The 121896-nt window shown below is 44.7% G+C and overlaps 2 protein-coding genes across 5 annotated transcripts; one reads left to right on the top strand and one right to left on the bottom strand.

Moving 5' to 3' along the window:
- Window positions 1-955: 955 nt before the first annotated feature.
- Window positions 956-37889, bottom strand: LOC112232174 (protein WWC2). 3 transcript variants are annotated; one of them, XM_042329711.1, is made up of 24 exons: window positions 37499-37889; window positions 28966-29075; window positions 21241-21356; window positions 20961-21048; window positions 20780-20856; window positions 19941-20020; window positions 16956-17085; window positions 16574-16702; window positions 15901-15974; window positions 13626-13868; window positions 12364-12453; window positions 11319-11998; window positions 10389-10500; window positions 8481-8567; window positions 8299-8385; window positions 6260-6458; window positions 5878-6039; window positions 5231-5346; window positions 4254-4488; window positions 3888-4055; window positions 3202-3294; window positions 2372-2623; window positions 1698-1825; window positions 956-1243 (listed from the first exon to the last, which is right to left on the bottom strand). In XM_042329711.1, exons 1-24 carry the CDS (start codon window positions 37630-37632, stop codon window positions 1177-1179), a joined length of 3657 nt encoding a protein of 1218 aa, XP_042185645.1. In that variant the 5' UTR covers window positions 37633-37889; the 3' UTR covers window positions 956-1176. The 3 variants fall into 3 exon arrangements, with proteins under 3 accessions (XP_042185645.1, XP_042185646.1, XP_042185647.1); XM_042329712.1 differs by having other exon boundaries at window positions 8481-8564; window positions 37499-37888; XM_042329713.1 differs by lacking the exons at window positions 20780-20856; window positions 20961-21048; window positions 21241-21356; window positions 28966-29075; window positions 37499-37889 and adding an exon at window positions 20344-20443.
- Window positions 37890-49132: 11243 nt separating this feature from the next.
- LOC112232183 (deoxycytidylate deaminase) lies at window positions 49133-119433 on the top strand. 2 transcript variants are annotated; one of them, XM_042329710.1, is made up of 6 exons: window positions 49133-49293; window positions 53459-53576; window positions 59112-59247; window positions 72668-72784; window positions 86513-86609; window positions 119167-119433. In XM_042329710.1, the coding sequence occupies exons 1-6, from the start codon at window positions 49253-49255 to the stop codon at window positions 119225-119227; spliced, it is 570 nt and encodes a 189-aa protein (XP_042185644.1). In that variant the 5' UTR covers window positions 49133-49252; the 3' UTR covers window positions 119228-119433. The 2 variants fall into 2 exon arrangements, with proteins under 2 accessions (XP_042185644.1, XP_042185643.1); XM_042329709.1 differs by lacking the exon at window positions 119167-119433 and adding an exon at window positions 96109-96573 and having other exon boundaries at window positions 49137-49293.
- Window positions 119434-121896: the final 2463 nt, after the last annotated feature.

Raw genomic sequence — 121896 nt, 5'->3', positions numbered from 1 at the left:
TTTGACCAGGGCTCTGTGCTTTTGACCAAGGCCCATAGGGCTCTGGTCAAAAGTAGTGGACCACATAGAGAATAGGGTGCTTTTTCGAACACTTAAACACTGGAAGGCTGGAAATGACATGATTTGGGTCCAGTATGTTTCCTGCATGGTCTTTTCTCTAGTCCAGAGAACCTATCTGTAACAAAAGGCATTAACACAGAGGTTTTTATGTTCATCCTTTGAATAAATACTTCAACTGTTGGGAAACAGGTGGGAAAGGAAAACCAATCTTACAAATTAAGTTGCAGAGTGATTTACAAAATAGCCTGGTCCCAGATCAGTTTGTGCAAAAACATATCCTGGACCAGGCTAGTAACTGACAAAACATTGAACTATAAAATTGAGACTAGAGCCCAGCGAACGCAGTAATAATTTAGCGTTGCGGCGGGTCGGTGTGAAAAAGCATGAAGCCACAGAACACTATCAGTGCAGTATCTCAGAGATAGATAGAAGTGGAAAAGCGGGTACATTACATTCACAAGGCGTATGTTTGTTTTGTTCTGGTATGAGAGAGAAAAAAAATAGCAGAGCACCAGCTTTGGACAGAAGACATTATATATGATATACTGTAGTAGGTCGCCTTCTCTCTCTCACATACGCACACTTAGCTAACACTGATGCCCAATAACAAATCAACCCCTAGCCCCTACCCACTATATACCTCTGGAGATCAGAGAGGATTGGATACATGGAAGAAATACAGTGAACATGCCATCTAGACTAGCAGAAGGCAGTGTCGTTATTACCATATAACTTACACCTATCCAATCCTGTTAGATCTCCATAAGTGTGTAGGGGATCGGGGTTGATTTGGGACTGAGACTCGCTCAATCAACCCCGCACCCAGCCCTGTGGTGCAGTTCCACCACAGGACACCAGAGGGCGACAAAACTGTACAGAAAAATCACAAGCAGAATACAAGTACCAAAACAACTCTATTTTGGGTTTTCTCCTGATACAAGAAAGCCATTACTTAGTTTCTTTTTTCTTACAAGACATTATTCAATTACAACTTATTATACAAATGCATAAACTATAGTGTACAAACTATTCGATTGTTTTCATTCAAAGTAACTACACTATTAAAATACTCTGCTATAAAAAGTTTGAAAAATACTTCATTGTGTTACAATGTAATCATACATCGTCAGCCGGTAGGGATGGTATATTGATCTTAGCGCGTGTGAAGTAGGCCATCTTCTCCCTGCAAAGAGAGAAGAAATGGCTATCAATCAAGCTAATGTATTTGTAAAACCCTTTTTTACACCAGCAGTTGTTCACAAAGTGCTTTTACAGTAACCTGACCATCAAGGCCTATCAGGAGGAGCATAACAAGATCAGAGACTATAGCCTGTTTATACCTGGTTCTAACATGATCTTGTTCACATTCTGATTGTGCCCGCATTTTTTTTTTGACAGGTGTAGACGATTAAAAGACGTACTGGGATCAGATCTTAGAAGTGTAAACGAGATCGGGTCACGATCGGGATAAGAACAGGACAAAGGATGCATGTTAACGGAAGGTATAAATGGGGCTTATATGACCAGTAGGATCAGTTACCCAAGATGGCGAGACAAGATACAAAAAACAGTTCAAACCATATGGTCAAATAGTTGTCCATAAAGGCATAAGGGTTGGACGGAGGGATCTGTGTCACCTGAAAGACTGGACCTGCAGGGGGACCTTCTGGCTCTGCTCTCTCAGCCGACACACGTCTTTGGAGGCCCTCCTCATCAGCTTCTCAGCCCGCTGCTCCTGACGCTGCTGCTCCTTAGACTGCTCCGCCTGGGACGGAGGGAGACAAGAGAAAGTGTTCATTGAAGGAGAGAGACAGAGACTGGAGAGAGAATTCCATAAAAGTGAGCGCAACAAAGTATTTCACTTCAGTTGCTCTGAAATGCAGGATACTGTGTCTTCCGACTGATGTGGACTCTGGAAATGAATGGTTTCATTCTTTATGCAAAATCTTACTCATCAAGTTGCGACCTGGGCAACGCTTTATTTAAAGGGTCACTTCAGGTGGAAGCGAACGACACCAGATTATACAGCCATTAAGTCTCTTCAGTGCCTAATCAAGCTTGAGAGAGAACCTGGGGCCAGAGGCCTGGCATTAACTGCCGTTAGCTGCTATTAGTGAGAGTGGCTGATGATGGCATGGTAGAGTGGCTGGAGGGGCATAAGGGGGTATAAGGTATCCTTACACAAGCCATCAGATCCCGAGTGCCATTCAGACCATTGCAAAACATTGTGATGTCGAGTGGCCTAATCATCTCACAGCTGGAAATGAGCATGTGCATACTATATCTATCACACGTCTATCCAGCCACGTGCCTGTCTCTCGGCCTGCTCCAGCAGCCTGTGAAACCGGTGGTCGTGCAGAACGGACCCAGGCAGCGCAGTCTCTCCCCGGGCCTTCAGGGCCTCCAGGTGGGCCCTCAGGTCCCTCAGGGCCTGGAGCTCGTCGTTCAGACGGCTCTGACGCGTTCGCGAAGCCTGGAGGGCCAGCTCCAGGTCCAGGGAGGTCCGGGTGTTTGTCTCCCCGGCTCCGCCACGCCTCCGCACCACCACCGGCTGGCACAGGGTCTTGAAGGAGGGAGAGAGAATGAAAGAGCAATGCAGAAATATTTGGTTCCTTATACTGCACATTGTTTATTTTTATTTTTTATAATACTTTTATTCTTTTCCAATAAAAAAAAATAAGACAAAGATACATTGACATTCATTGTAGTGTTGAATGGAATATCTAGAGGACATAACAAACAAAACTCACAAATACAAAAAGATGAAAAATCCTACTAGGTGGTATTATAAGAAGACAGTATATAGTCATTACAAGCAGTGTAGTTAAACCCCAAATAAGTATTGAGTGGAGTACAACACAGAGCAGCAGCAGACCATCCACCCAGTTATGAAGCGGGACGAGACCATTTATCCAGTATCGGCTGACATATTCTGTAAGACATTGGACTGGAATATACTGCACATTGTTGAAGAACATTCTCAACATTGCTCTTCAGATTATGATGAGTTTCATGCTACTTATTGCAACGATCTGGTGCTCCTTTGCCTGATGAAAATGTCCCCCTTTATTGACCAAATCACCACCATGAAGTTAACTGAAACCGAATGCAAGATAAAGAGAGGACAAATGTTAAACTCACCCTCTTAACCCTTAGGCTGCGTCTCTCCGAGGTGTTCCGGACAAACGGGCACTTTTTGGATAATGTGGAGCTGTCGCTATCGCTCCGGTTCAACTGTAAGAAGAAGAAAGAGGGGGGAGAGAGAAGAAAGAGGGGGAGAGAGAGAAAGAGGGGGAAGAGAGAAGAAAGAGGGGGAGAGAGAAGAAAGAGGGGGAAGAGAGAAGAAAGAGGGGGGAGAGAGAAGAAAGAGGGGGGAGAGAGAAGAAAGAAAAGAAAGGGGGGGAGAAGAAAGAGAGAGAGAAAGAAAGGGGGGAGAAGAGAGAGAAGAAAGAGGGGGGAGAGAAGAAAGAGAGAGAAAGAGGGGGAGAGAGAAGAAAGAGGGGGGAGAGAGAAGAAAGAGGGGGGGAGAGAAAGAAAGAGGGGGGGGAGAGAAGAAAGAGGGGGGAAGAGAAAGAAAGAGGGGGAAGAGAGAAGAAAGAAAGAAAAGAGGGGGGGAGAGAAGAAAGAGGGGGAAGAGAGAAGAAAGAGGGGGAGAGAGAAGAAAGAGGGGGAGAGAGAAGAAAGAGGGGGGGGGAGAGAAGAAAGAGGGGGAAGAATGGAGAATAGGAACATCCATTGGTGTTAAGTCTGGGAAAGCTCTGTGGTAGTTTGGTCTGGGATTGGGGTGTGTGTGTGTGTGATTGTGTGTGTGTATACAACCCACTCACCCTGCAGATGTACTGGTTGCGCTCCCCAGGGGAGAAGGTTTGAGACCTCATGATCATACTGTTCCGTACGAAGCCTCTCTGAGCGCTGCGTGGTCCTGGTCCCAGGCTGGGTCTGTCTTTAGGCCTCACCGCCATACCACACATCTCTGTGTTAGTCTCCGCATCCACCTGGTTAGAAGGTTAGAGAATATTACAGCTACAGAGATGTGGGTTCACCAAATAAAAGTGGACTTTTTGAAGTATGTGTGTGTGTCTAGATCTAACGGCTCTGGGTTCCACATTAAACACACCTCTCGAGGCCAGATTTCTCCATTTAGCCGGGTGTGTGTGTGTGTGTGTGTGTGTGTCAGAGTTCACGCAGCTTACCAGCATTGGTCCTTCATTTGCCTGAGGGATTCTCTCTTTATATCTCCTCTCCTCCTCTTCCTCTCTGGTTGGCTCTTCTCGACACTCCTCCTCCGGCTCTTCCCCTCTGTACGCCTGCCCAGAGCCAGCAAACTTCGTCTCCGCCTTGACAGAATCTTTCCTCTCCTCCTCCCCCTCTTCTTCCTCCTCCAGACCGAGGACCAGTTGAGCGCTGTCCTCTCCCAGCATGCTCAGCCTGTCATGAGAGGAGAGGTCAGGGTCAGCCATATTGTCACATGCAATGCAACCTGTCCATTCAAAATGTTACGGTGTGTGCTCACAGCGAGAACATTTTTATGTTTGAGTAAAATGTTGATGTAGCCATGTTGTACGTCTTGAAAGCAAGAGTGACACGTCGTTTTGCGAGAGGAAAATGTCCCCCGAAGGTGTTAAAAAAATTAAATAAAAATAATTTTAAATGTTTAATTGAATATTAAAACATACAATCTACCACCTGCAGTAAAGCCACTCAACATTTACATTCAATTCAGTCATCTTACCGTCTCCCATCCAGAGTGACCCGCAGGATCAACCAGGGCCAAGCGCCCTGCCCAAGGTCACCTCGACAGACCTCCCACCAAGTCAAAAGGTGTTTGTAATGGTTATAAAGTGTCATCTGTGAGGGACGGGTCAGTACCATTGGTCTCTGTCCATCCCCAGGTGGCTCTACCTCTCCACCTGTGGTGTGTGTGTGTGTGTGTGTGTGTGTGTGTGTGTGTGTGTGGTGTGTGTGTGTGTGTGTGTGTGTGTGTGTATATATATATATATATATATATATATATATATATATATATATTGAAAGTACTGTGTTTGTAATGGTATATATATATATATATAAAGTACTGGTGTTTGTAATGGTATATATATATATATTATTGAAAGTACTGGTGTTTGTAATGGTAGTAAAGAGTAGGTTGTGAGGGACAGTGGGTCAGTACCATTGGTGTCCATCCATGTCCAGCTGGCTCGCTCTCTCCTTCTCCTCCAAGGCCAGCTCCTGTTCCACAGCCTCCAACTCGCTGGAGGTCCTCTGCAGCAGGGCCGACACCGCATCCTGACAACACACACAACACAATATTGGAACGAGGCGCCACTACAGCCTGGGGTTTGATCCCATGCTGTGTCACAGCCAGCCGTGACCAGGAGCCCATTAGGTCGGCGCACAAATGCCCAGCGGCATGTGGGTTAGGGCAGGGTTTGGCCACGGGGGGGGGGGAGTCGTCAGTTGAACGGTGTTTCCTGTTAAGCAGTGTGTTGAGAAGCAGCGTGGTTTGGCGGGTCCTGTTTCTGGGGACACATGACTCGACCGTCGCCTCTCCCGAGCCCGTTGGGGAGTTGCAGCGATGAGACCAGATCGTAACTACCAATTGGATATCACGAAAAGGGGGGTAAAATTACAAAAACAACTTTCCATTTGACTTTCGTGTGCTGCCATCTGAGGTCGATACAGCTATAGGTGCCTGCAGAGATTGAGGCCTCCCACTAGTCATTTCCCCCTCAGTAGAATAGGATGCACATTCTGTATAATATAACCTGCATGCAGCAGTGTATTTGAAGTGGTCTGAAGTGGTGGAGGAGGACTCACCATGTCCACGGGCCCTGCAGGGTGCTGCTCTGGCCCAGGGCCGGGTCTCTCCTGGCTGGCCTCTTCTATCTCTCTGGTCCTCTCACTGGTCAACAGGTTGTACCACACACGGGTCATATCCCCACTCACTGGAAGCTCTCCCAGAATCACATGGGCTCCAGCCTAGCGAGAGAGAGAGGGTCAGGAGAAAGATAATGACAAAAAGTGACAGAGTGTGTGTGAGAAAGTGTCTTGTCAGTTCGTCCGGCCCAATCACATTCTATACCCTGTCCCAGTCGTAATGGTTGACGCTGTTATAAGCAAGCAATATGTTATTAGTTAACTGAGTGTTGGTAGGTGCTCAAAGCCTGTTGGTAAGTGTGTTTGTGCGGTGTGTACGTACCAGGCAGTCCTCGGTTCCTCCGGGACCCACGGTGCAGGCATCCACGCGGAGCGTCTTGTCCCGGAGGACGGCGTGCGGCGCGGCCGCCCTGAACACCTCATTGAACGTCACGCTGTCGGGCAGCGCCACGGGCACCACGCGGGTCCTGAACAGACTGCTGACGTCACTGGAAGACGGGAGGAGCGCCACTCGGATGTATCTGTTGGGGCGGGGGGGGGGGGGGAGTTATACAAAAATATATATTCAAGGACATTTCAATGTTGATAAGGTCATGTCGTCCAATAACAACCTAATACTCCTAAACTCAGAGAGTTAATGTGGAGACCGAGGCAGTAGGTTGGAAAAGTGAACGTGGCCTGGGGACTGTTGGGATAAAGGCTGGTTACCTCTGGTGTGTTGTGTTATTGAGATGTGTGCTCTTCCCTTTCTGCCTGCTGTTCTGTAGCTTCCGGCCAGAGGCCCCAAGCATCTTTGAGGATTTCTCTCTCTGCTCCAGTTAACATTGACTCAAACACTTCCTGGAAAAAAAAACCTCTCTGCAAGACTCCTCTCCTCTCACCCGCAAACGAACCCCCACACAGCAGACTCATCTGCATATGCATATTTCACTAACTACAAAGGAACCCAAATTTTCACTCAAATGAGTTGAATGATAATAAGATGAAGGAAGTTTGGTTGAAGAAAGAATAAAACAGTTTTTTTAAAACACGTAGCTACCCCCTGCTAAGTTGCATCATATTTTGGGGGGAGATATTCCAGCTGAATATTGAGCGAGCGATTCAAAGGCGTTTCCCCGCTGTTCGATTGGACACAAATGTCTTTTCAAGCCTGGGAACATGAGAGAATGGATTAACTTTTTAATTTTTGTCGGCCATAAAAGAAACAGGAAAAGGGGCTGCTGGTGGGAGAGAAAGCCACGAGGGGTCTCAATAAATAATAACATGACAGAGCCCACCCACCCCTGCAGAGAGTAGACAAGACACACCTGTGTGATGTAAGGCCAAGTGTGTGTATGTCTGTATGTGTGTATGTCTGTGTGGGTATGGATGTGGATGTGTATATGGATGTGTGGGTATGGATGTGGGTGTGGATGTGTGGGTGTGGATATGGATGTGGGGGTGTGTGGATGTGGGGGTGTGTATGGATGCATGGATGGATGTGGATGTGTGTGTGGATGGATGTATGTATGGATGTGTGGGTGTGGATGTGTGTATGGAAGTGTGGGTGTGTATGGATGTGTGGGTGTGTGTGGATGTGTGTATGGATGTGTGGATGTGTGTATGGATGTGGGGGTATGGATGTGGATGTGGATGGATGCGTGGATGGATGCGTGTGTGTGTGGATGTCTGTATGGATGCGTGCGTGGATGATGCATGTCTGTGCGTGTATGTGTTTGCGTGCGTGTGTCTGCGGATGTCTGTATGGATGCGTGCGTGCGTGCGTGTATGCATGCGTGTATGCATGTCTGCGTGCGTATGCATGTGCATGTCGTGCGTGTATGCATGTCTGTATGCATGTCTGCGTGCGTGCGTGTATGTCGCGTGCGTGCGTGTATGCATGTCTGCGTGCGTGCGTGTATGCATGTCGTGCGTGCGTGTATGCATGTCTGCGTGCGTGCGTGCGTGTGCATGCATGTCTGCGTGCGTGCGTGTATGCATGTCTGCGTGCGTGCGTGTATGCATGTCTGTGTGGGTGCGTGTATGCATGTCTGTGTGGATGCGTGTATGGATGTCTGTGTGGATGCGTGTATGGATGTCTGTGTGGATGCATGTCTGTGTAGATGCGTGTATGGATGTCTGTGTGGATGCATGTCTGTCTGTGTGGATGTCTGTGTGGATGCGTGTATGGATGTGTCAACGCAACACTGACAGGCTGAGCACAGCGGCACTCTCAATGTCAACATGGTCTGTAACACGCTGCGATGCTGTCTGTGTCAACGCAACACTGACAGAGTCTAGTTAGTACACATATACGGATATACGAATGAATGAAAGATGGAATGAATGAATAAATGAACGAGTGAGTGGGTGAAAACTCACACTCTGGTAGTGGAGGGGACTGACAGGGCAGCAGGGTTTTGCAGCTGCATGATCACCATGACAAAACTGGAGTTGGCAGCATCATATCTGTAAACAACAACACTATCTTTCAGTTGTCCGACAACAGGGCAGGATGGAGTAATAGACACTGCGTAGCTTAATGTGTGTGTATGTAGTCTTACTTCAGGCCTATCTGGACCTGGGCAGACTCAGGAAGGACAGGCTCGTCCTCCAGGTAGACCACCGCTTCATCAGACTCCATTGACCTACTAACACAGCAGGTTTTTATTATTACCAATCAAAAATAGAAGAAGAGAAGAGAGACAGGAGGGAGGCAGAGAAGAGAGACAGGAGGGAGGCAGAGAAGAGAGACAGGAGGGAGGCAGAGGAGAGAGACAGGAGGGAGGCAGAGGAGAGAGACAGAGAGGAGAGAGACAGGGAGGGAGGCAGAGGAGAGAGACAGGAGGGAGGCAGAGGAGAGCGAGGAGGGAGGCAGAGGAGAGAGACAGAGGGAGGCAGACAGGAGGGAGGCAGAGGAGACAGGAGGGAGGCAGAGGAGAGACAGGAGGGAGGCAGGGAGGGAGGGAGGCAGAGGAGGGAGGCAGAGAAGAGACAGGAGGGAGGCAGAGAAGAGCGAGGAGGGAGGCAGAGAAGAGAGACAGGAGGGAGGCAGAGAAGAGAGACAGGAGGGAGGCAGAGAAGAGAGACAGGAGGGAGGCAGAGAAGAGAGACAGGAGGGAGGCAGAGAAGAGACAGGAGGGAGGCAGAGAAGAGAGACAGGAGGGAGGCAGAGAGAGACAGGAGGGAGGCAGAGAAGAGAGACAGGAGGGAGGCAGAGAAGAGAGACAGGAGGGAGGCAGAGAAGAGAGACAGGAGGGAGGCAGAGAAGAGAGACAGGAGGCAGAGGCAGGAGGAGGCAGAGAAGAGAGACAGGAGGGAGGCAGGAGGGAGGCAGAGAGAGAGACAGGAGGGAGGCAGAGGAGAGAGACAGGAGGGAGGCAGAGGAGAGAGACAGGAGGGAGGCAGAGGAGAGAGACAGGAGGGAGGCAGAGGAGAGAGACAGGAGGGAGGCAGAGGAGAGAGACAGGAGGGAGGCAGAGGAGAGAGACAGGAGGGAGGCAGAGGAGGAGGGAGGGAGGCAGAGGAGAGAGACAGGAGGGAGGCAGGAGAGAGGCAGAAGAGAGAGACACATTTCAGAGTGAGAGCAAGAAAGGGTGTCCTTGGCTCATCGTCTAATTTAAATCAAATCAAGGGGAGAGCAAGGGAGGACAGGAGGAGAAGAGGGTATGAAAGAGAGAAAGAAAAAAAAGAGAGCAAGCAGAGAGAAAGCAAGTGAGAGGAAGAAAGAAAGAGAAAAAGGGAGCAAGAGAAGGAGGGAGAACGCTAGCTGAGAGAGATAGAGTCCACACCACACTGGTTGAAGGGATCAGCATCAAACCCCCCCCCCTTTAGGGGGCAAGAGATGATGAAAGAGTTTAACCATTTGAGCCGTTTTAGTGGGAAAAACAGACATCAATGAGGCCAGTCTAATCACGAAAAGCCAAACTGGGCAACCGAGCCCATGCACTAATTAGGAAGACACAACTGGGCAACAGAACTCTGCGTGTCAGCATCTCAAACATCTCTCACGTTTGACAAACAGACAGGGCTTCTTCCATTCAGTCATTAAAGAGCAGATGCAGCTCTGTCTCCGACTGTGTGATACACGTGAGACGAAGCTAATTGTGTGTGTGTGTGTGTTGAGGAGCCTTCAGTTTGGTGGTCTGTTTTAATTGAGGTCTTGTGGTTCTCTCATCACAGCTTGCGCCAAACATCGCAGGCGTTGGGTTAAATGGAAGAAGGGGAGAGGAAGAGGAGGTTAAAAAGACCCATCGTGACCCTTTGAGTGGACCAACACTATTGGGAACAGCAGTACCGCAAGATAAATGAGAGAGGGATGGAGAGAGGGGAAGAGGTTGAGAACGAAGGGGGCAGAGGTTGAAAATGAAAGGCACGGGGGAAGGGAGGGATGGAGAGTACTGAAGAGCGAGAGAGAGTGTGCGACCGATCGATCGAAATAATGAAAAGAGCGGGAAGTGAGTGTGACCCACCGTTTGACATTAGAGGCCTCGTACACCCCACTGTCCCCGGCCACGGACTCGTCTGACACGGCTGCTGACACACAGGTGGGCCTGTCCTCCCCCGGCCTCTGGAGGTCCACGTCTGACAACAACACAGACGAAGACATGAAGTACAACTGAAATAAGACACCACAGTTGATATGCCGGGGCGGGGGGCGGGGGGGGGCTGCTGCTCTGCTTGCATAGTACTCGAGAAAAATTCATTAATCCAGAAAAGTGTTTTGGTATATTTACGAGACACATCCAAAGGTGCGATGGGAGCCTCCAGTCCCTCCACCAGTGCACCTTTTAGCTGGAACTCTGGACAAGCACACCTGACGCAACTTGTCGACTAATCATCAAGCCCTTGAGTTGAATGCAGAGTATTGGTTCGGGGCTACAATACAAATGTGTGCTGTTCGGGGGAACTGGAGGACTGTTTCAGTGCAGCTCCATTTTGAGCTGCTAGGTGGCAGCGTTGCGCCATGCAGCGCAAGGCATTTCTAATCCGTGGTAAATTCCAATGAAGGGAGGAAGGAAGGAATCATTTCCCGTATGAATAAAGCCCGTTCTCGCTCTCTGGAAACACGGAAAGTAGCCGCCTCAGAAATCTCTAAACTGTTGGATAAGATGTCGGTGTGTGATGTCAAATGTTTACTTGACGGTGTTGTATCAGTAAATGACTGTGTGAATATTCTAATGTAGTACAGGTTGTTTATTCTAATTTGATTCAAATAAATATATATTATGGGTTGTCCAAGGTTCGGGATAGGGTGGGGCCGCCAGGGGTATGCTTGGAATTGTGTAAGTACAAAAAAAAGAGGGGGGGTGGTGTAATATGATTATATTGCCCTTGTGACCCAATAAATTAACAATTGTTCACAAAAAAGAAGAAGAATTTGAACAGAGCAAACGTCTCACCTGTGACTCTCTCTCTGAGGGTGGCCAGTGCCCCTCTACCTTCCCTCCCCCCCTCCCCTCCTCTGTCCCTCTCCCCCGTCTCCGGCTCAAACATCCCCATCCCCTGGCCGTCGTAGAATCCCAGGCTGAGACCGCCAAAGTCCGACACCACCAGACCGACGTCGCCGTCCCCAAAGTCCTGTGGGCCCGCCGACGGGAACGCACCGACCCCCTCCAGCACTAGCGGCGAGCCCGGCGGCGAGAGAGAAGACAACGACGACCTCGAGGAAAGCGACGTCACCGACTTGGACGGCTCGGCCGGCTTCGAGGACACCGCAACCAGCGGCGCTAATGGGACCAGGTCGTTGGTACCGGTTCCAACAGCGTGTGTGTGAAGCGACGTGTTGTGTGGGTGTGAGTTCTCCACCTCGTGTTCGTGGATGGTGGTGATAATTCCTGGGGGGTCTCCCCGCCTGTAGGTTATACCAGAGGGGGTCAAGGGCTCCTGGAGGAGCAGGTCCAGTTTACACTGGTAGTCCAGGTCCAGGGGAGAGGGGGGTTCTGCGGGGGTGTAGTAGAGGTCTCCGGAGGAGAGGGAGTTGAGGGAGCCGCGGGAGGAGGATGCGTTGAGGGAGCCACGGCTGGAGGCCAGAGAACCCAGGCTGCTGCCTGATGAGACGGACAGGGTACTGGCCGACAAACTGTAAGGGAGAGAACACACATGACACACACAGCCAACACGCACCATGAACAAGCACCTCAACCAGCAACGTTTCACTTACTGCAACTGTATGTATGTGTATTGGAGGAACACTTTGGCTGAGTTTAGACAGGCAGCCCAATGCTGATCTTTTTTTGCCACTAAATGGTCTTTGGACCAATCACATCAGATCTTTTCAAATCAGATATTTTTCAGAGCTGATATGATTGGTCAAAAGGTCAATTAGTGAAAAAATATCAGAATTGGGCTGCCTGTGTAACCGCAGCCTTAGTGCAAGAGTGTGTTTGTGTATAGGTATACAAGCTTGAAGTGCACGGATACACAGGCACACACACACACACACACCTCTTGAGCTGAGAGTGGAGCAGTGTGGTCAGTCTGGTTGATTCCTCCAGTCTCTGCACCAGGACTCGTCTCCTCTCCTGCACCTTCAACCTAGAGAGACAAATCATTACTGGTACAACATGTCTGGGACAGAACACATGTCCAAGTCTGGGACAGAACACATGTCCAAGTCTGGGACAGAACACATGTCCAAGTCTGGGACAGAACACATGTCCAGGTCCGGGACAGAACACATGTCCAGGTCCGGGACAGAACACATGTCCAAGTCTGGGACAGAACACATGTCCAAGTCCGGGACAGAACACATGTCCAAGTCCAGGGACAGAACACATGTCCAAGTCCGGGACAGAACACATGTCCAAGTCCGGGACAGAACACATGTCCAAGTCCGGGACAGAACACATGTCCAAGTCCGGGACAGTCAGAACACATGTCCAAGGGGACAGAACACATGTCCAAGTCCGGGACAGAACACATGTCCAAGTCCGGGACAGAACACATGTCCAAGTCCGGGACAGAACACATGTCCAAGTCTGGGACAGAATACAGAACACTTTCCTTTGGGAAAGTGTTCTTCTGACCTCAATGAGACTTCTTGGTCTAATAAATACTAAATAGACAACATGCCCCCTTCCCTCTGGTAGGAATCCCCTCTATTCTACTAACTAAGCTTCAAGAACACTAACCTTAATTACTGTCTTCATTGATCGAGCAATTACACAGAGCCTAATTAGCTCAAGACACAATTATAGGGCTTCTTCAAATGTAGTGTGTGTGTGTGTCTGTGACAATATGTAATTACAATTACAACCCATACAAGCGCCATGTTTCCAATTACGGCTGTCGCTCTGCCGTCTAATGTGACGCGATGTTGCAGCGACACATTCTGTATCCAAAACAAGACAATTACCACACAGTGTGTGTGTGTGTTCAGTGTGTGGGTGAGTAACAATCGGTATGCTAATGAACGGTAATTAAAGGCACCTTACAGTGTTTACCCTTTGGAACGTTGGCGTCGTTCATTAGGTAAACAAAAGGCCGTAAACCGTGTGGGCGGGCAAATCAATTAGTTTGTTATCTGTTGGACGTCAACGAGGAACTCACACAAACACGACATACACACAACCTCACGTATCGCCTACGTCCGGGGGACTTTTTAGACTTCCCTCTGTCTAAACGTCTGGAACTGCACGGCTACGAGTATAGCTGCGAGGCAACTACCGGGTTTTTAAAGGGAAGGTGCCGGGGATTGTGGGTCTCACCTCTGGGCCAGGGCGTGGCTGGGGGTGTTCCTGACGGCCTGCAGGTCCTGCTCCAGCTGGAGCCTCTGGGCCTCCAGACGTTGGAGGTCCTGCGGGGTGCGTCGCCGTGGCGACACGAACTGCAGCTCCTTGAGGAGCTCCTCCTTCTCCGAGACAAGGAGGAGACGTTCCCGCTCCACGTCCACCGCCCCCGGCCACGCCTCGCTCTCCAGCTTGGCCAGCTCCACCTGCACGTTGGCCATACTGTGGGAGGAAGGAGAGAAACAGAGGGTAGTGATGCTATATACACTAAAAGTATGTGGACACCCCTTCAAATTAGTGGATTTGTCTATTTCAGCCAAAGTGTATAAAATCGAGTACACAGCCATGCAATCTCCATAGACAACTTGAGTGGCCTGCACAAAGCCCTGACCTCAACCCCATCGAACACCTTTGGGATGAATTGGAACGCCGACTGTGAGCCAGGCCTAATCGCCCAACATCAGTGCCCGACCTCACTAATGCTCTTGTGGCTGAATGGAAGCAAGTCCCCGCAGCAATGTTCCAACATCTAGTGGAAAGCCTTCCCAGAAGAGTGGAGGCTGTTATAGCAGCAAAGGGGGACCAACTCCATAGTAATGCCCACGATTTTTCAAGAATCTGTCCACATACTTTTGGCCATGTGGTCTATTTGAACCCCTGTATAAAAACACATTCACGCTCATAAGGGAACGCAGTGAAAATGCTCGTCTTGAACTCCTTTCTCCTGGCACACACTCCTAGGGGTCTAAAGCCAGCAGCAAGCCCACATCTACGAAAGGAGGAGGGGTAACAGGGGAGTTGTCACGCTGCCACACTCCACCGCCGGCTCTCTGTACAAACACCTGTTCTATACCGGTGGATTAGAAAAACGTTTCAAAGCCCAAATGTCAGGGATTTACCGTCCATAAGGGGAGGGGTTTACCTGCCTTTTATTCACTGAGCCTAAAACTGCCCACGGTGGTCACAGATCACATCGCTAATGTGTGAAACTGACAGCCATCCAGGTCACAGCCTGTGACTGATAATGCATAACCATTTAATGGCTGGACATGGACCCTTAATTGCTCTGATCTGAAGTCAGATCAGTTGGGCTCTAAGGCCCATGCTAACACGTGACCGAAGGCCCATGCTAACACGTGACCGAAGGCCCATGCTAACACGTGACCGAAGGCCCATGCTAACACGTGACCGAAGGCCCATGCTAACACGTGACCGAAGGCCCATGCTAACACGTGACCGAAGGCCCATGCTAACACGTGACCGAAGGCCCATGCTAACACGTGACCGAAGGCCCATGCTAACACGTGACCGAAGGCCCATGCTAACACGTGACCGAAGGCCCATGCTAACACGTGACCGAAGGCCCATGCTAACACGTGACCGAAGGCCCATGCTAACACGTGACCGAAGGCCCATGCTAACACGTGACCGAAGGCCCATGCTAACACGTGACCGAAGGCCCATGCTAACACGTGACCGAAGGCCCATGCTAACACGTGACCGAAGGCCCATGCTAACACGTGACCGAAGGCCCATGCTAACACGTGACCGAAGGCCCATGCTAACACGTGACCGATGGCCCATGCTAACACGTGACCGAAGGCCCATGCTAACACGTGACCGAAGGCCCATGCTAACACGTGACCGAAGGCCCATGCTAACACGTGACCGAAGGCCCATGCTAACACGTGACCGAAGGCCCATGCTAACACGTGACCGAAGGCCCATGCTAACACGTGACCGAAGGCCCATGCTAACACGTGACCGAAGGCCCATGCTAACACGTGACCGAAGGCCCATGCTAACACGTGACCGAAGGCCCATGCTAACACGTGACCGAAGGCCCATGCTAACACGTGACCGAAGGCCCATGCTAACACGTGACCGAAGGCCCATGCTAACGTGACCGAAGGCCCATGCTAACGTGACCTAAGGCCCATGCTAACGTGATCTAAGGCCCATGCTAACGTGATCTAAGGCCCATGCTAACGTGATCTAAGGCCCATGCTAACGTGATCTAAGGCCCATGCTAACGTGATCTAAGGCCCATGCTAACGTGATCTAAGGCCCATGCTAACGTGATCTAAGGCCCATGCTAACGTGATCTAAGGCCCATGCTAAAACAGGCTTTCTGGTTAGTACGCCCTCTATCCATCTCTATTGAGTTGAGTTTACTGTTGCAGTTCTGTGGTCAGGTGATATGCATATTAACATAAGGAATCTCTGCAGTAAAAAAAGAAAGAAGAGAGATTACCTTCTTTTGGCCTCTTCATATTGGAGACTAAGTCTAACCTTCTCAGCCAAGGATGACCTGCTCCTCAAACCAGCCTGAGAAACGGAGGGAGAACGAGCGAGATAGAGAGAGAACAAAAAACATCACATGTACCTGCTTCAAGTTCAAGTGACTGGGTTTAATATCATTAGAGAGACCTCCACATCTCCATCCCTCGTTCTGCCCTCCCTCCATTTAGCATTCCATTGGTGAAGGTCTCACTGTGTGTGTGTGTAGGGAGGGAGAAAATCCCCAGTGTAGTAAGCAGCTTTGCCTCTCTACCTCTAACCCTGAGCCCAGTCTGCCTGGCTGGGCCCCTGGCAGCTATCATCTGCTCTGAGGAACCAGAGGAATCTTGTGTGTGTGTGTGTGTGTGTGTGTGTGTGTGTGTGTGTGCAGAGGAATCCAGTCCCACTAGGGAAGGCCCACAGACAGGGGGCGGGGACATTCCTCTCAGCAACACACAGGCATTTTATTAAGACAAAGGAGGGGCATGGGAGAGAGAGAGTAGAGAAAGCGAGAAAAGGAGAGGAGAGAAAGATGGAGAGGGGGGGGTGACAAATTGTTGAGTGAGAGTAAGATAGAGTTGGAGAGAATAAGGGGAGAGAAAGTGAGAGAGAGTGAAAGAGAGGAGAGAATGAGAGGTGGTGCTCACCTCTCCAGAGACGTCTGTCTGGGAGCCGGCTTCAAGCGTCTGTCTGGAGCCCACTGGGTTCCGGAGGTCTGGTTCCGAACGGCCCATGTTGTGTTCCGTGTGGAACCTTCCCTTTAGCTTAGCCAGAGACTATGGGAGAGAGGAGAACATGGAGTGGGTCTAGACTCTAGAGGGAAGTTCAGGGTTGAAAAGGCACACCATACCAAAAACAGAAAACGAAAAATTAGCATTTCAAAATCGGATAAGTTCAGCCAGTCCCTTCCTGTTTCAGTCGGTTTCCTTCTTTTGGGTGCCTAATGAACTTGACCTTGCCAGGAGCTCTCAAAAAGCAGATATAGGAACCCACACACAGACCAAAACTATTTCCCACACACACACATACCTGCATGAGGTCCTGTTTCTCCTTCTCTCCAGAGCTGATGGCCCTGCGGAGAGACTTGAGCTCCGTCACGATGGCTTTGGCCTCCTTCAGACGGTATCCACTCTGCTCGCCACACAGTTTTTGGTCGATCCTGCAAAAAGGGAGAGCACACACACATACAAATTAAATACAAAAATAAAACACCAAAGAGAGAAAAGGTTTGTTCACAAATATCAGAATATTCAATGATCTGGATTCTGCATAGATCAATTTGAATGTGAACACATCGATATCTATATGGGTGTTAAAGGGCAGATACACTCTACCGTTCAAAAGTTTGGGGTCACTTGTTTGATTTTGAAAGAAAAGCAACATTTTTTGTCCATTTAAAATAACATAAAATTGATCAGAAATACAGTGTAGACATTGTTAATGTTGCTGGCCATCTTGTCAGAGTTCCTCTGTACAGTGACTGTGTTCTTTTGCCCATCTTAATCTTTTCTTTTTATTGGCCAGTCTGAGATATGGCTTTTTCTGCCTAGAAGGCCAGCATCCCGGAGTCGCCTCTTCACTGTTGACGTAGAGACTAGTGTTTTGCGGCTACTATTTAATGAAGCTGCCAGTCGAGGACTTATGAGGCGTCTGTTTCTCAAACTAGACACTCTGTCCTCTTGCTCAGTTGTGCACCGGGGCCTCCCACTCCTCTTTCTAGTCTGGTTAGAGCCCATTTGCACTGTTCTGTGAAGGGAGTAGTACACAGCGTTGTATGAGATCTTCAGTTTCTTGGCAATTTCTCGCATGAAATAGCCTTCATGTCTCAGAACAAGAATAGACTGACGAGTTTCAGAAGAAAGTACTTTGTTTCTGGCCATTTTGAGCCTGTAATCAAACCCATAAATGCTGATGCTCCAGATACTCAACTAGTCTAAAGAAGGCCAGTTTTATTGCTTCTTTAAAATCAGGTAAACTGTTTTCAGCTGTCCTAACATGCTAAAAGGTTTTCTAATGATCAATTAGCCTTTTAAAATAAACTTGAATTAGCTAACACAACATGCCATTGGAACACAGTAGTGATAGTTGCTGATAATGGGCCTCTGTACGACTATGTAGATATTCCATTTTTTTTTAAATCAGCTGTTTCCAGCTGCAATAGTCATTTACAATATTAACAATGTCTACACTGTATTTCTGATCAATTTGATGTTCTTTTAAAATGGACAAAAAAAATGGCTTTTCTTTCAAAAACAAGGACATTTCTAAGTGACCCCAAACTTTTGAACGGTAGTGCTAGCTCTGTTGAGTGTTTGTCTAACAGCATAGTACGACAAAATGACATAACAAGCAACCTTTGTTAAGCTGCCATGCGTGATTTCTGACCTTCCTAATGTGCAGTTTGTGTGTGTGTGTGTTCCTGCCCCCTTTTCACTCTTTTCCTTTATTGTGTGTGCCTCCTGAGCGGATGGAGTGTGTGTGGAGGGTGAACGACAATGCTTCATTGTTTCAATTATTGTAATAAAAAGTGGCTGCTTTGGACAGGGCTTAATCCAGAGCCTGCCATGTGAGCAACAAAACCCCCCCCTCTCTCTCTCTCACCTCTTACTTTCTGTCTCTCCTATCATACCCTCTTCCCCCTTCATTCGCTCTCTCCCCTCTCCTGGTCATTCTCTCTTTACCTCCCATCTCCTGGTCATTCTCTCTTTACCTCCCATCTCCTGGTCATTATCTCCTGGTCTCTCTCTCTCCTGGTCATTCTCTCTTTACCTCCTATCTCCTGGTCATTCTCTCTTTACCTCCTATCTCCTGGTCATTCTCTCTTTACCTCCCATCTCCTGGTCATTCTCTCTTTACCTCCCATCTCATGGTCATTCTCTCTCTCTCTCTTTACCTCCTATCTCATGGTCTCTCTCTCTCCTATAGTCATTCTCTTTTTACCTCCTATCTCATGGTCATTCTCTCTCTTTACCACCTATCTCATGGTCATTCTCTCTCTTTACCACCTATCTCATGGTCATTCTCTCTCTCTCTCCTATCTCATGGTCTCTCTTTACCTCCTATCTCCTGGTCATTCTCTCTTTACCTCCTATCTCCTGGTCATTATCTCCTGGTCATTCTCTCTTTACCTCCCATCTCCTGGTCATTCTCTCTTTACCTCCCATCTCATGGTCATTCTCTCTCTCTCTCTTTACCTCCTATCTCATGGTCTCTCTCTCTCCTATAGTCATTCTCTTTTTACCTCCTATCTCATGGTCTCTCTCTCTCCTATAGTCATTCTCTTTTTACCTCCTATCTCATGGTCATTCTCTCTCTTTACCACCTATCTCATGGTCATTCTCTCTCTTTACCACCTATCTCATGGTCATTCTCTCTCTCTCTCCTATCTCATGGTCTCTCTTTACCTCCCATCTCATGGTCATTCTCTCTTTCGCTCTCTCTTTACCTCCCATCTCATGGTCATTCTCTCTCTCTCTTTACCTCCCATCTCATGGTCATCCTCTCTCCCCCCTCCTATCTCATAGTCATCCTCTCTCTCCCCCATCTCATGGTCATTCTCTCCCCCTCTCTTTTCCTCCAATCTCATTCTCTCGCTCTCTATGAATGTGAATTCCTATTTATAGATTGTAGCGGCTCTCTCAAATAATCCTATACAGTGGTTCCTACACATGTTGGATCTTAATTTGAGCCAGTTTGCTACAGCAGGAAAATAATCCTGCAGTAACGGAATAGTGAAATATTATGTGGAATATAATTAATGGCAATTTTTGCAGTTTTAAATGTCCTGCATTGCAGGAAAGTGCTCCTGCACCAAAGTGATGAAATGAAGCTCCTACATCTGTAATCAAACTGTTTTATGACCGCCCTCAGGCACTATCAAGTCCAATAGACATGTAACACTAAAGCTGTAAAATCACAACTTTCACAGAGCAGCATACAATACACAGGTGTGTGTGTGTGTGCGCGTGCATTTAATACAGACAGGTGTGTGATCAATATGAAAAGGGGACTTACTGCTGCAAGGTTTCAAAGCCTTGTTCTTTGTAGATGAGCTCCTGTTTCATCTGGGAGAGCTCTCTCTTCAGCTTATTCACCTACAGTAGCGGACAGAGACAGAGGCATTAGCAGAGACATAGAGGAATGCACTTTCATTGAGAAGAGAGGTGTTTTGTTTCTTGTTTTTTTCACTTGCTTTGGCAATGTAAACATACGTTTCCATGCCAATAAAGCCCCTTTGAATTGAATTGAGAGAAAGAGACTGAGAGACAGAGAGAGAGAGAAAGAGAGTGCGAGAGAGAACGAGAAAAAGAAAGAAAAGTGAGAACGAGATAGACGGTCAAGAAGACACTAGTTGCCCTCCCGAGTGGCGCAGCGGTCTAAGGCACTGCATCGCAGTGCTTGAGGCATCACTACAGACCCAGATTCGATCCCAGTCTGCGTCACAACCGGCCATGTTCGGGAGTCCCATAGTGTGGCGCACAATTGTTCCAGCGTCATCTGGGTTAAGGAGAGGGTTTGGCCGGGGGGCTTTACTTGGGTCATTGTGCTCTAGTGACTCCTTGTGGCGGGCCGGGAGCCTGCAGGCTGACTTCGTTCATCAGTTGAACGTGTTCCTCCGACACATTGGTGCTGCTGGCTTCCGGGTTAAGCGGGCAGGTGTTAAGAAGCGCGGTTTGGCGGGTCACGTTTCGGAGGACGCATGACTCGACCTCGGCCTCCTGAGCCCGTTGGGGAGTTGCAGCGATGAGACCATATCAAAATTGTGGAGAGAAAGTGGATAAAATACAACAAAATAAGTTGAGAAGAGGTGAGTGAGTGAGAGAGAGCGAGAGAAAGAAAGAGATGCACCTTACCCTGACTTTGGTGGTGGAGATCTCAGCCTTGAGGATATCAGGGTCATACTTAGTGCTGGACGAAGACCCCGAGAACACTGGAGGAGAGAGAGCCATCTGGACCGTTAGTGTGTGAAGGACAAAACACACTTGTGTGTGACAATTGGTTGAGAACTAGGTTCGGGTTAGGTTCACTACTCACGGCTGGTGCGTGAGCTGGACTTGTCCTTGTATGCGTCGTTGAGGCGTGTGTACTGATCCAGGGCCAAGGCCAGCCGCTGCTCTTTGACCTGGTATCGAAGATCACAACGGAAATAAGTCTTGTTCATTCATACGGTCCTTTGTTCATCCATTCCCTCATTCTATTTGTTAATTCATTCATTCATCCTTTCACCCACCCATCCATCCATCCATTGTCATTTTATTTACCCATCAATCCATCCATATATCCTTCCATGCATTCACTCATCCATCCATTTCACCTGGTACAGCTCTTTCTGGGTGACCAGGGCATCCTGGGCTACTGTCAGGTACTCCTTCAACATCCTCTCCTGATCCTTCCTCCACTCTGCCCGGGGGTCCTCTAGCTGGGTACTCTCTAGAGAGGGGAGAATGTCAATGAGATCTACTCCCATAAACAAACAATGATGATGGTGATGACAATACTTTATTTGTAGCCTCCTTTTGTGTCATACAGCTACAGCACGCCAGAACACTGATTCAGATATACAGGTAACTGCCAAAGTAATGGAAACACTTGAGTAAATGAGGGATACAAAGTATATTGTAAGCATGGAGTTCCACACACGTGGGGTTCCTGAGTTAATTAAGCAATGAATATCCCATCACGCTTAGGATCATGTATAAAAATGCTCCGCAGGCTATTATTTTGGCCCCATAGGATGACAATGCCCTCATCCACAGGGCACGAGTGGTCACTGAATGGTTGGATGAGCATAAAAAAAAAATGTAAACCCTATGCCATGGCCGTCTCAGTCACCAGATCTCAACACAATGGAACACTTATGGGATATTCTGGAGCGGCACCTGAGTCAGCGTTTTCCAGCACTATCAACAAAACACCAAATTATGGAATTTCTCGTGGAAGAATGGTGTCGCATCCCTCTTATAGAGTTACAGACACTTGTAGAATCTAAGCCAAGGCCCATTAAAACTGTTCTGGAGACCCGTGGTGGCCCAACGTCCTATTAAGACACTATGTTGGTGTTCCTTTATTTTGTCAGTTACGTGAACATTTTCTCTTGGTTGACGTTTTTATCAGGTCAATCCTATCCCAAAAAAATCAACACTAACAACATTGGCATTTTACTGTGTGTTTTACACAATGTTCCTATTCCTTTAATCTTCTTCTAAGCACATCAGACACCGGTCAGATACAACCCACTCAATTTGTCTCCCATTTTGATAAAAACATCCAACATCGTGCCTTCAGAAACTAAGTGAAAACATGTTCCTACAAATTTTTGCAACATCTTCTGAGAATGAAAATATCCCAAAAGTATTCATACCACATACCACATGTTAGAATCCCCATTGGCAGCGATTACAGCTATGAGTCTTTCTGGGTACGTCTCTAAGAGCTTTGCACACCTGGATTGTACAATATTATCATTTGAAAAATTCTTCAAGCCCTGTCAAGTTGGTTCATTGCCATTTCAAGTCATGACATAGATTTTCAAGCCGATTTGTCAAAACTGTAACTAGGCCACTCCGGAACATTCAATGTCATCTTAGTAAGCAACCCTGTGTTTTAGGTTATTGCTGAAAGGTGAATTTGTCTCCCAGTGCCTGTTGGAAAGCAGACTGAGCCAGGTTTTCCTCTAAGATTTTGCCTGTGCTTAGCTCTATTCCATTTCTTTTTATCCTAAAAAAACTCCCTAATCCTTTCCGAAGGCAAGCATACCCATAACATGATGCAGCCACCACCATGCTTGAAATTATGTAGTAGTACTCAGTGATGTGTTGGAGTTGTCTGAAACATAACGCTCTGTATTCAGGACACAAGGTTCATTTCTTTGGCACATTTTTTTTGTTGCCATTTTACTTTAGTGCCTTGTTGCGAATAGGATTCATGTTTTGGAATATTTTTTCTTCTGTACAGGCTTCTTTCTTTTCACTCTGTCATTTAGGTTTGTATTGTGGAGTAACTACAATGTTGTTGATCCATCCTCAGAGTTCTATCACAGCCATTAAACTCTGTAACTGTTTTAAAGTCATTATTGGCCTCATCCCTAAGCGGTTTCCTTCCTCTCCAGCAACTGAGTTAGGAAGGACGCCTGTATCTTTGTAGTGACTGGGTGCATTGATTCACCATCCGAAGTGTAATTAATAACAAGCTCAAATGGATATTCAATGTTTGCTTTTTTATTTTCTTTACCCATCTACCAATAGGTGCCCTTCTTTGCGAGGCATTGGAAAACCTCCCTGGTTTTAGTGGTTGAATCTGTGTTTGAAATTCACTGCTCGACCTTACATATAATAGGAGATGGGGTAGTCGTTAAAAAAAATCACGTTAAACACTATTATTGCACACAGTCTGTTATTATGTGACTTGTTAAGCAAATTTTTACTCCTGAACTTATTTAGGTTTGCCATAACAAAGGGGTTGAATTCTTATTGACCCAAGTCATTTCAGCTTTTCATTCTTAAATTAATTTGTAAAAAAAGAAATAATAATAATTACACTGACATTATGTGGTATTGTGTCGGCCAGTGACACATTTAAATTGAATCCATTTTAAATTCACGCTGTTAACGCAACAGAATGTTGAAAAAGTCAAGGGGTGTGAACACTTTCTGAAGTCACTGTATACTGCAAATGAAGCAGGCCTACACCCACATCTAACAGTGGGTTGTTTTGAGGAAAGACAAAGGCACAGTGGGAGAGCAGAGGAAGCAATCCATCTGAATCAATCACAACACTACTCTCTTCTTTCACTCTCTCTACCCTCTTTTTTGTTTGTCTCTGACCCGCTCTTCTGGGGTAGCCCTGTCCGGTGGCAGGGCAGGAAAGGGTTAATCCTTCATTCCTTACTGTACTTTGTCTGTGTCCCAAATGCCACCCAATTCCCTATGTAGTTTAGGGCCCATAGGGCTTTGGTCAAAAGTAGTGCACTATATAGGGAATAGCATGCCATTTGGGAGACACACAGCCTTTGTGTGGAAAACAACAAGTCTCTACACTGAGAGTACGGCCCCCTCCATGCCACACTAAGTATGTCAGCAATGCAGAGACTGGCTGCTATGAGGAATAACCGGATTTCACTACATCAGGATTTGTGTGTGTGTGTACTGTGTGTGCGCGCGTTTACGTGCTTGTGACTGTGTCAGTGCCCGTCTCCACTCTCCCGCTCTCTCGGTCTCTCTTTATGGAACTCTCAGCCCTGTGTATTCTTCTGCTGAGGGTGTAGGCTACCCAGCAAACCAAAATTGGTTATGTGAAAGTTCCCAGAACATTTGTTAGCTCGCGGCGTATGTTCTAATAACACAAAAACAAATATTTTATACAAACATTGTATAACCATCAGCACGACTGGATCTGTGTTATGAAAATGTTTGACGCAACCTAGTGAATGTTCTGGGAACTTCCACAGACTAAATTTCGGTTTGCTGGAAAAACATCACTGGTACATTGTGTTATTACATTGCCTGGAAACCCAATGAGAACGTTTGGGGAATGTGGTTGTTACAGATGTTGTCCACAACATTGTAGTAAATGTTAGAACATTCCACAGATATGTTTTAAATTAAATAAGAAAATATTACAATAATTTGCTATCATCCTAATGTTATATAAAACCTTAACTAGAACTTAATGGGAATCTTCGCTAATGTTCTGGGAATGTTCCCAGGTTTGCTGGGTAGGATAATCCTCGGCTAGGCCCCAAGTAATGTTTTGTTTCTGATCTGCTATATAACTTGTGGTCAGTGTTGGGAGTTGCTCTTGCACTCCGAGGATGGTAACGGTTCCCTATAAATCGAACGATTAGCTTGTGAATCAATGTGTTGTTTCATGTTGGCTAGACACTGTATCGATGTCCTACATAAGTCATTGTATGATATGATAAATGATTTGAGCCTCACACACACACACACACTTGCGAACACAAAGCCACATGCTGATGATCAACCCTAAAAGGGTAAGAGGTAGTGGCTAGAGCACAATAGACAGTGTTGACACAGTCGGTCTGTTGTTTCGTCATTGGTATCTGACAGCACACTCCTGCCTGCACGGGTAGAACACACCCACCTCAACTTTCAGGATGTGACTGAATATCTGACCGAATGACCGACACACACGTGTCCACCTATAGCCTACAATGTCATTTTATGAGAGCTTATAAGAGTGTGAGGGAGAGCATGTGTCTGTCTACCTCTATGCATAATAAACCCAAAACTTCAACAGGACCTCCACTAAGACCAGGGGGGAACACAAAGCAACTCGCTGAGTGGTTATGTGAAGTCAGGGAAGTTCCCACTAGGTTAGGCAACCCTTCTTCTCTGGGCCCATCTACGCCACATAAGAGAAGGCAAATCACCACACATAACAGACCCTTATCAACCCCCGTCTCGTCCCTCCCTCCACTCCAACAATGCAGGGAGGCCACAGGGCAGCAGCAGGGTTTACATAATAAGGAAGTGAGGCCTGTCGGGGCGGGGGACAGCCTGGGCAGGGAGGGAGAAGCTAGGACGGGACAGACAGGGCAGGGAGAAGTAGGTACCCACCCAGACTAAACCCCTAGCTACCCCTGCCCACCGTCTTGCCCCAACTAGGGCCAGGAGTTTTTGTTTTCCAGACCACCTGACGAGGATAGACTGTGGGCCCTTATCAATCAGTCCACATTCTCCACTCACCTCACAGGTATCTGGGATACAGCCTAGACAGGTGAAGGGAGGTTCAGTGTGAAGAGAGTTTGATGGCCTTGAGTTAGATATGAAATATGCATTGGCAAACGGTCATTGGGGTGTTTGCTGAGAAAGGAAAGTGTATCACTTCTATAAAAAGGAGGCTTTCAACCTAAATTGGTTTTTCCAGCTCTGGTGCATTTACCTCCTTAGTTCAGTGCTTTTTCTATACTAGAACATGAAAAATGGTTCAGTACTAGATGTAAAAAAATTTAAATAAACTTTCATCTGGCCGTCGAATGCGTCTCCCGGATCAACTCTGTCAGCGCAGCCTTACAGAGCAAAAGTAGTGTGTGTGCTCAACTTAGCCTGCTCTAAGCGTCTGGGCTGCATCATGTTAGCTCCCCACTCATGCTGCACAGAAGTGAACACACCTGAATAATGCGACACGGCATGTAGAAATGTTGAAACTGTTCATTACTGTTCGCAAAAGAATGTCCATACAGGCTAGAACAATGCATGACGACACCAGTAGCTTCCAGCTTTGTTTGTTTTAATATGCAAACCATAACGCAAAATATGAAGATTTTAACGCTCATTGCCACCAAACTTTATTCATTCACTTAATTGGTCTCTCACGTCTCAACCCAAAGATGGTCTATTGCCTCAGTGAACTAACTCCGGGCTGCCCCCTTCTTGCCTCTGAATGACTTCATTACTGGTTAAAGAGACAGCGCACACTTTTAGCAAATAAGCTACTCCTATGTGAATGTTGTTTATCAGTACACTAAAATAATAATGGAAGGGAAACAAGACTGTTCATCTGTATTCCCATGAAAATCAGCCAAAACGAGCTCAATAACTCACTGCACGCACACACTCCTATTGATTATATGCATCCGTGTGAATAGGCCAAGGCTACATCTCGATTCACCCATTTAAAATCAAGAGAGATGTACCATTCAAATAAGGAATTACCATTAGGTTGTTATGTAGTTTGTTTTTACAACCTAAGTCACATCGATTGATTCGTTAATGCATGCACGGCTGTCTCTGAAAAATGTTGACTAATTCTTTTTTTTAAAAGGCAAATGTCATGATATTGAACTCAAAGGATGCCCAACGATTGAACAGAGCAGTAGCGGTGTTCATCTGTCTGGATCAAGTGCCATTCTGTGACTCAGGTTCATATGCCTTCTCTTTTTTGCAGTGGTGTCGTTTGGGTATTGTGATGGTATCGAGAATCGTGATACTTAACCTGGTATGGAAGCCCAGATTCTGGTATCGTGACAACACTCATAGGCTACTGAATATAGCCTATTCACCTTGCGGTTAGAGGGGATATTGCGCTGTTTCCTCCCGCATGTTGTTGGAAGACCAAAGCGAAGGTAAAATGAAGTTTGGGACACACAAGTTATGCTTCTTCATAATCATAGATGGATTTAACATACGCATGTATCTCCAATAAACAAATTATTTGTGGTTTTGTTTAGGCATTTTAGCTCGTTTGACATTCGCCAATGTGAAACCAACTAGACAAAATGAAAAAAATAAAAAATACAATGCAACAAGCCAAACTCTGATTCAAACTATAGCTCAGAAGTGCAGGAATACACGGTGTCCAAACACCCACAGGAGGGCCAGCCTTAACACACCGAAGCTAAGCCCCGAGTCTCCACACAATCATCCACTCCTGACTGACAGCCGACTGCATTTGTTTACCCACCGGTGTTAGACAAAACAACAACAAACAATCGCAGTAGAAATGTGTTGTGAGTGCAACAGATAAATAGAATCCCTGGCCCCACACAACAACAGCAGCAGCTAGCTCACACCTCAACCCTGCGGGCTACAGCCAGGCAGCACAATGAAAAACATTTGGGAAATGGATTCCATCTGCATTGGGAGAAAACAAATGTCTGATTGAATTGAATAGAGTTAATAGAAGTATGTTTATTTAATCCCAGGTAATGCAGGTGTTTTCCTAAGGGAGGAGTAGAAGACAGGCGGGGCTCCTGTGGAATTTAATCTGCTCATTTAGAAATGAACGTGACTAATCACAAACGCATTTCATTTAGTGGAGATTCTCACTCACTATATCAATATGTACAATTCATTTGAAAAATTTGGTGACAATATTAATATCAACCTCAATCTGCTGACAATATTGACAAATTCAACATAGCTTATTATCTTGGCCTGATACTTGTCCTAGAATGACATCTGTGAGTTTGCTAAATGTTTAGCTTACTTAATGTCACTGATAAGACTGCTGGCAGTCAACATCCTTGCCATCACACTCATAATATCTCTGGATATCATCAGATTAGGGTTATTTAGCACATATCAGTTGAAAACAGTTTGACAAATGAAAAGCATAGAACTCAGTTAAAGACTTGCGAGCAAAGACTAACTAATTTCTCAAAGTTCAGTCAAGACAAATAATACACTCCTCATTCGATGGAGACACTTGGCGAATGATCGTACGACTCATCAATATCTCATCAATATCAAACATGGCACTCTGACTAGAAATAATACAATAAGTTCCAGTGGTTTTCAGCTTCTAAATAACGATACTGTAATGAACACGAGGGAGACAGAGAGCTGGTTTCAAGCGCAGGGCGCAGCAGGTGTTCAATGTAAAGGACCACAGGAGGAGGAGGAGACAGGAGGAGGCAGGTAGCTGGGTCCAGGGGCAGGCAGGTCATACACAGGGGGTCCAAAAAGGCAACAGTACAGGCAGGGAAAAGGCTAGTAACGTTGTCCGGGAGATCAGGCAATAGGTAGTTAACAGGAAATCCGAGTACAGGCAGGGAATAGGCAAAAGGCGTCGTTAGTGAGGCGGGAGGAGTAAATCACAGGATAAACAGAGCTCTGAATAGAAGTGTGTCAAAAACAAACAATACCTCACAATGATGAGGTGCAAAGAACTGAACTAAATAGTGTGTGATAATGACACACAGGTGTGTGAACAGGTGATCAGAATTCAGGTGATTGGGATCTGGAGAGTGAGCTGCGTTCAGGGGATCTACGTGTATGAGAGTGTGAGCTGGAAACAGACGTTATAGACACATCATTCAGAGAAAGAAAACCAAACAAAATCTACATTACAGTTTCTGCCGTTCTACTAATTTCTCTGTGTTGTGTTTGAGAAAATCAAATCCAGTGTCGGAATACCCCTGCCAAAACATCTGAGGCGGAATCTTGGATGAAATAGCCTGGGGTCCTTTGTTTAGGATGGACAGATCAATGATTGCCCGAGTGGATCGCCCAGATGGTTTGGACATAGACATAATGTTAATGAGTGGGGTAACACCGAGGTAAACCTGTCAACTTACTGTTGATGTGGTCGATGTAGTAGATGCCAATCTGAGGGTCGTATGAGGCCTCCCATCCCCACGGTAACTCGTCTCCCACACAGTCCGCAAACGACAGGGGCTTCGTCAACCTGAGAGAGAAAAGCATACGTAAAGCTAGTAAAGCTAGTGCATACGTAAAGCTAGTGCATATCGTAACCAATCTATAAACTACATCAGGTGGTTCATTCATATAAAAAGACGTAGTAATTATTTTTACACAAGGCTGGTTAGACTGTCATAGTGACCTTAGGAACTAGAGTTCAGAAAGACACGCCACTAAACAACAACACTGGAGCATCCAGCAGTAACAGTGACACATTCCTGAGGGACCAAAGTCTAAAACTGGCATCGTGGTACCACTCACTCAGCTCAGTGTGGCTGGCTGTGGGCTGGGGGAAGTCTGGCTAGACAGGGAGAGAGAAGGGACACTAAACCACTGTGCCTTCTATTTGGGATGCGTTGCCCAAGGCCTGGCTGGGTGGCTGCCTGTACATTGTTCCCACTCTCCTTTCCACTGGTAGCTTGGATGACTTGGCCCATGTAGACAGTAGATGAGAGACAGCCAAGTTCACTGGCGGGGTCATGACAAGATGGGGGTGGAGAATGGGTGGAGGAGTGAGAGGGAAGGAGCGGTTTTGGAAGAATGTGTTGTATCTTTGAAACTCCAAAATCTGTTTGAGAAACTGGGACATAGTCTATATTGGATAAGTCTAAGAATGTGGGCAATGGGTATTAACTTGCAGTTTAAGCCAAGCCAGCATGCCGCCCGGTGTACTTCACTGTGTTTATTCAGTGCACTCTCACTCTAAGACACACAAACGCTAATGCTAACAAACAGGTGCACACACACAGGCCATCTCTCCTGGCCTGGGCGGCTGTCAGTCTGGTATGCACGCTCCCTCTTGGCTGTAAAAGTTAAAAATTAGACAGGCGGAATTCCTGGTATGTCCCCTCGGCTGGGTCGGCCGACTATCGCACTCCGTACACCACCGACGACCTTTGAACTTAGAAGCCAGTCTCTGGACTGGTCTGCTGTCCTCCTACTACAGGTATTGGCCTACTATGACTATTATCTACAGTTACTACTATGCTACTAAGTTTAGCATCAGAGTGGCTGTTCAACTGAAGAACGAATGGATACAAAACTCCTACAAAACTCAGTGAGGTCAGCAGCGACACTAAGCAATGTCAAAATAGAGGCCGTACTGAAGTGACAGGATAGGGAAGGACCGCCCTCCTCCTGGAGTCATTAAAACTAGTTTTTCAACCACTCCACAAATTTCTTGTTAACGAACTATAGTTTTGGCAAGTCGGTTAGGACATCTACTTTGTGCATGACACAAGTAGTTTTTCCAAGAATTGTTTACAGACAGATTATTTCACTTATAATTCAATATATCAGAAGTCCATTGGGTCAGAAGTTTACATACACTAAGTTGACTGTGCCTTTAAACAACTTGGAAAATTCCAGAAAATGATGTCATGGCTTTAGAAGCTTCTGATAGGCTAATTTACATCATTTGAGTCAATTGAAGGTGTACCTGTGGATGGATTTCAAGGCCTATCTTCAAACCTCTTTGCTTGACATCATGGGAAAATCAAAAGAAATCTGCCCAGACCTGAGTCTGGCTCATCCTTGGGAGAAATTTCCAAACGCCTGAAGGTACCACGTTCATCTGTACAAACAATAGTACGCAAGTATAAACACCATGGGACCACGCAGCCGTCATGCCGCTCAGGAAGGAGACGCGTTCTGTCTCCTAGAGATGAATGTACTTTGATGTGAAAATCAATCCCAGAACAACAGCAAAGGACCTTGTGAAGATGCTGGAGGAAACAGGTGCAAAGTATCTATATCCACAGTAACACAAGTCCTATATCGACATAACCTGAAAGGCCGCTCACCAAGGAGAAGCCACTGCTCCAAACCCGCCATAAAAAAGCCAGAATATGGTTTGCAACTGCACATGGGGACAAAGATTGTACTTTTTGGAGAAATGTCCTCTGGTCTGATGAAACAAAAATAGAACTGTTTGGCCATAATGACCATCATTATGTTTGGAAGAAAAGGGGGGGCTTGCAAGCCGAAGAACACCATCCCAACCGTGAAGCATGGGGGTGGCAGCATCATGTTGTGGGGGTGCTTTGCTGCAGGAGGGACTGGTGCACTTCACAAAATAGGTGGCATCATGAGGCAGGAAAATGATGTGGATATATTGAAGCAACATCTCAAGACATCAGTCAGGAAGTTAAAGCTTAGTCGCAAATGGGTCTTCCAAATGGACAATGACCCCAAGCATACTTCCAAAGTTGTGGCAAAATGGCTTAAGGACAACACAGTCAAGGTATTGGAGTGGCCATCACAAAGCCCTGACCTCAATCCTATAGAACATTTGTGGGCAGAACTGAAAAAGCGTGTGCGAGCAAGGAGGCCTACAAACCTGACTCGGTTACACCAGCTCTGTCAGGAGGAATGGGCCAAAATTCACCCAACTTATTGTGGGAAGCTTGTGGAAGGCTACCCAAAACGTTTGCTCCAAGTTTAAAAGGCAATGTTACCAAATACTAATTTAGTGTATGTAAACTTCTGACACACTGGGAATGTGATGAAATAAATAAAAGCTGAAATCATTCTCTACTATTATTCTGACATTTCACATTCTTAAAATAAAGTGGTGATCCTAACTGACCTAAGACAGGGATTTGTGAAAAACTGAGTTTAAATGTATTTGGCTAAAGTGTATGTAAACTTCCGACTTCAACTGTTCCTGCCGCCTCAATAGTCACACTATGGTGTGACTATTGAGACATCTTCTGACAGGTAGCCTGCCCCTCAGTGTGTGTACCACATTCCAGAAATTGATAACTCACTCACACCTTGGCTATCCACCCCGCACCCCACAATGAGATATCCTCACCTCACCCAACTGCCATGTCACACATTCTGTATCACCATACACACATCGTTGTGCTCTGAACCCGCATACACACAATGGCTAGCCCAACATCTCCATCAGCCCCATTCATCACCTCTGGGCACCTCCTTCCCTTGCACAATAACCAAGACTGATACAAATGACATGTCCAAAAGAGAGAAAAGTGTTCATCTGGCCCTTCACACGTCAAAGGACACATCACTGAGGTTGCCAGCCACACAGTCAGCAGTGGGACACAAAGATCTGGACTAGAGCTTGTTGCTGTGGCTGAGATAAGATGTCTGACTGACTAGCACCTTTTGATGCGTCCCGACCAACAGAAGAGGAGCCAAACATCACCACTACAGAAAGGAGTGGGTGTGCGTGTGTGTGAAGAGGAGGTATGTGAGGGAGAGATAAGAGGAAGACAACAGGAAAGGTGGGGTGGGACTGTACACTGTCGTCATGGTAACAATGATCCAAGGTCTCTAGGCCTGGGACTATTTCTCACCACAACGGTCAGCTGAGGGGACATAGAGACTAAAAGAGACTTCCATTAGTCACGGTCTCTGACAGTATCTCCAGAACAGAACAGGCTGATTGTTGAATGGATGTGAGAAACAACCTGTAACTATCCTGACAACGGAAACCCCCAAATGTGAGTTAGTGCTTCATTTCTGGCCAAAGCTAATTTTGCACATAAGCAATTAGCCTATCAGACCACAACAAAACAAGCTAGCTGCCAAGTCTCCAGACGGGCCTACTTTGTGGAAATTCACTTTCACACTAGAATGTTGACCCGTGTCAAGAGATGCTCTACGGAAGAGGTCAGTAACAGGCGTGCAGGCTTTTGTTCCAGCCCAGCACTAACACCTAATTCAACTGAACATTACAACCTTGGTTAGCTGAATACAAGTGAAAACATACAGTGGCAGGCTACTAGATAGACAAACATTGAAAGCATTCAGCCTAGTCCCTAGGAATATGTTGGCTGGCCAGTGAAGGAGCAGGAAACCGTGGCCTGTGGACGGCCATGTGTCGCACATTACAGGACGCGGCCATGTTTTCTGGTCTCCAAGGCTACCACACACTCTTGTTTGTGTCTCTCTACCCTCTTCCCTCTATTCCCCCCTTCCTCTCTCTTCTCCCTCTCGTTCAGATGCCAGCAGCTGTGAAAAGCCAGGATTTACATCACTTCTTTTATTATCGCCCCCCACCACCACCGTGCCAACAAAGTCATACAGAGCGGCAAAAAAATGAAGAAAAAGGAGATAGAGGGAAGACTGTGGCAGAGGGCGTGCTTGTACAAATTCGCCCCAATTAAACGGGTCAAGCTCCAAGCAGAGAGGGCCAAGAGAATGTGCGTGTGTGTGTCTGCGTGTGTACGCGCGCCTGTGTATGCATGGGAGGGGAGAAACTTAGGCTGGAGTCTTATCTCTGCCTCCTCTTCTGGAAATAAACATTTTTGGGGCTGGAGCAGTGAGGAGGGAGGCACGTTCCTCTCTTTTCTGGGGGATTTAGACAGGGAGGGAGGGCTCAGGAATGTGGTGCAGCACTCTGACACTGCCTCTTATTCTCCGCCACTCTCTCATAAATGCGAGATCTGGATGGCGGGGCCTTTCAGACGTCAGGGGGAGGAGAGAGAAAGAATGAGGGAAAAAGATAGAGGAAGGAGGATGTCTGAGGGAGAGTTGAAAGTGAAATAGAAAAGGGGGAGGCAGAGGGGGTGAGAAAGAAGAGAACAATGGAGCGCGAGAGAGATTGAAATAATTTGTCAACCACTGTAGAATTTGTGAAATACTGTAGAACTGACATTGTTTGCACAACGTTAAATCTCTCCTGTCAGTTAGGTCTCGGCCAATGATGCTCGTTTAAATGTGAATTTGAGAGGCAAGGGAGAAAGGTGGGAAAAAGGAGAGGGATTCCTTTTTCCTGCCAAAAATGTGTATTCCTTCACTGGCCAGCCAGGGTCCCCTCTGCTTGACTGAACAGAACAAATCTAGTCTCCATGTAACCATGGGGATGAGAGGGTATGACTTGCAGGTGAAGCATGAGACAGTCTTGGCGCGGCTTGGCGGAGTGCTATGCTAAAGGTGGGAGGGTCCACTTGGATTCCTAGTATAACACACACACCAAAATCTTTTCAAAACGCATCATTTTGGGATTAAATCGGGGGATATTGCGTTGACAGGGTTCGTGCTCTCCAACTTCACTTCATAATATCAGAGTATAGAGGAATTTGTAAATATGAAACACCTGTTGCTATCTGGCAATGGGACTTTCCCCCAGTTCCCATACACGAATCCATCTTATGATGAAAAGTTCCATCCTATGTCAATGGAGAATCATTTCTGGACAATTTATACAGGTGAGATGAGTTATTCTCTGTTCCATCTATCCATCACTTCATGGTTATCATGATGCACTGGACCCGTACCTCGCAACCAAACAAAACAATATGATGGCGACATTCACCAAGTCATAGAACATATCAGCAAAATGCATCAAGTCGCCTTCCTTGCGTTTCCAAGCCGTCTGCAAGCTGTCAACAAGCGGCCGCAATTAACACCATAGGCCTAAAACGGCATTGGATTACTACAAGCCAGTAGTGGTGTGGGGGGGTTGATACAGTTACACATTACAATATTATTTTTGGATGATATTATATTATTTGACTCCAGGCCATCTGTACCTGTAGCTTGTTCTTCAGCTTCTTTTTAAATAGTGAACCAACGTGTTTTCAGCACTTTTATTTCCCCGACTGATCAAAACTCGTTTTCTCATGGTCTCTCGTCTCTCTGCAGCAGACATATAGTGAGCAATACGTTTGGAACATCAAATCAAAATTAAAATCACAGAATCAAATCGTGGTACATATAGAATCACAATACATATATTTTCGACATCTAGGTATCCTGATAATATCATATCTTGATGTCACTGGCAATTACCGGCCCTACAAGCCAGACAGCACAATCTCCCCCTGGGCCCATACTCATAAAGAGTCTCCGAGTAGGACTACTGATCTAGGAACAGGTCCACTCTGTCCATGTAATCTCATTGATTATGCTCTACAAGGCTAAACTGATCCTATTTCAGCACTGCTACCCTGAGAAGATTTTTGAATACAGGCCCTGAACTATCTTTGTGACAGACAGAATGCCTAGAAAGAAATGGTCTGTAGCATATCAGGCTGAAATAACTCGAGGGAGTAATAATAATAATTATTAATAATAATACATTTTAAACTTGTATAATGCTTTTCTTTAAAGTAAAGAATCTCAAAGTGCATAGTAGGCCGGATGAGTAAGCTGATCCTAGATCTGTGCCTACCTGCAACATCTCTCCTGAACAGGACGGTGAGGTGTGGCAGAGGTGGAAAGAAACAGGGCACGCCGCCAAAGCTACGGCCGCCGGTAACACAGAGGATATATTAGTCAGGCGAACCCTCTTATCACAGTACACACTATCTTTATAACCGTTATATTCTTCACAACAATGTATCGACAGACAATACAGGGACAGAACCAATAGCAACCTAATAGTAAACCTACATAACATGCGTTTACAGAATATATGATTTCTTCCCCTCAACATATCACGACAAGGTCCTTAGGGTCGTGAATACCATTAGGATTTCTGAGCCTGGGCCAAGATTGAGATTGTGAAAAGGCGTTGAGTATGATTCCCTTCCACCCTGACACGGCATCTTAGCATTCTTGCCCGATTAACACCGTTCTAGAATTAGAGGAATTAGTCTATCATTCTAGAAGGTTCATATTCTAGAATGTGTAGAATCTAGACACGGTTCAGGTGGAGGGAGGGAACCGTGGATAATGATGATTTGGCTGGTTTCTGAGTGGGAGCAACTTGATGTATATCATTCACAATGCCTGGTGGTGTTGGTGGTGGCCTCATAGGAATGGCTGGCATGCCACCTATTATAGGCTAGCAGTTTTCTAACAATATAAGGCATTAAGACACACTATAGAAGCATTTGGCTTCAATTACCCTCGCTCGTTAAGCTTAGGGGGGTCTGAGTGAGAGCAGACTGGAACATCCGTTTTCAGCACAGTGTCACATGGCCTTCTCTTCAGACTCTTTAGGTTTCAATCAGCAACACACATCTGACATACATATGAGGCGTCAATATGACAACAATATAGGACTACTGTTGCGATTGATATGAAGCAAATTTAATTAAATAATAGAACAGGCTAATGACTAGAATGGTTCAGTCATTGAGCGTTTTAATCAAGTGTTTAATCATGTTCCATCTATGCATGACTTGACACTAACGTACAACTAAATTAGCATTAACGAATCTCACATTTCCATAGGGCAGTCAGGCATCATCCTTCCATTACGGCCGTACTTTCTGACCAATTATCCTCATAATTAGAGCTTAATGGTTTGTCATAAGTGGCTTGTGTCGTGTGGTGAACCCAATGTAATAAAACCCTGGTAAGAAAGACCTCAATTGAGTTAAATGTGCGTGTCAATACCGGCTAATGTACAGAATTAGCCTATTATTGAAAGCAATGGGCTGTTAGGTTTCTTCCTCCCATGATATTAGCCTAGAATAATATGCCAATCTAATGTGCTACAGTTTAAGATGATTGTGTTTCGCATGTTTAATGTTTATTTTTTATCGAACCAGGGTCTGTAGTGACGACTCTAGCACTGAAATACAGTGCTTTAGAACGCTGCGCCACTCGGGAGCCCCTACATTTGGGGGATCTCAGATGACCATATTTTTCATGACAATTTAATCAAACATTTACAAAAGCCAAAACGATAACTTAGGGAAGCTGGAGCTTTAAAAAAAAAAAAAAAGAAGTGGCATAGATTATCAGAGTCCTTTCAGAGAGTGCAGGAGACTCCACTTTCTTCCTAGCATTGTAATTGCCTTTTCATAGATAGTAAGTATAGCCATCTGTAATGAAATAGCTTATTTTACTGTAATAACTTTAGTATTGCTTTTATTTTGTACCTATTTGCGTCTCTGATCAAATTGAATCATACGCAGTAGAAGTTCTAGAATCTCAGCAACAACAGAGCTCACGAGTTTGCTGTAGTTGCATAAAATGAGCACGTTGGTTTGATATGCTTGCTAGCTCACCAGAATAATGGTGCTAGCTATGGCTTGTTGAATCCTCATTGAAATTGTAAACTAGCTAACGTTAGCATCGTAAGGAATTTATTCCAAACCATGGCATCAGAAAGTTAGCTATCCAGTTAGCAAACTATAGCTAGCTGCAAGCTACATCCGGCATAGCCAGCTGAAATTCAATTTATCTAAACTATGCAACTAGCTATCAGTTATCAGAGTTTTTGCAATAGCTAACGTTAGATATGCTCAAATATCCTGCACGTTCTCGCAATAACATTATGCTATGCTAGCTGACTTAGCAAAGGCGTGTTGATAGTTTCACACTATAAAAATACAACTAGCGACTGTAACCGTTAACGTTACTGTTCAAGGCATTTGCTTGTTCGAAACCCTTTTGTGTCGTAAAAGTGTGTAATCAACTGTTCATAAACTGTTTACAAACGCTGCCCGTGTCAACTTCGCAAACAGACGCTCTCTTGCTTACCTGTCCCTCGGGTCTATCCAGCTTGTTTGTTTAGTGTTGTGGTCGATATAAAACACTTTGCCGTCAAAGTCCCTCGCTTCTTCCCAGCCGTCGGGTAACGGCAGCTGGCCATTCCCCTTCCTAGGCATGTTCATCTTCTAAAAGTTCCGCCATAAGTACGGTAAAAAAAAAAAAACTCCAGTGGAATACTAAAAAGCGACGAAAAAAAGTCAGTAAAGATCCATGTTTTGCGTTCCCCTGTCCTCCATCTTGGGTTCCTAGCTGAACACATAGGCCGGGACAGACCAGGGCAGACAGACTTGACTCCGTTCCCAGCCAACGGGACATTAGCATGTCATTAGCATAAATCTATTTGCATGCGCATTCCTGAGCGTTGCATTCCTGCGGCTTAACCCTTTCCAAGACATCACCAGTGGAAAATGTGTGTTGTCAAGACAACTTGTTCCACTGGTCCCACCGAAGTATTTGGTCCCATCCCCACGTTCCCGTTCCCCATACCAGACAAGCGGGACACATTACACCGCCGCGTTAAATAGTTTTGTTATCGGCCGCTGTCGCTCTATGCAAGAACTGGGAGAAAAAGTTTTGGAATGGTGAAATATGCACCATTGCAAAATATAGGCAGATAGGATGATGGGACAGTGACAGGGATAAAATATGATATGTCCCCAGATAATTCAATATCTACATAAACTTGGGGAAATAATTATTGAACATAATAATAGAGAAAGTTTAACAACACTGCATAACTTTAAAGGGACAATCTGTGATTGCTGTAATACAAAAAAAAAGTATTTTATTGGTGTCTATATTGAAGTGGTAAAAGGTCATTGTGATACGAATAAGAGAAGGAAATTACTGCATTAGGGTGTGGCTCCTTAACTTTTTGTAAAGGGCATCCTATAAGCCTATACACTGGCTGTACAAAACATTATGAACACCTGCTCTTTCCATGACATAAACTGACCTGGTCAATATTAGGAAGGTGTTCTTAATGTTTTGTACACTCAGTGTATATCAGTGTTATAGCATATGTTATATAATTATATTGTCTATTTCTGACTGTTATGGGTGAATCAGTGCATATTTCAGCTTTGTAAATAGGTCTGATGGATAGGCAACACGTGATTATCTAGAGACCTGCTGATTCTCACGCATTGATCAATAATAAAAGTAACAGACTAACAGCATTGTTTTTGTGACTAGTGAAATAATCACATTGCTCTTCACTCCTGCGGTTAAACATCAGCTGTAATCCTGCAAGGCATTATGGAGTCACACTACAGGGTACGTAGGATACAAGACATTGCCTTGAGTGAACTCTGGGCCAGGGGGAAAAACACCAGTTTTATTCATACAATTTCAATTGCTTGTCTGTTCTCTTTGGGCTAGGATGCAATTTGACACATTTTCTGTACAGATATTTGGAAAATGTTTATCTCCCCTTCAAAAGGAACTATAGTGAGACAATCTATTTCTAGGAATACACAGACTGCGGATGTTTTTTTGTTTTTCTCAAACTTTTCCCAACCATTCTCAACCAATTGTTACCTTTTTGTTAACTTCTGTCCATGGCAATATGAATCCTTTTTACTTTATGAGAGAACCTTTGATCCCCCTGTAGGTGGGCCTTTTCAGAATAAAATGTCACTCTCTGATCAGAGCTGGGATATGTCTTTATCGCAGAGTCTGTGTGATGTCATTTTCGGGTGTGAGGCACACAGCACCTTTCTCTTTCCTTTCCTCTCCTCATCTCATCAGTCTCACAGGCTGCTCATTCAGACCTGCATCGCAGGCTTCTCATTCAGACCTGCATTGCAGGCTGCTCATTCAGACCTGCATCGCAGGCTGCTCATTCAGACCAGGGAGGAGATGGAGAGGGCAGTCAGGTCAGAAGGGCAAGGCTGGAAATATTGTTTGAAATTCAAGGGAGCAATGGAGTAATACAGAGAGGCAGAAGGGAGGAGAATACATGGAAGACGGATCAGTGTAGGGCAGGGCCGGAGATATTGTTGATATGACATTCAAGAGAGAAGTTGGGAGACAGGTAGAGACAGGGCGGGAGGAGATGGATGAGAGGTCCCATGGGGCACAAACTGTTTGAATCAATGTTGTTTCAATGTCATTTGTCAACGTATTGTGACTTGGAATCGATGTGAATAATACATTGGATTTGCAAAAAGTCATCAATGTAAACTGTTGTTTTGAGGGTGAAATTTCAACCACAGAGTTACATTATCATGGTAATCTCAATTGTAGACAAACCCTTATATAATATGTTGAATTTGTACCTTTGAAATAATGTTAGATCTTCAATGTCATATCCACTATCAGAAAAAAAACAATAGGCTAGGCAGCACCTCCTACTGGAGAGTTAATCTATCTACAGCTATCCATTTGGTCTCTCATCCAGGGTGTTAACCAGTCCTGCTTGACTTTGATATTTGTCACTGACTACTAGCAATGTGCAATCATGAGAATTATTATTGAGAGATCTCTTTCATAACGAAATAGATTCACTGTTGCTATCGAAGTCATTCCAAAGGGTAGGCTCAATAAAGAAAATGAAATCTAAGTCATTCCAAAGGGTAGGCTCAATAAAGAAAATGAAATCTAAGTCATTCAAAAGGGTAGGCTCAATAAAGAAAATGAAATCTAAGTCATTCCAAAGGGTAGGCTCAATAAAAAAAATGAAATCTAAGTCATTCAGGCCTATGTCACATTTGCGAAGTCATCAACAGCTATTGTTTCAATTCAACTCAGGGTTCAACTCAAAATCGACGTTACATATAGATAGGCCTTGGGCTTCAAGCTTTGGTTGATGTCAAATGTAATCTTAACTTGCCTATTAACTTAACAAATGATATGTTGGATTCACGTCTCCCAACTAAACCAAAAATAAAAAAAGTTAAAGAATAGGATGAATCCAGTGGTTCAGATGGAAATATCAAAGCATTAGATACATCTCCTTTAACGTTGATATTTGGTCACGCTGTCAACCAAACACAATTCGATGTGACTTGTAATACAGTAAATTAAGGCTATCTTACAAACTAACGTAACAGTTTTTTTTGTTAAACCTTAAAACGAGTAACTAAACCATGGCCACATTTTGAGGTTACTGTAACTATAAAAGTCTAATTATGTAATCATAGAAAGTATGTATGTTCAAGCTAGCATGCAAAGGTCGCAGGTCTGTGGAGACCTTCACAATATAAACATCTGTCACAGAATCGAGAACAGCATTGATCACTTGCAAATGCACTTTCAATGTATTCTCAACTGCAATCCAGGTCATTTGGTTGTGCTATTAGATGAAGCACAGTGATAAGACATTAAGTTGCTGTATAAATGCAAAATATCTGACATTGTTTTCCCATTTGAACTTTGTCATGCTTTTAAATTGTCGAGTGATAACACATTTAGATGACAACGAAGCTAAATATCTGACATTGTTTTTCCATTGGAATTTGGTTGTGCTTTTAGATGGTTGAAAGCACAGTGATAACACATTGGGAATTCAGCAAACTTATGGCAGTCTTTCCGAGGGGGTGAATAAAGGCTCGTGGATCAACGTCTCAACCAGAAATGTCCACGTTAAAATGACGTGGTGAGCCCAGTGGGGTGGTAAATAAGACAGGACGTTTGATAGATGTTGAAAGCAATACATAGATCAAGAAGAGTTGGAGAAGAACGAGGGAGGAAGAGAGAATAGCTCAGGAAAGGGTGCCATTTCTGCAGTGCTGCTGACTGTGCAATATGATGAAATAAATCATTCTCACATCGCTGCGGGTAAACATCTTTTGTCTTTTTGTTTTTTACCCACTATCTCCAAACTCAATTTGGTAGATCGGGGACATTCCCGACCTTTTGATCAGATTTTCTGAACGTGCAGGAATCAAATTAGTAGAAAACCAAAAGCTTCTACTTTCCTTCCATATCGTCTGTCACATTTGATAAATGAATACCAGTGGATGCTGCTGAGAGGAGGATGGCTCATTCCAGCCATTATTATGAGCTGTCCTCCCCTCGCCAGCCTCCACTGATGGATACTTTAGGGATGGTGACTGGCTGCCATCTTAGTTTTGGTTGGAATAGCAATGCCCTACAAGTAAATCAAGTAAACACTTGAGGAAATGAGTGATACAAAGTCAATTAAATGCAGGTGCTTCCACACAGGTGTGGTTCCTGAGTTAATTAAACAATCAACATTCCGTCATGCTTAGGACCATGTAAAAAAATGCCTAGTTGCTCATTATTTTGGCTACACTGGCTGGAACAAGAGGTATCAGTGACTTTGAAAGAGGGGTCTCAAAGAGCATAGGGGGTGTGTGTGTCTTAGTCACCAGAACACTGCTCTTTGACCTGGTAATGAGGACCGAAATGGAAATAAGTCTTGTTCATTTATTCATTCATGCGTTCCTTTGTTCATCCATCCACTCATCCTATTTGTTAATTCATCCATCCTTTCACCCACCCATCCATTCAGTCATTATTTTGTTTACCCATCAATCCATCCATATATCCTTCTATGCATTCCCTCATCCATCCATTTCACCGGGTACAGCTCTTTCTGGGTGACCAGGGCATCCCGGGCTACTGTCAGGTACTCCTTCAACATCCTCTCCTGCTCCTTCCTCCACTCTGCCCGGGGGTCCTCTAGCTGGGTACTCTCTAGAGAGGGGAGAATGTCATCAATGAGATCTACTCCCATAAACAAACAATGATGATGGTGATGACAATACTTTATTTGTAGCCTCCTTTTGTGTCATACAGCTACAGCACACCAGAACACTGATTCAGATATACAGGTAACTGCCAAAGTAATGGAAACACTTGAGTAAATGAGGGATACAAAGTATATTGAAAGCATGGAGTTCCACACACGTGGGGTTCCTGAGTTAATTAAGCAATGAATATCCCATCATGCTCATGGTCATGTATAAAAATGCTGTGCAGGCTATTATTTGGGCCATTATTTTGGCTACCATGGCTATGCCCCCATAGGATTAAATATTCCCCCATCCACAGGGCACGAGTGGTAGGATGAGCTGAATGGTTGGATGAGCAAAAAAATATGTAAACCCTATGCCATGGCCGTCTCAGTCACCAGATCTCAACACAATTGAACACTTATGGGAGATTCTGGAGCTGCACCTGAGACAGCGTTTCCCAGCACCATCAACAAAACACCAAATTATGGAATTTCTCGTGGAAGAATGGTGTCGCATCCCTCTTATAGAGTTACAGACACTTGTAGAATCTAAGCCAAGGCCCATTAAAACTGTTCTGGAGACCCGTGGTGGCCCAACGTCCTATTAAGACACTTGGACACACTTGGACACACACTTAAGACACTATGTTGGTGATTCCCTTAATTTGGCAATTACCTGTACATTCTAACGAACCAATAGACGCTTCTTTAAAGGTCATACAAAACCCTTTCAAGAATGTCATTTCAAACCACCAAGACAGAGAGATACAGTATCTTCCATTAATTTCAATATTTTCAGGAAAATACAGATAAACACTTGTTCATCAGTTTTCTTGGAGTTCTCCATAGACTTCATTGTGTGGTGGTGGTGAAGCTTTAGCTGCTAAGCACATTTCTGGGGAGTTAGGTCAGTGGGCTCTCCGCTCTACTTGTGGTTTAGCGCGAGAATTCCGCAGCATTCTTGTCGTCGGTAGTCATGTGCTACATCCCAAACAGAACCCTATTCCGTACATAGTGAGATAATGTATGGGCCCCTGGTCAAAAGTAGTGCACTATATAGGGAATAGGGTGCCATTTGACACTCAGACATGGCTTTCTTCAGATGCTACCTCTGGTTCAATCCTCTACCGCTATTAGCTAAGCTGCTAAAATTGCTCTAATGGTAAGTAGAGCTTTGATGTTGCTGAGAGCAGTTCCACCCGTCTTTCCCCACTTAACCTCCCTCCCGCCCCCCCTTCAAAGCCAAAGTCATCTGAAAGTTACCTGTTTAATCCCCTAAACTCACTGTATCTGCAAAACCATTCCATTGATCAATTATATTACAGCAGAATTGGCTAGATCGTACTCAGACGGACTAGAATGCAACAGTAAGTTGCATAATGGTTACATCTATTTTAGCAGTAATCTGTCACACCATACATTGACATAGGATATTGCTCAAGAGCTTTTACAGATACGGACACCTATGGTACGGCGCTAGGGCATGACGTCAGGGGTTAAGGTATGATGTAATTGGACTGAAGTTGATACCTTTGTTACCCTTCTGGAAGTCTCGTTCCCATCCGATGCCTGTGTGTAAGTCTGGCCAAGTGAGACTACCTTTTCGGACCAGTCAGTCAAACACCATTTTGGCTGTGACTCTGGAGAAGGGCACCATCGTGAGTTTGTGACATGGTCAACACGAGGCAGAGGGAAACATCTTTGGTGAAAATAGAGCCTGCATCAAAGAGAGAGAGAGAGAGAGAGGTGAGAGAGAAAAAGTTAGTCGTCAATATACTCTCCCTATTCAACTCAAACAAACACCTAAACAAACTGTTGAAATACATATTTACGTAATCAACTTTTAATCTTAATCGGTTTAGCAACAGTGGAATTCAATGCATCTGGCCAATATCTCTTGGAGATCCATTCCTCCTGAAAGTGGCAGAAGGGGGAGGGGCAGAGAGAGAGAGGGGGAGTGTGCGTACTACAGCAGGAAGATTTGTGACCTGTTGCCACAAGAAAAGAGCAACCAGTGAAGAACAAACACCATTGTAAATACAACCCATATTTATGTTTATTTATTTTCCCTTTTGTACTAGACATAATATTGACATTTTAAATGTCTTTATTCTTTTGTAACTTCTGTGAGTGTAATGTTCACTGTTCATTTTTATTGTTTATTTCACTTTTGTTTATTATCTACTTCACTTTCTTTGGCAATGTTAACATATGTTTCCCATGCCAATAAAGTCCTTGAATTGAATTGAGAGACTGCCTACTGGAGAACTTATTTGTATTGCTTTTAATCTTTTTAATGAATTTATCTTAACACTTTTGTTCTAGCTAGCTATTTGTATAGGTAGCTATCAAGTAAACGCAATGATAATATGACCACCTGAGCATCGGGCCTATTACCCACAATGCAGTAGTTCATTTCCATAAAAAGGACCCATGAGCACCAACATGAGAAGTTCATAGGAATGAATTTCAAGGGAAATTTTATTGTTACTTACAACGTCATGCTAATCACATTAGCGCACATTAGCGCACACTAATATCAACCCATATTTAATTTGGGATGAATTATTTGCCGTCTGCAAGTTTAAGAATCAATGCCTTGTGCTTTGAAATTCCTTTACCAAAAACCCACAGACTGTATCTTTAAGATGTTTTCTAATTTCAAGGCACAAGGCAAAGTTCCCAGAAATAACAAGTAAAGATAGACATACCAATTAGCTAGTGTATTTACTGATATACATTTTTGTTCATGAATTATAAAGTGATTAAAACTCGTAATTCTGTTACCAAATCTGTAACGGAATTATTGCAATTGAATTGGCTACAATAGGAAATCATAGTAGCCACAAACCATAGCTAGGTCACTTGCTACTGTCTTCCCTTCCACTGGCATACTGTTGTGTACAGATCCAGTTCATTTGACCTCTCCTGGAATTTACCGACACCCATCCTCGCTTTCCATTTACTGTAACCAGCTTCTGCACCCACTGAGCACCGACCGACACCTGAAGCCCATGGACATTGAAAAGTCGGTGAAATTTGGTCAGTTCGCCCTGGCTTTAATTTCATCGTCCACAGACATCGTTTTTTTAGTCCGGACCGGACTTGATTTCAACATCCACAGACCAAATCTGAACCAACCATAGACGTCTATGTTTGGAAAGCACTGTACAGTACAGTACAGTGAAGCACAGTAGAGTACAGTAGAGTGCAGTACAGTAAAGTAAAGAAAAGTATAGTTCAGTACAGTAGCCCTACAGTAAAGTACAGTACAGTAAATGTACTGTACTATCCTGTACTGAACTATACTCTACTGTACTATACTCTACTCCAGTGGTTCCCAACCAGGGGTACTAGGACCCCTGGGGCTATTTGGCCTATCCACAGGTGGCACATGAGAAGACTCATGAGACCATAGGCCTAGTGGTAAAATGCACATGAGGGGGTAAATCAGGGTTATTCCGGGCAGAGAAAAATTGTTGGTGGTACAGTAACCTAAGAGGTTGGGAACAACTGCTCTACTATACTGTCCTGTACTGAATTCTACTATACTGTACTCTGCTGTACAAACTTGTGAAACATTAGACGTCTATGATTGGTTCAGATTTGGTCTGGTCCGGACCAACCAAATCTGTAGGCCGTCATTGTAAATAAGAATTTGTTCTTAACTGACTTGCCTAGTTATATAAAGGTTCATCAAAAGAAAAGAAAAGAAATGTGGTCTTATTTGGGGGCAGAAATCATTAGAATAATAGTCCGTTTGTAGAATAATAGTCATATATGCAAAGGAAGATATTGTATTTTTCTCCCTTCGTGTACCTATTCAGGATACATCCCCATGCAGAATGACACTCATATCTATAATTATGTATTTCTGTGTAGTACAGATCAGGGACCCATGATGTAATTACGTTACCATATTTCAGTTACCAGTGGAAATCCACTTCACTTACTGTAGTTCAATAACCAAACTATATTATTTCAAACTCAAGGTGTCTTGTCACAGCTGACACCCCATTCTTTCTGCAGACATCTTTGAATCTTAATTCAGAGCAGATATTTAACATTGTTTTTGGAGAATTTAGCAGCATAAACAAAGAAGGGAGATTGATGATCTTTATGGCCTTCCTGTGACACCCGATGTCACAGGAAGGCCATAAAGATCATCAAGGACAACAACCACCCGAGCCACTGCCTGTTCACCCCGCTATCATCCAGAAGGCGAGGTCAGTACAGGTGCATCAAAGCTGGGACCGAGAGACTGAAAAACAGCTTCTATCTCAAGGCCATCAGACTGTTAAACAGCCACCACTAACATTGAGTGACTGCTGCCAACACACTCTAACTCAACTCCAGCCACTTTAATAATGGGAATTGATGGGAAATGATGTAAAATATATCACTAGCCACTTTAAACAATGCTACCTAATATAATGTTTACATACCCTACATTATTAATCTCATATGTATATGTATATACTGTACTCTATATCATCTACTGCATCTTATGTAATACATGTATCACTAGCCACTTTAACTATGCCACTTTGTTTACATACTCATCTCATATGTATATACTGTACTCGATACCATCTACTGTATCTTGCCTATGCCGCTCTGTACCATCACTCATTCATTTATCCTTATGTACATATTCTTTATCCCCTTACACTTGTGTGTATAAGGTAGTAGTTTTGGAATTATTAGTTAGATTACTTGTTGGTTATTACTGCATTGTCGGAACTAGAAGCACAAGCATTTCGCTACACTCGCATTAACATCTGCTAACCAAGTGTATGTGACAAATAAATTTGATTTGATTTGAGATTGTACCATAATTCTGTTCCCAAACACATCTGCATTCGGGAAGAACAGTTTTCAAATATATATATATTTTTTCATAATACAAAAATCAACTTACATTACTACATCAAACATGTCTAACAAACCAAACACTGGTGTTAACAATGCTCAAACATACACAAAATATCAATAAAATAATACAAAAAATAAACAATTTAAGTGCAATTATATTCACTCTGAAAAGATCTTATTATGATCATGAAGATATTATTCTTGTTGTTATTCACTAGGGTTAATGTTTTAATACGATAATTAAATCAGAAAAATGTGTAATTTTGGTATAGAATTTAGGAATTTTTGTTTGTGTATAAAGTATTTTGGCAACAAGAATAAAAAAAATTAACAATCATTTCAGTGGTTTTGTTATCATTGCAATAGTAACATATATGCCAAAAATATAGGCAGTGTTTATAATGGTAAATAAGTACTTTGCAAGGTTTTCCAAAAATTGTGACACAAATTTTTATTCAAAGAGCAAGTGAGGCAGATTCTCACCTTCTTTTTCACAGAAAACGCAGATATCATCAATAGCCACACATTTGGAAATCATAGAATTACATGGATATATCTTATGTAAAATGTTGAAGTGCACTTCCTTAACTTTGTTTGGTATACAGTATTTGTAAGGCCTTAACCGTGCATTTTTTTAGAAAAACGTTCCTCTCTGTGTAAGTTGGTTTTGTGAATGAAGAATTTGTCTTATATATTTATTACAACAAGATCTCTCAAGTAAGCCCACGCCTTCCAATCTGAGTTCTGGATAAACTTTGTGATCATTCCCAAAATTAAGATGAGTTTTCATATGTGTAGTTAGACCACTGGGTACGGCTTTGATCACAGAAATAAACTCTCTGAAAGGTATTGGAAACTCTTTCAATGTTATAAATTGTTCATATGTGAGAATATTACCCTTGTTGTCGAAAATATCAAGAACAAAGTCAATATTCCTCTCATGCCAGCTGGGGTAGAACAATGACTTATTCCTTACAGTTATGTCTGAATTATTCCACAAAATAGCTTTATGTGGGGAAAAATTGTGCAGGAAACATATTTTCCAGGCCATTAAAGCTTGATGGTGAAACTTAGGCAATTTAGCAAGTAATCTTTCAGGAATATCATTACATTTCAGTAAAAATTGAAGACCTCCCAATGTATTACAGTTACAATAACACCTCTGACTCTCTGTGACGACACACAAAGCCACACAGCTAACTCCTTGTTTTGTCTGTGGTTTTAATAAGACACATGACTGCCACGTAGTGGCCGGGGAGGATATATTATGTCCCAACGCTTTACTGTTTTTTTGGTCGTATGCAGCAATTTCTTCAGTTTACAATGGCAGAGAGCACACATTTCGCAGGTTAAACATGTTGTTCACGGAAGTCCACCTTGGAAGACTATCTGTAGTTTGGTGCGCTCTACAGATGTTTGTTCAACAAGACAACCACGTGCACTTACACATTCACTAATATAGGCTGGGGGTTGGACCTCATTACAATTTCCAGCGTGGGAGATGTTCATGCTTGTGCCGTGTCCTACGTCCGCGTCTTTCTTTCCCCCCAACGCAGTTATTAAGCCAAAACCAACACTCCCGGTGTTCTACTACGCTCCCATTGACTAGCTGGCGTTCTCTCACTCATAGGCGATCAGCGCAGAGACAGTGACCTTCCAAGGTATGGATGGAAAGTGTCATTTAACAATAAACTGCCTACCGTTATCATGTTTGGTAACATTTGCCCATGTATTTATTTTCAGAGTTTCAATGAGTTGTAAAAATGTCTCCGAGAACTCTGCTGAACTCTCTCAATTGAAGGTCCGCCAACCTAGGCTACTTAACGTTACAAGCTCGGTATTTTAAGTTGCTATATTATCAGTAGTAGCCTATTATCAGGTAAAAGAATATGCGTATTATTCACAATTTCTCAAATATTTATTGGCTAATCATTCAGTTGAATGCACTCTGCTACAGCCATTGAATCTGTCTTTGAGCGTTTAAGGGACGTTAAGGGCTCACTCGGTCCACGACATTATGTTATTATATTGTCAATCTTGAAACACCGGGAACGCCTTGTGGAACGCCCCTCGGAATAACAAGGCGCGGTTTTGGCTTGACTGTGTTGGGGGGAAAAGAAAGGCGCCCTACGCCTCATCTGTACAGTGTCAGCACAGAAGCAAAGATGAGCCAAGAAATGAAGAACGAGGCAACCCAACTGAATGGGTAACTTTTATGTGTTCCCGTTGAAGTTCGCAGCGAATTGTCAGTTGTTTGGTCGCATGCGTTTTACATTAGTACCAGCTAGCTAGGCTAAGTAGTAGTAGCTAGCTAGCTCCTTCAGTTCTCTGATAGCAACACACAACTTCAAGAAATACACATAGATCGCGTTTGTTGTTAGCAGCATATTCAGAAAGTCATTAGCAATATAGCTAGCTAGTAAGATGGATGGATAATAGATAGATAGCTATATATCTAAGTTACAGTACAGTATATTGGAATAAGGTCACATACAAGCTAGGCACTTAGTTTATCGGTAGGTATACATTAAAGCTGACTTCATTGGGATCAAAGCATTTAGTGAGAGTTGTGGGAATAACTAAGAGGGAAAAGTGTGTGTGCGAGACTGGGGAGGGTTGGCAGCTTCAACTGTGTGTGTGGACACAAAGTCAGAAAAATGATTTTCACACCTTAGAAACCGCTGTAGCTGTCCTCATTCTCAAGATAAAAATATAATCTATCCTCTTCAGACATGATTTTCACTTAGTTTCCGTGCACTGTGTCTCAGTTTTATATTTAGCATCAGGTAATATCTTTCCTATTCCCCTTAGTTCCCGATCCCATCTTGGTGAAAGACATGGGGGCAGGATGTGTAAGATGTAGAATTATGGATCCTGCATAAGCCATGACACACACACACACACACACAAAGAGTTTCTCTTCAGCTGAAAATAGTACAATATGAATCTGTGGCCCTCAAAAAGGGATGATGTGTGTCCCACCTTTCATCCTTATTTGAGGGTGTGCCCATGGAATGGTAGCAGTGTTGGCACAGGGCATAAGCTAACGAGCAGGAGGGCAATGAGGACAAACACACACATCCCACACACACTGCTCCCAGTCCCAACCACACTGTCACTCTGACTCTGTGTCAAATGTCAAACACGAGGAGCACTCTAGCTCAACCAGTAACATGCCCTCCACTGTCTCGCACACACCTGGAGGGGTTCCCGTCACCCAGCAGAGTGCCAGGGGCCCAGAAAGGTTAAGGGGACCTGGGCCAACCCCTGTGGCCCCTGGCCCTCTTCACCACCCCTCTTAGCTGGCTGAGGGCCCACTTTGGCTGTTTTGATCCCCCACAATGAGCCGGTGCCTCCCAGGGCCTTTCCACAAGCTCGATAAAAGTCTCTTTGCACCGGGATTTCCCGCTGTTATGAAGGCTTGAGTTCCGGATGTGGTTGATTTGAAATCTGGATGGCATTTTGAGACTGGTTGCATCAGGTTTAGCCTTCATCACATATGTTTTTCAGTGTACAGCACACCGCTGTTCTGTCTCTTTTTACTAGTTCAGCCTTTGAATGTATTCAACTCTCCACCCTGCTTACACTTGTATCACCTTCATTGATGTGAAGAATGCTTTGGCTGAAGGACTATACCGTTTCCATGTCAACTCTCAGCCTGAACTCTTGAGGCTGCCTTCAGAGTAACTGTTGCTTGCCATCGCGTTGACAGTTTGCTCATGTTCTTCAGTCCACCTCTGCTTTTGCATCCTCATCATTGCCGTGAAGAATGCTGAGGCTGACGGCTAGGCATATAAGCCGGGCCTATTCCATATCTACTCTGGACTGGTTGCAACCATACATGTCCTATTAAATTCCTAATTCTATGGTAGCAACCATAGGGTGCATGTATGGAGTTGACAGTTTGGTCGCGTACCTCTGACCTTTCCATCCCCACGCAACGTGCACGTTGGCAAACTTGGCATTCCCGAGGTGCCTTCCTGCCTTCCCTAATACCACTCACTATGTCGACCTTCCCTTTCTGACCGGCTTTCTGCACTTTCACTAAGCCAGGTAGCCTAATGCCTCAATTTAGATGTAGGCTCCTAGGTCCTATTTCGACGTGCTGCTTTGAAGCGCGATGATAGCCTAATCCGTCCGCTCATTAAGCCAATAAGGAATGGGCATTTTTGGGAATTATAAATCCCAGAAGGGAGAACGCCCAGGAAGCATTATCCCATGGCATGTTATCTCTTCTCCCAGCAGCTGTACGGTTGAAACTCCTGTTTAGGAAGGCCGGCCACCGTTCTGCAGAGAGGAGGACCTCTGATATGACAATCTGGTGCCTGGGAAAGCCAGTAGAGCCCAGGGGAGCGAACACACTCATCTGCATCTCATTTAAAGGACTAATGTCCTGGAGGGAAGTGTGGACTGTGAGACCAGAGAAACAGCTGGCATTGGAGTAGCATAGGAGAACCATAGAATTACAATGAATTGAACTTGAGCGGCATGGGATTGGGCACTGGAATGTCTGACTGTTCTAGTCATTGTAATTCTATGTCAGCATTTGAACATATGGCAGCAGGACGATTCCAGGGTTCTGAAAGACCGCGTGAACTCCACCAGGTGTCAGGTCTCAGGTGGGGCGGATTATTAAGGTTCTCGGCCGGTGCAGTAATGCTTTAATGAACGATGAGAAGGAAGACCCATCTGCACAAATTGACAACAGAAGACGTTTACGCTACCACAGCTTCCCCGGAGACCAATGCTTAATTAGATGTATCAAGGAAGAGTCAGATGCTCTCCTTAAAAAAGCTGGACCAGATTGAAAGTCTGCATTGGAAGGTGGAGGCCGACTCAACTGAAAATGTATTTCGACGAATGTTTTATGATTCATTTCATGTATTATTCCTCTCATCTTGCTTATTAAACATTTTAACAAATCAAATCGCTACATCAACTGTAAATGATTTTACAACCGCCTCTCTAACGAGATTCTCTCGGGTCTAATTAAATACAAATGCCACATCATTTGATCAAGCCGCAATGAAAAGGCACACACAAGTAGTTTCTTTTGTCTTTTGAGAGACGACGGACCTTCTGCCCTATGATGTGGGCCCCTTAATGCGGCCGAACGCCTGGAAATGTCACTTTAAAGTTTTCCCCGTTTGACAGTCTTGCGCCGCATGCTGGCAACCATTAGCCAATTTGAAATGTAGGGACGAGATCTCCGTCTGAGCTGTGGAGGAGTTCAAAGTGTCAGACTCCGAACGTATCCCTCTTTCTCCCTCCATCTCTTTCTCTGATCCCTTCTTCATTTCTTTCGATTCCAGTCGTGTCTGCGGGGGGTATAGGCGAAAGACGTCACCGATCTTGTCTTTGTAGAAAGGCAGATGTGGTGCGTTGCCGGACAGCAATGGGTCTCGATTGGCCCTATTGCCCTAGGTCGGCACTCTTTTCATTTCTTTGTCGTGTGCCAGCTAGGTAGGTAGGGTTTAATTGCCAGGTCGGAAACGCACGGCCGAGAGATCACACCCCAAACTGTGGAGGAGCTCAAAGTATCCCTTCCTCTTCTGCTGTGTCTTTGGATCCACTTTAGAGAGTGCTTTGTAGACCGGCAGACATGGTATCTAGGCCTAGATCTATGGCACGATCCGCCCTAGGTTGGCGATGGGTAGTATTTAATTGCTGGGTACTGCTGCTTCAGTTTCCAAGGTGCTCCAGTCTGACCCAGTGGGACTTTCTGCGACTGTACCCATAATAGCTCCCGGTTCCTGTGTCTGGATCCGTAATGGCGGGTGAGTGGCCTGGAGCACAGCAGTGAAGAGAGGATATAATGGTTTTCAAAACGCGAAGAAGGTACGCTGGGATAGTGAGGGCTCTAGACAGGGGTGTTGTAATTATAAGGAGTGGGAGTCTGTTCTCCGTGGGGTTAAGACCCAGGTTTGAAGCCCTTTGAATCGATGCGTGTGAAGTGTCGGTCTGAACTTGTCTGTGTGCGGTTTGCGTTCACGCCGGCACGCGTGTTCCTTTGTAAAGGACGGAGACCGAGACGACATCATGCTGCCCTCAAGTGAAGCACGCGACCGATGCCCGACTGCTCCTTTTTGACCAACGAGCATTTTGAAGATTTAATTTTTGTTTTACTCCATCCCTCCCTACCTTGTCACTTTCCTTCTATTGTCTTCTCTTATCCTGAAGACTCACCTGCTCTCCTTCCCTCATCCTCCCTCTTTTAGTCTTCTCCTTCTCACCTTTCTTTCGCCCATTTTTCTGACCTCCATTTTATTTTGTCTCCTTGTTTTTGTCTCCCCCCTCCCCCGTTCTGACCTTTTCTCTGTTTTCTTCCTTTCTCTCTATCCATCTCTTTCTCCTTTCTTCCCCTCCATTAGGACCCCGGCCTCTGGTTCCGCTCAGATGAAAAAGCGCGAGGACTACCTGGAGTGGCCTGAATATTTCATGGCTGTAGCTTTCCTGTCAGCTCAGAGAAGCAAGGATCCCAGCTCACAGGTAAACTCACAGACACAGCTCAGAGAAACATTCAAGATCCTAGGTAACATCATCACCCCCTACACCACCTCTTCATTGATCCTGACCCCCCCCCAGCCCTCCAACCCGCTTTCTCTCCCTTTCCCCCCTCACCATGGCTATGTAAGGTGTCCACAGCCCCGTCTGTTATTAAATATGAATCCAGATGCCAGGCCCTTTGCCCATAATAAAGCCCCCCTGCCTTTCCGATCAGGCCCTGGCACGGATGCCACTCTTTGACACTGCCGGTCAAGACGGCGGCGGGTATTTGATTGAGTTCCCAGAGTTCCCCCGGCTGTGGGGCGAGCACCCGGTTGGGGCGGTGGTGGGTGTTTCAAGCGGTCGGGGGCCTTAGCCCTTGTCTGCCTTAGTCAGGGATTGGTTGTCTGGTGAAGGCCTGTAAGCGCCAAGTTGGATGTCTGTTTGGATTTGTTTCGACACCTATACCCCCTATCTGCACTGTGCTGTCTAGTTTGATGATCGACCTAGAGCTTGTTTTGAAATGGATTTCTGACCCACAGAAGTGGATGGAGAGTGAGGGATATTGGAGAAATGGAGGGGGGGGGGGAGATGGCTACAGGGCAGAGATGTTCAATACTTTTGTAATGGTTCCTAAAGTATTTGGTCAAAAAGAGATGTCTTGTGGGAAATCTGGACTATGCAGGGTTTATTAGGGAATATTTAATTATTCGATACAGCTGTATGAAAGGGTATGTGCATTGTGCACGTTAGTGTGTGTGTGAGTACAAAAGTCTCTCGCCCTAGCCCCGCCCCCTGTCACTCGAGCGCATTTGTTGTTGCTCGACCACGAAACACTTGCGCTCAGTAATATAAATCCACAAGCATTCTCTGATTCCACTATTAGTTTTATTCTTATATCTGCAAACAGCTAGTCTGTCTTTTCTTAGCAAGTTGCCACTAAATAGTGTTAACATCTCATGCTAATTGCTAGTTATAGCTAGCTAATAAATGTATTGAGTCAGTGCAAACATATCTAGCTATACATCCTGATACCAGTGACGGTTTAGGCCTAAATCAGCATGTTGTTTGTGCAACATGCTTCTAAACCAAAGAGTATTAGGCAAAGCATGAGTATGTTAGCTACATGAAGTAGCGAAGAGAAAACAACATTTCATGTAGCCAAAGATATTAGTGTCCTGAAGGGAACACTGACCAACACTTTGGTTCCTACCCTGTCACAATAACTCCTCCCTAGCATTTTCATTTGTTGTCATGTCAAACACTGTATGCCCACTATTATATTCTAACTATAGAATTTAAAAAGTAATAATAATATTTCCATGATTCCAATAGTTCACCCAAGAGTTTTGATCAGCAATTGCAACATTTGGTTAAAAATCGCAATTGCAAATATTTGCCAATGTTGTGCAGCCCTATGTGGCAGTGTGGATATGATCTCAAATTTCTCAAAATGCTGAACATTTCTGAGTTGAAGTTGAATTGAACAGTATAAAACAATAAGAATGTTGAGAGAGACCCATTGAAATCACTTAGAATGTATGTGTTGCCATCCTAGGGTCACGCACTACTCATAAATCAAATTTTGTATTTATATAATTCAAAAACATAAAACACTGTCCAATAACATCAAAATATGAACCACAGTTGAAGTCACTTGAAACCCTCAAAGAGTTGCAGTCTGTTCTGGAATGGGTGGCCAGTAATAAACCAGTCCTGAACATCTCTAAAACTAACAGCATTGTATTTGGTACAAATCATCCACTAAGTTCTAGACCTGAATCTGGTAATGAATGGTGTGGCTGTTGAAAAAGTTGAGGAGACTAAATTACTTGGTGTTACCTTAGATTGTAAACTGTCATGTTCAAAACATATCGATTCAATGGTTGTAAAGATGGAGAGTGGTTTGTCCGTGATAGAGATGCTCTGCTTTTTTTGACACCACACTCCACAAAGCAAGTCCTGACAAAACTAAAGCCTGCAATCTTAATTATTGTCCAGTCACGTGGTCGAGTGCTGCAAGGAAAGACCTAGTTAAGCTGCAGCTGGCCCAGAACAGGTTGGGAAGCCTTGCTCTTCATTGTAATCAGAGGGCTGATATAAATACTATGCATGACAGTCTTTTTTTGGCTAAGAATTGAGGCGAGACTGACCGAATCACTTCTTCCTTTTTACAAGAAACATGGTTGAAAATCCCAAATTGTTTACATAGTCAAGTTACTCACAGCTCTGACACACACACACACACACCACCAGACATGCCACCAGGGGTCTTTTCACAGTCTCCAAATCCAGAACAAAGTCAAGAAAGTGTACAGTATTATATAGAGCCATTATTGCATGGAACCCCCCCACCCCCATCTCATATTGCTCAAATTAAGAGCAAACCTGGATTCAAAACCAGATAAAGCAACACCTCCCGGCACAACACCTCTCCCATATTTGACCTAGATAGTTTGTGTCTGTATTGATATGTAGGCTACGTGTGCCTTTACATTTTTTTTAATGTAGGTCTGTCCTTGAGCTGTTCTTGTCTATTAATGTTATGTGTTATGTTGTGTGTCATGTTCTGTGTGGACCCCAGGAAGAGTAGCTGCTGCTTTTGCAACCGCTAATGGGGATCCTAATGAACTACCGTCAAACATTAGAAAAATACCATGATATGCTGCCTCTGCTCCTCTGTGATAATCTCAACCCCAGGGGAAGGAATGGGAACGGAGGGGGGAGAGACCAGTGGGGCACAGCAGGGGGTCTATGGATCCAATAATCCTCACTCCATCTCTCTCTATCCAGGTGCCCACTGACTCCACCCCTGCTGCTGGGAGTAAGTGCCTTCAGAAAGTATTCACACCCCTTGACTTGTTCCACATGTTCTGGTGTTAAAGCGTGAATTCAAACGGGATTTAATTAATGTTTCTCTCTCACCTATCTACACACTATCCCATAATGACAAAGTGAAAAATTCAATTTCTTTATATCACAAACTCCCTAGTCCTTGCTGATGACAAGCATACCCAAAACATGATGCAGCCACTACCATGCTTGAAAATATGAAGTGGTACTCAGATATTGAATTTCCCCCAAACATAACGCTTTGTATTCGGGACATAAACTATATTTATTTGCCACAATGTTGTGGATCCATCTTCAGTTTTCTCCGATCACAGCCACTCTGTTTTAAAGTCCCCTTGGCTTTGTTGTGTGCGCGAGTGAGTGAACATGAGGTGCGTGTCTGCGACTGTCTAGAAAACCTCCCTGGTCTTTGTGGTTGAGTCTGTGTTTGAAATTCACTGATTTGACTGAGGAACCATACAGATAATTGTATGTGTGGGGTACAGAGATGAGGTAGTCATAAAAAAAATCACGTTAAACACTATTACTGCACACAGTGAGTCCATGCAACTTATTGTGACTTGTTAAGCAAATGTTTACTCCTGAACTTATTTAGCCTTGCCATAACAAAGGGGTTGAACACTTATTGACTCGAGACATTTCAGTTTTTCATGTATTCATTTTTAAACATGTCTAAAAACAATTCTACGTTGACGTCATGGAGTATTTGGTGTGTGTGTTTGTAGGCCAGTGACCGAGAATCAATTTTAAATTCTGCCTGTAACACAACTAAATGTGGAAAAAGTCAAGCGACGGAGAAAGGGAGGAAATTTCAACCACCAGCCTTCTCTAATGACCTCTCATTTCTAAACTAGTTCAGGATGTTGTCTTGTCTCCACCTCCAGGAGAGAGAGGGAGAGAGAGAGGTGGAGGCGATGGGGATTAGAGGAACGACAGAAAGAGAAGTTTTTAAGCCAACCAAGCCTTCCCTGATCAAAACAGTGCGAGGATGAAACAGAGGGTTTGGAGCTTTAGTTGTCTATCCTTCCTTTATTTTCTCCTCTTTTTTTCCCTCTCGGAAGAAAGGGATATCTGGTTCCGTTTCATGTCTCTCAGCGACGGGTCCTCGCGAGGCCTCTGTGTTTACAGACCGCCACGGGGGGGCCGAAGGACGAAGCTTCCGCCTTTCGCTTTTGCCACAATCCCCCCGTTGATATCTGACCACCTTAGTTGACGCAGTCCACCCACAAGAAAGGATGGTAGCTTATCCCTCAGTGAGCTCTCTCTCTCTCTCAAAGCCACTTTCTTAGTCCCCTCCCCTTCTGTCGATGTGGTCGTGTGTACGCTACAGCCTCTGTTTTAAGGCTCGGCTCTCTCGCTAGTCTCTACCCTCGTCAGATGTACCCTTCAAATAGCCCCCCGACATTAATTCAGCAATGCTCTCTAGACAGTCGCATGTGTGCACAAAGCCAAGGGGACGCGAGTCGAGACTGAACTTAATTTGATCTTTGATCTGAACAGCAACACTACGTATCATCTTCGAGCTTCGTCTGACTTTGTCTTAGTCAGTCCTGTGACACAGAGAAGGACCCTCAATCATTTCGCTCTCTCTGACTCGCTCTCTAGTCTTTTTTGTCTCTCTCTCTGTCTCTCTGGCTGACTTTGTCTTTCACACATTTCTCTGACACACTTCTATCATTCTAACATATGAGTGATGGGGCTGGCTGGAGGGTATGGGGGGGGTTGATGTATCGATGGATGGGGTGAGGCTAGGAGAGGGGGGCGAGCGGAGGAAGGTGGTGCGTGGGTCTTTTTAAAGTGATAAGGGGCCTGGCGGAGCGTTTCTAGCCCTGATCAAAGCACAGCGTCCTGGGGAGAGCCTTGGCGGGGGGAGGGCTCTCTAGGTCGTTTGATGTGTTGGAGCTATGCCAGTTCATCTGGAGAAAACCAACTAACAGTACAGTGAAGGGCAACCCTCATTGGTTGGATGACCGATCGTTATTAGAGAAGAAGTGGTTGGAGAACTTCGATGTTTTTGTGAGTTAGATTAGAATCCCTCCTGATTGCCTGTTCCACTGTGTTAGTTACGGTGGAGTAGAGGTTTTGTGCTTGCATGCGATTCCGGATAAAGTTGATGTCTTTCTCATCTCTCTCGCTCGCTCCGTCTCTAATTGGCCTAGCTCTCAGCTGGACATCCCTCTCTTCTCTCCTCTCTCTCCTCTCTTCCCCAACTCTCTAAACCACTGAACATTGACCTCCTCACTTTTCATTCCAAGTTGCTCTGCCTCTACTTGCATAAATGTTAAACTCTTAGGCCTACATGCTTGGCTAGATTGGGTAGGAAAATATTTTCTCACCCAAATACAGTCACATCTTCTAGCCTAGATGCACACAGAGAAATAATATGTGCACTCTGTCTGAAAGTTAAATTAACTCTGTCTCTCTCTGTCTCTCTCTGTCTCTCTGTCTCTCTGTCTCTGTCTCTCTCTCTCTCTCTGTCTCTCTCTCTCTGTCTCTCTCTGTCTCTGTTTCGCTCTCTCTCTGTCTCTCTCTCTCTGTCTGTCTCGCTCTCTCTCTGTCTCTCTCTCTCTGTCTGTCTCGCTCTCTCTCTGTCTCTCTCTCTCTGTCTGTCTCGCTCGCTCTCTCTCTGTCTGTCTCTCTCTCTCTGTCTGTCTCTCTCTGTCTCTCTGTCTCTGTCTCTGCTAGGTTGGAGCATGTATTGTTAACCGGGAGAATAAGATAGTGGGCATCGGCTACAACGGCATGCCCAACGGCTGTGATGATGACCTGCTGCCCTGGTCCTGCTCTGCCAACGACAGCCTGGATACCAAATATCCCTACGGTAGGATCTCCCTAGCAACATCGCCATGGTACCACAGTCCACTACCAAGTATCCTTATGGTAGGATCTCCCTAGCAACATCCCTATAGTACCACAGTCCACTACAGTCCAAATCAAATCAAATTTTATTTGTCACATACACATGGTTAGCAGATGTTAATGCGAGTGTAGCGAAATGCTTGTGCTTCTAGTTCCGACAATGCAGTAATAACCAACAAGTAATCAAACTAACAATTCCAAAACTACTGTCTTATACACAGTGTAAGGGGATAAAGAATATGTACATAAGGATATATGAATGAGTGATGGTACAGAGGAGCATAGGCAAGATACAGTAGATGGTATCGAGTACAGTATATACATATGAGATGAGTATGTAAACAAAGTGGCATAGTTAAAGTGGCTAGTGATACATGTATTACATAAGGATGCAGTCGATGATATAGAGTACAGTATATACGTATGCATATGAGATGAATAATGTAGGGTAAGTAACATTATATAAGGTAGCATTGTTTAAAGTGGCAAGTGATATATTTATATATATTTATATATATATATATATATTTATATTTCCCATCAATTCCCATTATTAAAGTGGCTGGAGTTGAGTCAGTGTCAGTGTGTTGGCAGCAGCCACTCAATGTTAGTGGTGGCTGTTTAACAGTCTGATGGCCTTGAGATAGAAGCTGTTTTTCAGTCTCTCGGTCCCAGCTTTGGTCCCAGCTTTGATGCACCTGTACTGACCTCGCCTTCTGGATGATAGCGGGGTGAACAGGCAGTGGCTCGGGTGGTTGATGTCCTTGATGATCTTTATGGCCTTCCTGTAACATCGGGTGGTGTAGGTGTCCTGGAGGGCAGGTAGTTTGCCCCCGGTGATGCGTTGTGCAGACCTCACTACCCTCTGGAGAGCCTTACGGTGATACAGCCCGCCAGGATGCTCTCGATTGTGCATCTTTAGAAGTTTGTGAGTGCTTTTGGTGACAAGCCGAATTTCTTCAGCCTCCTGAGGTTGAAGAGGCGCTGCTGCGCCTTCTTCACGATGCTGTCTGTGTGAGTGGACCATTTCAGTTTGTCTGTGATGTGTACGCCGAGGAACTTAAAACTTACTACCCTCTCCACTACTGTTCCATCGATGTGGATAGGGGGGTGTTCCCTCTGCTGTTTCCTGAAGTCCACAATCATCTCCTTAGTTTTGTTGACGTTGAGTGTGAGGTTATTTTCCTGACACCACACTCCGAGGGCCCTCACCTCCTCCCTGTAGGCCGTCTCGTCGTTGTTGGTAATCAAGCCTACCACTGTTGTGTCGTCCGCAAACTTGATGATTGAGTTGGAGGCGTGCGTGGCCACGCAGTCGTGGGTGAACAGGGAGTACAGGAGAGGGCTCAGAACGCACCCTTGTGGGGCCCCAGTGTTGAGGATCAGCGGGGTGGAGATGTTGTTGCCTACCCTCACCACCTGGGGGCGGCCCGTCAGGAAGTCCAGTACCCAGTTGCACAGGGCGGGGTCGAGACCCAGGGTCTCGAGCTTGATGACGAGCTTGGAGGGTACTATGGTGTTGAATGCCGAGCTGTAGTCGATGAACAGCATTCTCACATAGGTATTCCTCTTGTCCAGATGGGTTAGGGCAGTGTGCAGTGTGGTTGAGATTGCATCGTCTGTGGACCTATTTGGGCGGTAAGCAAATTGGAGTGGGTCTAGGGTGTCAGGTAGGGTGGAGGTGATATGCTCCTTGACTAGTCTCTCAAAGCACTTCATGATGACGGAAGTGAGTGCTACGGGGCGGTAGTCGTTTAGCTCAGTTACCTTAGCTTTCTTGGCTTAGCTTTCTTTTTCTTGTCCACTACCAAGTATCCTTATGGTAGGATCTCCCTAGCAACATCGCCATGGTACCACAGTCCACTACCAAGTATCCTTATGGTAGGATCTCCCTAGCAACATCGCCATGGTACCACAGTCCACTACCAAGTATCCTTATGGTAGGATCTCCCTAGCAACATCGCCATGGTACCACAGTCCACTACCAAGTATCCTTATGGTAGGATCTCCCTAGCAACATCGCCATGGTACCACAGTCCACTAAATCAAATCAAATGTATTTATATAGCCCTTCATACATCAGCATATATCTCAAAGTGCTGTACAGAAACCCAGCCTAAAACCCCAAACAGCAAGCAATGCAGGTGTAGAATCACGGTGGCTAGGAAAAACTCCCTAGAAAGGCCAAAACCTAGGAAGAAACCTAGAGAGGACCAGGCTATGTGGGGTGGCCAGTCCTCTTCTGGCTGGGCCGGGTGGAGATTATAACAGAACATGGCCAAGATGTTCAAATGTTCATAAATGACCAGCATGGTCGAATAATAATAAGGCAGAACAGTTGAAACTGGAGCAGCAGCACGGCCAGGTGGACTGGGGACAGCAAGGAGTCATCATGTCAGGTAGTCCTGGGGCATGGTCCTAGGGCTCAGGTCCTCCGAGAGAGAGAGAGAGAGAGAGAGAGAGAGAGAGAGAGAGAGAAAGAGAGAATTAGAGAATTAGAGAACGCACACTTAGATTCATACAGGACACCGAATATGACAGGAGAGGTACTCCAGATATAACAAACTGACACTAGCCCCCCGACACATTAACTACTGCAGCATAAATACTGGAGGCTGAGACAGGAGGGGTCAGGAGACACTGTGGCCCCATCCGAGGACACCCCAGACAGGGCCAAACAGGAAGGATATAACCCCACCCACTTTGCCAAAGCACAGCCCCCACACCACTAGAGGGATATCTTCAACCACCAACTTACCATCCTGAGACAAGGCTGAGTATAGCCCACAAAGATCTCCACCATGGCACAACCCAAGGGGGGCGCCAACCCAGACAGGATGACCACATCAGTGAATCAACCCACTCAGGTGACGCACCCCTTCCAGGGACGGCATGAGAGAGCCCCAGTAAGCCAGTGACTCAGCCCCTGTAAAAGGGTTAGAGGCAAAGAATCCCAGTGGGAAGAGGGGAACCGGCCAGGCAGAGACAGCAAGGGCGGTTCGTTGCTCCAGAGCCTTTCCGTTCACCTTCCCACTCCTGGGCCAGACTACACTCAATCATATGACCCACTGAAGAGATAAGTCTTCAGTAAGGACTTAAAGGTTGAGACCGAGTTTGCGTCTCTGACATGGGTAGGCAGACCGTTCCATAAAAATTGAGCTCTATAGGAGAAAGCCCTGCCTCCAGCTGTTTGCTTAGAAATTCTAGGGACAATTAGGAGGCCTGCGTCTTGTGACCGTAGCGTACGTGTAGGTATGTACGGCAGGACCAAATCAGAGAGATAGGTAGGAGCAAGCCCATGTAATGCTTTGTAGGTTAGCAGTAAAACCTTGAAATCAGCCCTTGCTTTGACAGGAAGCCAGTGTAGAGAGGCTAGCACTGGAGTAATATGATGAATTTTTTTGGTTCTAGTCAGGATTCTAGCAGCCGTATTTAGCACCAACTGAAGTTTATTTAGTGCTTTATCCGGGTAGCCGGAAAGTAGAGCATTGCAGTAGTCTAACCTAGAAGTGACAAAAGCATAGATTAATTTTTCTGCATCATTTTTGGACAGAAAGTTTCTGATTTTTGCAATGTTACGTAGATGGAAAAAAGCTGTCCTTGAAATGGTCTTGATATGTTCTTCAAAAGAGAGATCAGGGTCCAGAGTAACGCCGAGGTCCTTCACAGTTTTATTTGAGACGACTGTACAACCATTAAGATTAATTGTCAGATTCAACAGAAGATCTCTTTGTTTCTTGGGACCTAGAACAAGCATCTCTGTTTTGGCCGAGTTTAAAAGTAGAAAGTTTGCAGCCATCCACTTCCTTATGTCTGAAACACATGCTTCTAGCAAGGGCAATTTTGGGGCTTCACCATGTTTCATTGAAATGTACAGCTGTGTGTCATCCGCATAGCAGTGAAAGTTAACAGTATGTTTTCGAATAACATCCCCAAGAGGTAAAATATATAGTGAAAACAATAGTGGTCCCAAAACGGAACCTTGAGGAACACCGAAATTTACAGTTGATTTGTCAGAGGACAAACCATTCACAGAGACAAACTGATATCTTTCCGACAGATAAGATCTAAACCAGGCCAGAACTTCTCCGTGTAGACCAATTTGGGTTTCCAATCTCTCCAAAAGAATGTGGTGATCGATGGTATCAAAAGCAGCACTAAGGTCTAGGAGCACGAGGACAGATGCAGAGCCTCAGTCCGATGCCATTAAAATGTCATTTACCACCTTCACAAGTGCCGTCTCAGTGCTATGATGGGGTCTAAAACCAGACTGAAGCATTTCGTATACATTGTTTGTCTTCAGGAAGGCAGTAAGTTGCTGCGCAACAGCCTTTTCTAAAAATTTTGAGAGGAATGGAAGATTCGATATAGGCCGATTAGTTTTTTATATTTTCTGGGTCAAGTATCCTTATGGTAGGATCTCCCTAGCAACATCGCCATGGTACCACAGTCCACTACCAAGTATCCTTATGGTAGGATCTCCCTAGCAACATCGCCATGGTACCACAGTCCACTACCAAGTATCCTTATGGTAGGATCTCTCTAGCAACATCCCCATGGTACCACAGTCCACTACCAAGTATCCTTATGGTAGGATCTCCCTAGCAACATCCCCATGCTACCACAGTCCACTACCAAGTATCCTTATGGTAGGATCTCCCTAGCAACATCCCCATGGTACCACAGTCCACTACCAAGTATCCTTATGGTGGATCTACCTAGGGACATCACTATAGTACCACAGTCCACTACCAAGTATCCTTATGGTAGGATATTCCTAGGGACATCACTATAGTACCACAGTCCACTATCAAGTATCCTTATGGTAGGATATTCCTAGGGACATCACTATAGTACCACAGTCCACTACCAAGTATCCTTATGGTAGGATCTCCCTAGCAACATCGCCATGGTACCACAGTCCACTACCAAGTATCCTTATGGTAGGATCTCCCTAGCAACATCGCCATGGTACCACAGTCCACTACCAAGTATCCTTATGGTAGGATCTCCCTAGCAACATCGCCATGGTACCACAGTCCACTACCAAGTATCCTTATGGTAGGATCTACCTAGGGACATCACTATAGTACCACAGTCCACTATCAAGTGTCCTTATGTTAGGATCTACCTAGGGACATCACTATAGTACCACAGTCTACTACCAAGTCAATGGTAGGATCTACCTAGGGACATCGCTATGGTACCACTAACCTCCTATCCCTGCGGTAAGATTTACTTTAGTAATAACACCACAATGAGGAACCCTAGGTTAATGTGAAAACTCAACTACGTACACAGAGTGTACAAAACATTAGGAACACCTTCGTAATATTGAGTTGCACCCCCCTCCCTCCCCCCTTTGCAGTCAGAACAGCCTCAATTAGTCGGGACATGGACTCTACAAGGTGTCGAAAGCGTTCCACAGGGATGCTGGCCCATGTTGACTCCAATGCTTCCCGCAATTGTATCAAGTTGTGTGTGGAAAAATCCAACAGCGTTGCAGTTCTTGACACAAACCGGTGCACCTGGTACCTACTACCATACCCCATTCAAAGACACTTCAATCTTTTGTCTTGCCCATTTACCCTCTGAATGACACAATCCATGTGTCAATTGTCTTGAGGCTTAAAAATCCTTCTTTAACCTGTCTCCTCCCCGTCATCTACACTGATTTGAAGTGGATTTAACAAGTGACATCAATAAGGGATCATTGCTTTCACCTGATCAGTCTGTCATGGAAAGAGCAGGTGTTCTTAATGTTTTGTATACTCAGTGTATGCTGGTTCCATACTAAAGCATTTGAAGGGAATACTAAAGCATTTGAAGGGAATACTAAAGCATTTGAAGGGAATACTAAAGCATTTGAAGGGAATACTAAAGCATTTGAAGGGAATACTAAAGCATTTGAAGGGAATACTAAAGCATTTGAAGGGAAATGAAGGGTTGAACCCAGGCCTGGGCAACATGCCGGCCACTTCAGCAGCTCGTGAACTGTGAACCCCAACTGACATGCTGCTAGGCCATAATCACACTAGCCACTTGAACAGCACTAGCCAGTCCAACATGTGACGTGTGTGCGGCGATCGACTCCTGCCTTCTCACCCCCCGATACCCCTCTCTCTCGCACTCGAGACAGACGCTAGGCTCCATCTGTCTGGGCCTGCCGAGGCCGTCTTTTTTTTCTTCCTCACAGGACCACATGGTGTGCTTTTTCCCACTCATCTTCACTCTCGTTCTCTCTCTCTCACCTTACCTCGTAGTTGCCTCTCATTACAGTGCATAGCCTCTTTCAAACCAGACAAGCCCTTAACAATAAGCAGTAGCAGGTCATCTGTTGTTACTTAAGGCAGTTTTTTTTTTTTTACGGGCAAAACAAGCATCGCGCTCAGACAACAGCTGAGGCCAACAAGGAAGAGAGCGACTACTCGGCAGCACAGATGGGGTTTTAATGTAACACCGGAGATGGAGGCCGGTGCTCTTAACCCCAACGAGCAGGAAGGGAAAGGAGAGAGATGTTTTTTTGTGTGCAGTTGTCATGGAAACCAGGTAGTTTGAGGGTGAAATGAGAGCGGATGGCACACGCTGGAAAATAAATGTATTTCTTCAAAAACGATAGGAGAGCCTTCCATCTTCCATCCAGCTAGTCTATCTGTTTCTTCTTCTGAGAGCGAGAGAGAGAGAGAGCGTTTACAGTGAAATGATTCAGTAGCTGTACCTCTGTTCTACAAGGACATCTTTATTCTTGTCTCAGCCCTTGGAAGTCTGAACTAGAAGAAGTGACACAGTTTCACCTGAAGAGGGCGCTGGAGACTACAACTTCCAGTTAGTCTCCTTGCCCTCTCAAAGCTCACAGAGCGAATATACACACACACACACACACACACACACACACACACACACACAAGCTAGAGGGAACTTGCTACTAGCGTTTTCTCTCCCAACTTCTGATTTTAATGACGATATTAGCTCTGACTCTGGCAACCATGACTGGCATATTTTCAATGTTTCTAGTTGTTGCTGTGAACCAAATGATCAGTGAATATTTTTTGTTGTTTTGTGGCAACCACATTAGTAGTGCAGCTGTGCCTCTCGTACCAGACGCTATTCTAATCAGGTCCTGATCTATTAAGTGCTCTGGTTGGTTTGAAATGTAGAAAAGTTTGAGTTGTAAGCCTTGAGAGCTCATGATAGGCAACAGGACCAGTGGGGCAGTTAGTTTGTGAAGTGAAACGATTACATCCCTTGTACATAAGGACTTACTAATCATATGCAATTATAACCTGTTAGAGATACCTAGGGTGGCCGGACGTCCCCGGTTTCCTGCTGACAGTCCCCGGTTTTGGTGGCCTGTCCCCTTAATGTGTCCTCGTCGGACCTTTATTCTAAGAAGGTTTGATCGGCGATGCGTTGTAACCATCTCATGAATAACCATGGCCAGAAATTGTCTCCAACAGCATAGGCTACCAGACTTGGGTAGTTTTTGAATTACTAGATGGGTTAAGATGAAGAACTGGAGGGGTAATCCATTTTGTGTTTTACAATTCAATTGTTTGAAAGAACTATAGCGAAAATTTATAGTTAATTATAGTTCCAAGGCCACTTTTCATTTTTTATTATTTTTGCGCGGTTAAACAAAAATAAAATTCCCACTTTTTAATTTCCTAAATCCGGTCACCTTTCCTAGGGCTTTTCTTTCAGAGCCATACTTTTTACTGCAATCGCATACAGTATTGAATTGAATTGTTTATATACCCACTTTGGGGGAACTCTGTGGGGGGGGGGCTAGACTATTCTGAATGCTATGGGGACAAGGCCCACTGGGAGAGTTATGGAGGGGGAGCCAGGGCTGAGGGCACAGTTGGCAGACTGTGGGCAGCAGATGCCAGCGTGGGAGACTATCAACGGTTGCCATGGCGAGGGTGTGAAGAAGCAAAGCACTAGGAGCGTTTTGTCAATTTTTGGGGGGGGCTGATCTTTTAAACTCTTCCTGACCCTACAAAGTGTGTGTCTCAGATAAATGACTTACTACCTCTATAATATCACAATATGTTGCATTGTCCCACTTTGTTCAACTAGAGGGAATGTATGATCATACTATAATATACAGAGAAGGACAGTATATTCAACACGATCAATACTGCATCCACCCTTTTCTAACAGCTCATTCAGAAAACCCTCATCCCTTTAAGCCCAGTAACTATTGTCTCTCTCTGTTCTGTAGATGAAGCATTCTTTAAGTACTGTTATTAAAGAGAATGAGAGGAAACCCAACCGCTCCCTTGGCAGTGACTCTCTCTCTCACAGACACACACACAGCAAAACTATCCAGGAATGATAGAAACTCGGTCGTCTGCCCGTAACTCTGTTCTGCTCCCGACCCGGTTTGTTCCAAATGCCTAATTCGTACCCATTCTTTTCCCTACCAACACACAGAAATAGCCATGTAATTGCTTGAGCCGATGTAGCAAAGTTAACGGCCCTCTATTTGTCTGCTGTGTCGGTCGGCTCTACAGCCTCTCTCCCACTGGCACACTCTAGCTTTTGTTTTTGCTCTCCCTCTTTCTCTCTCCCTCAATCTCTCTTCTCTGCCTTCCCTCCCTACGCCCTCTCTCCAACCCCCTCCCTCTCTCTAGTCTCCTCAGGGTTGTGGCATCTCTGGCTAGGGGCCAGGCACTCTCTCTGGTGTCCCCTAGCAGCAGAGACAGAATCTATGTTCCAAGTGACACCCTATTCCCTGCATATTGCACTACTTTTGACCAGGGCCGATGGGGAATTGGGTGCAATTTGAGAGGCAGACAGAATCTAGTGGAGCTTTAGAAGTCACATGACTCGACAAGCCTGTGGGAATCAGGAAAGAGGTGCGTCTTAAATCAGGGTGACTGGCTCATAGGCTGCAGTGCCGCAATACTTTGTGCTGCAGTGGTTATATTAGCGCATTTTGTTGTTGTGTGAGTGTGTTGACTCTGGGAGAGAGTCCGAATACCCATAGTTGCTTCCTAAATAGTATGCAGAAAAAAATTGACATTTTTGAAAATCGAGTATCATTTTATTGTCTGGATGTCATACTCATGTTGGCTTTGACAAAAGCTGATCAATTAGGTAAGGGGATGAGCTACCGAAAATCAGTGAATAGCGCGAAACAACGCAATGGTGAGTTTTCAGTAGGCGAAAATGTGTTTTATATTATGTGAGTTTTTGAAAATCGGGATGGTTTAAACGCCAGGATGTTATACTCATCTCAGTTCTTTATCTAGTGGGATTAGATGCACACTTTCCCACAATGCATTGGAAGAGGTGGGCTGCGAGTGACAGGCCCTAGTTCTCTCCAAGTAGCCAAACAACACAACTAGGCTACTTAATTGGGAAGTTGCCGAATAGCCGTTTCTGCGGCGGTGTTCAAATGTAGTCTATCCTTAAAATGATTGAGTATTGCATCGTAGGCTACATCTTTGAAAACCTTTTTTTTTTTGAAGTCGATTTCGGTTTTCTCATTTGAAAAGTTTTTCTTTTTCTCTTGGCCTTCTAAACCATCTTTGGATTTCTGACAATGTCGGCACCAGGGACAAGCCTTAGCAGTCATTCTGATTTGATTCCCAATGACCAGTGCTTTAGTTTACTATGTTGCTGCCCAGCGGTTCTGAATTTGCCATACACCCGATTTGAACAGTTAAGGTGTTTGTGTGTCCTAGGCTATTTGGTTTATGTTACAGCACTTTGGTTTCACTAATAAATATGTTCAAGTGGAAAATATTTACCTACGGTATAGGTTGAATGTGATGCTCTCCTTATAACCAGCCTGAGTAGGCCTATAACTCCATACCTATTCCATTCAGAGTTTAGAGAAATTAATCAAATTGGAAATGAGCTATTATCAGGCTGCTTAGTGTGATGCATGTCTGTAGAATTTAGAAAAATCCACCCGCACTCGGCCCCGCCCCCGCCCCACCTACTCAACCAGTCAGGAGCCGCGACGGCCGCGGCATACTGCATACTTTTTTACTAAACAGTCCGTGCTAAATAGTATGCAACGATGAGTACATGCATTTAGCAGTTTAAGCATGTAGTACGCTAGTGTGGGTATTCAGACACTGTGTGTGTTTCTTAAATTTTTTTAAGGTGCATGCAAATACAAGGCTCCATGTTGGTTGGCAGGTGGCCAATCTTGACCTCTGACCTCTCAATAGCTTCTCTAATTGGCTACAGTGGTCAGAGAGCACCTAACTGACCATCTGCCAGAACACACACACACACACACACACACTGACTTTGCATGTGTACAGTTTCTCTTACCTAATAGCCCAAGGCCTACTACTACTGATATTACAATTGTAGCCTTATAGAAACTTCTACAGGGCTTTATAGGTTGACAGTCCTAACCCTTCAGTGCACTCCAGTCTATCCTCTCAATTCCACACCCCTCCCTCTCTGGCCTCCTACAGAAACTCTATACACTATGCCATTGGGTCACTGGCAGCCCAACATCCACATGTAATTGGCTACAGTTGTTCCAGAATATTCCATTCCAACATTCCCAGACAGACTGTAGGTTAGACACATCACTGTTTCATCACATCATTTTTCTAATGGCCACGGGAACCAGGGAATGAATCTCCTGAGTTCAGGAGAGAGGGTTCTACAAAAAAAATATGGAAAGTCAAACTAACTGCCCAGTTATTAATTTTTGAAGTAGTTATTTTTGAAATCTTTGAATTTCACCAGTAATTGAAAGCAGTTTGAGTTGAGACCTGAAGCTTTGTGTGTGTGTGTGTGTGAGATACCTGAAGCTTTAAGGATGTCTCCAGTTAATATGCAGAGGTTAGGGGGGTTGCTTAGTTTGGAGGACAGAGAGGGAGAGCGAACCGCTGAAAGTAAATGAGTTGGCGAACCTCCAGACAGCCCTTTTTTACATTCAAAGGATGTAGGCCTATTTCTTCCTCCAGTCCACTTCAGAATAATTGAAAAGGTTTTTAGAGAAACACCCTGGTCTCTCCTGTCTAGTTTCTCCAAGCTCTTTCATAAAGATCCGTTTATGTTTTTTGCAGATGGGAGTATACTGGGCAACGCATTGGGCATAGCTGTGACGCAGATATGCCCAAGTCTCCTCGTGCTGTTAGCAAAGCTAGGTGACAAATCACTTATTTCCCCTAATCTCTTTCTCTCCCACTCTTTCTGGCCAATGGGTCTCTCTCTCTCTCTCTCTCTCTCTCTCTCTCTCTCTCTCCCCCTCTTCCTCGCTCTTACGCTCTCTGCTCTGCATCCTCTTCTCGTATAATGAGGTTCTTTCTATCTTCAAACACAAGATTTCTTCTTCTCCTCATCCCATCCAGGGGTATCTTAAAAGCCCTCTTAGGGTTGCCGCTATCCAGGTCCTTGTCTACATTTGCTGCCCAGGTCGTAGCATGATGCTAGACACAATGTGAAGGGTTTTTCACACAGCAATTTCTTTGTGAAACTGGGTCAAGGAAGAGAAAAAAACCTCTAAAAAATGTCTGATCATCTTCAAAGGGAAATAATTGGCCGTAATAAAGGCTGTAATATGCAATTACAAGGAACAGCAGTCTTCTTAGCCAAGACCTCTCCTCACACACACACACACACACACACACACACACACACACACACACACACACACACACACACACAACATCGCTCTTGTTCAGAAAGTCTCGCTCATGGTTACTGGGGATAATTGCCCTCTACCTGGGAAGGCCATTCTGGTTTCAAGTAACACTGCAGCTAATTGGGACCACAAAAGGCTTTTGTGAGGTCCACATTTTTAGTCAATTTTAGGAGCAGTTTTAAAGGGGGGTAGCTGTTGGATCACACTGCGGATCAGTGTTCATTTACGCTATTCACCAGTGACTGTAATGGTAACTACCACTGTTCTAATAGTAACTGAGACCAGTGACTGTAATGGTAACTACCGCTGTTCTAATAGTAACTGAGACCAGTGACTGTAATGGTAACTACCGCTGTTCTAATAGTAACTGAGACCAGTGACTGTAATGGTAACTACCGCTGTTCTAATAGTAACTGAGACCAGTGACTGTAATGGTAGCTACCACTGTTCTAATAGTAACTGAGACCAGTGACTGTAATGGTAACTACCGCTGTTCTAATAGTAACTGAGACCAGTGACTGTAATGGTAACTACCGCTGTTCTAATAGTAACTGAGACCAGTGACTGTAATGGTAACTACCGCTGTTCTAATAGTAACTGAGACCAGTGACTGTAATGGTAACTACCGCTGTTCTAATAGTAACTGAGACCAGTGACTGTAATGGTAACTACCGCTGTTCTAATAGTAACTGAGACCAGTGACTGTAATGGTAACTACCGCTGTTCTAATAGTAACTGAGACCAGTGACTGTAATGGTAACTACCACTGTTCTAATAGTAACTGAGACCAGTGACTGTAATGGTAACTACCGCTGTTCTAATAGTAACTGAGACCAGTGACTAACATTAAACAGTGCTCAGGATAATATCTTATCGTGTTCCCCACCGAAGACATGCTGCCATGACAACTGTTTGTCACAAATTCTCCAAGTTAACCATCCCTCGGCTCTCTCTCTCTCTCATGAGTTCTGCCTGCTTGCTGTGAGCGCAGTGGACCAACGTGCATGTCGTGCCGTGCCGTGCTCTGATGTTGTGCCAAAGCAAATCTGCCGCAGTAGCGGGTGGCGGCATGGTTGGCTGGCTGGCATGGGGCTAGTGGGGGGGGTATGGTAATCACACTACAGTTTGGGGGTTGGCGGGTGTGCTCTGTAATCGGCCACCGTCGCTGATAGGGGGCAATTCATTTCCCGTAATTAACGTTAGGAAGGAGTCATTTTATGGCTGCCAGGGTGGAGGGGAGAGGAGGCATCTGTTCACTCTCATTGCATCACTTTCCACTGGACAATGGGAATTAAGGTCTGTATTGAGTCTCAGTGGAATTGCTGAACTAGAATCAGTTTAGCCTTTTTCAGATCAATGAATGAGCTTATATGGACCGGGGGGACCTGATCCTAGACCAGTTAATTTTTTTTATGTGGCTGTTGGAACTAGGAAACCTGTATCGTCTGCATATAAATGTCTCTTTTGATTCACTGCCACCCCTGGTGTGTTGACCAGATTTTCACTCTCTTCCTCCCCTTCTCTCTTCTTCCCCCTCTCTCTACCTCCCCCTCTCTCTCTACCTCCCCCTCTCTCTACCTCCCCCTCTCTCTTCCTCCCCCTCTCTCTCCTCCCCCTCTCTCTTCCTCCCCCCCTCCCCTCTTCTTCCCCCCCTCTCTACCTCCCCCTCTCTCTACCTCCCCCTCTCTCTACCTCCCCCTCTCTCTACCTCCCCCTCTCTCTACCTCCCCCTCTCTCTACCTCCCCCTCTCTCCTCCAGTGTGCCATGCGGAGCTGAATGCGATCATGAATAAGAACTCAGCGGACGTGAAGGGCTGTTCCATGTACGTGGCTCTGTTCCCCTGCAACGAGTGTGCCAAGCTCATCATCCAAGCAGGTGGGACCCCTCCCTCTCTCCTTCACCCATCCCTCTGTTCTGTCATTTTTGTTCTCCATTTCCAAACAGGTGAGGCTCCTCCCAACTGTTGCCCTCCCCTCACAACCCGCCTTTGCTTTTCTCCACCCTTCACTTCCTTTTTCATCTCTCTCTTTGTGGTACCTTTTCTCTGCTCCTTTTCATCCTTTCAGGGTCACACACTCCTTCTCCCGCTCCGCACCTTTGGTGTTGTCGTGTTTCTTCTCTCCGCATTCCTTTTTTATTTTCTTCCTTCGTTCATGCTCTTCCCGTGTTGCACTCCTCCTCCTCCTCCTCTCTTTCTACACCTCTTCTCTCAGGAACACACACACACACACTCCCCCCTCTCTTGTCCTTGACTCAGCTAGTCACAGCGAGACGCCTCTCCTCCTCTTCCACTAAACACATCACCTCTTTCCTATCTTTTCTCCCCCTATACATCCCGGTTGACAACCACAAAGCATGTCAGTTTAGCTCACATTGTGTTTAGCCTAAGTGCCATACAGTGTTCCCTCTGTGCAGTATGAGTTATGCAGGTATTAGACTGGCGCTGATGGATGGGCAGACCACACAGCGACCACACAGCGACCACACGGCGATTGCGCAACAGATTCTCAGCAGTGTTTTTTTTGGGGTGTGTTTTGATCACCGTCGACGTGGTACGGACTGTGTGCCGTGGTACGGACTGTGTGCCGTGGTACGGGCTGTGTGCCGTGGTACGGGCTGTGTGCCGTGGTACGGGCTGTGTGCCGTGGTACGGGCTGTGTGCCGTGGTACGGGCTGTGTGCCGTGGTACGGGCTGTGTGCCGTGGTACGGACTGTGTGCCGTGGTACGGACTGCGTGCCGTGGTACGGGCTGCGTGCCGTGGAACGGGCTGCGTGCCGTGGTACGGGCTGCGTGCCGTGGTACGGGCTGTGTGCCGTGGTAAGGGTGTGCCGTGGTGCAACCCGTACCCTTACCCCTCTTGTTGCTCCCCACCACTTACGATAGGAAACATTATTATACTCCGCAACCTCCGCCTTTTTCAAACATAGCAACACAAACGGCAAGCACAGCTTTTTTTCCCTCTTTCGATCCTTCTCCTTCGCTCCCTCTCTACTGCTTTCTGCCCTCCCTCAAAAAACGTTCCTTCCCCCGTTATCTTCCCACAACCCCCTGCTGTTGCTCCTTAGGCAAGAGGCCCTCCTGGAGCTGCATACCGAAGTGAGACACACACAGGCACACACACACACACACTCTCAACTCCTACACACACACACACACACACACACACACACACACAGAGCTATATATACTGACATGTATGCAGGCATGCATACACACACTCATAGTTCCGACACACTCCTACACACACTATTTCACTCTGATCACAAATGGGTCTTGCCAGGCCCTCTTCTCTCCCCGGCACAGTGGGGTGTAAGCTCCATCTCCAGGCTCCTACTTCATTAAGGAGGGAGTTTATACACACACACACACACACACACACACACTTTTTGTTCACCTGCATCTTCAAGAGGAGAGAAGGAAACTGAACAGCAACAAGCCAACCTAATTTGTGATGCAGTTTCAACCTGGCTTGTCAAACGCTTAGCAACAAGTGCCATGTTTCACAAAGGTGGCGTGTGATGACTGTTCACTCCGCCCCGCCACTAGAAAAATCTATTTTTTTCCCTCTGCTTCTGTCTTACTAATTCTCTTTCTCTCCCTTTCTCTCACTCTCTCATATCTATCCTTCTCACTGTCATAACAGCATGATGAGAATCAGAGGGTTTAACAATAGATGTGTTTGCTATTTACCGTGAAACGTGTCAGTGAATCCGATAGGCCTACGGAAGGCCGTTGGGCTCAATTCCACAGCGCTCCTTAGCGCTGCACCTGTTCGTCTGGTTTTAATCGCTCACTCTAGAAATGGGCTTATTTCCATTCAGCCTTGATTACAACTTCTCCATGTGTGGGGTCAAAGAGTGCGTTTGAACCTCAACCTAGGGAATAGGTTAAAGTATGGTCTGAGCGAGTGGGCCGCGCTCTCGCTCTCTGTGTGTGTGTGTGTGTGTGTGTGTGTGTGTGTGTGTGTGTGTGTGCGCCGCTCTGTCTGGTCGTTTGTGTGTTTAATAAATGCGCCTCATGTACCGACGAACAGAACGGCTCAGCTCTCTAAGAACGGGAAGGGATCCTCCGAGTCCTTTAAAAAAAAAAAAAGTTTAATTAAGTAACGCTTGCAAGGCCTTGAACGGTAGCCTCTCGGCCCCTCAACGTGTGTGTGCGCGCGCCTTGAACGAAACCCTCTTGGCCTCTCAATACACAGGCTCTTCAGGTGAGAGATGGAGGGGGAAAAGAGGTCTACTCTTCTGGCTTTAGGGGGCACTGTGGTCTTCTCATTCTCACCGCTCCCCCTTCGTTTCCTCTCGGTCTCCAGCAGGCCACCCGTTCAATCAACGTTTGAACAAATCTCTCAGTTGGCTTTTATTTTTGGACTGGAGTTCAAATGAGCTGCGCTGCTTCTCAGTAACCGTGTGGAGCCACCCAGAAGTCTCTCTCCCTCCAATCTCTTTCCACCTTTTTATCGTTCGCTTTTCTATTTCAATCATTCTGTTTTTCTCCCATTTTCACTGGCACACTTTTATTCACCCAATTACTTACTTTGACTCACTCCTCTCTCCTCCTTTCCTCCCCTTCCCCCTCTCTCTCCACCCCCCTGTTACCAGACGGTTAATAGTACGTAACTGTCTTGTTATTTACGCTATAAATCCTCAAATCAGCCTCCTATTATATTCTCAGCCGGTCTCAGTTCTAATGTGAAAAAGCTGCTGCTGCGGTCCGGCCTGACTCCCATGCTGGCAGTGCTGTGGTCCGGTCTGACTCCCACGCTGGCAGTGCTGTGGTCCGGCCTGACTCCCACGCTGGCAGTGCTGTGGTCCGGCCTGACTCCCACGCTGGCAGTGCTGCGGTCAGGCCTGACTCCCACGCTGGCAGTGCTGCGGTCCGGCCTGACTCCCACGCTGGCAGTGCTGTGGTCAGGCCTGACTCCCACGCTGGCAGTGCTGCGGTCAGGCCTGACTCCCACGCTGGCAGTGCTGCGGTCAGCTGGCAGTGCTGCCCGGCCTGACTCCCACGCTGGCAGTGCTGCGGTCCGGCCTGACTCCCACGCTGGCAGTGCTGCGGTCCGGCCTGACTCCCACGCTGGCAGTGCTGCGGTCCGGCCTGACTCCCACGCTGGCAGTGCTGCGGTCCGGCCTGACTCCCACGCTGGCAGTGCTGCGGTCCGGCCTGACTCCCACGCTGGCAGTGCTGCGGTCTCCCACGGCCTGACTCCCACGCTGGCAGTGCTGCGGTCCGGCCTGACTCCCACGCTGGCAGTGCTGCGGTCCGGCCTGACTCCCACGCTGGCAGTGCTGCGGTCCGGCCTGACTCCCACGCTGGCAGTGCTGCGGTCCGGCCTGACTCCCACGCTGGCAGTGCTGCGGTCCGGCCTGACTCCCACGCTGGCAGTGCTGCGGTCCGGCCTGACTCCCACGCTGGCAGTGCTGCGGTCCGGCCTGGTCCCACGCTGGCAGTGCTGCGGTCCGGCCTGACTCCCACGCTGGCAGTGCTGCGGTCCGGGCGCCTGACTCCCACGCTGGCAGTGCTGCGGTCCGGCCTGACTCCCACGCTGGCAGTGCTGCGGTCCGGCCTGACTCCCACGCTGGCAGTGCTGCGGTCAGGCCTGACTCCCACGCTGGCAGTGCTGCGGTCAGGCCTGACTCCCACGCTGGCAGTGCTGCGGTCAGGCCTGACTCCCACGCTGGCAGTGCTGCGGTCCGGCCTGACTCCCACGCTGGCAGTGCTGCGGTCCGGCCTGACTCCCACGCTGGCAGTGCTGCGGTCAGGCCTGACTCCCACGCTGGCAGTGCTGCGGTCCGGCCTGACTCCCACGCTGGCAGTGCTGCGGTCCGGCCTGGCAGTGCTCCCACGCTGGCAGTGCTGCGGTCCGGCCTGACTCCCACGCTGGCAGTGCTGCGGTCCGGCCTGACTCCCACGCTGGCAGTGCTGCGGTCCCTGGCTGGCAGTGCTGCGGTCCGGCCTGACTCCCACGCTGGCAGTGCTGCGGTCCGGCCTGACTCCCACGCTGGCAGTGCTGCGGTCCGGCCTGACTCCCACGCTGGCAGTGCTGCGGTCCGGCCTGACTCCCACGCTGGCAGAGCTGCGGTCGGGCCTGACTCCCACGCTGGCAGTGCTGTTACGTCTTTAATACTGAGAGCTGTGTTGGTGTCGCGCGCCAAACTATTTCTCCTCAGCTCAGTCATGCGTTGGTGCATTTAGCTTTAACGCCTCAGTATGTATTTTGAATTGAGGAGTCATTATCCATCTTAAGATCGTTGTACAGAAAATGAAGAATGTGTGTGTTGACGAGCGGGAGGCACTGTCCTAACACCTAGCAGGTTATCCGTCCTCTGAGTCTACGTAGCTAATTCACTGGTTGCCCCTCTTCACCCCTCTCCTCCCAGCGGCCTCGCTCCCATTGTATTCCCATGAGCTAATCTGGAGGCCTTTTGTTGCTTTCCTAATCCCATTGGAATGCTCCTCCATAGTGTGTGTCCCTCTCCTGTTTATCACTGGCTCATTACAAGACCTGCTATTGTAAGTCACTTGAAATAAAAAATCAAATAACATTTTATTTGCCAAATACAACTGTTCTAGACTTAACTGTGAAATGCTTTGCTTACAACTCCTCACAACAATGAGGAAAATAAAATTAGGAAAATAAAATTTAAAAATAAAATGATAACGAGGAATAAAATACACAAGAATGGAGCTATATACAGTTATATACTGTCGGAAGTTTACATGCACCTTAGCCAAATGCATTTAAACTCAGTTTTTCACAATTCCTGACATTCAATCCTAGTAAAAATTCCCTGTTTTAGGTCAGTTAGGATCACCACTTTATTTTAAGAATGTGAAATGTCAGAATAATAGTAGAGAGAGTGATTTATTTCAGGTTTTATTTCTTTCATCACATCCCCAGTGGGTCAGAAGTTTACCTACACTCAATTAGTATTTGGTAGCATTGTCTTTAAATTATTTAACTTGGGTCAAATTTTTCAGGTAGCCTTCCACAAGCTTCCCACAATAACATGGGTGAATTTTGGCCCATTCCTCCTGACAGAGCTGGTGTTACTGGGTCAGGTTTGTAGGCCTCCTTGATCACACATGCTTTTTCAGTTTTGCCCAAAAGTGTTCTATAGGATTGAGGTCAGGGCTTTGTGATGGCCACTCCAATACCTTGACTTTGTTGTCCTTAAGCCATTTTGCCACAACTTTGGAAGTATGCTTGGGGTCATTGTCCATTTGGAGACTCATTTGCAACAAAGCTTTAACTTCCTGACTGATGTCTTGAGATGTTGCTTCAATATATCCACATCATTTTCCTGACTCATGATGTCATCTATTTTTTTAAGTGCACCAGTCCCTTCTGCAGCAAAGCACCCCCACAACATGATGCTGCCACCCCCGTGCTTCACGGTTGGGATGGTGTTCTTCAGCTTGCAAGCCTCACCCTTTTTTCCTCCAAACATAATGATGGTCATTATGGCCAAACAGTTCTATTTTTGTTTCATCAGACCAGAGGACATTTCTTCAAAAAGTACGATCTTTGTCCCCATGTGCAGTTGCAAACCATAGTCTTTTTTATGGTGGTTATGGAGCAGTGGCTTCTTCCTTGCTGACTCGTTTTACTGTGGATATAGATACTTTTCTACCCGTTTCCTCCAGCATCTTCACAAGGTCCTTTGCTGTTGTTCTGGGATTGATTTGCACTTTTTGCACCAAAGTAAGTTAATGTCTAGAAGACAGAACTCGTCTTCTTCCTGAGTGGTATGATGGCTGCGTGGTCCCATGGTGTTTATACTTGCGTACTATTGTTTGTACAGATGAACATGGTACCTTCAGGCATTTGGAAATTGCTCCCAAGGATGAACCAGACTTGTGGAGGTCTACAATTTTTTGGCTGATTTCTTTGGGGGGGATTTTCCTATTATGTCAAGTGAAGAGGCACTGAGTTTGAAGGTAGGCCTTGAAATACATCCACAGGTATACCTCCAATTGGCTAATTGATAAAATTTGAGTCAATCAAAAGCTTCTAAAGTAATGACATTTTCTGGAATTTTCAAAGCTGTTTAAAGGCACAGTCAACTTAATGTATGTGAACTTCTGACCCACTGGCATTGTGATAGATTATTTCACTATCTGTAAACAATTGTTGAAAAAATGACTTGTGTCATGCACAAAGTAGATGTCCTAACCGACTTGTCAAAACTAGTTTGTTAACAAGAAATCTGTGGAGTGGTTGAAAAACGAGTTTTAATGACTCCAACCTAAGTGTATGTAAACTTCCGACTTCAACTGATTTGGCTGTTGATGACAGGTGTATAAAATCAAGAACACAGCCATGCAATCTCCACAGCCCATTGGCAGTAGAATGGTCTTACTGAAGAGCTCAGTGACTTTCAACGTGGCAAGTCAGTTTGTCAAATTTCTGCCCTGGTAGAGCTGCCCCGGTCAACTGTAAGTGCTGTTATTGTGAAGTGGAAATGTCTAGGAGCAACAACAGCTCAGCCACAAAGTGGTAGGCCGCACAAGCTCACAGAACGGGACTGCTGAAGCTCGTAGCGCGCAAATATCGTCTATCCTCAGTTGTAACACTCACTACAGAGTTTCAAACTGACTCTGGAAGCAACCTCGGTACAATAACTGTTTTGTCGAGAGCTTAATGAAATGGGTTTCCATGGGCGAGCAGCTGCACACAAGCCTAAGATCACCATGCGTTGGCTGGAGTGGTGTAAAGCTCGACGCTATTGGAGCAATGGAAACGCGTTCTCTGGAGTGATGAATCTCGCTTCACCATCTGTCAGTCTGACGGACAAATCTGGGTTTGGGGGATGAAAGGAGAACGCTACCTGCCCAAATTCAGTGCCAACTGTAAAGTTTGGTGGATGAGGAATAATGTTCTGGGGTTGTTTCATGGTTCAGGCTAGGCCCCTTAGTTCTAGTGAAGGCATATCTTATCACTACAGCATACATTCTGTGCTTCCAACTTTGGGGCAACATTTTGAGGAAGGCCCTTTCCTGTTTCAGCATGACAATGTACCCGTGAACAACGTGAGGTCCATACAGAAATGGTGTGTCGAGATCGGTGTGGAAGATTTTGACTGGCCTGCACAGAGCCCTGACCTAAACCCCATCAACCACCTTTTGGGATGAATTGGAACGCCGACTGTGAGCCACACTTAATCGCCCAACATCAGTACCCAAACTCACGAATGCTCGTTTCTGAATGGAAACAAGTCCCTGCTTCAATGTTCCAACATCTAGTGGAAAGCCTTCCCAGAAGAGTGGAGGCTGTTATAGCAGCAAACGGGGACTAACACCATATTTATGGACACAATTTTGGAATGAAATGTTTGACGAGCAGGGGTCCACACATGTAGTGTATATACATTAAGGCAGGGTGAAGTGGCTAGGCATCAGGATAATACAATAAAGAACAGCGTAGCAGTAGCGTTGCGCTAGATGTTTATTTATTTTGACATCATTTGTGTGTGCGCGTATGTAGTTCATGTGTGTGGGAGTGTCAATGTAGTGTGTGTGTGTGTGTGTGTACACTGTTCTCTCCATGACAAAGACTGACCAGGTGAACGCTACAATCACTTATTGATGTCACTTGTTGAATCCACTCGGTGCAGATGAAAGTTAGGAGTCTGGTTAAAGAATGATTTTTAAGCCTTGAGACAATTGAGATGTGCCATTCGGGGGGGGGAACAGTTTCAAGTCTCCGCCCACCAGAAATGCTACTTCTGGGTGAGCAGTTTCTGTTTATGGCCCCATACAGTTTGACAGCTGTGATAATTACAAATTAGAACTCTCTTGGTAGGTTAAAGGGTCTGCAGCTTACAATGACCATATACCAGGTGAGCAAAAGATAGAGATTTCCTTCACACTTGAAGCAGCAGAACCAGTTACTTTTGAAAAGTTAAGTTTCAGTAAGACGCATAATGTTGCAGCTTTTCAAGTCTCTCTGATAGGAGACTCTCGAACGGAGCTCATCCCCATGTTATTCTCAAGTGATTTGCCAGTCGAACGGAAGGGAGCGCCGTTCGGTTTTCACTTCGCCTCAATTTCACCTCGTCTCCCACGTCTATGCCTGCAGCGTTTTGGTAGCCCACGGAAACAAAGGAACAGGGTTCGGTATGAACAGTGGAACAGCTGAGTCGGAGTTGAAGTCAAAATCTAGGTTAGTAGCTGTCGATCTGATGTCCAGAAGTGCTTCGGCGGTCATGTGTGGCAATAATATGAACTTTCTGTACAAAAAAAAGTAAAGATAATCACGGTAGAAGTCACTATATAGTAAAGTTGGGTTGGAACTCGTAAGATGATGCCCGTCCTTCCACTTAGCCATAAACGAGAGGCCGCTTTCTTCCTCACTTCGGATTTCCCTTGCCTTTTCTCTCTCTCCTCTTTCTCATTTGGTCTCACGACTGCCACGTATTAGCCCCCCTTCCTCCTATTTTCTGTTACTTTCCTTGCCTGATATTCCCCTCTTTTCCTCGCTCTCTCCTTCACTCTCTTTTCTTTCCGTAGCTGGTCAAAAGGATGCGTAAAACATGGATTTATGGGAGCCTCCTCAGTCTATTGGGCTTGGACTGACTCCCCAGCGCCTGCCTGCCATCTTGTCACTTTGGGCTCACGCTGGCGAGGGACATGTCTGTCACAGGCACACGCTCTCAGGCATTCACCCGCACACACACAAACTCTCTGTGTCTGTCACCAACTTCCACTGGAGTGGGCTAATTTGAAATGTTCCAACGTTTTAGTCTGGTCCCAAATGGCTAGCTACCCTTACCCTCCTCCCTCTCTTCTGAGTTACTTAAGCTGCCCTCCCGTCCACTTAAGTCACTGTTGTGGAACGTTCCAGAATGTTGCGTTTTTTCACAACTCAAACTGCCTCTGAGTTTTCCATCCCATTCATGACTGGTCACTAGTATTCCGATGTTACTGGTTAGTTACATAACAACAATATCAAATAACATTTGATTTGTCACATGTGCCGAATAAGACGGGTCTAGACTTTACAAGCCCTTCCCAACAATGCAGAGTTAAAAATAAGAGTGTTTAAAGCTGTCATCAAGGCAAAACGTTGTTGCTGGTGATGTCTGGTGAGGACCTGCCTTACAACAGGCCTACAAGCCTCTCAGCCTATTGCGGACAGTCTGAGCACTGATGGAGGGATTGTACATTCGTGGTGTAACTCGGACAGTTGTTGTTGCCATCCTGTACCTGTCCCGCAGGTGTGATGTTCGGATGTACCGATCCTGTCCAGGTGTTGTTACACGTGGTCTGCCACTGCGAGGACGATCAGTTGTTCGTCCTGTCTCTCTGTAGCTCTGTCTTAGGCGTCTCACAGTACGGACATTGCAATTTATTGCCCTGGCCACATCTGCAGTCCTCATGCCTCTTTGCAGCATGCCTAAGGCACGTTCACGCAGATGAGCGGGGACCCTGGGCATCTTTCTTTTTGTGATTTTCAGAGTCAGTAGAAAGGCCTCTTTAGTGTCCTAAGTTTTCAGAACTGTGACCTTAATTGCCTACCGTCTGTAAGCTGTCAGTGTCTTAACGACCGTTCTACAGGTGCATGTTCATTAAATGTTTATGGTTCATTGAACAAGCATGGGAAACAGTGTTTAAACCCTTTACCATGAAGATCTGTGAAGTTTAGATTTTTACGTATGATCTTTGAAAGCCAGAGTCCTGAAAAAGCGCTGTTTCTTTTTTTTTTGCAGAGTTTACATACATATGTTTTTGAGCTGCAATTTATTTGTCTTTGTTAGTCTGCATAGAGTCGGTGCATAATGGGGTTCGATGCAGATACTCAGGGTAACCATTCAATGAACTATTTAGCATTCTTACGGCTTGGGGGTAAGAAGCTGCCTCGGAGCCTGTTGGTCCGAGATTTGATGATCCGGTGACATTTGCCGGATGGTGGCAGAGTGAACAGTTTATTTTTTTTAGTCTTTGGCAATTTCGGGCCTTCCTTTGACACCGCCTGGTCTAGAGATCCTGGATGGCAGGGAGCAAGGCCTCCGTGATGTACTGGGTAGTCCGCACCGCTTTGCGGTCGATTATCAGTTCAAAATGTATTGTTTCTCAGTCTTCAATCTATAAAATGTATTTTCTTTATTGCTAGTCTGTCGTCTTGGCAACGGGTAGAGATGGATAAAATGGCTATTTCTGTTTTTACAGACATGATAAATGATACATTGTGCCGTGCAGGCCTTCTACAGTAGCACCGGTTTTCTAAAGGTCGTGGATGTGCATATCACCTTCAGTATACTTCACAAAAATATCTCCCAGACATGGAGAAAACAAATGTGCTTTATTTTAAAGATATTTTCCTTTTTACGTTTTATATTTAAACTATGGATCTGTTTTCCTCTGTTGCTTCACTATAGATCAGTGGAAAGAAGTTGTGGTGGGTGATTTTTCAATAGTACATTCCGCACCTCCTTTTCTAACATGACTACTACTGGCATCTCAAGCTGTCAGACTCAGAACCCCGTCTAGGAACATCTGATCTCTGTTGTATTTCTTTTGTCCGTATTTGGACAGCACACGGTGACAGGGAGACCGATAGTAGAAGCATAGGCAGAAGGTGGCTGAGACTGGGCTGGCCACTGCTGCTTGACCAGATTCTGACACTCACAACCTCATCTCTCTGGTCGTAAAGCAAACCTCCCATTACACCCCCCCCCCCCATCTTGGCTCTGAAGGATGTGTTTTAGAAGGACTAGATTAATTTCATCCCATTTGCTTTTTAAATGATGTGTATCGGCTACCGTACGCTAGACTAAAGCTCCTGTCCTTGGTGAGTTGTAAAGCTCCCCGTTTGGTGCAAAAGGTTATGTGAAACGGTGTCTGTCTCAAGCAGTGCGGATGTTGAGTCTTTTCTCTCTTGGGAGCAGCGCTTTCAAACAGAAACACACACCACTTCTCCATGCTGCAGCCTGTTAACTCCAGGCTGTTGGTTGGGCTGATCTTGGATCCTCTAGAGGCTTTTCCTTCTTATTAGAGCTGTGAGGCAGTGAAGCCCCACTTCATAAGCACTGCACCCCCAAACGACCATATCTCGGCCCACAGAACACACACACAGCCCGCGCCTTCCTTACACACATCAAAACGAAATTCCCAGTTGCCCAATTACATAGTAAGGACATCACACACACACATTTCTCTGCCAAAATAAACCAGTGTAATTTCAAGCCATCTCCCTGATTTGCCCCTCTGTGCTACTTAAGAGTCATGGTGGTCTGACAGCATGAGCAACACCTACTGCTGGAGCACACAGACACCCTGTGGCCCTCACCATCACCACCACCAATCATTATTCCCCTTCCATCACACACCAGCGGAGTCAGCCAAGCGCGAATGCCAAATCCTGCAGAGCCCTCACTAGGCAATATTGACAGTCCATTGTGTGTGCATTTTTATTCATGGTTTGTTTATTGGCTATACATTTGGAACACTGGCATTATCCCCGTTCAGACTGCTACCATATGCAAACTCACACCCGGACATTACTTCAATAAGCAAGTTTGATTAAATGTTTTATTTATTTGTTGCGGTTATTTTTTGCGGGGAAAAGTTTTTTTCTTACATAGTTTTTTTTGAATGTTACCCCTTTTTCTCCCCAATTTCGTGGTATCCAATTGTTTTCTGTAGCTACTATCTTGCCTCATCGCTACAACTCCCGTACGGGCTCGGGAGAGACGAAGGTTGAAAGTCATGCGTCCTCCGATACACAACCCAACCAAGCCACACTGCTTCTTAACACAGCGCGCATCCAACCCGCCACAGGGGTCGCTGGTGCGCGATGAGGCAAGGATATCCCTACCGGCCAAGCCCTCCCTAACCCGGACAACGCTAGGCCAATTGTGCGTCGCCCCACGGACCTCCCGGTCGCAGCCGGTTACGACAGAGCAGTACAGCGCTGCTCTGTACTGCTCTTAACCACTGCACCACCCGGGAGGCCCTTCTTACATTGTTTTCTTTGCGGTGTTCAAGTTCTTCCCAAGAATGTCATAGGCAGGTTTTTTGTTTTTAAGGACGTAGATTCACACTCATTGCATCTGTGCTTTTCAAAGCCAATACACCTAGGAATAATGATAATACCTTATATGCAAATCCAAATATCAGAGATATTATTTTCAGCGGGTGATTTATGAATAAAGGAACTCGCCCACGTACTGCCTCTGCACTCTGTGGCCTTCTACGGCTGCAAACAGTCCCGACCACAAAGCTCTTTGTTACTTCCACTTGGGAGAAGCGACGCTTTGTGCGTTTGATCTATTTATCTGATCCATTGTTAGGCCAGGCAGCGCCGCTGCACACATTCAGATATGCTTTTGTTGTTTTTCGTACATATTTATCCACTGCTAATGTTTCTTTTGAATAGTCGTCTGTGTCGTTGTGGTGAAGTAAGCTTTGCTCTTGTAGTCGTTCAGACCAGTGTTTCTTAATCTGCACTACACACCTGATTCCACTAGTAAAAGGTTTGACGACGAGTGGCATCAGGTGTGTAGTGTTAGGGCAAACACGCATGCGCCCTGGATTACCAGGACCAGACATAACGACCTCTGCTCTACTGTGATTAGTTAGATTTCAGTAGCGCCACATGCTGGCCTTTCTCTCCTGTTAACATCAGCGATCAGAGTAGTAACTGTACAGCAACTGGTGTGATACGAAGTGAAGAGAATATGATGAGCATAACAGTCCAGTCCATACCAGGTGAGTGGATATTATCACCACTGTCTGTCTAGCCTGTCTTTCACTCCCTGTATAGATAGTGCCGCTAACAGTAACACCACCAGCCAGCCCTATAGTCCGTCGCTCTTTATCTACTGTGGTGAATAGAATTCACTCTGCGTGGTCTCCCCTCAGCGGATCACAGGATAAATACCGGTTCTCTCACAGTTTCCTGCAGATGAAACTGTCCGATAATACAGGGCAGGTGAGACTGGGAAGCCATGCTGGGTAACGCTGAGCCGGATTGAGCCAGCGGCTCCTAAAGCTCTGATGATGCAGGGAAGATATCAGGCGGGCTCAGCACAGAGCCATGGGGGACAACCAATCCTATCTCTGCAGTTTAGGGGGGTTTCAGTGGGGTGTTGGCAGATAAGGCGGGCACCCGCTGTATGTGACCTTTTTGCCAGAGTGATATTGTGTGTGTGTATATTGTGTTTGTGTAGGGAGCCGAGGACCTCCCAAGCATGATGGTATGGTAGATATACTAATCGAGCCAGGCCCTGTTGTATACCGCTTAGGCTCACATATACACACACACACACACACACACACACACACCTCCATTAAGCGGGAAGGGGGTGCTTTTAAAGATGACAGCTGGGGTTGGTAGATTTCCTGCTTCGTCTTTAGTTCTCGGTATTGGACTCTGCCTGCTGTTGAGGGTTTATCGACCTCCCCCATACAGTACACACACTCAATTGCACCCCTCCTCCCTCTCCACTCCGCAGGGTTTACTGAGACCTCCCTCCCTCCCTTAGTCACCACTCACCATCATCCCGAGCCTGTCCGATAGATAATTGACTCTCTCTCTCTCTCCCTCTATTTTCCCCTCCATCCATCCCTCCCTCTTTCCCCTCGCTGTCTCTTACCTACAGGTATAAAGGACGTGATTTATTTGTCCGACAAGTACCACGACATCCCTGAAATGACTGCCTCCAGAAGGCTGCTTAACTTGGCAGGGATCCAATACAAGTGAGTCTCCTGAGCCGCCATGTGTGTGTGTGTGTATTGCTCCTGGATGGAGGGAAGAGGAGTGTGGATGACTTAATTGACATCTGCCAGCCAGAGAGGGCTGACAGTTCTGTGAGAAGAGGTTCCAAACAAACAGGGTTGGAGCTTAGATGGCGCTCCCCTCGGGGTTACACACGTGTGTTTTTGAACCTGTATACATGCGTGTCAGAGGGTTGGGGGGGGGTTAGTGCCTGGATATGAGAGTTGTTTCAGGGGTGTAAACCCTACCCACTAACGACCTGTCCTGGGACTACTGGGGGTCAGCAGTGCCAGACTGCACCAGACCCCATACAGCCTACAACTAACTACCTGCTGCCAATCTGCTCTCACAAACAACACCGGATTGAGTGGGGGGGGTGTGAGTGTGTGGAAAGAGGTGTGATGAAAGGAGCAGATAGATATTTTGATAAATGTTATGTCTCTACATTCTATACCGAACAAAAATATAAACGCAACATGTATGGTGTTGGTCTCATGTTTCATGAGCTGAAATAAAAGATCCCAGAAATGTTCCACACTCACAAAAGCTTATTTCTCTCAAATGTTATGCACAGATGTGTTTACATCCCTGTTAGTGAGCATTTCTCTTTTGCCAAGATGATCCATCCACCTGACAGGTGTGGCATATCAAGACGCTTATTAACCAGCGTGATCATTACACAGATGCACCTTGTGCTGGGGACAATAAAAGGCCACTCTAAAATGTGCAGTTTTGTCACAGAACACAATGCCACAGATGTCTCAAGTTTTGAGGGAGTGTTCAATTGGCATGCTGACTGCAAGAAAGTCCTCCAGAGCTGTTGCCAGAGAATAACATTTCTCCACCATAAGCCGTCTCTGTTTTTAGAGAATTTGTCAGTAAGTCCAACCGGCCTCACAACCGCAGACCACTTGTAACCACGCCAGCCCAGGACCTCCACATCCGACCAACCACCCAGACTGAGGGTTTGAAAAGCTGAAGAATTTCTGCTCAAACTGTCAGAAACTGTCTCAGGGAAGCTAATCTGGCGTGCTCATCATCCTCACCAGGGTCTTGACCTGTCCGCAGTGCTCACCTTCGATGGCCACTGGCACGCTGGAGAAGTGTGCTCTTCACCGATGAGTCCCGGTTTCAACTGTACCAGGCAGAGAGCGTGTATGACGTTGTGTGAGCAAGTGGTTTTCTGAGGTCAACGTTGTGAACAGAGTGGCCCATGGTGGGGTTATGGTATGGGCAGGCATAAACTACAGAGAACAAACACAATTGCGTTTTATCAATGCCAATTTGAATGCACAGAGATACCGTGACGAGATCCTGAGGCCTATTGTCGTGCCAGTCATCCATCACCTCGTGTTTCAGCATCAAATCAAATCAAATTTATTTATATAGCCCTTCGTACATCAGCTGATATCTCAAAGTGCTGTACAGAAACCCAGCCTAAAACCCCAAACAGCAAGCAATGCAGGTGTAGAAGCACGGTGGCTAGGAAAAACTCCCTAGAAAGGCCAAAACCTAGGAAGAAACCTAGAGAGGAACCAGGCTATGTGGGGTGGCCAGTCCTCTTCTGGCTGTGCCGGGTGGAGATTATAACAGAACATGGCCAAGATGTTCAAATGTTCATAAATGACCAGCATGGTCGAATAATAATAAGGCAGAACAGTTGAAACTGGAGCAGCAGCACAGTCAGGTGGAAGTTGAAACTGGAGCAGCAGCATGGCCAGGTGGACTGGGGACAGCAAGGAGTCATCATGTCAGGTAGTCCTGGGGCATGGTCCTAGGGCTCAGGTCAGTTGAAACTGGAACAGCAGCATGGCCAGGTGGACTGGGGACAGCAAGGAGTCATCATGTCAGGTAGTCCTGGGGCATGGTCCTAGGGCTCAGGTCCTCCGAGAGAGAGAAAGAAAGAGAGAAGGAGAGAATTAGAGAACGCACACTTAGATTCACACAGGACACCGAATAGGACAGGAGAAGTACTCCAGATATAACAAACTGATCCCAGCCCCCCGACACATAAACTACTGCAGCATAAATACTGGAAGCTGAGACAGGAGGGGTCAGGAGACACTGTGGCCCCATCCGAGGACACCCCCGGACAGGGCCAAACAGGAAGGATATAACCCCACCCACTTTGCCAAAGCACAGCCCCCACACCACTAGAGGGATATCTTCAACCACCAACTTACCATCCTGAGACAAGGCTGAGTATAGCCCACAAAGATCTCCGCCACGGCACAAGCCAAGGGGGAGGCGCCAACCCAGACAGGATGACCACAACAGTGAATCAACCCACTCAGGTGACGCACCCCCTCCAGGGACGGCACGAGAGAGCCCCAGCAAGCCAGTGACTCAGCCCCTGTAATAGGGTTAGAGGCAGAGAATCCCAGTGGAAAGAGGTGATAATGAAAGCATGATAATGCACGGCCCCATGTCGCAAGGATCTGTACACAATTCCTGGAAGCTGATAATATCCCAGTTCTTCCATGGCCTGCCTACTCACACATCACCCATTGAGCCTGTTTGAGATGCTCTGGATCGATGTGTTGCAGTTACCGCCAATATCCAGGAACTTCGCACAGCATTGAAGAGGAGTGGGACAACATTCCACAGGCCACAATTAACAGCCTGATCAACTCTATGCGAAGGAGATGTGTCGTGCTGCACGAGGCAAATGGTGGTCACACCAGATACTGATTGGTTTTCTGATCCACGCCCCTACCTTTTTTTTTTTTTAAGGTATCTGTGACCAACAGATGCATATCTGTATTCCCAGTCATGTGAAATCTATAGATTGGGCCTAATGAACTAATTTATTGACGGTCCCCACAAGACAACTCTCGTTTGGCTTCAGTCATGGCTGCAGCATTTCTTAATGACCAAGCTGAAAAAATAGACCAAATCATGAAGTTCAGCTCCTCTTTAAGAATTATATTTTCACAATGCGATGCGGCACATTGACAACTCACATTTGAAAAAGAGCCTTCTATAGGCTTTCTTACTACCAAATGTAAGCCTGTAGCCGACAAAACAATACCTTTACATTCAATATTATTTGGATAATTAAACAGTTTAATTGAAATGTAAACAATTCACAGAATCAAATAGGCTATAGGCTGGAAAAATAGCATTCATTTATTTTGTAGGCTATTGGCTACTCAAACTTTTACCAGCTGCACAGGTTTAAACTTGATATGGCTTTGTGTGTGTGATCAAAAGCCTGAATTAATATAATCTACTGAATTATCATTAACAAATACCTGCTTGCACTTTTGCAGGCTGTGTATCCATCTACTGGGTTGCTGTCGTCCTTGTCCACAACTACTCCAAAACCCTTCCAAATCGGCGATTTCAATCGAGCAGCACCAGCTTCCACAATGGTGTATTTCACCATCGTGACCTTTTTGGTTTTATTTCTCCTGTTACGTTACCCATCTTCACGTGAGCTAGTAGTCAGGGGAAATAAACTTTGCAACATATTGTCACGTGGCAGAAGGAAACATAAGATCTGCACGTCAACAAATGTAGGAATGTTTCAGCACCACACATTCTTCTATCGGACAGTTTCCTGCTCCACTCTCTGGTTATGTGGCTGGGAGCCTAGGCCCAGGCAATGTCTGCCTCACCGCTCACATAGCCTAATTGATTTTGCAACACAGTTCAACACAACAGGTTCCCGGGCTTGTATTTTTTTTTAAATGAATCTTGATTGAAAAAAAATCCAACCCGCAATAGAATTGTTCTGATCCGCGTATTGCATGTTCTCATTCCCACCCGCAAGCCGAATCTTTTACTATTTATTTATTTTTGCGGCTCAACCGCAGGGAATCGTGGGTATCCGACCCGTTGCAGGACTTTTAACAAACTGTATAGACCCCGAACAGCACATGCATACTCTATAGATACACATATACACACTGGGAAAGATGAAGCATATTTTTCACCAACATGTCCTTATTTGCAGGTACATGAACAAGCAGAACGTTCTTTAATTGATTCCCATTGAAATGTCTCGCTACCACACATGCTTGGAAATCTCTCCCTGAGCCACATTACACACACGGGTACAGCTCAGGTATTTAAATACTGTCTTAATACTTCATCCTCGTCAGATCAAATAAGACTTTTACTGTTGGAGACAGGAAGCCAGAAAATACTATATATATATATATATATATATATAAAATGTGTGTTTGCGTTCCAAATGGCACCCTGTTCCTTATATTGTGCCCTACTTTATGGCACTACCCATAGGGATCTGGTCAAACGTAGTGCACTCTACAGGGGATATATAGAGTTTACTTCCACTAGCTGGTTTTATTGAGGATGCACACACACACACCTATTCAGGTTGTCCTCTAGCTCATGGTTTCCCAAAACTCGATCCTGATGCCCCCATCAAGCTTAGATTATTTTAAATCAGCTGTGTAGTGCTAGGGCAAAAACCAAAATGTGCACCCAGGGGGATCCCCAGAACCGAGTTTGGGAAACGAGGCCAAATCCCTGAACTAGCTGATCATGTACTTCCTCCTACACATTTGCGATGAATATTTTATTCCTCTCCTTTCCTCCATCCCTCTTTCTTTATTTTCCATCTGTATCCGTTGGCATTTTGGACTGAAAGCGTGTATTAAATTTGACTCTTAACTGGATCGCATACTCAATAGAAGTTTCAAGGAACATTTTTGACCTTGAGGAAAATACACGAATGAATGAATCAGTGTTGACGCAGTATAACCAGTTGAATTGACCTTTATTTGTAGATAAGAATTATTGCCTTTATTGAAGGCTGAAGCATTAATCTTTTAACCCTGCTTTAAAAAAAACACATTTCTAATGGTGAGCAAGTGCTTTTCCTTTTCAAATAGGAGTACTTTTTTTTTCTTTGGTAGAACCTCGACTCACATTGGTTGAGCACCCTCCCCTTTCCAAAAATAGGCATTACAGAAAAATACAATTTGTGTTTTGTAAAATTTACTGTAGTTTGTCAAATGTTATGTGGACTGAAATGTAGCCTTTGAAAATTCCTTTACCATCTCTTCTACAGGCTAACGCGCAATCTCTGGAAAATAAACTGGATGAGCTCCGTTCGAGACTATCCTACCAATGGGACATTAACCTCTTGGAACCACCCATCCCTGAACCCGGGATAATTGTCATCAACTACGCTAAATAGCATAGCGCAACGGTCAAATAATCTTACTAGAAAATATTCATATTCATGAAATCACAAGTGAAATATAGCGAAACACAGCTTAGCCTTTTGTTAATCACCCTGTCGTCTCAGATTTTGAAATTATACTTTACAGCGAAAACAATACAAGCGTTTGTGCAAGTTTATCGATATACTAGCAAAACATTATGTACACCTAGCGGCAGGTAACTTGGTCAAGAAAATCAGAAAAGCAATCAAATTAATCATTTACCTTTTGATGAGCTTCGGATGTTTTCACTCACGAGAATCCCAGTTAAACAGCAAAATGTTCATTTTGTTCCATAAAGATATTTTTTATATTCAAATACCTCCGTTAGTTTGATGCGTTATCCCTAGGAATCCACCAGAAATAGCGGTCACGACAGCGCAGACAAAAATTCCAAATTATATCCATAATATCGATAGAAACATGGCAAATGTTTTTTATAATCAATCCTCAAGGTGTTTTTCAACCGGGACAGTTGGCTTTTCACTAGGACCTCTCTGTTTTGCGCAAAAATCACACTGAGAGCCAACAACTAACCACTTAAGCAATGTGGACGTTTACGCTCATTCTTCAAAATAAAGGCCTGAAACTACGTCTAAAGGCTGTAGACACCTTAGGGAAGCCACAGAAAAAGGAATCGGGTTGATATCACTTTCAATGGGCAATAGGGATGCATAGAAAGACAGGGGTTTCAAAATAAGAGTCACTTCCTGATTGGATTTTTCTCAGGATTTCACCTGCAATATCAGTTCTGTTATACTCACAGACACTATTTTTACAGTTTCGGAAACTTTAGAGCGTTTTCTATCCTAAGATGTCAATTATATGCGTATTCTAGCATCTGGTCCTGAGAAATAGGCAGTTTACTCTGGGAATGTTATTTTTCCAAAAATAAAAATAGTGCCCCCTAGCTTCAAGAGGTTCTGTAATATCTTATGTTTCACTGAGTCATGGCTGAACAAGGACATGTATAATATATGGTTGGCTGGGTTTTCCATGCATCAGCAAGACAGCAACCTCCGGTAACACCGGTGGTGGTCTATTTGTCAACAGCTGGTGCGCAATCTCTAATATTAAGGAAGTCTCAAGGTTTTGTTCGCCTGAGGTAGAGTACCTCATGATAAACTGGAGACAACTCTTGGTAAATAGTGTCATCACAAACCAATGCAGGGACTAAGACCGCACTCAACGAGATGTATAAGGCCATAAGCAAACAAGAATGCTCACCCAGAAACAGTGTCCCCGGCCACTAGGAGCTTTAATGCAGGAAATCTTAAATCCGTTTGACCTAATTTCTACCAGGATGTGCAACCAGAGGGCAAAAAAACAACAACTCTAGAACTTTACTCCACACAGATGCATACAAAGCTCTCCCTCCACTTGGAAAGTCTCACCATAATTCTATCTTACTGGTTTTTGCTTACAAGCAAGCACTCAAGCGTGAAGTACCAGTGACTCTCTTATTACGGAAGTGGTCTGATGATGCGGATGCAAGACTTTCCCACTATGCCTTCCGACAAACCATCAAACAGGCATAGCATCTTTACAGGACTAAGATTGGATCCTACGACACCGGCTCTGATGCTCGTCGGATGTGGCGGAGCTTGCAAACTATTACGGATTACAAATTGCGAGATTGGAAACCCAATCGCGAGCTGCCCAGTAACGTGATCCTACCAGACGTGCTAAATGCCTTCTATGCTTGCTTCAAAGCAAGCAACACTGCACCAGCTGTTCCGGACGACTGTGTGATCATGCTCTCCGTAGCCGATGTGAGTAAGACCTTTAAACAGGTGAACATTCACAAGGCCAGACAGATTACCAGGACTCGTACTCAGAGCATGCGCTGACCAACTGGCAGGTGTCTTCACTGACATTTCAAACCTCTCCCTGAACGAGTCTGTAATACCTACATGTTTCAAGCAGACCACCCTAGTCCCTGTGCCCAAGAACGCCAAGGTAGCCTGCCTAAATGACTACCGCCCTGTAGCACTCACGTCTGTAGCCATGAAGTGCTTTGAAAGGCTAGTCATGGCTCACATTAACACCATCATCCCAGAAACCCTAGACCCACTACAATTTGCATACCGCCCCAACAGATCCACAGATGATGCAATCTCCATTGCCCTTTCCCACCTGGACAAAAGGAACACCTACGTGAGAATGCTGTTTGTTGACTACAGCTCAGCGTTCAACACCATAGTGCCTTCAAAGCTCATCACTAAACACCTCCCTCTGCAACTGGATCCTGGACTTCCTGACGGGCCGCCCCAAGGTGGTAAGGGTAGGCAACAACACATCTGCCATGCTGACCCTCAACACGGGGGCCTCTCAGGGGTGCATGCTTAGTCTCCTCCTGTACGCCCTGTTCACCTCACGACTGCATGGCCACGCACGACTCCAACACTATCATTACGTTTGCCAACGACACAACGGTGGTAGGCCTGATCACCGACAACGATGAGACAGCCTACAGGGAGGAGGTCAGAGACTTGGCAGTGTCGTGCCAGGACAACAACCTCTCCCTCAACGTGAGTAAGATGGGCCGATTGTGGACTACAGCAGAGCTAACTCTGGGTCTTCCTTACCTTTGGCGGTCCTCATGAGAGCCAGTTCCATAGTTCTTGAAATTTTCCTCATTGACTGACCTTCATGTCTTAAAGTAATGATGCTGTTGTTTCTCTTTGCTTATTTGAGCTGTTCTTGTCATAATATGGACTTGGTCTTACAAACAAAAAGGTTTATCTTCTGTATACCACCCTACCTTGTCACAACACAACTGATTGGCTCAAACGCATTAAGGAAAGAAATTCCACAAATTCACTTATCAAAGTGCACCTGTCATTGAAATGTATTCCAGGTGACTACCTCATGAAGCTGGTTGAGAGAATGCCAAGAGTGTGAAAAGCTGTCAAGGCCAAGGGTGAAAATTCTCAAATGAAATATATTTTGATTTAACACTTTTTTGGGTGACATGATTCCATATGCGTTTCAAAGTTTATGGCTTCAAGACAATGTAGAAAATAGTCAAAATAAAGAAACCCTTGAATGAGTAGGTGTGTCTGAACTTTTGACTGGTACTTTACATATTACCTTGACTAATCTGTACCCCAACACGTTGACACGGTACCGGTACCCCCTTTATATAGCCTCGTTATTTTGTAACTTTTTTTTTCCCCCGCAAGGATTTTCTTACTTTAAAAAAAATGTGCATTGGGCTTGTAAGTAAGCATTTCACAGTAAGGTCTACACCTGTTGTATTTGGCGCAAGCGACATAACATTTTGATTTGATTGAGTGAGAACATCTTTGGCCTTGGGATTTAAAAGCAGGTGGCAAAGCAGCATTCATTCCGTGTGTCTGTGCAGGACGGTGGGTCTGTCTTCAGAATGAAAGGTGTCCTGGAACGCTATTAGGGGTGGCATTTTTACAAGGCAGCAAGGCTTTTAGTGTGTCGTGCAGTGGTGAACTGTGACACGCTACAGTGCCTCTTCTCTTCTGCTTGGGCACGTACGCCACGACAAGGTGTTAAGAAACTGCTTAATAAAAAGCCTCCAGAAAGGCTAGTGGCCTGCCATTTCACTGCGGTAATGGTAGCTGTTGTGCTACAAAACCTTTTACGTCCCAAGTGGTGCCCTAGGCACTGGTCAAAAGTAATGCACTATATAGGGTGCCATTTGGGATGTAGCCTGTGATGCGCTTGCTTACAGGCCTCTCTTTCCAGGGCCCCGGGACAGATCCAGGGGTCCTGCTAATAGACTTGATCTAACTATACAGCCTCAGGTCTGTACGGGGAGTCCAGGCATGGGGACTGAGAAAGAGGGACAGCGAGAGATAAGTAAAGAGACATAAAGAGAGCGATGAGGACAGGAGGAGTCTACTCTCTGCAGGTATTGGGGACCTCGTCAAGGGGTTGTGGCGATAAGGGGGCAAAATGCGTCCCGGGTCCCTGTCATTACCTCCTCGGGGGGGGGGGCGGCCGCTCCACCCTACACCCCCTCTCCCCAGGCGAGCTTATGGGTAATTGGATCCCCCAGAGCTCCTTCCTGGGCGCAGGAGAAAAAGTAAATCTGGAAGCTGAGTTTTTCTTTCTTTCTCTCTTATTTTTTGTTTTACCCGTCTCCCATCCCTTCATCTTTGTCTCTGCCGCCTCTCCCTGTCTCTGACTCAAAACAGTCCCTGTGCTGAACAAGTTCCGGAAAAGTTCATGGCTTCACAAAGAGTGACTTGCTTTTTCTCCTCTTCTCAACGCTCTCTCCCTCTGTGTGTGTCTGTTTGTTTCGCAGGCAGTTCAAGCCCAAGCGAAACAAGATTGTCATCGATTTTCATTCTATTAACACTGGGATGTTCAACGGAACAGGCTGAAACACACTCACCTTGAGAAAGAAAGAAGAGGGAAAGAAAGAGTGGGTGCTTTGAACTACTCCTACCCTAACCTGCCACGACATCTCTACTGTAAATGTTCAATCTTATAGAAACATTTCATTGTAAAGATTTTGTTTTTTTTGTCTTTTACAGTGCGGAACTTTATTTTTTAATTGACTTGTGAATTTACATGGGGTTACTTTCACTAGGGGTCTTTTAGATAAAAAAAAAAATCCACAGTCAGGATACTCTTCCAATCGTTACTGTTTTAGTCATAATAAAATGTTAGACAATGTCACAAATGGTGGGAGTACTGAACACTACACACATTGTGTGCTGCACATGCAATGTCAACCAAATAAACTATGAGCAATGTTTTAAAATCATTCAAGTGTACAGCGTTTATGCAGAAAGTATGGAAACTGCTATGGCTTTGTCTCTCATTGTTTTTAGTTGTTACTTTGAATAGAGGTGCAATCAGGTGGTAGAGGTATTCTACATTGACAAAAGCTCTAATTCCTCAAAAGACACACAATATTTTGGGTAATATCCAAGCATAGATCTGCTGGACATGAAGTGGTGCGTGTGTAATAATGTGAATATGCAGGTCAATTCAATATCCCACACTAAACTGTTGAGTTGCCAAGAAACAGGTTTGCCAATCGAGCTGGTGGTTGGACCCGGACAGAAAAAAAAGTGAGAGAAATAGAATAGATATTTGGAGAAGGATAACTCCATATCAGATGCCTTTTTAGGTGTGCTACTCAAACAACCTCCATGTAGACATGTTTACAGAATACGAAATCATCCCCATTCACTCCTGACAAAAAGGCAGTGCGAGAGCGTTGTAAAGTGGCAATAAAAAGAACTGAACATTTCCGTCTTTCCCCGGCCTTGAAACGAGTGTCTGTGATGGAGAGGAAGGCAGGATGAAAAGGTAATTGATTAGCCTGTGTCTGATCTAGAGGGTGTTGATATGGTGAGTCTCGGGAGAGGCCTGTGGGACACCACACTCAGACACTCCCCCAAGTTCTCTTCTGCCCCGACTTCTTTTCCTCTCCGCCCTTTCAGGCGACCCCCTCCATGCTCTTTAATAGGTGCCTCTGACTGAGGTACACCGAAAGAGACTGCTGTGAGTTCAAGAGCTTTGGAAAGGAGCAAAGGCAGTGCATGCACATCTTACCCAGGTTCCCCTCTCTGCATCTCTACCTCCAGCTTGCCAGGGCCTCTGTTGGCCAATAATCTCTGAACGTAGCCACAACCTGTTTTGCTGGATGCCTCCACTTACAATCGCCTGTCTCAAGTCTACACCTCAGGCTTCCCAGAATCCTCTGTCTCAAGTCTACACCTCAGGCTTCCCTGAATCCTCTGTCTCAAGTCTACACCTCGGGCTTCCCTGAATCCTCTGTCTCAAGTCTACACCTCAGGCTTCCCTGAATCCTCTGTCTCAAGTCTACACCTCGGGCTTCCCTGAATCCTCTGTCTCAAGTCTACACCTCAGGCTTCGCTGAGTCCTCTGTCTCAAGTCTACACCTCAGGATTCCCTGAATCATCTGTCTCAAGTCTACACCTCAGGCTTCCCTGAATCCCCTGTCTCAAGTCTACACCTCAGGCTTCCCTGAGTCCTCTGTCTCAAGTCTACACCTTAGGCTTCCCTGAATCGCCTTGCAAGCATTACCTGAACTGCTTTCGTCCTGCATGCTCACATCTGATGTTGGCATGAGCATCGCAGATTTGCCAACCAGAGTGATTGCTGCAGTTATCGTATAAAAATGACACGCCGGCCAGCCAGGGCTGAGGAGCAGTCGTGGACTCACATTTATAGCTAGCTACATGTGGAGGTACAGGTGGACATGCCAACGAGCGATCACTGCCTGGTTCTATTTTTGTCTCATACAGATTTTTTTATATATATTTTGGGGGATGCATTTTAGGAAACAAAAATATGCATTTTGAAATGTATTTTACATTTAAAATCTATTTGTAATACATTTGTATGGAAATATATTGTTTATATTTCACATATACAAATGGATATACAGTTGAAGTCGGAAGTTTACATACACCGTAGCCAAATACATTTAAACTCAGTTTTTCACAATTCCTGACATTTAATCCTAGTAAAAATTCCCTGTCTTAGGTCAATTAGGATCACCACTTTATTTTAAGTGAAATGTCAGAATAATAGTAGAGAGAATTATTTAAGATTTTATTTCTTTCATCACATTCCCACTGGGTCAGAAGTTTACATACACTCAATTAGTATTTGGTAGCATTGCCTTAAACAATTTAAACTTGGGTCAAACGTTTTGGGTAACCTTCCACAAGCTTCCCACAATAAGTTGGGTGAATTTTGGCCCATTCCTCCTGACAGAGCTGGTGTAACTGAGTCAGGTTTGTAGGCCTCCTTGCTCGCACACGCTTTTTCTGTTCTGCCCATACATTTTCTATAGGATTGAGGTCAGGGCTTTGTGATGGCCACTCCAATACCTTGACTTTGTTGTCCTTAAGCCATTTTGCCACAACTTTGGAAGTATGCTTGGGGTCATTGTCCATTTGGAAGACCCATTTGCGACCAAGCTTTAACTTCCTGACTGATGTCTTGAGATGTTACTTCAATATATCCACATAATGTTCTTGCCTCATGATGCCATCTATTTTGTGAAGTGCACCAGTCCCTTCTGCAGCAAAGCACCCCCACAACATGATGCTGCCACCCCCGTGCTTCACAGTTGGGATGGTGTTCTTCGGCTTGCAAGCCTCCCCCTTTTTCCTCCAGACATAATGATGGTCATTATAGCCAAACAGTTCCATTTGTTTCATCCGACCAAAAAGTACGATCTTCGTCCCCATGTGTAGTTGCGAACCGTAGTCTGGCTTTTTTATGGCACTTCCTTGCGGCCTTTCAGGTTATGTCGATATAGAACTTGTTTTACTGTGGATATAGATAATTTTGTACCTGTTTCCTTCAGCATCTTCACACGGTCCTTTGCTGTTGTTCTGGGATTGATTTGTACTTTTCGCACCAAAGTACGTTCATCTCTAGGAGACAGAAAGCGTCTCCTTCCTGAGCGGTATGACGGCTGCGTGGTCCCATGATGTTTATTCTTGCGTACTGTAATGAAACAGCAGGGAGCAAGTCTTGAACCCTCGACCTTCTAGCCCGGTGTCCAGCGCGCAATCGACTGTGCCGCAAAAGCATGCTCAAGCGGCAAAGTCGATATCCGTGCGTATAAACCCAGGGTCGTTACAGTACTGTTTGTACACTGAGTGTACAAAATATTAGGTACATTTGCTCTTTCCATGACCGACTGACCAGTTGAATCCAGGTGAAAGCTATGATGCGTTATTGATGTCACCTGTTAACCCCACTTCAAAATCAGTGTAGATGCAGGAGAGGAGACATGTTAAAGAAGGATTTTTAAGCCTTGAGACATGGATTATGTACAGTGGGGCAAAAAAGTATTTAGTCAGCCACCAATTGTGCAAATTCTCCCACTTAAAAAGATGAGAGAGGCCTGTAATTTTCATCATAGGTACACTTAAACTATGACAGACAAAATGAGAGAGAAAAAATCCAGAATATCACATTGTAGGATTTTTAATTAATTTATTTGCAAATTACGGTGGAAAATAAGTACTTGGTCACCTACAAACAAGCAAGATTTCTGGCTCTCACAGACCTGTAAGTTCTTCTTTAAGAGTCTCCTCTGTCCTCCACTCTTTACCTGTATTAATGGCACCTGTTTGAACTTGTTATCAGTATAAAAGACACCTGTCCACAACCTCAAACAGTCAAACTCCACTATGGCCAAGACCAAAGAGCTGTCAAAGGACACCAGAAACAAAATTGTAGACGTGCACCAGGCTGGGAAGACTGAATCTGCAATAGTTAAGCAGCTTGGTTTGAAGAAATCAACTGTGGGAGCAAATATTAGGAAATGGAAGACATACAAGACCACTGATAATCTCCCTCGATCTGGGCTCCACGCAAGTTCTCACCCCGTGGGGTCAAAATGATCACAAGAACGGTGAGCAAAATCCCAGAACCACACGGGGGAACCTAGTGAATGACCTGCAGAGAGCTGGGACCAAATTAACAAAGCCTACCATCAGTAACACACTACGCCGCCAGGGACTCAAATCCTGCAGTGCCAGACGTGTTCCCCTGCTTAAGCCAGTACATGTCCAGGCCAGTCTGAAGTTTGCTAGAGAGCATTTGGATGATCCAGAAGAAGATTGGGAGAATGTCATATGGTCAGATGAAACCAAAATATAACTTTTTGGTAAAAACTCAACCTGTCGTGTTTGGAGGACAAAGAATGCTGAGTTTCATCCAAAGAACACCATACCTACTGTGAAGCATGGGGGTGGAAACATCATGCTTTGGGGCTGTTTTTCTGCAAAGGGACCAGGACGACTGATCCGTGTAAAGGAAAGAATGAATGAGGCCATGTATCGTGAGATTTTGAGTGAAAACCTCCTTCCATCAGCACGGGCATTGAAGATGAAACGTGGCTGGGTCTTTCAGCATGACAATGATCCCAAACACACCGCCCGGGCAATGAAGGAGTGGCTTCGTAAGAAGCATTTCAAGGTCCTGGAGTGGCCTAGCCAGTCTCCAGATCTCAACCCCATAGAAAATCTTTGGAGGGAGTTGAAAGTCAGTGTTGCCCAGCAACAGCCCCAAAACATCACTGCTCTAGAGGAGATCTGCATGGAGGAATGTGCCAAAATACCAGCAACAGTGTGTGAAAACCTTGTGAAGACTTACTGAAAAAAGTTTGACCTCTGTCATTGCCAACAAAGGGTATATAACAAAGTATTGAGAAACTTGTTATTGACCAAATACTTATTTTCCACCATAATTTGCAAATAAATTCATAAAAAATCCTACAATGTGATTTTCTGGATTTTTTTTCTTCTAATTTTGTCTGTTATAGTTGAAGTGTACCTATGATGAAAATTACAGGCCTCATCTTTTTAAGCGGGAGAACTTTCACAATTGGTGGCTGACTAAATACTTTTTTCCCCCACTGTATGTGTGTCATTCAGAGGATGAATGGGCAGGACAAAAGATTTATGTGCCTTTTGAAGGGGGTATGGTAGTAGGTACCAGGCGCACTGGTTTGTGTGTCAAGAACTGCAACGCTGCTGGGTTTTTCCACGCTCAACAGTTTCCCGTGTGTATCAAGAATTGTCCACCAGCCAAAGAACATCCAGCCAACTTGACACAACTGTGGGAAGCATTGGAGTCAACATGGGCCAGCATCCCTGTGGAACACTTTCGACACCTTGCAGAGTCCATGCCCAAACAAATCAAGGCTGTTCTGAGGGCATAGGGGGGTGCAACTGGATATTAGGAAGGTGTTCCTAATGTTTTCTAAACTGTGTATATTTCACGTTATATTTGTTAAATTTTTTGAGCGTAGGTTTTTTTGGTGTGGGTCCGTCTGTCGCTTTCTCTATCCACCCCTCTTCTTCTCTTCTTTCTTTCTCCTCTTTAGTAGCGAACACAACAGCCTCACCTGTGTTGAATAATGATCATGTCTCTTTCCCCCGTCTTTAGTGTCCAAGTGACGACGTCTCATTAACGTCTTTGTAGCGCTGTGGCCAAGGTCTTAGACGACAGACCTGCTGTTATGTAGGTGAAGTGACGGGGTGTGTGTGTGTAGTGAGCCACTGCAAAGTCGCTCTTCTCTACCTATATGCCCCTGAAGATTTCTCCCACTTTGCAGAAGTTCATCTTCTTAGAAGTCACTTATACAGGAGATGAGAAGTTGAGTGGAAATAAAATGACTCAAGATGAATGAAGGCCTACATGTCAACTCATTTTAATATGGTAGTACCACTGTCTTTTCCCCTCCACATAAACAGATGGGTACATAATCAGAGGTTAGGATCAATTTGAATTAAAGTAACATTTCTGTTAATCAGACCAAGCAATATCACAGTACTGTCATATTCTCCTGTTGAATCCATAGACTTGTAATGATCAGTCAATATAATGGCTAAATCAGATGAAGCTGTCACCCATGTTGGATCTTCCATGAGCCAGTAGAATGGAACAATGTGTCTTTACATGGCAGCCATTTTGGGGTTCACTCTGGTGATTGTGTCAGATTGGGCCTAGATAGCGACTGATATAGGGTGGCCAATGTGCCCCTGTAAATCCTCTATCTATAGACATGTAATACCATTCATCTAGTACTCCATGTAACTCTGGAGCCACAACCCCATCCCCATTTAAATCAGGTGTAACCAACCCGTCGATCTTGGAAGCATCAAACTAACGAAACGATGGCGGATGCCCAACGGTAGTTAAGGACAACAGGATTTGCCACCAGGCTGTAGTGCTCGCTAAAAGGGGGAACGTGGAGGGCACCACCACCATCCATCCCAAAGAAACCTACCTGCTAAAGAGCACGTTTCTTTCAAAGAAAGTTGATGAGCTCAAGTCTATATTGAAGGCACAGCTGTCTCTTTTTACCAAACCAGCAGCTAAAAGTAAGGAGGGTGCAACAGAGGCCTCGTTCTGTGTCAGCCATCTCTTGGCTAAACATAAGAACTCGTTCACTGATGGAGAGCTATACCTGGAGGCAATGGCCGTTGCCCCCCCCCCAGTCATTATTCAAAGAATTTGAAAAACAAAGAGGACATTAAAAATGCTGTCTGAAGTGTTCCAATTGGCCCAGCCACTGTGACAAGAAGGGTAGAGTTGTTATAGGAGGACGTGAATCAACAAGTGCTCAAGGATATCACTTTGAGTGCTTTTCACTGCAATTTAACGAATCCCAGGATATGACAGACACTGCACAGCTGATGGTGTTTGTTCGCATGGCTTTTAAGGTTTCAACTACTAAGGAGTCTTACCATTAAAAGGGAGGATGAGAGGTGAGGACATTTACAACGAGTTTAAACGTTATGTGCATGATAACAGCATTCCCATTCATAAGCTGGTAGCGATCACTACAGACGGACACCGGCAATGCGTGGGGTGCATTCGGGCAGTCGTGATCCCGATTTCCGAGTTTTTGAACTATCACTGTGCTATCAATCAGCAAGCACTAGCTAGTAAAGCTGTGGACTTGTCTCATGTCATGACACTTGTCATTATGATTGTTAATTTGATTCGCGCAAAAGGACTTCAGCACCGCTTGTTTAAATCTTTATTAGATGAGCTCGATGCACGCATACGGTGACTTGATTCTCCACGCCGCTTGCGTAAGGTGGTTGAGTCGCGGGAAAGTACTGCAGCCATTTGTTGACTTGTTGCCCGAGATCAAATCATTTCGGGAGTCTCGAAATGAGGAGCATGAGGACATAACAGCAAAACTGAACCAGCTCAACTACAAGCTTCAGGGAAAAGACAGAGACGTGGAACACATGATCAACGCTGTCAATTAAGGCCAAGGTGGGGGTGTGGGCCTCTCAGCTGAGGAATACAAGGCCGGTGCACTTCCCAAACCTAATCAAATCAAATTTTATTTGTCACATACACATGGTTAGCAGATGTTAATGCGAGTGTAGCGAAATGCTTGTGCTTCTAGTTCCGACAATGCAGTAATAACGAACAAGTAATCTAACTAACAATTCCAAAAAACTACTGTCTTATACACAGTGTAAGGGGATAAAGAATATGTACATAAGGATATATGAATGAGTGATGGTACAGAGCAGCATAGGCAAGATACAGTAGATGATATCGAGTACAGTATATACATATGAGATGAGTATGTAAACCAAGTGGCATAGTTAAAGTGGCTAGTGATACATGTATTACATAAGGATGCAGTCGATGATATAGAGTACAGTATATACGTATGCATATGAGATGAATAATGTAGGGTAAGTAACATTATATAAGGTAGCATTGTTTAAAGTGGCTAGTGATATATTTACATCATTTCCCATCAATTCCCATTATTAAAGTGGCTGGAGTTGAGTCAGTGTCATTGACAGTGTGTTGGCAGCAGCCACTCAATGTTAGTGGTGGCTGTTTAACAGTCTGATGGCCTTGAGATAGAAGCTGTTTTTCAGTCTCTCGGTCCCAGCTTTGATGCACCTGTACTGACCTCGCCTTCTGGATGACAGCGCGGTGAACAGGCAGTGGCTCGGGTGGTTGATGTCCTTGATGATCTTTATGGCCTTCCTGTAGCATCGGGTGGAGAAAATGTCGCAAAACATCGGAAACAAAGGTGTTTTTCTCCCGCAAGAATTCTGTGCCCACCTGGAGAAACTGGCATCTGAATTGAAGCAGGCGTTTTCAGGATGACAGGGGAGGTTGTTGCATTTATCTCAAAGCCTTTCATCCCCATTGGGATTCGGGAGGTGGCTGCCAAATTCCAGCAAGTATTTGCTTTACCAATCGGAGTTGACATGGAGATAATTGAATTGCAAAATGACATCGAGTTGAAAGCAAGATCAAGAGATAGTGACTTTTGGGGTCTTGTAAATAAACACTGAAAAGTTCCCCCTCATTTCATCCAGCGCACTTATGGCGAAGTCCTACTTTGGGTCGACATATCTCTGTGAGATGGCCCGTTCACAGATGAAAATAATCAGGTCAAAGAACAGGTCTTGTCTAACTAATAGACATCTCACAAGACAGTTTGACGCAGAAAGGCTGATACTTTGAGCCAGACTACAGAGCACTTGCTGATAGTGTGAAATCACAGCCATCACATTGAATGTGTGAGTGTGGGAGGGGATCTCATCCACAGCCAGAGTGAGTGAGTATTGCCCGTTTGAAATGTGTTGTAGGCTAAATTGTTTACAATAGGACATGATCTGTGTTGTAATGTTGTTCAAGAAGGGAAAGTGAAACAGTACTGTACATGATTGGCGTAGGCCTGTAATTGACTGATTTATTGAGGTAATGAATAGGGCTGTGATTGACTGATTTATTGAGGTAATGAATAGGCCTGTAATTGACTGATTTATTGAGGTAATGAATAGGCCTGTAATTGACTGATTTATTGAGGTAATGAATAGGCCTGTAATTGACTGATTTATTGAGGTAATGAATAGGGCTGTGATTGACTGATTTATTGAGGTAATGAATAAGCCTGTAATTGACTGATTTATTGAGGTAATGAATAGGCCTGTGATTGACTGATTTATTGAGGTAATGAATAGGCCTGTGATTGACTGATTTATTGAGGTAATGAATAGGCCTGTAATTGACTGATTTATTGAGGTAATGAATAGGGCTGTGATTGACTGATTTATTGAGGTAATGAATAGGGCTGTGATTGACTGATTTATTGAGGTAATGAATAGGGCTGTGATTGACTGATTTATTGAGGTAATGAATAGGGCTGTGATTGACTGATTTATTGAGGTAATGAATAGGGCTGTGATTGACTGATTTATTGAGGTAATGAATAGGCCTGTAATTGACTGATTTATTGAGGTAATGAATAGGCCTGTAATTGACTGATTTATTGAGGTAATGAATAGGGCTGTAATTGACTGATTTATTGAGGTAATGAATAGGGCTGTGATTGACTGATTTATTGAGGTAATGAATAGGCCTGTAATTGACTGATTTATTGAGGTAATGAATAGGGCTGTGATTGACTGATTTATTGAGGTAATGAATAGGCCTGTAATTGACTGATTTATTGAGGTAATGAATAGGCCTGTAATTGACTGATTTATTGAGGTAATGAATAGGCCTGTAATTGACTGATTTATTGAGGTAATGAATAGGCCTGTGATTGACTGATTTATTGAAGTAATGAAAAGGCCTGTGATTGACTGATTTATTGAGGTAATGAATAGGCCTGTAATTGACTGATTTATTGAGGTAATGAATAGGCCTGTGATTGATTTTATTGAGGTAATGAATAGGGCTGTGATTGACTGATTTATTGAGGTAATGAATAGGCCTGTAATTGAATTTATTGAGGTAATGAATAGGCCTGTGATTGACTGATTTATTGAGGTAATGAATAGGCCTGTGATTGACTGATTTATTGAGGTAATGAATAGGGCTGTGATTGACTGATTTATTGAGGTAATGAATAGGCCTGTAATTGACTGATTTATTGAGGTAATGAATAGGCCTGTAATTGACTGATTTATTGAGGTAATGAATAGGCCTGTAATTGACTGATTTATTGAGGTAATGAATAGGGCTGTAATTGACTGATTTATTGAGGTAATGAATAGGGCTGTGATTGACTGATTTATTGAGGTAATGAATAGGGCTGTGATTGACTGATTTATTGAGGTAATGAATAGGGCTGTGATTGACTGATTTATTGAGGTAATGAATAGGGCTGTGATTGACTGATTTATTGAGGTAATGAATAGGCCTGTAATTGACTGATTTATTGAGGTAATGAATAGGGCTGTGATTGACTGATTTATTGAGGTAATGAATAGGGCTGTGATTGACTGATTTATTGAGGTAATGAATAGGCCTGTAATTGACTGATTTATTGAGGTAATGAATAGGGCTGTAATTGACTGATTTATTGAGGTAATGAATAGGGCTGTGATTGACTGATTTATTGAGGTAATGAATAGGCCTGTAATTGACTGATTTATTGAGGTAATGAATAGGGCTGTGATTGACTGATTTATTGAGGTAATGAATAGGCCTGTAATTGACTGATTTATTGAGGTAATGAATAGGCCTGTAATTGACTGATTTATTGAGGTAATGAATAGGCCTGTGATTTGTGTGAACATATTTTGGAACAATTGAATGATGTGACTGTTGTCATAATATTTTGAATGCAAGTTGCACTTACTTGAGTATTGTCATTTTGAAGTGTCTTGAAGTATGATGTTTAAAAAGGTAAAGTGAAACATTACTGTACATGATTGGCTTAGGACTGTAATTGACTGATTATTGAGGTTAAATATGAAAGGTGAATGAGTAATAGGCCTGTGGAAATATTGAAAAATGTAATATGACTTGTAAAATGTTGAATGATAGTTGCACGGATTATACTATTTGTATAATTAAATTAATACTTTGCTTGTGACTGACAGGTGACAAAAATAAAGAATGTCAAAGTGGAACCACATCGTGGCCTTGTTTTTTTCATCATTTTTTGCAAGTGGTAGATCTTGGTTTACATTTGAACTTGGGATCAAATGATCTTAGGCTTGAAAAGGTTGGCGACCACTGATTTAAATGGTGTTTATCTAGCTGGGCTTCAGTGGAGCCCAGTGTGCACACTGCTGGCTTTATCCATTCTACCAGGCGTGACGTGGAGGATTTTAAGGTTACAGAACGTTCAGATACAGATGCGATTGTCTGTCAGTCCTTGTCATCTCTATTCAGTCTACTTCTATCTGCCACGTTAAGGACGTTTCACTTCACTCACTACACCCATGATGCCACCTCCATTCAACTACAGTATTGTCCCTTCACAAGACCAATTTAGCTTGGTTGCCCAGAGTGTCACTGAGGTCCACAGGGAAGTAGTGTAGGTAAATGGCTGGATTATGCCCCTTGAGACATTCCTGATATATCGTATGATCCGATACGATGAGAGCTATGACTGGTCAAAGGTCATATATTGAGTTGTAGTAAAGAATAGTGACCCCCCCTCCCCCCAAAAAATCCTTGTTTTAATTATTTTAAAGCTACTATTGATGGTCATTGATGGTTCTTGTCGCAACGGTTTGTTGTTCATGTAGAAGCCTATAACAGAAAGGCATATCAGCATTACAGAGACATTATTTCCCAATCTGTGTGCATGCCAGTCTGCGACGATGGAATCCGATGTGAAAGGAAAGATATGACATCATGCAGGGGCTTGTCAACAATGTGTGAAGTTGTCACCGTGGCGATAGGGACAGAAACAGGAAATGCAGTGTAGAATGAGCGTCATGCTTGTCATAGATGCTCTGGTATGAATGAGCTATACACATACATGCTTAGAGACTGATAGATGTGTAACAGAAGCCGTTGATGGAAAAACATGCAAGCAAGCACGCACACGCAATCAACAAAAGGTACCTTAACAGGCCTTTGATTGCATTCGCTGACTACAGATCACCACCGAAGCCTCTGATTGGAAAGAACAGATCATCCACAAATGGCTACAAGACGTGACACATCACGAAAGAAATTACAGCTGGGCCCGTTACGGGATGTGAAGTGGATTTCTGGGAAATAGCATATTACTGATCCCGATGCCCCATACCCCATCTGCTTTTCCCTAGTGGGAAACGAGCAAAATAGTTCACAGCTGGAAATGCTATCTTTGATTACGAACAGCGGAAATAAGGGATTTGGGTGGAGATCGACAGAAGACGGAGATTCATTTTTTATTTAACTGAGCCGTCTTTTTGAATATTCACTCCACTGTATGTCAACACACGAGAGCACAAACGCGGATAGTTTGTGAGACGATTTGCGCACCTTGAAATTGATTTACAGTGTACACTACGGCAGATGAAGTGTACTGAACATGGCTAGAAACAAAATACATCTTCAGCTGAATGTGTCAAATATGTTTTAGTAGTTTCACGTTTAATTTCAAAGATAGTTTTAGTACAGCTTAATAATGAAAACGGACTATATTTAAACATCACATGTATTCTGTTTAGCCGATTTGAATATAGAACAAAGAGATGAGTTTCAACTTATGTTTAGTCATTGACTTTTTCCCACAGTCTTCTTATCTTAATTCCATTTCAAACAGGTAAAAACCTCATCTAATCTCAAACTGCAATGTAAACCTTTTTCATCTGCCAAACATTCACACTCTCCTTATCTATTTACCCATCTATTTATGTATCTATTAATCTATTTACCCAACTATTATTTATTTACCCATCTATTTATGTATCTATTAATCTATTTACCCAACTATTATTTATTTACCCATCTATTTATGTATCTATTAATCTATTTACCCAACTATTATTTATTTACCCATCTATTTATGTATCTATTCATCTATTTACCCAACTATTATTTATTTACCCATCTATTTATGTATCTATTAATCTATTTACCCAACTATTATTTATTTACCCATCTATTTATGTATCTATTCATCTATTTACCCAACTATTATCTGTTTACCCATCTATTCACCCATCTATTATCTATTTACCCATCTATTATCTATTCACCCATCTATTATCTATTCACCCATCTATTATCTATTTACCCATCTATTATCTATTCACCCATCTATTATCTATTTACCCATCTATTATCTATTTACCCATCTATTATCTATTTACCCAACTATTATCTGTTTACCCATCTATTCACCCATCTATTATCTATTTACCCATCTATTATCTATTTACCCAACTATTATCTGTTTACCCATCTATTCACCCATCTATTATCTATTTACCCATCTATTATCTATTTACCCAACTATTATCTGTTTACCCATCTATGATCTATTCACCCAGCTATTATCCATTTACCCATCTATTATCTATTCACCCATCTATTATCTATTCACCCAGCTATTATCCATTTACCCATCTATTATCTATATACCCATCTATTATCTATTTACCCATCTATTATCAATTTACCCAGCTATTATCTCTTGACCCATTTATTATCTATTTACCCATTTATTATCTATTTACCCAGCTATGATCTATTTACCCAGCTATGATCTATTTACCCATATATTAATCTATTCAACCATCTATTAACCCAGCTATTATCTATTCACCCTCTGGGGAAAGGGTTTTACATGGAACCCAATAGGGTCCTAATTGGAACCAAAAAGGGTTATCATACGGGGACAGCCAAAGAATCCTTAGGTTCTAGACAGCAATTTTTTTTTGAAAGAGTTTAGGGAAAGGAGACGAAAAGATGATCCAGGGAATCTGTAGCAGACACATATGCACAAATGCAAAGACCCATCCACCGCCCTCCAAAACAACAGCTCCAGCAGCGTCTCTCTACACTCCGACTAGGACGGACGGGCAATTTGTGACACATTCCATAGCGGTCTCCTTTGCTGAAAGACAGGACAGGAGAGTGTGGCCAAATAATAATCATTACACACTTGTCTCTTCCCATTAAGTCAGTGTGTTAGATTAATAACCGCTGCGGAAATAACTCTACTGCTTCGCAGGTTGACATTTTTTGGGATGAATCATGTTCTGGAAGCAGCTCTGCCCTGAAGGAAAACGCAAGTGATTGGTTGAAGTCAACCTGCTACTGCTTCTCTCTGACAGGGAGCGTCATGCCAGTCGCCTAGTTAGCTGACAAATCCTGGGTGGTTGTGGAAGTGGTATTTGAATGCACGGCAATCAGACAGAGAGACATGAAGGTCCTTCACGGTTCTGTAGATGTCAATCTGGCATCTTGGGGAGCAACACAGAGTGCTGAAACATGCTGGAAGACATCTTAGTTTGTGTTCATGGTCAGAGAACAGATGTATGCATGGTTGGTGTCAGTGGGATGTCAACGTCGCTGTTGTAGAATACCCCCCGCATTACAAACCTATTTCCACCGGTAGTAGACAGCCGACTCCATCTAATACTCAGGAAATGAATAGAGATGAATGAGAGACATGATGAGATCCGTCCTTCTGTGGGGTCCTAATGATATCTCACAGGCTAAATCTATCAAACACTTTGCTCTCTCTACCTGAGCAGATGTGTAATTGACTATTCACAGAGCTGTCCTGTCACGGTTCCTGTGTAAAAATTGGGTCTCAACACTCCCAAATGGGAATAATATTGTTTCCCCATCAATATTCCTGGGATAACATCTTATCTCAAGAAAACAATGTTGTGGAGAGGTTCAAGGACCTCTTCCACGCACAATGCACGCACACACACACAGGAAGAAATAGTTGCCTTCCTTTAATAGTCCGTGTTCAATTTAACAAGTGTTCATTTCCTTCTCGCTGCATCAACATGTCATTCATTATTGGTAATTGAGTAGAGAGGAAGAGAGTGTTGTTTCAGCTAATAGGAAAGGAAATTAGAGTTACGGAAAAAGAGAGAGCGAAAGAAAGCGAGAGGAAGGGAAATCAGTAAAAAGAAACAGAGAGACGGAGAGAGAGAGAAGAGCTATCTATGTATCCCTTCTGTGTTAACAGGTTGTAGGAATCAGGATGTGTCACAGTGGGCCAGCAGAGCCCCAAGGTCTGGGCTTTTGGATTTCCTGCTCTGCTAAACGCACGCACACACACACCGTTCTGGGTTGTCCGGGGAGCTTCTCTAATTGCTGTGGGAGCTGGTCAGAAACAGTGATGTGTGTGTGTGTGTGTGTGTGTGTGTGTGTGTGTGTGTGTGTGTGTGTGTGTGTGTGTGTGTGTGTGTGTGTGTGTGTGTGTGTGTGTGTGTGTGTGTGTGTGTGTGTGTGTGTGTGTGTGTGTGTGTGTGTGTCTGTGTGTGTGTGTCGTTTCGCTAATGAAAGACTGAGCTGGCCATGGGCTAAATTAGTAACTCCTAAATACACTCTCATACATACACACACACACATCTGCTAAAGAGTGCACACAAACACTCACACACTCCTGACTCTTTCTGACGACTCTCTCTGTGTATGTGTGTGATTTATTATATCCTCCCTTATTAACCTCTCCTGCACTACAGAAGCTCAAACTCCTTCAAAAGGTCAAAAGTAGTGTACTATATAGGGAATAGGTTACCATTTGGGATGCACACAGGGCACAGTTAATAGTTACACCATGCACCAGTAAAGGGGGAAATAAAGCCCAATTCTTCACATTATGTTTGGTCCATCTCCCAAATGAGTAATAGCCTATGCATACACAGTGGGTTCCAGTACAACGTCAAACTAAATAGCGTTTCTATTTTCTTTGGGAGGGAGCAATGCTCGCTGACTTCTTTTCCAATGTTATTCAATGGGGATGGAATCTTGAGGGTTCTCGTGATACAGTTTATGCACAACGTAGTTCATAGTGGTGAAATAAGTTTTCCCTGGTGCCATTCACACCGAGAATGCACGCACCCATGAACGCCACGCACAGCTACGCACGCACAAAGGTAATTTACGGCGGCAGAATCTCCCACTTATTGCATCGCGCTCGTCGCCAATTATTGGGCTCGCCGCCGAGCGGCACTTCATTAACGTCCTCCTGGCCCGCCTGGCTGTCTTGCTGTTAGGCAGGGTGTGCGTTTTGTTGTATTTGTTCCTTCAATTCATATGGAGGATCTGTTCCGACAAGGGGAAAGCTATAGCTCTGAAGTGGAATGGCTTGTGTCCAAGTCTTTGTTATCTCACACATTTCTGTTTTCATTTAGAAGATGAAAAGAGAGTCAACTGCATTTTATCTGGCATTTTCTAAACACCCCTCAGGGGGAAACAGCACAGGAATTCCCACTGTGGCTATACAGTCTGGAGGTGTTGGGTGAAATCCTGTTAAAATACATTTTGTTCCCCTATGTAGAATCCTGACATGTGGCTGACTAAAGGCCTACCTGTGGAGGCTGCTGAGGGGAGGACAGCTCATAATAATGCCCTGAATGGAGTGAATGGAATGGTATCAAACACATGCTTTTCATGTGTTTGATACCATTCCATTACACGCCATTCCAGCCATTATTATGAGCCGTCCTCCCCTCAGCAGCCTCCAATGGGGCCTACTGTATAATACTTATAAAAACCTGTCAGTCTCACGCATCTGTCCGTCTGTCCACAGTGTATAAGACAGAGAGGGGTGATGACACCCGGCAACCAAGGAATCAAGCATAGATGTACAGACAGACTCTGCGTTCCAAATGCCACCTCAATCACTTTATAGTGCACTACTTTTGACCAGTGTCCATAAGGCTCTGGTCAAAAGTAATGCACTATATAGGGAATAGGGTACCATTTGGGATGCACACAGGGCACAGTTAATAGTTACACCATGCACCAGTAAAGGGGGAAATAAAGCCCAATTCTTCACATTATGTTTGGTCCATCTCCCAAATGAGTAATAGCCTATGCATACACAGTGGGTTCCAGTACAACGTCAAGCTAAATAGCGTTTCTATTTTCTTTGGGTGGGAGCAATGCTCGCTGACTTCTTTTCCAATGTTATTCAATGGGGATGGAATCTTGAGGGTTCTGGTGATACAGTTTATACACAGCGAAGTTTGCGATGAGAGAAGCTTTTCACAATGCCATTTACAGTGAGAATGAACACACACGCGCCACAATCTCCCACTTATCGTGACAGTCGCCAATTATTGGCCGAGCCGCCCTTCGTCAACTTCCTCCTCGCCCGCCTGGCTGTCGTCTTGTTGTTAGGCAGGGTGGGTGTTTGTTGTTATATTCGTTCCTTCCTGGTCAATTCCTACAGAGGAGCTGTTAAAAGAGGAAGAGAGCTAGTCTGAGTTTTGGAGCTCTGAATTGGAATGGCTTGTTTCCCAAACCTTTGTTGTTTCACTCATTTCTGCTTTCATTTAGAAGATGAAAAGAGCGTCAGCTGCAATTTTATCGGACTTTCTCAAAACACGCCTCAGGGGAGGAGACCCGGGGACGCCACACACATTCCCACTGTGGCAAAACTGTAGTACACTACACCGTCACCGTTTATCTGGTGGTCAATCTGGAGGTGTTGGGTGAAATCCTGTTCAATTCAAAGTGTTCCCCCATGTAGAATCCTGACATATGCCTGACTGAAGGCCAACTGTAGAAGACTTTTCAAAAACCTGTCAGTCTCACGGCCTTTTCTGTCACTCAGTCCACAGAGTCCACAGTGTATAAGACGCCTTGGTGTCACCACGTCCTAACCCCGGAGTGACCTTCAGAGGGTTACAGTTAAGGGTCACCTTGAAATGTCCTTAAAGAGATCGTCCCTCAGCTTGACAACTGACCCGGTCAGAAAACTTCATGCAGATTGAATATTGCCATGGGCTTAGAAGCAAGTACATGAGTTGCTTTATTACTGCAGGATGGAGACACACGAGAAGGAAGCTGGTAAATTTGGTGCTAAGTAAGATGGAAAACACACGTGCTCGCTCTAAGCCGACATCAGGAAATGAGAGGGTTCAAAAGCTTGGCCCAGGAGGACTGCTGGTAATCTTTTGGCAGACTCAGGATGCTATCCTGCTAATGTGTGGTGTGTGTATCCATGTGTGTGTGTGTGTCTCGCTTGGAACACTCAGGATGCTATCCTGCTAATGTGCGTACCCTGGCTCATTGGGACTCTGCTTATCTTTCTGCTGTGACATTTGGATTAAAGAACCAAGCAGCGCTTGGCCTTCTCAAAGATGAATTTAAGTCAATAGTACTGCACTTAATAGTTGATCATTTTTGTAGACAACTCCTTGATATACATATTTCATTGTATGTAGTGTCGTTTGAAGATGTCATCAACTTTTGGGAGGGGTTATTTGGAGACAGTTCACGTACGTTTAAGCTAATAGAAGGGGGGAAAAAAACGTTCTTTTTTCAGCTGCTTCTCTCATTAGTGTGAATTCAGAAACTAAAATGAAAATAAAGTCTTAATCACTACTGTCAGGTCCAGATGGTGAAATTGCTTGAATTTATAAACTTTAAAATCGCTTTTGGATAAAGTGCTTCTTGATGACCATATCATTATCATCATTAGGCAGGTACACCTCTCCAAACCATTATCATTACTAAACCTCTGAAAAACACAAGGTATATTGGTCTGGTAAACTAAGTAGTTGTGTATGTGCCAGTTTCCTTGACACAGCATAAGCCTAAATGTAGGTCTAAATAGCTATTTCAATTAAGATTTCCCATTGAGCATATTTTTTTTGTTCAGGACTAGCCAAAATCTGTGTCTGGGAAACTGGCCGCGATCCACTGGTTGAATCAATGTTGTTTTAACATCATTTTGCAACATATTGTGATGTGGAATCTACGTGGAAAATACGTTGGATTGTGAAAGAATTCATCAACATGATTATTTTATTTTTTTAGGGGGAAATTTCAAACACAGGATCATTATAACCAGATTTCAATAGAGATAAACCTTTAAAACAATGTCAGATCGTCAAGACTATAGGCTTTGCAAGACCTCCGACTGGAGAATTGATCCATGTACAGCTAGCTACCATTTGATCTCCCATCCAGGATTTTAACCAATCCCAGCCCTGCTTAGCTATATATACTGACTATAACCAATGTGCTATCGTCAGAATGATTGTTGAGCGATCTCCACTTAAAAATGAAATATATCCACTGTTGCTATCGAAGTCATTCTCAAGGGTAGGTTAACCAGAGCAAATTAAATGTGACCATACTTTATCACTTAGCTCAGTATAGCATCCACTGCTATTGTTTCAATTCTACAAGGAATTCAGCTAAAAATAGATAATGGGCCTAAGGTTACAAGCTCTGGTGGATTTCAAATGTAATGATATTTAGGGATGTTGAATTGTGTTTGGCTGTCAACACAACCAAATAGCAACATTTAAAGGAGATGAATATTCAGCTTGGATAGTTCCATCTGTGCCACTGACTTAGTCTGGCTTAAATTCCAGTTTGTCTACAAATTAATAATTGATAGGTTGGATTCACGTCTCCATTTTAACCAAAAATCAAAGTTAATGAATATAATTAAATCAAACGTTATCCAAAGTGCATTTGATTTAATTTATTCCTATTCTTTAACTTCGATTTTTGGTTGAGATGGAGAGGTGAATCCAACATCAATTATCAGCTTTCCGGGTGGCTGGTCCCAGACGATCCCTCAGGTAAAGGAGTCGGATGTGGAGGTCCTGGGCTGGTGTGGTTACATGTGGTCTGCGGTTGTGAGGCCGGTTGAACGTACTGCCAAATTCTCTAAAAGACGTTGGAGGTAGCTTATGGTTGGAGGTAGCTTATCAAATCAAATGTATTTATATAGCCCTTCTTACATCAGATGATATCTCAAAGTGCTGTACAGAAACCCATCCTAAAACCCCAAACAGCAAGCAATGCAGATGTAGAACCACGGTGGCTAGGAAAAACTCCCTAGAAAGGCCAAAACCTAGGAAGAAACCTAGAGAGGAACGAGGCTATGAGGGGTGGCCAGTCCTCTTCTGGCTGTGCCGGGTGGAGATTATAACAGAACATCGCCAAGATGTTCAAATGTTCATAAATGACCAGCATGGTCAAATAATAATAATCACAGTAGTTGTTGAGGGTGCAGCAAGTCAGCACCTCAGGAGTAAATGTCTGTTGGCATTTCATAGCCGATCATTAAGAGTATCTCTACCACTCTTGCTGTCTCTAGAGAGTTGAAAACAGTAGGTCTGGGACAGGTAGCACGTCCGGTGAACAGGTCAAGGTTCCATAGCCACAATTGCTGTAATAAGCTGTGCCATGTACTTTAACTGCAATCTCAACTACAATCCAGGTCATTTTTTTCTGTTATCACAGTGATAAATGGACAAAATACCTGACGTTGTATTCGCATTTTTAACTTTGCTGTGTTTTTAAATGGTTGAAAACATGGTGATAACACAATGGAAATTCAACTAACTTTTGGCTGTCTTTTTGAGTGGATGAATATCGGTTGTAATCTCATTGATCAACGTCTCAACCAAATACTACCCAAGTATCCACGTCGAAATGACGTGTCGTGCCCAGTGGGTAATGTTTTATTGGATTGGGATAGTTAGGCCTAGATCTGCGGGGTTTGACTGACGTTGGTTTGAACACAATGTAGACATAAGGCATTGTCCCCGTCACGAGAACTAGCAGGGACGACAAAACAAAACACTAAAATAACATTCCTAACAGTCTCCTTAGCTTTCAGACTGTGTTGCTTGGCATCCTTTTATAGTGTCTGTGACTGACTGATTAAAAAAACAGGGTCTGCACTCATAAAACGTCTCTAGAAGAGTACCGATCTAGGATCAGGTCCTCTCCTGTCCATATAAACATATTCATTATGATCTAAAAGGCAAACACTGATCCTAGATCAGCACTCCCACTGAGACGGTTTATGAATACGGGCCCAGATAGACACAGAGAAAAGAACGGAAGAGGAAAGTTAAGAATGTGTATCTTGGCATCCTCTTCCTCTTAGTGTAGTGACTTTGATTGACAGTTTAAAACCAGATAGTCATTGAGAAAAAAATGGAAGAAAAAATGAATAGCCGTCTCCTTTCTTGCTCTCAGTGTGTAGATTTTTAGACTGTATACAGTCAGTATATAATTATTATTATAGAAACGGTCACCCAATAACCCAGTGAAATATAGATGAAACAGGGGTTTAAATGTCCCCATTATGCAGTAGTGTCCCTATGGGAGTTTATATAATCTGCACTCAATCTCTTTTCTATTTCTCTCTCTAGATATTTTTTCTGTCCCACTCTCTTTCTCCTCCCCCCCCATCCCTCTCTCTTACTCTTCACTTGAAGCCAAAACTCCTCTGCACCTCATTGAAAGCTGGAAGCCTAAAACCCGTTTGGGAGATATCAGACATTTTGGCACTGAACCTGCCCTGAGTGGCGGTTCTTTTTCTAATCCGACATTAAGACACAGCTTTGACAAAAAGCTCTGACAAAAACGCTCAGAACAACAACTTCTTCTTCCACTGAGAACACACAGTACACACTGTACCAACACTAAACCTAAACATTAGTCATTTGCATTAGACCTTGAAAACTGGGCACAATTCTTTTGTGAAGGCTCCATTAAAATTTGCCATTTAGTATTCCTATAAGAGTAATACTGTTTAACACTACTAAGCCAACCCAAGCTGAACTGTTCCGAGCTGTACGGTGTTGGCCTGGTTACAAATCCACCAGGACAAGGACAATGTGAAGAGAAAATATCAGAGCCAGCCCAGCCAGAACAGTTCGGGTCGGACTTATGTGAATCAGGCATAACACACTGGTTGAATCAGCGGTGTTTCCACGTAATTTCAATTAAGCTACGTGGAACCAATGTGGAATAGATGTTGAATTCATGTCTGTGCCCAGTGGGACATGTGTCTGGGTATATCATTCTTCTTGTGGTTTGCTGGGCCAAAAGGCATTCATTTTGTTCCTCCCGTATCAGTACAACCCCACTAGGAAAATAACAGGTGAACCAACCAATAACAGTTGTTTCCACGTTATTTCAACCCCAAAAATAAATGTGATGACATTGAATCAATGTGGAAAACTGATTGGATTTGCAAAAAGTCATTAACGTATGGGCATTTCTATTTTTTTAACTTAAAAGAAAAAAACTTTCAAGCTAAATACAATGACATGGTGACATGTTGATTTCACATGGAATTCACGTTAGTTGACTCCTCAACCAAATGTAAATCAAAACTAGACCTGGAACTGATATCTGTGCCCAGTGGGAACTGACTGAAAAGACAAGCTGTTGTCTTTCATACCAATCTGCGGTCTCTCACCTCTCTGGGTTTAATAGTGAGTCTGGGTCTGGACATATGCAGTGTGTGTCTGTGTCCTTTCGTCATTACTCCTCTCCAGCCAGTCTCTCTATGGTCCTGTCCATTGTAATTCATCTGGACAGCTGGACAGCGGCAGGGGGCTCGGGAGTTTAAATTGCTCCCCTAGCAGCTCTATGACCGAATACAGCTACCATGATCACTGACAAACTCATACATCTCGCTGTTGCAGCACTCTTCACAAACATCTTCCCTCTCTCACACAGCCTAAAAAGGATAGAGGCTTACTGAGCTAATTTCAAGTGGAGATTCTAGTTTGAAGGCAAATACGATGTGTCATCACCATGCACTATACAATAGAAGACTAGTGTTGGCTTCAGTACATAGGCTACAGTATGGCTTCATTCAAGACGACAATAAATATCTTTGCTGCTTTCGTAGCTTCTTAGTTGTGATGCAATATTTGGCAGTGTTTTACAGAAGGTCCTTTCTGATTGACTCAAAACTCTTGGAGAGGTTTTGACTCAGGAGCATCGTCACAAACGGAGACATTTCCTTCTGACTTCTAGATTTCCGACTGATCTTTGCGTTCAGAGGAAGCGGCGGTAAACGACGACTAGAGTCCGTTTTTGATTAATCAGCCAACCTGTCCCTCTCTCCCATCTTCTTCCCCCCCCACCCAACCCCCCTCTCTCTCAGACGCGTGATGATGCAGAGTGATGGGACGAGGAAAAGCTATCGGAGAAACTTGGACGGATGATCAATGTCAACAGTTTGTTAAAGGGGAAGACTGCAGCCATTTTGTATGGAAAGCGATGTGACGTACTAGTTTCTTTATCCTGTGCCACATCATGAATAGCTAAAATAACCTGCTGCAGTTGGAAGAGGAAACATGTATGTACATTTACTATTTGACTATCCAATTCAGAATATGTTAGTGATTTAATTGCGACAAATTACGCTTTACAGATGCTGCACGGACTGAGAGTATGTGATACGGTCACCGTTAGCTACAGTCCATGATGTGGCTAATTCACTCTGTCACCTGTCAGAGGCTAGATGAGTGATGCTGAAAATACCCGGAGAGTCCGTGCTGTGATGTTGGTATGAAAGGCATCTACATGAGGTGCCAGTACCAATCCAGCATGAATGTGCATCATGGCTGGAATTCCGACCCGAGTTAAGCATACGTGAATGGGACGGGATTCTGTTTTCTCATGACACGTATTCTGACCTTGAATTTAAGCATGAGAATAGCATGCTATACACCCACTATTCATTTGGGGTGGATGTCAAAGATATGGTATGAATTTGTGGCGGAGGTGTGTCTACAGATACTCGGTATGCTGACCTTGACTTAATTCCATAATCAATTCTACCACCTTTACGCACAACGACATTATGAATAAGGTCAAGCAACCTGTCAGTTCCTAGTGAAACAACATCTACTTCATATTCCCCAATATAAATAGCACCATTCTCCATGCACTGTTACTTACATATTGCTAAGATTTATCGATAAGAGCTAGGTAAATGAGTAAGCCTTTTGGATAAGGGGATTGTAAATATAAACGACGATTGTTGAAGATCTATTTTACCTTATGATCACTGGAGAAAAATGTAAAACCAGTCACATGGCAGCAAACTGAAGCATATCAACATATGACCTTTTCCACAGTGACTTAACGAAATGGATGGACAGTGACTTAACGGATGATATTTGGAATCCCAAGCTGTAGGCTTCTGTAGCCCATGCACAAATGACAGTATAGTGCCAAACCTACAGAGTTGATTTATGATTTCCAGACTGTTTTACTTATGTGCCAGGACTCTTTACTGTATATTTTACAATTTGTACTGTGTTAAATATTAGCCACTATCGGTAGCCACCGTCAGTTTTTCCACACATGCATGTATAACTGTCACTTTAGTTTCCTTACATTTTGTATCAGTCCATTACATACATTTGATGTCGGAAGCCTACATACACTTAGGTTGGAATCATTAAAACTCGTTTTCAACCACTCCACAAATTTCTAGTTAACAGACTATAGTTTTGGCAAGTCGGTTAGGACATCTACTTTGTGCATGACAAGTAATTTTTCCAACAATTGTTTACAGACAGATTATTTCACTGTATCACAATTCCAGTGGGTCAGAAGTTTACATGCATTAAATTGACTGTGCCTTTAAACAGCTTGGAAAATTCCAGAAAATGATGTCATGGCTTGAGAAGCTTCTGTTAGGCTTATTGACATCATTTGAATCAATTGGAGGTGTACCTGTGGATGTATTTCAAGGCCTACCTTCAAACTCACTGCCCCTTTGCTTGACATCATGGGAAAATCAAAAGAAATTAGCCAAGACTTCAGAAGACAATTGTAGACCTCCACAAGTCTGGTTCATCCTTGGGAGCAATTTCCAAATGCCTGAAGGTACCAGGTTCATCTGTACAAACAATAGTACGCAAGAATAAACACCATGGGACCAAGCAGCCGTCATACCGCTCAGGAAGGAGACACGTTCTGTCTCCTAGAGATGAACGTACTTTGGTGCGAAAAGTGCAAATCAGTCCCAGAACAACATCAAAGGACCCTGTGAAGATGCTGGAGGAAACAGGTACAAAAGTATATATAATGAGTCCTATATTGACATGAAAAGCCACTCAGCAAGGAAGAAGTCACTGCTCCAAAACCACCATAAAAAAGCCAGACTATGGTTTGCAACTGACTGCACATGGGGACAAAGATCGAACTTTTGGTCTGATGAAACAAAAATGGATCTGTTTGGTCATAATGACCATTGTTATGTTTGGAGGGAAAAGGGGGAGGCTTGAAGAACACCATCCCAGCCGAAGAACACCATCCCAACCGTGAAGCACAGGGGTGGCAGCATCAGGTTGTGGGGGTGCTTTGCTGCAGGAGGGACTGGTGCACTTCACAAAATAGATGGCATCATGAGTCAGGAAAATTATGTGGATATATTGAAGCAACATCTCAAGACATCAGTCAGGAAGTTAAAGCTTGGTCACAAATGGATCTTCCAAATGGACAATGACCCCAAGCATACTTCCAAAGTTGTGGCAAAATGGCTTAAGGACAACACAGTCAAGGTATTGGAGTGGCCATCACAAAGCCCTGACCTCAATCCTATAGAAAATTTGTGGGCAGAACTGAAAAGCGTGTGCGAGCAAGGAGGCCTATAAACCTGACTCAGTTACACCAGCTCTATCAGGAGGAATGGGCCAAAAATCACCCAACTTATTGTGGGAAGCTTGTGGAAGGCTACCCGAAACGTTTGACCCAAGTTAAACAATTTAAATGCAATGCTACCAAATACTAATTGAGTGTATGTAAACTTCTGACTCACTGGGAATGTGATGAAAGATTTAAAAGCTGAAATAAATCATTCTCTCTACTATTATTCTGA

Source organism: Oncorhynchus tshawytscha, linkage group LG11 (assembly GCF_018296145.1).
Source record: "Oncorhynchus tshawytscha isolate Ot180627B linkage group LG11, Otsh_v2.0, whole genome shotgun sequence".
Classification (NCBI taxonomy): domain Eukaryota; kingdom Metazoa; phylum Chordata; class Actinopteri; order Salmoniformes; family Salmonidae; genus Oncorhynchus; species Oncorhynchus tshawytscha.
The sequence above is the reverse complement of the archived record's forward strand: the minus strand, read 5'-3'. Positions and strand labels throughout refer to the sequence as shown.

Excerpts from the sequence above, each read along its gene's own strand:
- LOC112232183 (XM_042329709.1), top strand. The coding sequence starts at position 49,253 with ATGAGCCAAGAAATGAAGAACGAGGCAACCCAACTGAATGG. Across the intron at positions 72,785-86,512 it reads CAAGCTCATCATCCAAGCAG|GTATAAAGGACGTGATTTAT; the intron begins GTGGGACCCCTC and ends TCTTACCTACAG. Across the intron at positions 86,610-96,108 it reads TTGGCAGGGATCCAATACAA|GCAGTTCAAGCCCAAGCGAA; the intron begins GTGAGTCTCCTG and ends TTTGTTTCGCAG.
- LOC112232174 (XM_042329711.1), bottom strand. The coding sequence starts at position 37,632 with ATGAACATGCCTAGGAAGGGGAATGGCCAGCTGCCGTTACCCGACGGC. Across the intron at positions 8,568-10,388 it reads GAGGCCTCTAATGTCAAACG|TAGGTCAATGGAGTCTGATG; the intron begins GTGGGTCACACT and ends CTGCTGTGTTAG. Across the intron at positions 3,295-3,887 it reads GCAACCAGTACATCTGCAGG|TTGAACCGGAGCGATAGCGA; the intron begins GTGAGTGGGTTG and ends TTCTTCTTACAG.